Source organism: Schistocerca serialis, chromosome 1 (assembly GCF_023864345.2).
Source record: "Schistocerca serialis cubense isolate TAMUIC-IGC-003099 chromosome 1, iqSchSeri2.2, whole genome shotgun sequence".
NCBI classification, from domain to species: Eukaryota; Metazoa; Arthropoda; class Insecta; order Orthoptera; family Acrididae; genus Schistocerca; species Schistocerca serialis.
This window is the reverse complement of record NC_064638.1, coordinates 1,030,460,630-1,030,604,808: the sequence shown is the minus strand read 5'-3', so window position 1 is coordinate 1,030,604,808 and position 144,179 is coordinate 1,030,460,630. Positions and strand designations below refer to the sequence as shown.

Genomic DNA, 144,179 nt, shown 5'->3' with positions numbered 1-144,179 from the left:
AGGAATGAATCTCTGGAATTTTCAATCACGAACGAATGTAATAGGGACACGTGATTCGAACATGCAGACAAGGCAGCATATCGAACGAGGTGGCGCAGTGGTTACCACACTGGACTCGCATTCGGGAAGCTGACGGTTCAAATCCCCGTCCGGCCGTTCGATTTAGGTTTTCTGTGATTTCCCTAAATCGCTTCAGGCAAATGCCTGGATGGTTCCTTTGAAATGGCACGGCCGGCTTCCTTCCCCATACTTCCCTAATTCGATGGGACCGATGCCTTCACTGTTTGGTCCCTTCCCCCAATAGGGTAGACAATTTGCTAACCGCAGCGTATCATATTCAAAAGTGTTTAGTCATTCTTCCCCTTAGGTTTCAGAGACTGGTGCAGTGCGCAGCAGTCGTTTTTCATCTGCAAGTACAAATAAAGAGAGTGTGAATAGAGCAGAAGACGTTTTAATGTTGCTCGAGTGTAGACCTAGAACAATCGTATGCAGAATTTCTACACGTACTGGCGTTCCACATACAAGAGTATGGCAGACATTACGTAAGCACTGCTACCATCCATATCATTTACAACGGGTTCAACACCTTCGAGAAGAAGGCGAAGATAGACGTCCATTGAGTAGACAGTATGATTTGAGACTAAACGGAATACAAACAAAAGTAATTATAGGTAGCAAAAATGAGACTAGCCATTGTCTTCACAGCAAAACTGGAGACGATGAAGTGGAAAAATTCTACTACCTTTGATGCGAAATAACACATGACTGATGGAGCAAAGAGGGCATAATAAGTAGACTAGGAAAGGCAAAGGACGCACTCCCGGTGAAAAAAAGTCTAATAGTATCAAAATGGATTAAGAAATTTCAGAGAATGTACGTTTGGAGCACGGCACTGCTTGGAAGCGAAGCATAGACGGCGGAAACGCGAGAAGTAGAAGAGATGTGGTGTTACAGAGGTATGTCTAACAATGAGTTAAGATGATAAGAAATGTGGAGGTTCTCCACAGACCTGGCGAAGTGAGGAATATGTGGAAAACGTTGCCAAGAAGGAAGGACAGATTGATAGGATTTGTTTTAACACATCAAGGAATAACTTCCATGCTACTTGAAAGAGTAGTAGAGGGTAAAAACTGTGAGATTTTAATATATCTGACAAATAAGTGAGGATCGTGGGTGCAAGTTCTTCTCTGCGGTGAAGATGTTAGTACAGGTGGGGAATTCGTGACTGACCTGTCATTAGAAACTGACGCAAAGAAGTAGCAAGTGACTCGGGACGAATGAGAAACTTTATTGTAGTTTGATGAAGGCATTTGATTGGAGTTAGTGCCTTCATAGATAATACATACTCTGAAGGCTAATTCCTTGTCAATGAAACCACTCTCTCCTGTCAGTGGCTGTTCGTTTCAATTCTATGAAATGTCACATTCTATCCTCTTCTCGATGCTTTCTAAATGTTTAAACCTAGCATATTACCTTCTTTTCTTTCCCAGCACTTTCCCTTCAAGAATATTAAATGATGAAGGTCTTATGTCTGATGACGTGTACAATAAATTTTATTTTTCTCTTTACCATTTCCGTTAATAAGCTCCTTCCTTCGTCGACTCCCCACAAGACTTCCAGGTCGGTTTTTCTTTCCGTCCAACTCGTTCTTCTCATTCTCCGCCGTATCCACATTTCAGCAGCTCAAGTCGGTTCCTTTTCAGTTTACCCAGAATCCAACTTTCACTTCCAGACAGCAATGTACTTCATACGAATAATTTTTGAAAGGATATTTTGACATCTGTATTCATATGTTTGCTGGTTAAAATGTTTTTCTTAGTCATAAATGCCTGCGTTGCCAAATGCTACTCTTCTTCCACTTCCATCAAGCTTCTGTTGTCCTCTTTTATCATAAGACCGAGGTGGCAAAACTGTTTCACCTGCTCAATTCTGACGTCATCAGTTTTGGTATTGGTTTTAATTTCTCCCATAACTTTCTATACTACCATTTTTTCTGTTTTTTTTTCGCTTTTAATTTCCATATTTTGAGTATCTACAGGACATGCAACACTCAGTTCATTTCCTTTTAGGAGCCTGCAACAATCAGGAAGTCACCAGCAAGTCTAATATAATGTATCCTTCCACCATTGACTTTTATTCCCTTTGTCTCATGAACTGAATAGCTTGCTCAATTAACATGTAAAATAAATATGAGAGTAGGGAACATCTTGTCTTCCTCTATGTTACTGATGTTTATTTTTGTACTTTGATTTTCATGTGGTTGACCAGTCATTCTTCTATTCTTCTAGTCAAGTAGTATTTTTTTAAACTTTTTAAGAGTAGCTACCAGTTCACATTGTCAAAAACCTTTTCTAAGTCAATGAAGGAGGGTGACTTCTTCTATTCATATTCATCGATCTCTGAAGAGTACTTGCAGGAAAAAATTGCTTCTCTTGTTCCTCTGCCTTCTCTAAATCCAAATTCGTCTTCTCCAACATACCTGTCTACTGGGTATTTATAATGAAAGTGCAGCCGCTCACAGAAGTCCAGAGTGGGCTGTAATTATCGTATGGCATGGAAACTTGCAGGCTATTCTAATGCGTTAATGCTGCCCGATTTGCGCTGCAAAAAAATTGCTCCAATTTTCACCACCAGGTACAAATCTGGAGCTGTGAATGCAAGAAAGACGCATAGAAATGTTTCCATATGTAATGGATTAGGATTGCGACGAGGGCCGGAAAGGTCAAACAAGTGAGAAAAACATAATGTTTTATTATTAACCGCCGCATATATAGTCAGTGAAACAATGTGATCACAATTGCTCGCAGCATTTCCGGTGAAGCCTGACTAACATGTTCCTGTAGGCTAGCCTTCAGATCGGGTTAACACCAAGTGCGTCCGTGCTAAACGCTTTCTTTTAGATAGCCGCCGAACCAAAAGTCACATGGATTCAGATCAGAAACCGAAGAGCAAATTCAGAACATTGCTGAGAACGTAAAGTTTCAATTGCTGCGTCGTCGGGATCTTGTACCGGTACCAGTGTAAAATAGACCACAAAACTTTCTGTTCTATAGATCATGGGACGGACAACTCTCGTTACATTGAAAGAGCACTTAACTCCTACTGCAGAGTCAGTTACATAAACAGAAACCTTGTCAATAGCTTCCACCGGAATAGGACGCCTTCCTCTTCCAGGTGCCACAAAGTCACTCGTGTTTTCTAATTTCATTATCAACTTGTTTAAACCATTTAATGACATAGGGCCTCTCTTCATACCTTTCAGTCGGCAATACTCTGTCAATGCAGCACGAGAATTGCTGCCGTTCGTATAAAACAGTTTCAGTAACAGTGCACGACTCTCTTCCCAGTAAAGATACTGTTCACTCATTACATGGAATGTCAAGTGACAGCGTGGATGTCGTACCATCATACAGACAGTGCGTAGCGCCAGATTTGCACCTGACGACGACAACTGGAACTAAATTTTTTCCAGAATTAAATCCGTTCGCATTAACGCATTAGCATATCTACAAAGTTTCACTGCCATACGAGAATTACAGCTCACACTGGGCCTACTTGAGCAGCTGCACTTTAATTTTAACTATCTGGTATTGTATGTTAACCAGGGACCTAGAAACGACGGAGAGGCTCCGTCCCCGCCGCAGCCGCAGTGGTCCACAACCCCACGACGACTACCGCAGTCCACTTCACCCCTCCGCGCCGCACACTAAACACAGGGCCCCCGGTGGACCCCCCCAGGGAACGTCTCACACCAGACTAGTGTAACCCCTATGTTTGCGTGGTAGAGTAATGGCGGTGCACGCGTACGTGGAGAACTTGTTTGCGCAGCAATTGCCGACATAGTGTAGCTGAGGCGGAATAAGGGGAACCAGCCCGCATTCGCCGAGGCAGATAGAAAAACACCTAAAAACCATCCACAGAATGGCTGGTTCAGCGGACCTCGACACAAATCTGCCGGGCGGATTCGTGCCGGGGACCAGGCGCTCCTTCCCGCCCGGAAAGACGTGCGTTAGACCGCACTTTTCCTTTCATCTTGCCTACGTTTTGTTAAAAGTTCGTATTCTTGTGAAACTAACTTTAGCTGAAGTATAAATACATGTTATCAGCAGCGTGACAAATTAAAGGTTCTTCAGTAAAAAAAAATGTATCTGTGTGTGTGTCCGTGTGGGTGTGTTTGTATGTGTGGGTGGAAGTTGAAGAGAAGTGCTACAGAAATAAAGGTGTCCGTGACCGTGTGTGTGTGTGTGTGTGTGTGTGCGGGTGGGTGGAAGCTGCACAGAAGTGCTGAATAAATATACAGTAAGACAAGTGTGGAAGTCGGTGGCGGTATCTCGCCCGCTGGCGGTAGACTCACTCTTTCCGCAGCGGCGGACGCAGTCGAGGCGCTGCGGGTTGGGGTAGGTGACGCCGTCGGTGCCGCAGACGGGGTCGTACTGCAGCGTCGTGCTGCACGGGCAGTCCTGGCGCGGCACCTGCACGCCGGGGGAGTAGTCGCCCTGCTGCGGCACGTCCACTCCCTCCATGTACTGGCCCCACGCCGACGCGAACGCTGCAACGGGAGGCGGGACGGCTCTCAAAACACCCTCTCCTTTCTCTAAGTCTCTATGTTTCACTTTCATTTCTGCAATGGACTTCATGTAGTCCGTTAAGAGTTGATATGGGTGGCGAATGTAGAGTTGTCAAAATTTTTGGAAAAGCGATATATCGCCATTTTGATAAATCAGCTGAATGACGTCGATGCTTACGATGTATGTATCCGTACATATTATAAAAGTGGATTTATGCATATATGTATGTATGTATTTATGTTTGTTCCAAAACTACTACAGGGCTAAGAACCACCCACCTCTCAAAGGCGTGGAGGTGAGTGGGGGGGCGTTAAGAAACGTAGCCAGTCTATATTCGTCCAGTATTTGATATTTGGGAATGAATGTACTTAGTGACTTGCAATAAACTTTCCACATAATTCCAAACTTTTATGAGAATTTTTCTCGCTCATACCCCACACCGTATGATGTAAGGAAAATAGTTTATCGCTTACTACGTTCGGCACGACCTTTTAATTGATTACTTCCTTACTAAAAACAGTATTCGCAAAAAAATATATCATTGTACGACACACAATTCAGGAGGTGTGACTCCATAAACACTGAGCTCCATGAAAACGAAACTTCAGGCCGAAATTCGCTAGAGATACAGGTGATATACGTGTACCAGTTTGTGAAATACGTTAAATACACTCCTGGAAATGGAAAAAAGAACACATTGACACCGGTGTGTCAGACCCACCATACTTGCTCCGGACACTGCGAGAGGGCTGTACAAGCAATGATCACACGCACGGCACAGCGGACACACCAGGAACCGCGGTGTTGGCCGTCGAATGGCGCTAGCTGCGCAGCATTTGTGCACCGCCGCCGTCAGTGTCAGCCAGTTTGCCGTGGCATACGGAGCTCCATCGCAGTCTTTAACACTGGTAGCATGCCGCGACAGCGTGGACGTGAACCGTATGTGCAGTTGACGGACTTTGAGCGAGGGCGTATAGTGGGCATGCGGGAGGCCGGGTGGACGTACCGCCGAATTGCTCAACACGTGGGGCGTGAGGTCTCCACAGCACATCGATGTTGTCGCCAGTGGTCGGCGGAAGGTGCACGTGCCCGTCGACCTGGGACCGGACCGCAGCGACGCACGGATGCACGCCAAGACCGTAGGATCCTACGCAGTGCCGTAGGGGACCGCACCGCCACTTCCCAGCAAATTAGGGACACTGTTGCTCCTGGGGTATCGGCGAGGACCATTCGCAACCGTCTCCATGAAGCTGGGCTACGGTCCCGCACACCGTTAGGCCGTCTTCCGCTCACGCCCCAACATCGTGCAGCCCGCCTCCAGTGGTGTCGCGACAGGCGTGAATGGAGGGACGAATGGAGACGTGTCGTCTTCAGCGATGAGAGTCGCTTCTGCCTTGGTGCCAATGATGGTCGTATGCGTGTTTGGCGCCGTGCAGGTGAGCGCCACAATCAGGACTGCATACGACCGAGGCACACAGGGCCAACACCCGGCATCATGGTGTGGGGAGCGATCTCCTACACTGGCCGTACACCACTGGTGATCGTCGAGGGGACACTGAACAGTGCACGGTACATCCAAACCGTCATCGAACCCATCGTTCTACCATTCCTAGACCGGCAAGGACAATGCACGTCCGCATGTATCCCGTGCCACCCAACGTGCTCTAGAAGGTGTAAGTCAACTACCCTGGCCAGCAAGATCTCCGGATCTGTCCCCCATTGAGCATGTTTGGACTGGATGAAGCGTCGTCTCACGCGGTCTGCACGTCCAGCACGAACGCTGGTCCAACTGAGGCGCCAGGTGGAAATGGCATGGCAAGCCGTTCCACAGGACTACATCCAGCATCTCTACGATCGTCTCCATGGGAGAATAGCAGCCTGCATTGCTGCGAAAGGTGGATATACACTGTACTAGTGCCGACGTTGTGCATGCTCTGTTGCCTGTGTCTATGTGCCTGTGGTTCTGTCAATGTGATCATGTGATGTATCTGACCCCAGGAATGTGTCAATAAAGTTTCCCCTTCCTGGGACAATGAATTCACGGTGTTCTTATTTCAATTTCCAGGAGTGTATATGTGCAAAACCACGAGTAAAAAGCTCCTTCTAAGCCCCTGGATCGATTTCGACAAAACCTGATACCCATATTACTTAATGTCCGGAAATATACAGGGTGTTACAAAAAGGTACGGCCAAACTTTCAGGAAACATTCCTCACACACAAAGAAAGGAAACATGTTATGTGGACAGGTGTCTGGAAACGCTTACTTTCCATGTTAGAGTTCATTTTATTACTTCTCCTCAAATCACATTAATCATGGAATGGTAACACACAGCAACAGAACGTACCAGCGTGACTTCAAACACTGTTACAGGAAATGTTCAAAATGTCCTCCGTTAGCGAGGATACATGCATCCACCCTCCGTCGCATGGAATGCCTGATGCGCTGATGCAGCCCTGAAGAATGGCGTATTGTATCACAGCCGTTTACAATACGAGCACGAAGAGTCTCTACATTTGGTACCGGGGTTGCGTAGACAAGAGCTTTCAAATGCCCCCATAAATGAAAGTCAAGAGGGTTGAGGTCAGGAGAGCGTGGAGGGCATGGAATTGGTCCGCCTCTACCAATCCATCGGTCACCGAATCTGTTGTTGAGAAGCGTACGAACACTTCGACTGAAATGTGCAGTAGCTCCATCGTGCATGAACCATATGTTGTGTCGTACTTGTAAAGGCACATGTTCTAGAGCACAGGTAGAGTATCCCGTATGAAATCATGATAACGTGCTCCATTGAGCGTAGGTGGACGAAACTAAAATGAGCTCTAACATGGAAATTAAGCGTTTCCGGACACATTTCCACATAACATCTTTTCTTTATTTGTGTGTGAGGAATGTTTCCTGAAAGTTTGGCCGTACCTTTTTGTAACACCCTGTATGTACTCGTATGTATGTATTTATGTCTGTTCCAAAGCTACTGAAGGGGGGGGGGGGGGAGGGAGGGAGATAAGAAGCGTAGACAGACTATATTCGTCCAGTATTTGATGTTTGAGAATGAGTGTATTTAGTGACTTGGAATAAACTTTGCACATAATGCCAAACTTTTACAAGAATTTTTCTCGCTCATAGTGCACGTAGAATGGTGTAAGGAAAATAGTTTAGCGCCTATGACCTTTTAATTGATTACTTCTTTACTAAAAACTCTATTCGCATAAAAATATATCATTGTACGACACACAATTCAGGAGCTGTGACGTCATAAACACTGAGCTCCATGAAAACGAAACTTCAGGCCGAAATTCGCTAGAGATACAGGTGATATACGTCTACCAGTTTGTGAAATATGTTAAATAAATGTGCAAAACCACGAGTAAAATGCTCCTTCTAAGCCCTTGGATCGATTTCGACCAAACCTGGTACCCATATTACTTACTGTCGTGAAAGATATACCGTAGCATAGGCACCAGCAACCTCACTTTGGGGTAGGGGTGGAGAGAGATGAACACAGATATGGGTGAGGAAGAGACGAAAAGAGAAGGGGAGGGGGAGATTGGCAGAGGAGGAGATGGAGAGAGAGGGTGGTCTGAGGAGACTGGCAGAGAGAGGGGGAGAGAAGATGGAAAGAGAGAGGGGGAGACGTACAGAGGGACGGGAAGAAGAAATGGACAGAGGAGAAGGAACAGATGAGGAACAGATGAACAGAGAGGGGGAGGGGGAGTAATAGACAGACAGACAGACAGAGAGAGAAGGGCAAGAGGAACTGGATGACCGCAGCTGTGGTCTTGCGGTCGTGTTCTTGCTTCCCGAGCTCGGGGCCCCGGGTTCGATTCCCGCCGGGGTCAAGGATTTTCACTTGCCTCGAGATGACTGGGTGTTTTTGTTGTCCCCATCATTTCATCATCATTCATGAAAGTGGCAAATTTGGACTGAGCAAAGTTTGGGAATTTGTACGGGCGCAGTTGAGCGCCCCAAAAACCAAACATCAGGAAATGGACAGAGAGTGGGTGTGGAGGAGGTGGCCAGAGAGAGGGGGGCAAAAGGAGTTAAATGTGAGGGCAGAGGAAGAGATGGACAGAAGTGGGAAAAGAGGAGAAGATCTAATGGAAATGGAATAAATACATACTCGGGCAACGGCGTGTTCTGAGCTGTTTTCGACCGAGACATCAAAAACACTAAGAGAGATTCCTGTTTGAATTCGCTCTATAAGGGGAGGATCATTGTTGATTTTGCATAACATGACAATAACGCTAATGGCTTCAGAAAAGTGAACAAAGATGCAGGATCCTCACTAACTAATGCAATTACCTGTCTGGAGACTAGCAGCTCTAAAGGAGACTTGTAGCTGAGGTCTCGAGAGGTGAGACAGAGACAACATCAGGTCTGAGAGATGTGCTGCTATGGTGAGATGTGGCACATTCGATACTTTGCTCGTTTGGCTTTGTGTGTTCCTCTTAAACTATCAGTTTCGCGCTTAGTTGATTCTGAAGGAATGGATTGATAGAGAATGAAATTTGTAATTCTAGACAGCCAGTCAGTGGTTTAACTGTTTAAATGGTTAACCCCGTAATTAAATTAGGCATATTATACGATTAGAACAGATTTTTACAAGTGATTCCCTAAAGCAACTGTAAACAGGACATGCTTAAGGGAAGAACAGTGTAATTAACATGACTATCATGTATTCATTTCCAGGTTGTCATCCGGTAGCGACCTTGGTATTTTAGCAGTTCGTGCTAATGTTTTGCACAGTGTCGGAAAAAAAAGTGTGTCCGTTCTGCGACAGGGCACAGAGATGACAGGGTCGGGAACAACGCCAACCACTTTTTATTTTGTCTTAGATGTCAACCATTACGTGAATTTTTTCCATGTTTTTATAAAAAAATTGAACATTTTCATTACTTTTAAACCAAAGAAAATGTATTGATCAATTTCGTTACATGACGCCTACAATAATATAAATATCACAGAGAAAATACTTATCCCAAATTGAAGGTAGTACTTGGAAATCAGCAACATGAACGTTCCTTAAAATTCTACTTGGTGTCTTAGTTCCGTTTTGGCTCAAAGGAATACTGTTTAGAAGCGATATCAGTTTAAATGATAATGAAAGTTATCGGTTCAGGAATGTGCTCAGTATTTTTAAAAATTTCAGTGCCAAAAATAACGTAACACTCTTAAAATTGAGAAAAAAACTTTTTTCTTTTTTTTTTACTGTAGCAGCCGTTTACTTCTTTCTATGCTTTTATCTTTGGTTACACTACAAGTGAAATATGCTTATGCACAATATATTTTGTCTCTCTATGAGAAAAGCATCTTCGATAAGACCTTTCACTCAGTCTGTTACTTTATTCCGTGACTGCGTCTCCAAATTTTTGCATAAAATACAATTACCTCCTAGGTTTCACAACCGAAAACGCACCAATGAAGATTAATTTAGTTTATTTGTGAGGACGTGTTTATAAAAACCCAAAGAATTGGGGATATTTATTGATATTTTCGATGTAGCGAAAAATTAATATCTGCGAATATATATTAATATCGACACTAAACTCTCTGGTAGGCCAGAATGCGTTTATGAAAACCCAAAATATCGGGGATATTAATCGATATTTTTGACATCGTGGAAAATTAACATCCATATATTAACGTCAATATGAAACTTCCTGATCGGTCTGACAGATCGTGAGAGACGTAGATATAGTTAAAGATAAAGCACTGTATATAAAACAAAAATACAGGTTAGCAAAATAATGGTCAGCACGTTGCCATACTTACTGCTGAGAAGAGTACAATGATGGTAAAACTGACTCATTCCATATTATGGCGAGAATATATGTGAATAATTTATGAAAAAATAAATAAATAAAAAATTGAATTATGCTTAAATGTTTTAAGAAAAGTTTCCGAATTTTTTATTCTGTTCTCAACATCGGTTGAGGTATTACATGTCATACGTATTACTCGACCAACATTCCCGCTTCGCTGACGCAAGTTGCAACCCTCTGCCGTTAGAGGGCTCCGAATTGTAGCGTGCAACGTTTTAGTGTGTGGGAACAGCGTGTTATAATCGAGTTTCTGAGCGCAGAAAACATGCCTCCAATTGAAATCCATAGCCGAATGAAAGTCATGCTCACAGTGTCCTTGGGTGTTCAAGGTGTGGTGCGTTTGGAATTCATGCCTAAATGCACCACCATAAACTCTACAAGGTACTGCGAGACCCCCAGAAAACAGAAGCACGACTTCTACGAGTTCGTCCACACATGGAGCACCCCCTCCTTCAGCATGTCAGTGACAGACCACACACGTGTATGTGACATCTGCGACACTCCGACGTCTTGTGTTCGCTGTAATCGCTCGTCCTCCATACAGTGCCGACTTTGCCCCATCCGATTTCCATCTGTTACCAAAATTTACACAACTGATAAGTAGGCTGTTTAGGTTTTTTTATTGGTAACGCCACGTAGCGCTCTGTATGAAAATCACTGGCTGTGCTGTGTGCAGTCTGTGGCTGGGTGGCATAATTGGAATAGTCGCTATTGTAGTGTTGGGCAGTTGGATGTGAACAGCGCGTAGCGTCGCGCAGTTGGAGGTGAGCCGCCAGCAGTGGATGTGGGGACTGAGATGGCGGAGTTTTGAGAGCGGATGATCTGGACAGAGACAGTAAATTTGTAAGACTGGATATCATGAACTGATATATATATTATGACTTTTGAACACTATTAAGGTAAATACATTGTTTGTTCTCTATCAAAGTCTTTCATTTGCTAAGTATGCCTATCAGTAGTTAGTGCCTTCAGTAGTTAGAATCTTTTATTTAGCTGGCAGTATTGGCGCTCGCTGTATTGCAGTAGTTTGAGTAACGAAGATTTTTGTGAGGTAAGTGATTCATGAAAGGTATAGGTTATTATTAGTCAGGGCCATTTTTTGTAGGGATTATTGAAAGTCAGATTGCGTTGCGCTAAAAATATTGTGTGTCAGTTTAAGCACAGTCATTTATAATTTTTCTAAGGGGACGTTTCAAACATTTGACCGTTCTTTTCTTCCAGAAAGCATGAAATATGATGTATTTAAATATAGACCGGTTCAAATGGCTCTGAGCACTATGGGACTTAACTTCTGAGGTCATCAGTCCCCTGGAACTTAGAACTACTTAAACCTAACTAACCTAAGAACATCACACACATCCATGCCCGAGGCAGGATTCGAACCTGCGACCGTAGCGGTCGCGCGGTTCCAGACTGTAGCGCCTAGAGCCGCTCGGCCATCCCGGCCGGAAATGTAGACCGGTATTCTACCATTATGGCGAGTATATAAATCAAGAGAAGTCAGAGAAGTTTTCAATTTATACTGTAATCCGACGAATTTTTTTTATGACATGCAAGAAATAATTCCACAATTTCTATACCAACGAAACTGTTTATGAGCAAAATTGCTATTCGCTGAGGTGACGAACTTTTTGACACTTCGAAACAACGAGCAGCTACTCGTGAAATATTTCAATTTTGGCACAAATCACACACAAATTTATTCTTCATCACCCATGATTACTTTCAAGCAATTTAATACAGTTAAACAAAATAGGCTTCACGACGGTCAATTTGACACCCCATTTTTCCAGTCCCCACTCTTCCTTTTGATACGCAAATTCGGACAAAAATTTTACCTCATTTGGCTAGGAAAATTCGGAAAATACTCCAATGTGTAAATTGTCTTGTGTTTGCTCCTGTCAGACATTTAACGAACAAAACCTCTAAAATAAAGTCCTGGTAGATATGAACGAGAGTGATTATTTCGTTGGTAAATTAATGTGGCCCTTGTGTGATCCACAAAACTACACCGGGGAACTAAAATGTTACGGCATTAAAGACGCTCCTGTTGCAAGAAAAGAGTTTTACATTTTACATCTACACTTATACTCTGAAAGCTCCCATAAGGTGTGTGGCAGGGAATATTCTGCCCTTCCCTGTTGCATTAGAGAGTGGTGAGTGGGAAGAACAACTGTTTATACATCTCCGTATGATGTCTAATTTTTCTGATTCACGCGTTCGTAAGTTCGTGACACGTATATGGAAGAAAGCAATATGTTACCCGACTCTTCTGAGCACACATTCTCTAGCAATTTCAGCAGCAAACCTCTCCGTGATACACAGCGAGCCCGCTCGTGCGGCGCATACCATTGGAGTTTGTTCACCATCTCCGTAACGCTCTCACGCTTGCTAACCGATCCTGGATGGGTGACCGTTCGGGGAAAACCGAGTGCCGTTGCTTTTAAGGCCACGCAAGTCGAAGAAGTGGCGTCCTATTGAAAGACTTGCACCAGGCCGTGGTGCCACGTGGTATTTTTTTTCCAATCACGTGACGATACGTGTCGCTCATTGTTGGATCTCTGGCTGTCATATTAATCCACCCTGGTAAGGATACCATACTGATAAGCAGTACTAAAGAAGAAATCTTCAAGTGTTTTGTATACCACTTACACTGTCGAAAAAAAATTGTGCGCTCTTTTAGACGTTTCCAGTTCACAGAAAATTTGTTATAGCGACATTGCGTATGGAGTACATGAAATGATTACATTTACATATCAACAGCACAAGCTGTCCTAAGGTACCATATATCGATCCATGCTGAAATACCCATATTAGTATGTGGTATATCCTCCATGGGTGGCATCCAGTCTGTCGTACAGTTGGCGAATACTATCCTGGGATACATTATGCTATGCCTTCTCGACCTGTTCTCGTAGTTCTGTAAGAGTTGTTGGTTAATGATTCGCACGAGCCACTTCTCGGCCCATCGTATCCCACACGGTTCGAATAGAGACAAATCCTGAGGTCGCTCCAGCCAGGGAAGTTGCTGCACGTCTTACAGAGAACGTAAAGTTTCATGGGCCGTGTTTGGGCGAGGATTATCCTGTCGGAACACCACATCACCTTCCTGTTGCAAGAACGGGTCTAACAACATTCAGCACGTACCGAGCGCTGGTTGGCTTTCCCTCCAGAAACACCAAAGGTGAACGAGACTTGTAGCTTATCGTCCCCCCCCCCCCCCACCCCAGACCATAAGGCCTGGGTGGGGCCAGTGTTTCTTGGATGAATGCAATCCACGGGACGACACTCACGAGGTATACGTAGCACAGCAAACGACCATCACTCGAAAGCAGGCAGAATCTGATTTAATCGCTGAAGACCACGGCCTTCCATTCCTTCTTCCTAATGATCCTCTGAGGGCACCAGTCGAGACATGCACGTCGATGGTGTGGCGTGAGTGGAAGACGGGCTGGAGGTGTCTGTGTCCGTAATCCCCCTCCTAGTAACCGCCTCGGAACAGTTCGCGTTGACGTGTCTGGTTTCACAAGTACTCTTATCTGTGCTGTGGTAGCTGTAAGATCTGCCACTGCTACCCTTATAATACGACGATCCTGGCAGGCGTCTGTGCTGCGTGTATGTCCAGAACCCCGTCTACAGAGAGAGATGGTCACGTGAACACTGACACCAGCACCGTTGCACAACGGACGCGGCGCTCGAGCTTGTGTAGCATATCTCCTAAAGGATCATCCCGCCACTCAGAAGGCCGCAATTCGACCCCTTTCAAACTCGCACAGTTGGCTGTCTTTCTTCTTCTTATAGTGTTCAACCCTGAGGTTGGTTTGCAGCAGAATGCCATTCCTCTCTTCTGTCTGCCTTCCTCTACATTTCCACGTATGTGTTACATGCAACGTCACTCATGATCTGTTGCATGTATGATATCCTTGGTCGCTCCCGCCGATTCCTTCCCTCAATAGCTCCTTCTGCTACTGTTCCAATAGTGTTGTTGTGACGAGGACGTGCCCTACAAGTTTGTCTCTTCTTGTTTGGATGTGCCTCCACAGAGATCTGGTTTCCTGTACTCTTCTAAGCACCTCTTCATTTGTTACTTTGTCTCTCCAGCTGATCTTCATCATCCTTCTATAGCACCACATTTCAAAAATGGCTCGAGCACTATGGGACTTAAAATCGGAGGTCATCAGTCCCCTACAACTTAGAACTACTTAAACCTAACTAACCTAAGGACATCACGCACATCCATGCCCGAGGCAGTATTCGAACCTGCGACCGTAGCAGTCGCGCGATTCCGGACTGAGCGCCTAGAACCGCTCAGCCACCGCACACACGCCCACTAATCAAAGGCTCAGTCCAGACGACAACTGAAAGGGCCTACAGCACGTCCTTATCGAATAGTTTACCTCACTTCCACGAACGTATTATGTAATTTCAAAAAAGAAAAGATAACATGGTACTGCATACAGACATTATTAGTCATATGCTAAATGAAATATTGTGTGTGTAAGTCTTGTGGTCGAGCTCAATAAGAAACAGAGATACACTAATCAAGAGGCTCGATTTCACATGTTTCGCACTTGTAAGTGTCTCTCACTGTGCTGACTCACTTCGCATTTTTTCGCTTACAATCGTCTTATGAAATTATCCTCTGAAGCACCTAGAATCCATAAAAAACTCATAAGTGAACAGAAAGATTACCATGTAATGTAGATAACCACAAATCTTTCGTAAGTCTGTAAAATATTTTGGAATGCCTACACTCCTGTTCCAGTACGTTTACTCCTTAAAGGTAAACATCACTGACAATAAAAACCAGTCACAACTGAAATACGGTTTTCCGTAGTCTCAAAAAAATTTCATATTAAGTTTGCCTACCAGTCTAGCGCTTAGCGCTTAGTGTGGAATTATGTTCTCTGGTTTGGCATTCTTCAACAACATCCTATCTAACAGTAGAAATGCCGGCCGGAGTGGCCAAGCGGATCTAGGCGCTACAGTCTGGATCCGCGTGACCACTACGGTCGCAGGTTCGAATCCTGCCTCGGGCATGGATGTGTGTGATGTCCTTAGGTTAGTTAGGTTTAAGTAGTTCTAAGTTCTAGAGGACTGATGACCTCAGATGTTAAGTCCCATAGTGCTCAGAGCCATTTTGAACAGTAGAAATAAACAGTGAATTATTAATTAATTATTTGTAATTATTATTAATTAAAAATAAAATTAAAAACATTAAATCCGGCCATTGTGGCCGAGCTGTTCTAGGCACTTCAATCCGGAACCGCGCGACTGCTACGGTCGCAGGTTCGAATCCTGCCTCGGGCATGGGTGTGTGTGATGTCCTTAGGTTTGTTAGGTTTCAGTAGGTTTAATTCTAGGGGACTGATGACCTCAGATGTTAAGTCCCATAGTGTTCAGAACCATTTGAGCCAAAAACATTCACCACTGCCTTCTCATTCTACAAATTACCTTCTTATCTAGGTCCAAGAACAGAGAATTCCTTTTAGCTATATGACAAGTAGCAATATTCATTGTACTACTGCATGACATATAGTCGTATACTGTAAATAGGCCTACATTGTTACAGATCAGTTAACTATCACCTGCCAAAATACCGATGTGTACCTATAAATGTTAACCTACCAACAGAATATTAATAGTAGCTATATATTATAACTGGTAGCATTTCTATGCTTGGTATATCTGTTTAATCTCTTAGGCCCTAAACCATATCAGTGTCATAGGGAATGTCTGCCTCTGGAGAATGACTGCCATAATCTTGAACAACAACATCAAAGGCGTGGCTGTCTTTCAAGCAACTCTGCTATAGGCAGTCTACGTGGCAGAAAAACACGTAAATCCCGTTCGTAATATGCATGTCATTATCAAGAGAAACAAAACTGGCGTTCTGGGGATCGGAGCGTGGAATGTCTGATTCCTTAATCGGGCAAGTAGATTAGAAAATTTAAAAAAGTGAAATGCATGAGTTGGCGTTGGATATAGTGGGAGTTAGTGAAGTTAGCAGCAGGAACATGACTTCTGGTCAGGCGAATCCAGGGCTATAAATACAAAATAAAATAGGGGAATGCAGGAATGGGTTTAATAACGAATAAAAAATAGGAACAGGGGATAAGCCACTATGAACATCATAGTGGACGCATTATTGACGCCAAGATAGACACGAAGCCCATGCCCACCACAACAGTACAAGTTTATATGCCAAGTTGATGAAGTCTTTGAAGAAATTATTCAGATAGTTAAGGGAGACGAAAATTTAATAGTCACGAGGGACTGGAATTAAAAGAAAGACAAGGAAAAATAGTAGGTGAATGTGGACTGGGGGGGAGGGAGGGGGAGGAATGAAAGAGGAAGCCGCCTGGAAGAATTTTGCACAGAGCATAATTTCATCATCGCTGACACTTGCTTTAAGAATCATGGAAGGAGGTTATAGACGTGGAAGGTTTCAGATTGATTATATAACGGTAAGACAAAGATTTCGGGACTAGATTTTAATCCGTAACACATTTCCAGGGGCAGGTATGGACTCTGACCATAATTTGTTGATTATGAACTGTAGATTATAAAACTGAAGAAATTGGGAAAAGGTAGGAATTTAAGGAGATGGGACCTGGACAGACTGAAAGAACCAGTGCTTGTTGAGAGTTTCAAAGGGAACATCAGAGAACGATTGACAAGGACAGAGGAAAGAGATACACTAGAAGAAGAATGGGTAGAGAGGAAATAGTGAAGACAGCACAGGATCAAGTAGACAGAAAGACGAGAGTTACGTCGGTAACACAAGAGATATTGAAGTTAATTGTTGAAAGGAGAAAATATAGAAATGCAGCAACTCAAACAGTAGAAAGAGAGCACAAAGATCTAAAACATGAGATTGACAGAAAGTGCAAAATGGCGAAGCAGGAATGGCTAGAAGACAAATGTAAGGATTTAGAAGCATATATCACTACGGGAAAGACAGATAGCGACTACAGGAAAATTAAAGGGACCTTTGGCGAAAAGAGAAGCACTTGGTTGAATATCAAGAGCTCAGATGGAAACCCAGTCCTAAGCAAAGAAGGGGAACCTGAAAGGTGGAAGGGGTATACAGAGGGTCTGTACAAGGGAGATATACTTGAGATCAATATTATAGAAGTCGAAGAGGACATAGATGAGGATGAGATACGAAATAAGATACTGCGCGAAGAATTAGACAGAGCACTAAAAGATCTAGGTTGAAGCGCTGACAGGAGTGGAAATCCTTTACAGAAGAGTCAAGAAACTGGTAGAAGCCGATCTCGATGAAGCTCTTTGGAATCCGGAGAAATGCAGGAACACGCGAGTCAATACTGACTCTACCTCTCCTCTAGAAGATAGGTGAAGGAAAGGTAAATCAACATTTATAGCATTCGTAGAAGGGATAAAATACAGGGAGCGAAAGGCTATTTACAATTTGTACAGAAACCAGATGGCGGTTATAAGAATCGAGGGGCATGAAAGGGAAGCAGTGGTTGAGAAGGGAGTGAGACAGGCTTGTGGCCTATCCCCGATGCTATTCAGTACATACAATGAATAAGCAGCAAAGGAAATAAAGGAAAAATTTGGAGTAGGAATTAAAGTCCAGGAAGAAGAAATAAAAAATTAGACTTGGAAGAGCAGCTGAACGGGATGGACAGTGTCTCCAAAGGAGGGCATAAGATGAACATCAACAAAAGCAAAACGAGGATAGTGGATTGTAGTCGAATTTAATCAGGTGATTCTAAGGAAATTATGTTAGGAAACGAGACACTGCACGTAGTGAATGAGTTTTGCTGTGTGGGCAGCAAAATAACTGATGATGGCCAAAGAAGAGAAAATATAAAATGTAGACTGGCAATGGCAAGAGATGCATTTCTGAAGAAGAGAAATTTGTTAACATCAAGTATAGATTTAAGGGACAGGAAGTCTTTTCTGAAAGTATTTGTATGGAGTTTAGCCATGTATGGAACTGAAACACGGAAGATGATCGGTTTGGACAGAACAGAATAGAAGATTTTGAAATGTGGCGCTACATAAGAATGCTGAAGATTAGATCTTTAGATCGCGTAACTGATAAGGAGGTACTGAATGTAACTGAAAAGAAATTTGTAGTACAACCTGACTAGAAGGAGGGATCAGTTGGCAGAACACATTGTCAGACACCAAAGGATTGCAAATTTAGTACAGGGGGTAAAAATCGTAGAGGGAGACAAAGAGATGAATACAGTAAGCAGATTAAGAAGAACATGGGTCGCAGTAGTTACTTGGAGAACTTCGAGGCTTGCACAGGATGGAGTAGCAAGGAGAGCTGCATCAAACCAGTCTTCGGATTGAAGACCACAACAAGAATAACACTATGTAGTTGTACGAATTTTCACCTCGTATATACAAACTGGCACCAAGTCTCCCACAGTTCGTGGCGGCACACACTACTGGCTGGAGAACGTACAACAAACAAGCAAAACACAGAAAGTGCAAGACAACACTTTCCGGAATGCTGTACCCAACATATATATGAAATTATTCGAGTTCTTTTGTTGTAACTGCTACACATAATTGTTGTACTTAATAATATTTCGCGTTACCGATGATACAACCGAACAGCATAACGCTCTAAAAGGCATAAACGTGTCGATTTGTTATCGCTATTTCTCGTTTTTTTTTTTTTCTTTGCGAGGAACTGTAAACATGGCAAGTCTCTTTTTTCATCTCCTACACTCTAAGAAGGTGTGGCAAACAATGGAGTTAAATACACCATCTGTTCCACTTACGAAATTCTTGCGTGATATCGTCTGTTATCGCCATCTACCTCTCCAGCAATGCGACTAACAACGTCGTGTGTCAAGATAATATTTGCTTTCACTGCACCGGTAACTTTCCTCAAACCCTGTTTTGGCTTCGGATGTTAAAATTAAGCAAATATAATATTTCTTCAGCAGCGGAACTGTTTGTCAATTGTTTCTAGAACCGGAGAGGATGTTACCAAATATCTGTGGATAGAATGTTACTACACGGTGACTTTTTATCACAAGCTTTTCCTGTGCCTAACGGAAATCGAGACGTCTCACAAGCGAAACCACACTGATAACTTCTTTCCGTTGTTTACAGGTCGGTCCAAGCAGCTATGCAGACTGCTATCTTTAAGCACGCTTGTAAAATTCCGTACAGCTATAAGTGTGTTTTATAATTATCCTTCAAGTTAAGCGTAAGAATCAAACAGTTTAACTACAATGAAATGTTCTCCTTTTTCTGAGTTCATAAGATCTATGGTATCTGTGGGGCTTTGCGAAGAGACAGATGTGGGAGATACAGATGACCAAGTGTTTAGAAAAAAATAACATTTTTGGGGCGGGTTGGGCGCGGCATGAGCCATTTATATGTGGGTAGTTTCCATACAGCGATTATCGCAGCGGAAGGGGTCCAGAATGACGGTCCGTGGGTCACGTCTCTACGTGGAAACTTTGTTCTTTTCAATTTTTACATTACTTATACTGGAAATAAACTGAAAAATGAACAAAGTAACCCACTCGTACATAGCGCTATACGCTATAACTCTTTCTGGAAAAGTATTGATAACAATCTATGTGCAGCCGGCCGGAGTGACCGAGCGGTTCTAGGTGCTACAATCTGGAACCGCGCGACCGCTACGGTCGCAGGTTCGAATCCTGCCTCGGGCATGGATGTGTGTGATGTCCTTAGGTTAGTTAGGTTTAAGTAGTTCTAAGTTCTACGGGACTGATGACCTCAGAAGTAAAGTCCCATAGTGCTCAGAGCCATTTGAACAATCTATGTTTGCCTACAAGAGCACTGGCTCGTTTGAACAGAGGTTTCAAAAAGCGGTGAATGAGTACCCAGCAGACTAAAGAAATGTCATCACTACGCCGAAATCTGGGAAACTTAACAGCAGTCTTGTACAAAAACATTGTGGCTCATGTCACGAAGCACAACGCGCAAGAGAACAAATGTCTTCTGTTAATTTACTTGTTGGGAAACAAAAAAGTCCACAATTATAAGACGAGATTTCTCAGGATGAAGTAGGATTACCATTGTGCAGTGTTAAAATGGTTCCCCCGCCCTCCCTCCCTGAACGCATTCCGCTAGCGCGACCCTGCTATGTTTATCTTTATCGTCAGGAAAATAATTTGATCAAAGGAGCTTCGGAACTACTCCGATCTCAGCGAGAGAGAGCAAGAACTCACATTCCGAGAAGACTGTTAAAATAAATTCATCAGCCAACCTTGCCAATATTTGACGTAATTATGTTTGCGCGTGGTTTGCTGCCAAAGTGTAAGATGAAAGCGGATCTATTATGACAGTAAACCTTTTCTCTAAACAAACTATAAAACAAACCTGCTAGTGTAAAAATGCGGCGTTTATAACCCGTGCAAGCTGAGAAAATGACTGCTACCTCTTTTACGATGAATACATCCCATCACGTGTAAGTCACCAACTATAAAATAATACACTCCTGGAAATTGAAATAAGAACACCGTGAATTCATTGTCCCAGGAAGGGGAAACTTTATTGACACATTCCTGGGGTCAGATACATCACATGATCACACTGACAGAACCACAGGCACATAGACACAGGCAACAGAGCATGCAGAATGTCGGCACTAGTACAGTGTATATCCACCTTTCGCAGCAATGCAGGCTGCTATTCTCCCATGGAGGCGATCGTAGAGATGCTGGATGTAGTCCTGTGGAACGGCTTGCCATGCCATTTCCACCTGGCGCCTCAGCTGGACCAGCGTTCGTGCTGGACGTGCAGACCGCGTGAGACGACGCTTATCCAGTCCCAAACATGCTCAATGGGGGACAGATCCGGAGATCTTGCTGGCCAGGGTAGTTGACTTACACCTTCTAGAGCACGTTGGGTGGCACGGGATACATGCGGACGTGCATTGTCCTGTTGGAACAGCAAGTTCCCTTGCCGGTCTAGGAATGGTAGAACGATGGGTTCGATGACGGTTTGGATGTACCGTGCACTATTCAGTGTCCCCTCGACGATCACCAGTGGTGTACGGCCAGTGTAGGAGATCGCTCCCCACACCATGATGCCGGGTGTTGGCCCTGTGTGCCTCGGTCGTATGCAGTCCTGATTGTGGCGCTCACCTGCACGGCGCCAAACACGCATACGACCATCATTGGCACCAAGGCAGAAGCGACTCTCATCGCTGAAGACGACACGTCTCCATTCGTCCCTCCATTCACGCCTGTCGCGACACCACTGGAGGCGGGCTGCATGATGTTGGGGCGTGAGCGGAAGACGGCCTAACGGTGTGCGGGACCGTAGCCCAGCTTCATGGAGACGGTTGCGAATGGTCCTCGCCGATACCCCAGGAGCAACAGTGTCCCTAATTTGCTGGGAAGTGGCGGTGCGGTCCCCTACGGCACTGCGTAGGATCCTACGGTCTTGGCGTGCATCCGTGCGTCGCTGCGGTCCGGTCCCAGGTCGACGGGCACGTGCACCTTCCGCCGACCACTGGCGACAACATCGATGTACTGTGGAGACCTCACGCCCCACGTGTTGAGCAATTCGGCGGTACGTCCACCCGGCCTCCCGCATGCCCACTATACGCCCTCGCTCAAAGTCCGTCAACTGCACATACGGTTCACGTCCACGCTGTCGCGGCATGCTACCAGTGTTAAAGACTGCGATGGAGCTCCGTATGCCACGTTAAACTGGCTGACACTGACGGCGGCGGTGCGCAAATGCTGCGCAGCTAGCGCCATTCGACGGCCAACACCGCGGTTCCTGGTGTGTCCGCTGTGCCGTGCGTGTGATCATTGCTTGTACAGCCCTCTCGCAGTGTCCGGAGCAAGTATGGTGGGTCTGACACACCGGTGTCAATGTGTTCTTTTTTCCATTTCCAGGAGTGTATAAGTATCGAATTTTACTTACGAAGTTCTCGTGTACGCCCTTCCTGGAAATTTACTTCCACTCCCAAATTCTCCATTGCCTTTTCTTTTCATGTTTTTCACGAAAATATTAATAACTACAGTATACTAAACATTTTTCCGGTTTATTTGTAGTGTAACTAACGCAAAAATCGAGAATGAAAAACGAAATTTCCGCATAGTTACCGACACCACATTTTCAGCTGTACCACCCGCCGTCTGGTAACTACGTTATATGGCCGACGCCTCAACAGACCAGCGCCGAAAATGTCATTTTCTAAAAACGCTTGGCCATCTGGAGCTCCCATTTCTATCACTTTAATTTCTAGACAAGTCCTATATGAACCATAAATTTGGACGAAATCGGTGATACCGAGTAAGTGAGGTCTCCTGCCTGCAACACTTCTTTGCTTCAGTCATTAACTTGTATTATTACTTCTAGAAAACTACGATATCCTAGAACGAAGAGTTATTTCGGTACTGATGGATAGGTTTTTGTTACACCATAGACACTGCTCGAAAGATTCCCTATAGAATGATACAGTTTCATAACTGAAGATAGATCCCTTATGAACTATGCACGTAAACAAACTTCTTATGACACAGAAGTATTTATAGACAGTAAACAAATTTAGATATTTATCTGTACCTACTAGTAGCTTGTCCCCGAAACTCATTTGAAACTAAATAATAGTGCATTCAGAACGTTTGTTTATGAATTTACAGTAATACTGGTTTTGTCAATGTGATTTCGAACTTACGTAAATTTCAATCCTTTATTTTACTTTCTCTGATCGCAAATAAATATTTCAGTTTCCAGCCACATCGGCTTTGCTGTAATTATTTATCCGCCGGCCGCGGTGGTCATGCGGTTCTAGGCGCTCAGTCCGGAACCGTGCTGCTGCTACGGTCGCAGGTTCGAATCCTGCCTCGGGCATGGATGTGTGTGATGTCCTTAGGTTAGTTAGGTTTAAGTAGTTCTAAGTTCTAGGGGACTGATGACCACAGATGTTAAGTCCCATAGTGCTCAGAGCCATTTTTTTGATTCTAATTACTAAAGGCATAGTTAGCTAATAAAATATTTTGATGGAGAGCAAACAATGTATTTACCTTAATAAACTTCAAAAGTTTTATATATATATATATATATATATATATATATATATATATATATATATATAAATTCATGACATCCATCTCTACAGATTTCGTTTTTCTGGCGGACACACGTCCAGATCGTCTGCTTATAGTGACCTCTCCAAACACTGGCGTTTCTCTCCCCACATGCACCACTGCTGGCGGCTCACCTCCAACTGCGCAGTACTACGCGCTGCTCACATCCAACTGTTCAACACTACAGTAGCAAATATTCCAACAATGCCAACCAGCCACAGACTGCACACAGTACAGTCAGTGATTTTCATACAGAGCGCTCCGTGGCGTTACCAACATAAAAGCGTAAACAGCTTACTTCCATTTCAATGACCGAAAATCAGGTTTATTTTACCCTTTCTGTGCTGCTGTTCATTGATTTCCTTGGACAGGAAAGACAATGTGCATTGATGAGCCGAAATATTACGACCACATGCTCAATAGCGTGTTAGTCCACGTTTAGAACGATGCACAATAGTGATTCTGCTTGGCACGTATTCGAAAAGTTCTTGTTAGGTTTCCGGAGGCATGTTACCCTAGACTTCTATTTCCGGGTCATGCAGTTTCCACAAAATGGGCCGGTGGTTTGCGGGGGAGGAGCTGTCGTCGATAGCGTCCCAGACGTATTCCATCCATTTCGGATTAGGCGTCTGTAGTGGCCTAGACATCACAGTGTGGCGCCATCGGAGAAACATCAAACGTGAAGGAATGCAGGATCTTCGCAATAATACTCATGTAGTCCTCAGTTGCTCTGGTGCTTTTCACCCCAGGTGCCATGGAAGCCTAGGATAATGCCCCCTTAACACAGGGCGCTCCAGATAAGCCTCAACCACTTCAGTGGGCCATAATTTCCCTGAAAGCTCGTAGGAAAGGGAAAGTTGTTTTAATGATCTCACAAGCTCTGAGAGAATCTGAAGAATTGTCCGTTGTTAACAAGCTGGTTGTTGTTTCTGGGCGTTAGGTCCTTTGTCCGGTATATTGTCGCGCTTGCTCGAATTGCGCTAGTTCGTTAAAAGTCTCGTCGGGCGAGGTTTATGAAAATCGTGAGTGCCTAGTTCGGGCTGCGTGACAATAATGAGCAAATTACTGATTCGTTCGCAGTCTTTAGCTGCAGAAACATTCAGTACAGAATCGACAGCGAGTTTTTTTTTTTTGTGGAACACCTATTGGAAGACATTGGTTACATGGGCATTCCAGAGAGAATAAAGTGTTCGCGATGTTGCAACAAAGGCAACAATTTTATAGATTGTTAAGAATATGGAAACAAATGGTGTACTATGCAGTGACAGTGGTAAACATAGACCATCATTGAGTATAGAGGCTATCCATAATGTTTGAAAACCCTTGGAGAATTCTCCAAGGAAATCGTTGCATTGATTGACCAGGAGACAGGCATTTCATACGGCACATGTCAGAGAGCTGCGAAGAAACCGGCATTGCCATCACACAGAGAGCACATGATGCAAGCATTGCGGGCATGGATGTGTGTGATGTCCTTAGGTTAGTTAGGTTTAAGTAGTTCTATGTTCTAGGGGACTGATGACCGCAGTAGTTAAGTCCCATAGTGCTCAGAGCCATTTGAACCATTTTTGCAAGCATTGCAAGAAACAGATCATGAGAAAAGAATGCGTTACTTTCGATGGTTTCGGATGTGTCTTATTCAATGTCTAGACATTCTCCTCATAACTTGGTTTACGGACGAGGGATGGTTCCATCGCCGGCCGCTGTGACCGAGCGGTTTTAGGCGCTTCAATCCGGAACCGCGCTGCTGCTACGATCGCAGGTTCGAATCCTGCCTCGGGCATGGATGTGTGTAATGTCCTTAGGTTAGTTAGGTTTAAGTAGTTCTAAGTCTAGGGGACTGATGACCTCAGATGTTAAGTCCCATAGTGCTTAGAGCTATTTGAACCATGGTTCCGTCTGTCAGGCTATATCAACACACAAAACATCTGATACTTGGCTAGTGTAAGCCCCATAGCATCTACGAAACACCACTGCATGGTGAAAAGGTAGGTGTATGGTGTGCAGTGTCAGCTTCAAGACTTCTGGCCTCATTTTCTTTGATACGACCGTAAACACTACGGTTTATACGGGCATCTTATACACATTTGTGGGGCAGCTGGATGACGTCGAACTTAACGAAAGATTATTTCCAACAAGATAGAGCAACTTGTCACACGTCTCACGCTTCCATGTCACCTACAACCAGTTTCTTTGGTGACACAATAATCTCAAAAAAATTTGTGGCCCCCCTACCCCGATAACTTCACCCAACCCCTCGGGATTTTTTCTTCTTGAGGTATCTTAAAAGCCGAGTGTACGAGAACAGACCATGGAAAATTGCAGAAACACGAAATCACCAACTTTGGCGAGGATACACGACCCTGAACGTTGTGGAATATGCTGAAACGAGTACAGTTGTTCATCGATCGATGCTGGTGGAGTGAGAACATTTGAATGTATATGTATTCTCCCAATTGTGTAATATTATCAACCAAAATTGCAGATGTGTCTCATTATTCTGTTCGAATTTTATGACTCATTAATGTAGTTCAGGTTCATATGGATTGCAGTCCGCCCCGATAGCTGAGTGGTCACCGTGACGGATTGCCGTCCTACTGACTCGGGTTCGATTCCCGGCTGGGTCGGGGACTTTCTCCACTCAGGGATTGGGTGTTGTGTTGTCTTCATCATCATTTCGTCCCCATCCGGAGCGCAGGTCGCCTAATGTGGCGTCGAATGTAATAAGACCTGCACCAAGGCGGCCGGACCTGCCGCGTAAGGGGCCTCCCGACCAATGACGCCAAACGCTCATTTCCATAGGATCGCAGTGTATGATATTGTCCTGGACCTGCGTAGCTTTTAGAGCAGCTGTTCGACTGGATGATAAGGTACCTGGACGCGGCAGTGGATCTGATATAACAAGAAAAGTGATTCGTCCGACTTAGCGACTCATTTCCAGTGATCTGCGGTCCAATTTTGATGAACAAGTGCCGACCACAATCGTAATTGAAGGCATCGTTTGGTAAAAATGGGAAAACAAAGGGAACCGTTACTGTGGTGTCCTTTGTTCAATAGTGTACGCTGAAGCGTGTACATCGAAACCCTTAGTGCCTGCACCAGTACTGTACTCTGTGAAATCTACCATCGATCGCCGAATATCGTACTTTACGAAACGGGCAAGCCTCTGACGTAAACATTCTGTGATGAGGTCTGTCGTATACTCGGGGCTTCACCGTCCTCTAACCAATTTCTATACATGCTCACGACAGTAGCACGCTAACAGCCAGCAAGCTTCAACGTTTCCGATATGTTTATTCTCAGGCGCCGGGACACAGCTACCTTCCCTTTGTCAAAATCGCTTATGTCAGTGGATTTCCTCACTTACAGCTCTTATCGTAGCTAGAATCGAACCACACGCGCTGTAGCGCGCATTCCACTGACCCCAGACCACCACCATTTGCGACTTCAGTGGTGTCAGGCAAGAGCTCATTGGAGGGTAGGGTAGACACCTGTTGTGTTTGCTGATGAAAGCTGGTTCTGCCTCCATGCCAATGATGACCGTGTGTTGGTTAGGAGGAGGTCAGCTGAGGGCCTGCAGCCAACTTCAAATGACAGAAGGAACATTCTCGTGCTTATCCGACGCACCCTGACTGCAGATTTGTACGTCAGTCCGGTGATTCGGCCTTGTGTGCTGCCGTTCATGAACAGCATTGCAAAGGGTGTTTTCCGATAGGATAACGCTCGCCCACATACCCCTCTTATAACCCAACAAGCTCTACAGAGTGTCGACATGTTGCCTTGGCCTGCTTGATCACCAGATCTGTCACCAATCGAGGTTATATGGGGCACGTCGGAAGACAACTCTAGCGTCAATCACAAATAGCATAACAGGCCCTGCATTGACCGACCAAGTGCAACAGGCAAGGAAGTCCATGCCACATACTGACATACGGCACCTGTACACCACTATGCATGCACGTTTGCATGCTTGCATTCAACATTCTGGCTGTTACACAGGTTATTAACGTACCAACATTTCACATTTGCAATGGCTTATCTCACGATGTTATCTTCCAATGTTAACCACTTAAACATGTTACCTAGACAAATGCATTCCTGAAATTTAATTACTCTACATCAATCATTTTTAAGTGCCACGATTTTTTTCCGTCATAGTATATTGTTGCAGTGTGTGCCGAAGTGTAGTTGCCTGCAGCGATCCAGACTTCTTGGTGTAAACAGGTCTGGGTTGTTTCGGGTCCGTTTTATTTCATCACTTTGGAGGTATACTTATAAGGGCCTTGGACGGTCCGTAATGTATCCTTCACGTATTGCACTATTAATCACCAATGAAAACAATCGAGCGGGGAACTTTGCAGCGCTGCAAGCGTTGCGGTGCGATACTATCTACATCACAAATTTACCCGTATTGTGGCTCGTTGGACATCTAATTTCCGATCTATTTTAGTTGTCCATTTGATGTTAGCCTCCTGAATGGTACCCATTCGAAGTTCTGCATGCGTATCATCTATTCTAGTGTGTTTATGGCTCAAGTGGCTCTGAGCACTATGGGACTTAACTTCTGAGGTCATCAGCCCCCTAGAACTTTGAACTACTTAAACCTAACCAACCTAGGGACATCACACAACACCCAGTCATCACGAGGCAGAGAAAATCCCTTCTATAGCACCACATTTCAAAAATGGCTCTGAGCACTATGGGACTTAACATCGGAGGTCATCAGTCCCCTACAACTTAGAACTACTTAAACCTAACTAACCTAAGGACATCATGCACATCCATGCCCGAGGCAGGATTCGAACCTGCGACCGTAGCAGTCGCGCGGCTCCAGACTGTAGCGCCTAGAACCGCTCGGCCACTCCGGCCGGCTTAGTGTGTTTACTTGCACGAAGTATCCACCTGAATACTTTGCTCTGGCCGAGTTGCACGTTTTGGAGTTTCATCGGCTAACCAGGAGACAGAGCTGCCAAGCAATATTTTTGAAAAAGTCGTTGCCTTGTGCAGACGGAATTTGATCAAAACGATCATTTCAATGCTTCTAAGGAACGGGATGAGATTTTTGGTCATGACGAACGTCTTTCGTCTTAAGACGTTAATGCAAAAATAATTGTTTGTCAAAGATAACATTTAAGTATTTCACTGTGGGGCTGCAGATGATTTGTTGGCAAGTGCAGTCGCTTCTTGATGAAATATTGAGTTTCATCTTGTTGATCTTGCATCATTCACTTGTCACGTCAAGTTGGTGTTGTAATCATTGGATGTTGGCATTTACATGTCAGTCGCTGGTGATAAACACCGTATCGTCGGCAAACAGGGTGGGCTGGACGTTGTGCGTGATAGGCAGGTCACTGAAAAATGGTTCAAATGGCTCTGAGCACTATGGGACTCAACTGCTGAGGTCATTAGTCCCCTAGAACTTAGAACTAGTTAAACCTAACTAACCTAAGGACATCACAAACATCCATGCCCGAGGCAGGATTCGAACCTGCGACCGTAGCGGTCCTGCGGTTCCAGACTGCAGCGCCTTTAACGGCACGGCCACTTCGGCCGGCAGGTCACTGATCTAGGCGTTGAACAATGAGACCGACACGACCGACCCTTGGGGCAGTCCCGCACCAGCTGTCTCACAGCAGAGCTTCCGTCAATTTGAACTACTATTTTTCGATCTTTCAGATAGATGTCCGGTAATTTAACGTACCAACCAGGTACTGCGGTGGTGTCACCCAGGTCACTGATTAAGTGATTCCTCCATAAAATTGGTCGTCAATTTTTTTTTTTTTGCTCACTTGGCAATATTGACAATGTAGGGCAACACCTCACGCCACATGAGTATGGCGTGACAGCGGGCGAGGCCGGAGAGGGGAGGGGAGGAGATAATGTAGACCTTGGTTATTGATAGAATATTCTGAATTTACATATTATTAGGTCACAAAAGAATTATTTTTAAGGGAAAAAGAAAATAATATAGGAAATAGATGCATTTTTAAGCTTCTATGGTGACCAACACCGACAATAATAATTCAGGTACATGTACTGACTTCGCAAGCTCAAGATGAAGAAATAGAGAAAGCATATGAGGATACTGAAATAGAGTAGTAGTGGGGGGGAGGGGGGTAGTCATGGGGGATTGGAAAGCAGTTGTAGGGGCAGGAATAGAAGAAAAGGTCACAGGAGAGTATTACCTTGGGACAAGTTACGAGAGACGAGAAAGACTAATTGAGTTCTGTAATAAATTTCAGCTAGTAACTGTGAATACTCTGTTCGAGAATCACACGAGAAGGAGGTATACTTGGAAAATACCAGATGATATGGGAATATTTCAGTTATATTACATCATGGTCAGAAAGGGATTCAAAAATCAGATACTGCATTTTAAGCCGTACCCAGGAGTACATATAGACGCAGACCACAATGTATTAGTGATGAAGAGTAGTCTGAAGTTCAAGAGATTAGTCAGGAAGAATCAGTACGCAAAGAAGTGGGATACAGAAGTACTAAGGGATGACGAGACACGCTTGAAGTTCTCTGAGGCTATAGATACAGAAATAAGGAATAGCTCAATAGGCATACAGTTGAAGAGGAATGAGCATCTCTAAAAAGAAGCTATCACTGAACTTGGGAAGAAAAACATAGGTACAAAGAAGGTAAACACCAAAAAAATTGTAAATTTGTGGTAAGATCTTATGGGACCAAACTGCTTAGGTCATCGGTCCCTAAGTTTACACACCACTTAATCTAACTTAAAGTAACTTACGCTATGGACAACACACACACCCATGCCCGAGGGACGACTCGAACCTCAGACGGGGGTAACTACCAAGAAATCATGGATAACAGGAGAAATATTTTAGTTGATCGATGAATGAAGAAAGTACCAAACTGTTCAGGGAAATTCGGGAATACAGAAATACAAGTTCCTGAGGAATGAAATATATAGGAAGTGCAGGGAAGTTAAAACGAAATGGCTGCATGAAAAATGTGAAGAAATTGAAAAAGAAATAATTGTCGGAAGGACTGACTCAGCGTACTGGAAAGTCAAAAGAATCTTCAGTGACATTAAAAGCAAGAGTGATAACTTTAAGAGCGTAACTGGAATTTCACTGCTAAATGCAGAGGAGAGAGCGGATAGGTGGAAAGAATACATTCAAAGCCTCTATGAGGGGAAAGATTTGACTGATGTGATAGAAGAAGAAACAGGAATCGATTTAGAAGAGATAGGGGATCCAGTATTAGGATCAAAATTAAAGAGAGCTTTGGAGCACTTAAGCTCAAATAAGGTATAATGGGTAGATAACATTCCATCAGAACTTCTAAAATCATTGGGGAAGTGGCAACAAAACGACTATTCACGTTGGTATGCAGCATCGTACTTTCGGAAAAATATAATCTACACAATTCGGAAGACTGCAAGAGCTGACAAGTGCGATTAATTATCGCGCAATTAGCTTAACAGCTCATTCATTGAAATTGCTGACAAGAATGATACAGGGTGTTACAAAAAGGTACGGCCAAACTATCAGGAAACATTCCTCACACACAAATAAAGAAAAGATGTTATGCGGACATGTGTCCGGAAAACCTTAATTTCCATGTTACAGCTTATTTTAGTTTCGTCAGTATGTACTGTACTTCCTCGATTCACCGCCATGATTTCATACGGGATACTCCACCTGTGCTGCTAGAACATTTGCCTTTATTAAGTACGACACACCATGTGGTTCATGCACGATGGAGCTCCTGCACATTTCAGTCGAAGTGTTCGTACGCTTCTCAACAACAGATTCGGTGACCGATGGATTGGAAGAGGCGGACCAATTCCATGACCTCCATGCTCTCCTCACCTCAACCCTCTTGACTTTAATTTATGGGGGCATTTGATAGCTCTTGTCTACGCAACCCCGGTAACAAATGTAGAGACTCTTCGTGCTCGTATTGTGGACGGCTGTGATACAATACGCCATTCTCCAGGGCTGCATCACCGCATCAGGGATTCCATGCGACGGAGGGTGGATGCATGTATCCTCGCAAACGGAGGACATTTTGAACATTTCCTGTAACAAAGTGTTTGAAGTCACGCTGGTACGTTCTGTTGCTGTGTGTTTCCATTCAATGATCAATGTGATTTGAAGAGAAGTAATAAAATGAGCTCTAACATGGAAAGTAAGCGTTTCCGGGCACATGTCCGCATAACATATTTTCCTTCTTTGTGTGTGAGGAATGTTTCCTGAAAGTTTGGCCGTACCTTTTTGTAACACCCTGTATACTGAGGAATAGAAAAGAAAAATGAGGATGTGTTAGATGACGATCAGTTTGGTTTTAGAAAAGGTAAAGGCACCAGATAGGCAATTCTGACCATGCGGTTAATAATGGAAGCAAGATTGAAGAAAAATCACGTTACGTTCGTAGGATTTGTCGGCCCGGAAAAAGCGTTCGACAACGTAAAATCGTGCAAGATGTTCGAAATTCTGAGAAAAATAGGGGTAAGCTGTAGGGAGACACGGGTAATATACAATATGTACAAGAACAAAGAGGGAATAATAAGAGTGGACGACCAAGAACGAAGCGCTCGAATTAAAAAGGGTGTAAGACAGGGATGCTGCCCTTCCCCCCTACTGTTCAATCCGTACATCGGAGAAGCAGTTATGGAAATAAAAGAAATGTGCAGGAGTGGAATTAAAATTCAAGGTGGATGGATATCAATGATACGATTCGCTGATGACATTGCTGTCCTGAGTGAAAGTGAAGAAGAATTACGTGATACGCTGAACGGAATGAACTATCTAATGGATACAGAATACAGATTGAGAGTAAATCGAAGAAAGACGAAAGTTAGAGAAGGAACAGAAATGAGAACAGCGAGAGACTTAACATCAGGATTGATGGTCACGAAGTAGAAGTAGTTCAGTAATTCTACTACCTTAGCAGCAAACTGACCATTGACGGGTAAAGCAAGGACATCAGAAGCAGACTAGCACTCGCAAAAAGATCATTCCTGGCTAACGGAAGTCTTTTAGTGTCAAATATAGGCCTTATATTTGATGAAGAAATTTCTGAGAAAGTACGCCTGGAGTACAGCATTGCGTGGTAGTGAAACATGGACTGTGGGAAAACCGGAACAGAAGAGAATCGAAGCATTTGAGATGTGGTGCTACTGGCGAATGTCGAAAATTAGATGGACTGATAAGGTACGAAATGAGGAGGGTCTGTGCAGAATTGGAGAGGCAAGGAATATGTTGGAAACACTGACAAGGAGAAGAGACAGGATGATAGGACATCAGGAAATAGCTTCCATGGTACTAGGGAGGGCTGTAGTGGGAAAAAACTGTAGAGGAAGACAGAGATTGAAATACATCCAGCAAATAATTGAGGATGTAGGCTGGAAGTGCTATTCTGAGAAAAAGAGGTTGGCATAGGAGAGGAAACTGTGGCGGGCCGCGTCAAACCAGTCAGAAGATTAATGATCAAAAAAAAAAGATGACAACTTTTCCGTACCTAACGGGTAATGTGGACAGAGCCATTGCACCAAGATCCCTTTTTTTATTTTTTTATTGGAAAGAATAACAAGTGGCCGCAGCAGACCTATTTCAATCGAACTTTTCTATTAAGCGAAATATAAGAGAACAGGGATGGTTTTAAGTAATATAATTTAATTAATTCAAAATTGTCACAGACGAATAGAATGGCGAATGAAAGCTTTGTGTATAGAAGGGTTTAGAAGTCAGCTTAATCTCTTGTATTATGCATGTATTTTGGAAGTAACTAACTCTTATTGGGGTAAACACCTTGGCCACTTTTCCCGATCGGACGTCATGTCGGCATTAGCGATCCACAGAAGGTATTATGAAGCTGGAAGAAATAACAAGGCCAAAAGACGTTGTTTAAATATTGATGTACAAGTAAGGTATAGACATATAATATAATAAGAATAATATAAATGATTTACCTTAACATCAGACGACTCACAGTTGAAAAAATGTTTACCAAAAAGTAACAAAACAAGCTTCCTATGTCAGTTTCACTGACAACAGCGGTGATGTATATTAGAACTAGTTTGACGACTTCCGGGGAGGTATCAGCGTTGTTCAAGGCAAAAAATATGCAGTGACCACTTTTCCTGTACTGGCCACCTTACCACATCTTCCCCTTCCGATGTGCTAAATGGTAACCTACACACATTAATACGTTATAATAGTTATTAAAAGTAACTGAAATATGAGACAGTATCAGAACGGTCTAATAGATGTTTTGAATGTCATTTTTCTTCTGAATATATAATTTGATATTACATTAGTCGCTACAAATATGTACCACATTTGAAGATGACCGTCTCTATAATACGCATTCAGAAATCCATGTTATTTCCTCTTGACATTTATTCTGTCGCGCGTCATAGCAGTGAGATGCGCACGTTCGTGAGTATTCAGCACTGAAAGACAAACACATATTATTAAAATATGGCTGAGAAACGTGGACCGCAGGAACACTTGTTTCGGACCGCTTGCGACCCACAGGCGGCAGTTTGCCGACCACTGCTCTACACGATGTTATAAGCTTTTTCGACGTCCAAAAAAAACTGCAGCAGTTGAACTGGAGACGTTAAAGTTTGCCGTGACAACCTCGGTGAGCCTCAGGAGTTGGAGTTCGACGGAACTCTTCTGAAATCCGAAGTATTCGGGGCGGAGGGTCTCATATTCAGCCAAGGGTTCCATTATTCTGGCCCGAATGATTCTATCGGAGGTCTTCCTCAATTAACTCAGTAAGCTTATGGCCGGTAGTTATTCGCCAGAATCAACTCTTTTCCCTTGAAAGTGTTAATCACTGGAATGGACTTAGATTGCAATTCGTGGTATTCCTGGTGCTCAGAAGACCCTAGAAGTCGTTGTGGTTTAAGATGGTGGATGTTGTATTCACGCACGCTCCAAGGTAATTGAGCGGTTGCGGTATTTGTGTGATTTTGGACGTCCGCTCTAAGGTAGTTGAGTGTTGAGCGATTTATGTTGGTGTATATTTTGAATACGCACTATGGGTTAGTGGCGTAATAGTGGTGATTTTGTGTGCCATTGAGTTTAAGTCTCAACTGGTGTTTTATAAAGCCAAGAACCAAGATCTGTATGACTTATATAAGAGAGGACACAGTTATTGCTGCCCGTAAATTCTGTGACCCTAATCTTTGAAGACAGATTTCGTACCCTAGCGGAACCAATTAATATTATTCGACGATATTCAGTTCAATTGCTTCGTAGGGTGACAAGTGTAAAATTTAATTTAGGGACTGAAAGAGGGAACACGACTGCCACCACCTGACGTGGATGAGCCTTGGCTGCTGTTGGTTTGGGTTGATCTGGTGGAAGAGACCAAACGGCGAGGTCATCGGTCTCATCGGATTGGGGAAGGATAGGGAAGGAAGTCGGCCGTGCCCCTTCAAAGGAACCATCACGGCATTTGCTTGAAGCGATTTAGGGATATCACGGAAAACCTAAATCAGGATGGCCGGACGCGGGATTGAACCGTCGTCCTCTCGAATGCGAGACCAGTGTGCTAACCACTGCGCCACCTCGCTCGCTCTTGTCTGCTGCATTAAAGTTAGTACAAATGAGAGGGTGGCACATAGGATTTTTGTTTGTGTTTTCTTTTGTCCGTCCTATCCCGATATGTGTGGGGCTTAGATTTTTTGAACGTCACTCGTTCACATGAAAGTTGCAAATGAGATAAAGATTGAATCCCCGCTGAAAAATACGCAAGTGGCGTAAATAATATAGAGTTACATTGGTGGAAATTAAATAAAAGTCAGTCTTGCAAAGATAACTGAGTTATACCAGGTTTCGAAGATTTAGACTCGACGAATTAATGTCTTATTGAGATTTGATTACGAATTAAAATCAGTAATTAGAGAAAAAAAGATTTAATTGCATTTCATTTAAGAAAAGGTAAAGGTATTATCTTCTTTATTCACTTAATGGTTATTTCTACGATTTAAAGAGAAAGAAATAAGGAAAAGGATAATAAGAAATAACGTTTACAGATCGTAAGTGATCAATAGAATCGCAGACATTGCTATCGCCATATTGCTGGTTTGCAATGAAATTATAACTTCAATTAGTACATTCGGAATTATCGTAACAAGAAACGTTTTATGAAATTTAACTGAACAAGGGTGTACGAAACTGAGATTTACCGTAAGTAAACGAAATTACGCGTTTTTATTTAATTTTGTTTTATAGTAATGAGTGAAATATTTTCACGTAGTAAACTATACTGGTAGTTAGCGTGAATAACATAAATAATCAGCGATAGTTATATAGTTATGGTTATTTCGGGTTATAAAGTTGTTTGCTGTCGTTAAGAGGTTTTAATCATTTAAGTTGTGAATAATAATGCCATATTCGGCGCAAGTTAAGGGTTATAGCATAGACAATTCTACAGAGCGTTGTTGAACTGTTGTTGTCGGTAGCAACCCATGTTGAACGAGCGTATTTATGTTTCAGATAACGTGCAGTCTGCGCAAGATTTAATCAAATCCTAATCACTATAGGTAGAGTTACCAATACTAAAGTGTGTTGACCATTCACCAGTTCAACGAATTGCAATATTATTTGTGAGTGTGATACTGACAGAACGTGTGCAGTGTAATAGGGTCATGTAACCTGTGTGCTTCTGTCTTAGTCTGGTGTGTAGTATGTGCACAGTTCCTATTACATTCATACAGTTAAACATTCTGGAGTAAGCTTTGTCGATTTATATTAGTACTGGGACGAGGCGTGTCTAATCTTGAAGAGAGAGCTATTGTCAGTATACAGATTAGAGTTACGCCTCGCTACGCCATTCTACATACATCAAACTGGCATAACACAGTATAATTTCTTATTAGCCATTCACAGGAGACGCAGAGTCAACAGAGTACTCCTACAGGGATTCCACCACAGAACATCATTGTACAGCATCTCGCGAATACCCGAGTAAGTAAGTTCAAATTAATGAGTAGATCTCTAAATTTAATGACATAATAATGTTGCCTTTTTTATCATGAAAGACACAGTATTTGCTTCAAAGAACATACTTAAAATTACTTGAAAGATGGATAAAATAATATCAGAAACCCACGTATTACTCATTTGCTAAGCTGAGTCACATAATTAAAAAATCTCAGGGAAATCCAGAATAACAGTGTCACCAAAATTACTTTGGAGAAAAGCAAATTTCTGTCGTTAAGGAAGTATGGAGAGTTGCCATCCACAGCTGTTTTCTGTTCGGTTGGGTGCGGATTTATTTATTTATTTATGCATTTATTTTACCTGGCAAGATTAGGGCCTTCAGGCCCTCTCTTACACCTAACCAGGCATACTCATATTGAACGAGTTACAGTTTCTACAGAACATTAAGGACATATAACGTGCTATACAGTATTAATGAAAAAAGAAATAGAGATTATAACAGCAGTACAATGATAATTATAACAATCAAAGAAATAATTATAACAATCAATCAATAATAATAATAATAATAATAGTAATGACTATGTATATGAAAGTAAACATATTTTTCTTTTATGAATGTCAGTCCTATTGCTAGTTGGGAATTTTCTCGTTATGTTCTTGCAGCTTGTGAGTTATTCTCATCGAGCAGAGACATAAGACGATAGAATGGGGTGAAAGAGATATAGAAGAGGTAGATAGGTTAGAGGAAGACAAATAGAATGGTAAAATTCGAAGCTATGATGGAGAGGAGAAAGAAAGAGATGAGAGGGGCACAACAATGGTGGCTATACCGTCCCTAATATGTAAGTTTTGAGTTCCCTCTTGAATGTTGAGTGGTTCTGTATAAGACGCAGATCACAGGGGAGCGCGTTCCATAGTCGTATGGCTGAGATGGAGAATGACACGGAGAAAGATTTTGTGTTATGTAAAGGTACAGCCAAGATGCTAGACGTATCCGATCTGGTGTTGCGGTTGTGGAATAATGATAGGTGTTTAATGTGAGAAGATAAGGCACCAGTGGCTAAGAAATCGATGAAGTAAGCACATCGTGTGGAGATCGCGTGCCTTATGTGGGCGTATCCAACCTAGCTGGGAGTATGAAGGACTGATACGATCATACAACCGTATATTGCACACGTATCTAACGCAAGCATTCATCACTAGCTCGAGGCATCTTGAATTTTCACTATTTGTGCCGTGTTGAACTACATCACAGTAGTAAAGATTAGGCAAGACTAGTGTTTGGACTAATTTTTGTTTAACATGGGTTGGAAATATTTTTCTAAATTTTTGAATTGCATGGAGGGAGGAGAGCGATTTCCGGCAAGCTGTGACTGTTTGTTCTTTCCAGTTTAGGTGTTCATCCAAGATTATTCCAAGGTCTTTTACTGTTTTTTGGTATGGTAGTTGGGTACCACTGAGGAGTATTTGAGGGACTGTTTCGCGAAAGTACCGGCTGATTAACTTTGGATGAGATATAAGTATGACCTGGGATTTCTTGGGGTTTAGTTTCAGACCTAGGTTCTGTGCCCATCGAGAAACAGAGCAAAGATCTGCGTTCATACTCGCTACTGCGTCAGCAATGTTCTTGGGGCTTGCACTTATGTACAGTTGGATGTCGGCGGCATATAGATGGTAGTTGCAGGAGTGAATCACTGAAGAAATATCATTAATGTACAGTGAGAAGACTATTGGACCAACGACGGAACCTTGGGGAAATCCAGAGCGCACGTTTTTCCATGATTTAGTTGGGGTTCGTCGCTACTTCGTTGTAGTTCAGGGATTACTCGCAGCTAGAGACAACTATTTCATCAGAACAGGATTCGTCCTTACGTAAATGTGCTAAAAACACGATGTCACTGATTTTGTAAGCTGTATTTCTGCGTTGCTTGGTCGGAAGCTTTATGATAGGTGAATACAACATGCGGCAACGCAATAATCCCATATAATTTGGTTTGACTGCTGTGTATGGTGCTGCTCGTACTGTGTGTGATAGAGACGCTCAAGTGTTTATACTGACCAGTATTACCATGATATATTTTTACCAACACTACACTTTGCATGAGATGTTGTGATGACGCTAACCCGGAGTTAATGTTGGTTGTTTCGAGCTTCTCGATATATTTCTGTCCAACTGACTCATAACAACATTTTAGGATTTTTCTATTTTTTTTCCTCGGTTCAGTAAAACCCCTTTTTAAGGGCAAATATAGTAGTCTGACTATGAAGTGTATAATTTGTGTTGAAGAAAAGACTCATATATACGAAACATGAAGTCATAATGCGGAAATTTTGACGAGTAAGTTTAGTAACTAAGGTATCTTTGTACTGCAATATCCATCTTCTGTCTCACATACTTCATTTGTCTTTGCCTTTTTTACCATTTCCTCCACTTAGCCACGATCTGCTAAGACGCATGTTTAGAGCAAATTTCTTTTAAGTGAGAACGATCATTCACTTTTGTTCAAACATTATATCATATTCTTTTATTTTATATCGTTAACAGCCTTGGTATGTTGTTCATAAGTCTTACAGTGGAAGTGCGGGAGAGTTTCATAGTATGAATTTAAATAACCAGCTTGGGCGTATGTCACCGAGTGATTACTTAAAACATGCATGTCATTAAATTCTCGAAATCCGATTCCTCTATACGCATAAAATTGGTGTACTTAAGAGATTCCAAACTTCAACGGTCATTAAGTAAGAACCCAAGCCAGTTTAAAGAGTAATATCTCGTGTATTATAGGAATTCCATCTAACTAATTAACTAACCATTCCTGGAATTTTTCGTCAGTTCACCAGGTAGGAGACGAGGTACTGGCTGAATTAAGGCTGTGAGGACGGGACGTGAGTCGTGCTTGGGTAGCTCAGTTGGTAGAGCACTTGCCCGCGAAAGGCAATGGTTCCCGAGTTCGAGTCTGGGTCCGGCACACAGTTTTAATCTGCCAGGAAGTTTCATATCAGCGCACACTCCGCTGCAGAATGAAAATCTCATTCTGGAATCTCCGCTCCATGACATACAAAATATTGACCAACCTTACCACCAAACTCGTAGAAAAATCATATTACTACAAGGGTAAATAGCACAAGGGCCCATTTGAAAGTCGTGAATTAAATTTTAAAAGAATCAGTGAGCTACATATTTCGTTAGAGGTCCGCAGGTTAGTGGGAAATTCAAGGACATTCGATATAACTAAAATTATACTCTGCAGTGGTAGAGGGAGTTTACGCATCCCTAAGTTCTGAGTAAGGAGGAGGAATACAAAACATATTAATGGATCGTACTTTGATCGCCTTCGTTTGGTGATGACGTTGTGCTGTTTACCTCTGCAGCATATAAATTTTGAAAAGATTGTACGAAGTTAATGATCTAGTTTGAAAGTCTATCCGAATAACAATTATAACACTAAAAGAATAAAGAATAAACAATTCACCGAAAAGATAACTATGCAGATTAAAAAAGAAGTAGAATAGTCGATGAGTTTACACGTTTAAGGCTGACAAATATAATAAGTAGATGGACAAAAAAAGAAGAAAAAAAAGGAACAGATAGAAGAAATAGGTAGGAGTGTTTTCAGTGGCGAAACAACAAAAAATTCTCTGAGAATAAACTGTTATGCAGGTATTGTCGTATGAAATCCGTCTTTCGACAATGAGACTACCAATGTTGTCAAAAAACCTGTACATATGTCTTTTAGTGGATTATTGAAAAAACAAATTAAGAGCATGTTCACTGTTAAGTAGTTGAGAGCCTAATGAACGAGTGAATAGGAGAGAATATATGATGTGATTTCGTTCGTGCCGCTTACTTGTTACACATTACTAATCCCCAGTTGAGGCAGAGGTTTACTTTACTGTCACACGTACCGAAGAGGAGCAGGAAGGCGACACACAGCTTCATGGCGGCGGCGAGGACTGACGGCGATGTTTGCAGTCGCGGGCAAGCTAAGCTATTCTTATGGACAGGCCTTCCTAAGTTGTTTTCCTCAACAGCGCCCTTCAGCGTGATAGGTGACACACTTTCTCGAAATGTAGAAATAATTCGACTATTGACGTTCAGAACCGTTTTCGGTGCAGTCGAGATGGGGTCATTAAATGTACGTTACCAGCTCGGGAGGTTATCTGTTTACGGCAGCTTTAGCCCATCTCATACCAATCTAGGAAGGCAAAGGGACATTAATGGCGGCAAATTACTACAAATTCACCTCTCGTTATAGGTACAACATCAAACATATCTGGTCACATGGCAATATTTATTTTAGTTTGTAGTTATCTCATATCTGCGTTCAGATTCAGTGTCTGATTCAATAATACCACTACGTTGAAAAAGATTCATGGGATCTTGTATGTCCATGTCTTGTACTTGAATGAAGTTAAAAACTTATTTTGACTTACACGTAGGACTACAAACTTATTATCGAAGTAATCATTCAGCCAGCCACTTTTACAAGGGTGTAAGTTTTACAAGCATGTACTTACAACGTAGCTGAATCTACATGTACATCTATATCATACTCCGCAAGCTATGGAGGGAATTTCTGGTAGCACTAACTGATCCTACCATATGTGTTCCACTGACGAATGGCGCATGGGAAAAATGACTGTCGAGAAGCGTGCGTGTAGGCTCCAATTTCTGGAATTTTGTTGTCGTGGTCATTTCACGAAATGTATGTGGGAGGAAGTAATACGTTCTCAGAGAGTACTCTTTCGAAATTTTAATAATAAACCTCTCCGTAATCTCTCTTGTAACGTCTGCCGGTGGACTTCGTTGAGCATCTGGGTAACGCTTTCGCGCCGACTAAACGATCCCTTGACGGAACGCACCGCTCTTCGTTGGATCTTCTCTATTTCTTTTGTCAGTCCCATCTGGTAAAGATCCCAGACTGATGAAAGCTACTCAAAAATCGGTCGAACAAACGCACTGTAAACCATTTCCTTCGTGGGTGAGTTATGTTTTCTTAAGATTCTTACGAATCTCTATCGCATCTGCTTTTCTTTCTGTTTGTTTTATGCGGTCGTTCCAGGTCGCACTGAATAGTTACTTCTAGATATTTTACGATAGACATTGTCTGTATCATTTTGTTATCAAAAAGTAGTGCCGGCCGCGGTGGTCTAGCGGTTCTAGGCGCGCAGTCCGGAACCGCGCAACTGCTACGGTCGCAGGTTTGAATCCTGCCTCGGGCATGGATGTGTGTGATGTCCTTAGGTTAGTTAGGTTTAAGTAGTTCTAAGTTCTAGGGGACTGATGACCACAGACGTTAAGTCCCATAGTGCTCAGAACCATTTGAACCATTTTCAAAAAGTAGTTGTGCAGTAGTGGAGTTTGGTTTCTATGTATGCACAATATTTTACATTTATTTACGTCCAGGGTCAACTGCCATTCATCAATCTTCTGCAGGTAATTCTGCAAATCGAAGCTGTCTTCTGGCTGTGTTACTTTCTTATAGACAACCGAATCTTCTGCGAACAGTCTTAAAGAGTTTCCGACGTTTTCTACTAGATCATATACTGTAAACAGTAACGGTCCTTTCACACGTCCTTGCGGTAACCCCGAAATTACCTTTACAGCTGCCGATTTTGTTCTTTTAAGAGCGCCGTGTTGTCTAAAATCCATGTTGATTTTTGTAGAGGAGATTTTCGTCCTCCAAAATCGTCATAGTTCTTGTGTATAAAATTTGTTCCATAATTCTACAACAGACTGACGTGAACGATAGAGGTCTTTAATTACGTGCATCTGCTCTACGACCCTTCTCGAAAACGGGAACGACCTGCACATTTTTAGTCACTAGATACCCTTTGTTGCTCCATCGATCTACGATTAATTGCTTCTATAAGGAGAGCAAGATCTTTTGTATAATCTTTGTAGAATCTTATGGGTATCTCGCATCTGGTTCTGATGTCTTTCCACAACTAAGCGATTGTAGTTGCTTTTCTGTTACGCGATCGGTTATCTCAGGCTCTGCCATTTCGACGTTCGTATGATGATTGAAAGGAGGAACCGTGTTACGATCTACTGTGGTGAAATATTATTGTACTGTCTACGGTTGCTTTTATTAACAAAGTTTTCGTTTACCTTTCACAAATATTTAATTTTCCCTCCACCAGACAATCATCTAGACGACAATAAAACTCTCCCCATACCATTTGAAAAAACTTTTGAAGTTACTACATTCGCAGCTGCTGCTGTACAGCTTCTCTATTTACCCGAAGTTACTGTGAGAGAAGCTGTGTAGACGGATACATTCAAAAGCCCTCCATCCGAAAAAAAAGGGGAAGTGGTTTTGGAATTTGTGTCAAACTACTTGGACAATGGTGGAGCGAAGGAGACCTTCATGGCAGCCAATGGTGCAATCTGTGCTACCTACGCGTGTAGCCGATCCATCGTTGAGGGAGCGCGTTGTCAAGAAAGACTCCTACAAGCAGGTTTCAGCGCAGCGGGTGGTTAGTTACATGTTCCATGGATCATTTTGCACGGTAAGTACTAATGATGTGGAACGAGTCATTTTACATTCACATCACAAATTAATTTGTTTATATCTTTTTTTAAAAAACGAAAAAGATGTATAGATGTGAATTAGTAATTCCTACCCACCACATTTTACACATTACAGCAACAGAAATTCTTCTGTGGGATAGAAGGAGTTGTCAAGGAGGAACTTTCTCATTTTATTATCAATTCTACTTTGCTGTCTCTCAGACATTTTATATCACTGGAAAAGTGATCAAAATTTTTTGTTGCAGCATTATGCGCCCCATTTTGTGCTAAAGACAATCTTGATGGGAAGAAATGAATGTCATTTTTCCGTCTGGTATTGTAATTATGAACATCACTGTTCCTTCTGAATTGCAGTGGTTTATTTACAGCAAACTTAATGACGGAATAAATACACTTTGAAGCAGAAGTCAGGATGCTCAAGTCCTTAAACAGACGTCTAGAAGATGATAGTGGGTGAGCATCACATATTATTCTTACAGCAATGAAGACTTTCTTTCTTAAAGATGAGTTACCTCAGAACATTATTCGATATGACATATTGAATAAAAATATGCAAAACATTTCAACTTATTGATCTGTCTCTCCCCAAGATTTGCTATGATTCTAAGCGCAAATGTGGCTGAACTAATTTATTTTAGGAGTTTTCTTCCCCGTTTAAATTCTTATCAATATGGACCACTAAGAATTTTGAATTTTGCACCCTGTTCACTATTTCCTCACCATGTGTTACACTTATCGTTGGTGTAGTACCTCTAGATATGCAGAACTGAATATGTTGTATCTTTTTAAAATTAAGGGTGAGACCATTCACAGAAAACCAGTCAATGATACTTTTAAGAACTTTGTTTACAATTTCTTCTGTTTCTGTACGTGTGCTTAGATTGATTACAATACTAGTGTAATTAGCAAAAATAATTAATTCTGCTTGTTGTATACTGTATGGAGGATCATTTACTTATACGCGGAACAGTAGTCCACCTAAGATTGAACCTTGGGGAACCCCATACGTGATTTCTTCTCAGTCAGATTTATCTCCGTAGACTATATTGCTTGAATTACTTAAATACAACTTAATGCATTCTTTTGGATAGATATGAAATCATCAACTGGTTGCGTATACCATAAATCCCATAAAAATTAATTTATCTACGAGAATACTGTAATTCATATAGTCAAATGCCTAAGTGAGGTCGCAGAAAATACCAATCGGAGCTACTTTATTGTTTAGTACTTGTAAAATCTGGTGAGTGAACGTTTAAATGGCATTCTCAGTAGAGCATTCCTTCTGTAATTTGTTAAGGATACTATTGTTGCTAAGGTGAGACACTATTCTAGAATACATCAGTTTCTCAAAAATTTTGGAGAATGATGATAGCAGTGAAATAGGTCAGTAGTTATTGACATCTCTCTTATCACCTTTCTTAAAGAGAGGTTTAACAACAACATATTTCAGTGTCTCTGGGAAAAATTCCTTACGTTAGTGATACATTACATATTTAAGATAGGGTTGGCCTTATTACATGGAAACAAAATTTTAGTACTCTATTGGAAACACCACCAAAAGTAGATTAGCTTTTATTTTTAAGAGAATGAATAATTTTCTTAATTTCAGAAGGAGAAATTGGTGACACATTCGTATGACTGAATTTTATGTAAGCTATATATTCAACGTACTGCTGTGATTTTGCCCTTGAACTGTTTGCCCTTATGCTTTCTATTATATTTATGAAATGATTATTAAATACATTTGCTACCTGTGACTCATCACTCCGTCCTACGACACATAAAATATTCTCGTAGTTGCGGGAAAGGCCAGATCTCCAGCATAGCTGGGAACGTGATTATTGTAATGGAGCGAGCGAGCCAACTGCTCCCGGCAACCACCATATTACAACAGGAGCTAAGGTAAACTTTTAGTTGTTAGTTTCTATATATTCGGAGGGTATTGATTCCGCAGTTGTATTTTCCATTAATGAATAGCCGCTTAGTTGCTAATTAGAAAAGCACTGATCACAAGTCACTCTCTCTTGGGGCAATAATTAAAATTTTCTTGGTTATTGGAAATTATACTAAAGGATAATTACTTTACTTTTCAAAACAGGATCTTCATTCAAAAATGTAGATAAGCATTGAATCTCCGTTGGTTGGAAAACTGGTAGATATTTTCATCAGTCATTTGGAGAATAAATACGACATTTATTCTTTATTATTAAGACACTCATACAGTCGAGTTAACGAGATCCCGGACAACTGGTAGTGCTTTTGACAGCTTTGAACCGCGTAGCGCAAACGGCTGCAAGCGAAAAATATTAGGTCTGTAGAGAAATAAAGAGGCGTTGCCATAGAGATGTTTACAAAATCGTGTGGTAGACACGCGAAGCACCTGTACCTATACATTAGTACATTAGATATATTTCTTTGTGCTACTGTTTCATAATTTCAAAGGTGTTTTCGAGAATACTTAGAAATGAAAATTTTTCTGTATTACAATACAAACATAGGTCATTTTTTGCTTTCGTTTCTAATAGAAAATTTGCAAAATGGATATTCGGGCAATCTCGGTAATTTTAGCAAATATACAATAAAACAAATTACAGGACGGTCGTTGTGTTTAGCTAAGGCAGTATGCCTAATCCGTGTGAATCGCAGAGATATTCAATGAGTTTATGCTTTACTTTTCAACAGGTCAGTCCAATAAACTCTAAACACTTCAGTGTCGCTTGCTTTGCAGGCACGAGAATTATCTTGCTGACACAGAAATAATCCAATTCCAAATGTTGCAGCTGCCTAAACTGTTATCCTCAACACCTGTTATAATTTTCCTGTAGACCATAACTAATGTTCTGAAACAAAACAAAGAAACCATACTCATCACCCCACCATCCAGCGGATGTCTGTGATTCTGCACATATTTCGTCATGCGTTCACCAGGACTACATACTCACTTCTTAGTGTGTAATGTATCGTGGATCATCACTTCATCAACGCTGCTTTCACTGATCCACAGTCAATGGAGACGTTGTCTTCGCTACTCTAAGAGAAGTTGAGCATTTGGTAATATGATCAGTTGTTTCTGGACAGCAGTGCACGATGAAAATATTTTCTAAGTACCGTTCCGCCACTGACCTCTCTAGCAGAGCTGCAACGGGAGATTTCGTGCAGTGCCCTATAGTTGCGACAATCCATCTCAGCTAATTTCGTTGGTATTTCTGAACTATGATTGATTGTGACGTTTCCTCTTCACAATAACATCTTCTCTCAGCAAAAAAAAGTGGTTCAAATGGCTGTGAGAACTATGGGACTTAACATCTGAGGTCATCAGTCCCCTAGATCTCAGAACTACTTAAACCTAACTAACCTAAGGACAGCACACACATCCATGACCGAGGCAGGATTCGAACCTGCGACCGTAGCGGTCACGCCGTCCCAAACTGAAGCGCCTAGAACCGCTCGGCCACACCGGCTGGCTCTCTCAGAAAATATGATTGCATGTATCACCTGTGAAACTCCTCTCACGAAACATATTGAATAGTGCGCCTACAGTCAAATCCCGTTCCAACGCAGTTTGAAGACTCGCACTGAGATAGGGTCCCTCTCCAGCCCTCATCGTAGCGTGAAACTGTGTAGTTGTGCCGCGTGCGTGGCTGTTAAGGAGAGCGTGAACAGTACAGTGTTCTACAATTGATTATCCAAATGAAATGAGCCGAGGTAAGGAAGGGTGGACGTGTGTGGGGGTAAGATGGGAGCCAGTGCCGACACATTGCTTATTAATATCGGATATCTCCAGCTGCGCCACTGAGATGATCGGCTTACGCAGACAATGGATCACCAATTCAGTAGTGTCACACGTACTCAGATATTGGGAAAGAAGTTTCGAGGACCACCTCTTAAACAGCAACCTTTATCTTTCCCCGGCCAAATACTAGAGATGAAACCACCGGGATTCAAACCAGGTTCCCCGAAGTTCGGCATCTCCGCCACAGCCTCGAGTATGATTCTGCATAAATATATTAAAGTAAAACAATAGAGAAGCAATTTAATCGTTAGCGCCATAACGTTACGTTGCTGGGTCGCTACGGCAGTCGAGTGCTCCGTCGCTGGCTGATGACTTCTCGAAAAGCTCCCGGTGATCTCCCGCAGACCCATTACGTGGCAGAAAACAGATGTTCACGGGAGACGCAGGATTGGATGTGAATCACCCAGCAAACGTCCGGCTCTCTTATCTGCTCCTCTTCTGTAGGGGAAACTTCTGTGTGACCAGGAGTAGTGAAACAGGTTACTTCATGGAGACACTGTTGAGAATCTGAGTTTCTATGAGTTTTTGTGGAAACATTTCTACAGTTTAGTGTCAGAAAGACGAAATCAGAACTCATTTTTAGGTCTCTGCTGGCGGGCTGAAGAAAACTTAAGCTCCGACCCTTTAGAGAACCTCCTGGCTACGTACCTAAAGCTGACACACTTAATCAAAAACACGTTACAGTAAACACAACAAGAAAAGCAATTATGAGAATCTCTTATCAATCGATACGCAACGGCGGTGTCAGCAGTACGATGACAAAAGAATTGTGTCGACAGCCATATTTGTTATTTCTCTCGCAAAAGGGCCGTATCCCACTAAGTGGGAAGAAGCGTTTCCGGCTTGTTCGTAAGAATGGAAACCCACAATCATGTTGTGATTACCGGCTAACTAGCACCTTACCCACTGATCCAAAGCTCTGGAATATGTTGTTACGACCAGCCAACTGAATAATTACGCATATTCATCTTATATCACAAGTATCATTTCAGTTTTCGTAAATGAAAACCTTGCACTAATTAAGGTAACAGATGAACAAAAATATTCTACAGATAATTGTGTTTATACAATATTAACACTACTAGGCTCGACGAAACAATGTATACTGTTAGGTTTGAGGTATGGCGTAGACAAACGCCACAGAGAAAATGTTCAGATAGTTGTTGAAGTTTTCTGAAACCTACTTGAGAAACAGACAGCAGCGTGTTGTCTGTGGGAACTACAATTGTCCTGGACGTATATTATCTCACAAGAGCCACAGGAGTCACTCTTGAGCACAATATTGTTCTTCTGGCTTGTCATTGACATTAACTGGTTCTATCTTCTTGTGAATATCATTTCCAGGTTTGCTTTAGTGCCAGACATGGAGATACCAGTAGTACAATCGTCCAGATGAATTACGATATGCCTTCAGTGCTCACATGGACAAATTCCCTGAGAGTTAAATAAATTCGAAGAATTCGTGGATAATTTTAGCACTCCATGAGAAATTAATTACTTCAAAAGTTCCACGAATTTTTGAATCCTACTCTTCTCAATGGTATCCTAATACACATTACGAAACGGCGAAACATTTGCATGTAACTTTGGATGAGCAGATCAGCTGGGCAGAAAAGATTGTTTTCACGTACGGGGAGCTACCTGATTACCCTACGATTGCAGAAGTTTCCAAACGTATTTCCATAGAATGTGCAACATGAGGTACTGCAATCACTCGATCTGCCGAAGCTCAACAAGCGCGATGTAGTTCATTGCAGCACGAACAGTGAACACTCTAGACGCTTAGAACTAACCAAGACTTCTAGGATGTGCTACCCACAACATCTATTTGACTTAGTCAGTGCTTCATACGCCCAATTAGGATGGCTACCGCCAGACAAGTTACGTGACTAACATACGTCATGTCTACATCAGGGACTTCACTTCACACAGCGCACGCACCCCAGTTCTCTCACAGCGCACGCACCCCAGTTCCTCGCATTACGGATTAAGTACTTGTCATCTAATCGCAATCGAAACAAAAAGTCACACTAGTCCCGCTAGTATTCTGTCTGCCCTCTTTCATAAAAACAAAAGAATTCACAAACTCCATTTCTATTGTGATTGTCGCCTCTGGAACAAAGTACCCTCCACTCTACGTATACTTCAAGTCTCTGATGCATTTAATTCCTTCTGTCAACGCCTTAGCTTTTGACTGAACTGTTAACATATATGACAAGTGTTTTTCGTCCAAACAGCAAAACTAATGGTCCGATTTTCTTCCAGCATTTCTCCCTCGTTTTCTTTTTTCTTCCCCCTATTTTCATTACTTGCGTTTTATCACGTTCCTCTTTCTCTACCTCTACCACCCCCACTTTAACGTCGATTGCTGATACTATAATCAGTTTAAATCAGCTTGCATGTAGTTTCTTTGTTGTCTCTATTTTCATGAAAAAACATTAACGTTTTTACTTTTTCTGTTGTAGTGACTAATGTTTCCAGTATTCATGTTATTTCCATGTGCTAGATTCCATATTAAGTGTGAGACTTCTTGCACCACTGGTGTCGTAATGAAATTAATGGAGCCGGCCGGAGTGGCCGAGCGGTCCTAGGCGCTACAGTCGAACCGCGTGACCGCTATGGTCGCAGGTTCGAATCCTGCCTCGGGCATGGATGTGTGTGATGTCCTTAGGTTAGTTAGGTTTAAGTAGTTCTAAGTACTAGGGGACTGATGACCTCAAAAGTTAAGACCCATAGTGCTCAGGGTCATTTTGAAATTAATGGAAAATTTACAGATGATACGAACCGTTTTATACCTCCACAGTAGGCTGTTGCAAATTTTTAATACAGGCGGACATTATAGAGAAACAGACTTGGCTGCAAAACAGGCTGTATTATTTTATATTTTGCAATAACGCCTGTCGTCTTGCTGCTTTAATCCAATCTGTGTCAAGCTGCGTACATTGGCCGAACTGGCAGGACTTATAAAGACAGCTTTCAGGAAAATGTATTGAAAATACCCCGTTACGCGCAAAAAGGGAAAAAACTGAGTAATTTAGAAGAAATGGAGATAGTCAAACACGTAGATGGTCAAACACGTAGCCGACCTGAAAGAATCAAATATACTTTGATACTATGAGACCGTTAACGTTCGGGTATCACTCTTTCGAGAGAATGCCAACTCGCGCTTTTTTACTCAAGTCCACTGGTTTGTTACTTATAAACGTTCTTATGATTTCTGCTTTTCATTGTGTAATATATAGCTGAGACTAGTCTATTTGCAATCCCACATTTTGCATTCCTTCATCTTTTTATTTTTTCAAAGTTTATATTCTTAGTATCATGTGCTTTTCTATACTGCATTTTGTACCTTAGCCTAAGATTCAGATGCTTTATTGTTGCTTCTCGTTATTTTTGGGCACGTAGTTATCGCGAGAAATGTTTCCAGTATACTTGTGTTTTAACTTTGCATTTGTGGAGATGCAGGTGTGCGATATACATGTATTCCATTTAACCCACTAAAAATTATTTTCCATTGTTGTTTCATACAGTTTTACCACCCCAGTACTAATACGGTGTACACTTAATGCAATTTTCTTTTTAAATCGTTACTCACTCATGCTCAATAAAACTCTTTCATGTAACCGTATTACTTAGATTTCTAAAAAGGAATTTTATCAGTTTTCCACGGTTCAGTTCTGTAACTTCACCACATTTGGCTGCTTAGGTAACTCTGTCCTAATTCTCTTTCTATGGCGCCATCTGATGTGAGTGTCGCTAACTTCATATATCTTGTAGTCCAATGCCCAGTACTATTTGTACAGCCAAAACTTATACATGTTTACATTTTTTTCTGCATTTCTGTAGGCCTGAGCCCGTTTTTAGTGTCATTTGGACTGCGATATACACTGTACAAGGTAATATACTGCCTCTTTATTTTTCAGTACGTAGCTCAGAGGCATAAGCAGGTTACTTGCATTGAATGCCGTTTTGGTTATATTTTGGTTCATTTTATTTTAATAGGGTACTGCGATAACCAATCAAATCCCGTTTCAACGCAGTTTGAAGAGTCGCACTGAAATAGGGTCCCTCTCCAGCCCTCATCGTAGCGTGAAACTGTGTAGTTGTGCCGCGTGCGTGGCTGTAAGGAGAGCGTGAACAGTACAGTACAGTACCTCAATCAGTTCACCACTTGGTGTAACCAGTGGCTCCTTCGTCTCAAACCCAGGCAATCATCATAGCCCGTACCACGCACTCCTTCCGTCTCCGCGAGTTCTGCCTCACCATTTATGGTCGTCCCATCCAGCTCACCTCCACGTCACGACGTTGAGATACCTTGGCCTCACCCTTGACCGTCACCTCACCTGGATCCCTCGCCTCTTGACCCTCATTCGTCCTATCCTCTGGTATGCCTGCCAGCGTTGCCCCCCCCCCCCAGCCACCTTTTACAAGGCCCTCCCTCCATATCCTCCTGTAGTTTTCTATCGATACTTTCATACTACCATCCACAGAAAACTATATTTCAAAAAACGAATAGTAAAAATGTAATAATACGCCACTGTGTTTTACAACCATGCTATTTTCTGCATGTTTTAGATGTTTTAGGTTTAAAATCCCACTGATGATGGAGATATTTGTCGCCGAAACTAGTTAAGGGAGAATAAAGAAATAAACGAATAACAAGTTTTTTGCATCAAGGCGGACTCAATTGTTTTTCTATGCAAACACGGACCAAATGGAAGATTTCTAAGATAAAATTAACGCCAGGATAGCTTAGATTGTGCTGGCAGTTAATAACCCATAACACATAAATAAACTAACACCACCATCACTATCAGGTGGTCATCAGCATGACATTGAGACAGTGAGCAAAGGAATAGTCAAAGTATCTAACATACCGACATGAGTTGCAGTGATGGCGTCTCCACGCATAAGCTAGCTCTTTATCTACCATCGTCTAAGTCTATGTATGTTGTCACAAATCAAAACATATTTTGTCAACACCAAACAAATTCACTTCTTATGCGATTTTACTTGATTGTTGTTGACTATATATGAGTAAGAACAAACCTTATTATGCTATAACTGGAATTGACGTTCGCGGAGCAACCGAGCTCCTCCGATTCCAGACGCGTTCTCTCTAATGGTGCATCGCCACCACTGCTGTCCGTACAGAACATCAGTGACATCACACTATCCACTTTAAGAGTTATTAATACTTGTCTTATTATACTAGCAAAGGACCTGCAAGAGCAGTTGAACGGAATGGTCAGTGTCTTGAAAGGAGGATATAGGATGAACATCAACAAAAGCAAAACGAAGATAATGGAATGTAGTCGGATTAAGTCGGGTGATGCTGAGGGAATTAGATTAGGAAATGAGACACTTAAAGTAGTAAAGGAGTTTTGCTATTTGGGGAGCAAAATAACATGATGGTCGAAGTAGAGAGGATATAAAATGTAGAGTGGCAATAGCAAGGAAAGCGTTTCTGAAGAAGAGAAATTTGTTAACATCGAGTATAGATTTAAGTGTCAGAAAGTCGTTTCTGAAAGAATTTGTATGGAGTGTAGCCATGTATGGAAGTGAAACGTGGATGATAAATAGTTTAGACAAGAAGAGAATAGAAGCTTTCGAAATGTGGTGCTACAGAAGAATGCTGAAGATTAGATGGGTAGATCACATAACTAATGAGGAGGTATTGAATAGAATTGGAGAGAAGAGAAATTTGTGGCACAACATGCCTAGAAGAAGGGATCGGTTGGTAGGGCATATTCTGAGGCATCAAGGGATCACCAGTTTAGTATTGGAAGGCAGCGGGGAGGTTAAAAACCATAGAGAGAGACCAAGAGATGAATGCAGTTAGCAGATTCAGAACGATGTGGGTTGCAGTAGGTACTGGGAGATGAAGAAGCTTACGCAGGATAGAGTAGCATGGAGAGCTGCATCAAACCAGTCTCAGGACTGAAGACCACAACAACAACAAAAACATTATACTAGCTTAAATCGAATGATCCATTGCCGACAATTTCAGAATTATACATCCCAGAACTTCTCCTACCTCCTAAATATGACTGACAGCCCGTAACTTTATCGTGCACTACATTGCCCAGTCACATTAATGTGGTCAACTGTCAAAAGCCTGAGTAATGAACGTTTGCATCGCAGACAGATGCAGGAAGAGAGTCAGTGAGGTTGTGGTATCGTCAGCGATGTGGAGCCATGCTATGCCGTGGCCAGCTGCGCCAGGTTTTCCTGTTGAGAATGAATAGCGCGAACAGCCCGATCGAGGTGGTACCGCAAATTCTCGATCGGTTTTAAATTCGAGGAGTCTGGTTGCCAGGGGAGTACGGTCAACTCATCCTGGTGCTCTTCGAACCACCCATGTACATTGCGAGCTGAGTGACGCGTTGCATTGTCCTACTGGTAGATGCCTCCGTACCGAGGAAAAACAAACTGCATGTCGGTACAAATGGCTCTGAGCACTATGGGACTTAACATCTGTGGTCATCAGTCCCCTACAACTTAGAACTACTTCAACCTAACTAACCTAAGGACATCACACACATCCATGCCCGAGGCAGGATTCGAACCTGTGACCGTAGCGGTCACGCGGTTCCAAACTGAAGCGCCTAGAACCGCACGGCCACACCGGCCGGCAAACTGCATGTCGGGGTGGACATGGTCCCCAAAGATAGATGCATAGTTTTGTTGATCTATTCTGCCTTCCTCAGTGACGAAATCACCCAGGAAATGCCACGAAGGCATTTCCCAGACCACAACGATCCCTCTGCCGGTCTGGACCCTTGGCTTTCAGACTTTCACGTCGTACATGCCAACGGCCATCTGTCCGATGGAGCTTTAAACTTGATTCATGTGAAAAAGTCACCTGTCGCCCCTCAGTGAACGTGCATTTGCGGTACTGGTGTGCAAATTCCAGGTTTCGTCGCCAATGAACAGCAGTAAGCACAGGTGCATGGACCAGGGCGCCTGCTGCGGAGGCCCTTACGCAGCAACGTTCGCTGGACGGTCGGTGAGGAGACACTGTTGGCAGACCTTTGGCTCATCTGGGCGGTCAGCTGCTCGGCCGTTGCCCTTCTATTCGCCAGTACACGTCTGCCGCTGCGACTGAGCGGTTCTAGGCGTTTCAGTCCGGAACCGCGCTGCTGCTACGGTCGCAGGTTCGAATCCTGACTCGGGCATGGATGTGTGTGATGTCCTTAGGTTAGCTAGGTTTAAGTACTTCTATGTTCTAGGGGACTGATGACCTCAAACGTTAAGTCCCATAGTATTTAGAGCGTTTCTGAAATGCTTCCGCCCTTGCCCCGAAAGCCAATCAGCATGCCATTTTGGGTGTCAGATAAACTGCTCCGTTTCCGTATTACGATGGCTGCAGTGTTTCCAATCCCCAAGACACGCTTTATGTACCACACGCAGCTAGTGCTGCCACCTGTTGTCTGTGAGTGATTATTGCACTTTGACGTCAAACATAGACGTTGGTCACATTAAAGTGATTCGGACTTGTATCTTCTTTTCTCTTCTTCAATCTCTTGGACCTCCAAACTAAGCAGTATATTTATTTCAGTCACTGTTAGTATTCATATACACCAGCCCCGGAAAATTTCGTAGCCATAGATTGAATTCACTTCCTGTCGACTTGCGTTTTTGTGGACACCAGCACCCCTTCTCGGAGCCAGTAGCTGTCCGAGCTCTCCGCTGGTTCACGATAACCAGGACCATAAAGCTAAATGAAAAACTCAACTGTCTCCTAGTTCTTCACTCAGATCGCAACGCGGCTTTCATCATCCTATAAATAAGTAAAATTTTGCGTAGGTCTACGTATGATTCCATCTGACTACTTCTCTCCTTCATTATTTTACTGTATCAACTTATTAACGCTGGAATGAGCGTGCACAGTGTGAAGACATACCACGGTCACCTCTCAACGTGGTCGGTAAAAACATTTTTTTTTCTCACACCAGCTTGATGGTCGTGTCAGGTACGCCGTCATCCAGTTGTACGACAGCTCGTAACGTGCACCAGGCCACGGACACAGGCCGACGGGTTCATTCTTATGAAATGGTGGACATTCACCTTCACTTTCCAGAGTATTTGTGACAGTAATCGAAGTCATCATGACAGCAGTGGAGTTCGTGAACATTATAGCAGACCACTTGCAATCTTTCATGTCTCCGAACGCTATGGCAACTACCAGCAGGACATGTGTCCTTGTCACAATGCCATAACTGTGCAATAACGGCTTCAAGAGCATGATAGAGAACTCATGTTAACATTTCGATCACTGAAATCGACTGATCTGAACCTGATGGAACACATCAGGGACGCTGTCCGGTGCTATTTCCGCGCCGGCGAACCACCGGCTGTAATTTACGGGAACTATGTGACCCATGCCTAGATTTACGGTGTTACATTCCTCCGGAAAATTACCAAGAAGTTGTTTAATCCGTCCCACACAGAATAACTGCTACGTTGCATTCTAAAGGAACCAACACGCTATTAACCATTTGGTTCAAAACGGCTCTGAGCACTATGGGACTTAACTGCTGTGGTCATCAGTCCCCTAGAACTTAGAATTACTTAAACCTAACTAACCTAAGGACATCACACACATCCATGCCCAAGGCAGGATTCGAACCTGCGACCGTAGTGGTCACGTGGTTCCAGACGGTAGCGCCTAGAACCGCTCGACCACTGCGGCCGGCTAAGCATTTGGTCATAATGTTTTGCCTCATCATTGTAGATAATTGCGTTATTAGCATAAATTCACAGGTTGGTATGAAGATTCTCGGCCGGGCTATTAATAATCGACGTGAGCAGCCGGCCGGTGTGGCCGTGCGGTTCTAGGCGCTTCAGTCTGGAACCGCGTGACCGCTACAGTTGCAGGTTCGAATCCTGCCTCGGGCATGAATGTGCGCGCTGTCCTTAGGTTAGTTAGGTTTAAGTAGTTCTAACTTCTAGGGGACTCATGACCACAGATGTTAAGTCCCATAGTGCTCAGAGCCATTTTTTCGACGTGAGCAGCAAGGATCCCAACACACAACGTTGGACATGTCTAAAGTCAGTTGAACATCTGTAGACGACATTCCATCCAAGATAACATGATGCTTTATCTTTACCAATCAAACTCATCAAGTTACAGATATCGTTCGATAACTATTTGTTGCGCCGTCAATCCAAAGACTAACCTGTTACAGCTCTCCACGCTAGTCTGTCTGCCCTGTGCCAGTATCTTCATCTCTTAATAACTACTGCAACCAACATCCATTTGACCCTCCTTATTAGACCTCCCTCTACAATTTCGATTCTCCACACCTCCCTCCGTAACCTAAATGGCTATTCCTTGAAGCCCCATGATTCAAATTGTACCACAAATTTCTTTTTTTCCAAATATGAACTGTTTACTCACTCTTCTTCAGCCATCATCAGTTAATTTGTCGCTCACGTGGCAAAACTCATCTATTACGAGGGGCATCCAATAAGTAATGGATCACATTCTATGTCTCGGCAAATTTCAGTTGAAAAAATACGGAATTTGTTATGGAACATCGTGGAATATTCCCGCTTCAGCTCCTGCAATTTGATGAAGTTCCTACAGGTAGCGGTGCAGTACGTAGCCCTCAGATTGGCATCTGTAATTTGGGTGCGTTCCAAGCAGGAAGCTGTCATTGAGTTTCTTATAGAGGAAAAGAAGAGCATCGCAGATATTCTTCGGAGCTTGCAGAGACCTGACAGTGAACAAAAGCACTGCAAGTCGTTGGGCGAGGCGTCTGTGATCATAGCAACAAGGTCGCGCATACCTGTCTAATACCTCTGTCCCGGCTGGCCGCACACAACTTGACTCCTACAATGCTGGAATGTGCGCTCTGTCTCATTCGAGATGTGTGCCCGCCGGGTTCCCTGCCGTCTGACAGAAGACCATCTGTGCGGAACTGCACTTGCGCAATAAAGAATGCACTCCGCGGGAACCAGTACGTGAACAATAGGGATGTTGTTGATGCCGTACGACGACGGCTCCGACATCGACCAGTAGAGTGGTACCACGCGGGCATACGGGCTCTGCCAGTAAGGTGGCGTAAGGCTGTCCCACTGAATGGTGATTACGTTGAAAAATAGCATTTTGTAGCCGCAAGAATGGGGAACAATATGGTCTAGTGGAATCCTGAATAAAACCAGCTGGTTTTCAGGAAAAATTGTTGCGAGCCTCTCATACTCTCAATGTCTCGTTTTCTAATCTAATTCACTCAGCGCATCAGATTTAATTTGTCTACGTTACATTTCCCTTGTTTTGTTTTAGTTCGTAATCATCTTATAACCTCTTTTCTAGCGACTTTCGGTTCCATTCAACTGCTCTTCCAAGTATTTTGCTCTGACGGAATTACAATGTTACTGGCACCCCTCGAAGTTTTTTGTTTTTTTATTCTCCTTCTCCGTGAACTGTCGTTCGCATTCCAAATGTCTCCTTCATTTTGTTTACTGCTTCCTCAAAGTACGGATTTAAAAACGTTAGAGATAAGCTGCAACCCTGTCTCACTCCCTTCTCAACCACTGCTTCCCTTTCATGTTCTTCGACTCCTACAACTGGTCTCGTGTCTGCCCAAGTCTTAGATATCTTTTTCCTCCCTGTCTTTCTACACTCCTGGAAATGGAAAAAAGAACACATTGACACCGGTGAACACATTGACACCGGTGTGTCAGACCCACCATACTTGCTCCGGACACTGCGAGAGGGCTGTACAAGCAATGATCACACGCACGGCACAGCGGACACACCAGGAACCGCGGTGTTGGCCGTCGAATGGCGCTAGCTGCGCAGCATTTGTGCACCGCCGCCGTCAGTGTCAGCCAGTTTGCCGTGGCATACGGAGCTCCATCGCAGTCTTTAACACTGGTAGCATGCCGCGACAGCGTGGACGTGAACCGTATGTGCAGTTGACGGACTTTGAGCGAGGGCGTATAGTGGGCATGCGGGAGGCCGGGTGGACGTACCGCCGAATTGCTCAACACGTGGGGCGTGAGGTCTCCACAGTACATCGATGTTGTCGCCAGTGGTCGGCGGAAGGTGCACGTGCCCGTCGACCTGGGACCGGACCGCAGCGACGCACGGATGCACGCCAAGACCGTAGGATCCTACGCAGTGCCGTAGGGGACCGCACCGCCACTTCCCAGCAAATTAGGGACACTGTTGCTCCTGGGGTATCGGCGAGGACCATTCGCAACCGTCTCCATGAAGCTGGGCTACGGTCCCGCACACCGTTAGGCCGTCTACCGCTCACGCCCCAACATCGTGCAGCCCGCCTCCAGCGGTGTCGCGACAGGCGTGAATGGAGGGACGAATGGAGACGTGTCGTCTTCAGCGATGAGAGTCGCTTCTGCCTTGGTGCCAATGATGGTCGTATGCGTGTTTGGCGCCATGCAGGTGAGCGCCACAATCAGGACTGCATACGACCGAGGCACACAGGGCCAACACCCGGCATCATGGTGAGGGGAGCGATCTCCTACACTGGCCGTACACCACTGGTGATCGTCGAGGGGACACTGAATAGTGCACGGTACATCCAAACCGTCATCGAACCCATCGTTCTACCATTCCTAGACCGGCAAGGGAACTTGCTGTTCCAACAGGACAATGCACGTCCGCATGTATCCCGCGCCACCCAACGTGTTCTAGAAGGTGTAAGTCAACTACCCTGGCCAGCAAGATCTCCGGATCTGTCCCCCATTGAGCATGTTTGGGACTGGATGAAGCGTCGTCTCACGCGGTCTGCACGTCCAGCACGAACGCTGGTCCAACTGAGGCGCCAGGTGGAAATGGCATGGCAAACCGTTCCACAGGACTACATCCAGCATCTCTACGATCGTCTCCATGGGAGAATAGCAGCCTGCATTGCTGCGAAAGGTGGATATACACTGTACTAGTGCCGACATTCTGCATGCTCTGTTGCCTGTGTCTATGTGCCTGTGGTTCTGTCAGTGTGATCATGTGATGTATCTGACCCCAGGAATGTGTCAATAAAGTTTCCCCTTCCTGGGACAATGAATTCACGGTGTTCTTATTTCAATTTCCAGGAGTGTATATTTTATACTTGTTGCGTTCAAAATTTAAAGATCGCGAGTTATTGACCGGATGGCTCGCTGGTATTCAGACCTTTTAGTATCTGCCTTCTTTGTAGATGTAATTGTTATGTTGTTCTTGATGTCCGATACTGTTTCGCCTGACTCATACATTTTGCACACCAGGTGGAATAATTTTGTAACGTCTGGCTCTGCCATGGACAATAATTCTGAGGCAGTGTAGTCTATTCCAGGTGCCTTGTTTCCACTTAGGTCTTTCACTGCTCTGTCACATCCGTTTCGCAGTATCTTGTCTCCCACCTCGTTTTCCTTTACTTCCTCTTCCCCTTCTATAATACTGTTTTCCAGTCCATTTCCCTTGTATAGCTCCAGTACATATTCCTACCAACTTTCAGTTCTCTCTTCTTTCCTTGGTACCGGCTTGCTACCTGAGGTCTTGTTATTCATACGGCTTCCTCTGTTTTGCCTTGCGTTTATCAAAAAATGGTTCAAATGGCTCTGAGCACTATGGGACTTAACATCGATGGTCATCAGTCCCCTAGAACTTAGAACTACTTAAACCTAACTAACCTAAGGACATCACACAACACCCAGTCATCACGAGGCAGAGAAAATCCCTGACCCCGCCGGGAATCGAGCCCGGGAACCCGAGCGTGAGAAGCGAGAACGCAACCGCACGACCGCGAGCTGCGGACTTTGCGTTTATCCTCTAGCCATTTCTGCATTTGTGCTTAGCCTTTTCCTCTGCCCGTCTCATTTTCGGAAGTCTTTATTCTCTTCTATCTGCTATATTTTCTCAGTTGTCGATTAAATTCAATATCACATGTGTTACACAGGGATTTCTTCTAGGCATTATGTTTTTACCCATTTGATCCTCCCCTACCTAACTGAAAGCTACCCATTCGCCTTCTATTGTATTCCTTTTCCCAGTTTGAATCTAATGTTGCATAACGTTCGTCTACAACTGACAACAGATTCTGGCTCCTTCGATTTGTTCCAGTTTAATCTCTTTAATTTCCCACATTCTGCAATTTCTTGTTTTAATCTACAGTCCATAAAAAATACATTATGGTCGGACTCCACATGTGCCCCTGGAAATGTCTTGAAGTTGAAAATCTGGTATCGAAACCATGTGTTAAGATTATGTAATCAATCTGAAACCCTTCGGTCTCCACGTCTTTCATACGTATACAACCTTCTTACATAAATTACTTGATTGTCACTTTCTTTTACACTCATTGGTGTGATATTGTTAAAAATATTCTTCGGGAAGTCAGAAAATACTGCAGTGAAATTATTGCCTTGATCCATTTCTTTCATGAGGTAATATGAAAAAAAACACGAGTTGGTTTTCGGACGACCATGTTTACGAAATTACTCGGCGACATAGAGATCATTTTTATCGATATATTTCATTACGTCTGAGCTCAGAACCTGTTCGAAAATTCTACTACAGAAGTTTCCAGTGATACTTGACATAACTGAGGTACCCCGCAACTGGCAAGGACAGTAAGCAGGGGACATGTCGATACCAGGGCATTGATTAGGGAATACATCGGCGCCACATAAAATCCCCACAAAGGACTAAGTGGAAGGACTGGACCTTGGGGAAGGGCAAACGTCATTTACCTTTTATTGCACACAAAGTTTTGTTCATACAAACAATTAATTCAGATAACAATTATAATGCAAAATTTTGCCAAATTAGTTTGCCCTTGAGATAATAATTCTCATACAGATACAATCAGTAAAAGCTACTAACTAGGATTAAATAACAATTCTCTCAACAGCTTGTCCTTATAGTGCGTACTAGTTACACACTAGACAGCAGCAGACGATTTACGCTAATGCCACTTTCATGAGATTGTTGTACCATCATTAAGATTAGAAAGACAGGGATCAATCGTTACGGAACAAACGATAGACGCCAATTTACGTTACTGCAAATTTCATGGGATTATAGTAATGCGATTACAATAAAATGCTTTCGATGTTAAGTATCTCAAGGATTAGACTGAAGTCGAACTGAACAGTGAGAAAGTTAACTTACAGACAATAAACGATACGCTTACAAATGAATTCGTAACTGAATAAATAGAATAAGCAACTTCAAACATGCAAGTCTCTCATCTCAAACATAACTGAGCTACCGACTGAAAAGGACAGGCAGTAATTACGTCTATAGAAATTCTTTTTAAGTTAGCGAACCTTGGACCAGTCAACTACACTTATCTTACAAATATATCTGAGCTCCAGGCACGAACCAGTTACAGACTCGAACGCTGTACACTGCAATCAGCGTGAACGACAGCCGGTTGTCACGCTAGACCACCAGTTGTCGGCCCGACCAATACTGCGAGGTATACAAGTGTCAGCCCGACTTTGCCTCACATATACTCCCTCAAACAGTATTGACTTCAGGACAGGCATTTGTTATTAGGTATACCTAGGGCATAAACGAAACCTTATACTAGATAAGAAAGACACGCAAGGGGTCGAAACTAAAGGTCAAATCCCCAACCTCAGATATACAACAAATCGCAAGAAATTACGATCCAATAAATCGTGTGTCACAGTGCGATAATGACCATGCTACAACGTAAACTACTTAAAGAAATAATCATATCCTAATAAATCCAAGGCAGTGCACTTAGAACAGTATTAGATAAAACAACATCATATTAGTACAAAACACGTTAAACAAATTATCACCGCCTCCAAGCAGTAACCATATCAAACTGTAACCCCAGGTATTTTAAACAAGCAATTCAAATCACAGTAGCATATATAACCTCAAGGAAAGGCGTAAAATGATAAATTAGCCTTACAATAATAACACGTCCTTGGTGGACCCAAACATTCAAGACTCCGCAGAATCATCTGGCGGAATGACCACACATTGGTGCATCGGTCAGTTCAGTGATACACAGTGCTTTCTGAAACAGACTAAACGCTAAGAAATAATACACCGTAAACCCCAATTATTAATAGGAAACCAGAATAGATACGCAATCAGATGACAACACAAATTACTACAGACAGAATGGCACAATAAGGTTCGAGGGGCGAGCTAAAAGATGTGCACAGATTATAGTGACTGAGAATCAGTCAGTAATCCGTCTCAGGTTCATCACACTTGCAACACGGAGGCCAGAGAATGTGTCTCCAACGAATGACGTGAATACGACGATATCACCTTATTACGTCGGTTGATGATCCGTGTCCAACAGCAGCGGAAAGGAAGGTCACAAGTCAGGACCCCCAACAACACATAATCGGCTAACGACCACCAAATTTCTTCGCTACGCTGTCCATCCCAAAATGCTCCCAGTACAGCTGGCGCCGACCCAATGGACGTTTTCACAGCAACAGTCTTCGCCTCCTCTCGTGTCCACTACAACCACACGCTGTTACTAAGTGCCCCTCACTCCGCACCTTCACTCAGCCGATCGTGTCTCGTGCGCGCCACCTCGCGACCGCATCACTCGCCCCGAAAGGGTGCGATCTCTGAACTAGAATCGAAGGGACGAAAGACAAGCCTTCGCGAAGCTCATTCCGCGTAGTCAACTGGACAGTAACAATGCTTCGCAGACAGGCAGACGGGCGAGTGAAAAATATAAGGAGATGTCAACGTTTAAGAGTGTACGTGTAGTTGGGCTCAATGAAGCCCGTTGGAGTAATCGATGAATCGCTCTACATCTGTATAGGACCGATGCCACTATGCGACAGTGTTGGTAGGAATGGTTGAACCAAGGCCGAACACAGCGTCAGAAACGAAACGGTCGACGACAGAACGAGACAACCGAAAAGTCGTCAGGCAGGCACTCAGACCCAGAATTCATTATTATTACCGATCTGACGTGCGACTGGTGCTTCAGTGATCATGTTGTTGTGCGTTTTTGTGTCGTGGTCTTCAGTCCTGACGCTGGTTTGATACAGCTCTCCATGCTACTCTATCCTGTGCAAGCTTCTTCATCTTCCAGTACCTACTGCAACCTACATCCTTCTGAATCTGCTTGGTGTATTCATCTCGTCTCCCTCTACGATTTTTACCCTCCACGCTGCCCTCCAATACTAAATTGGTGATCCCTTGATGCCTCAGAACATGTCCTACCAACCGATCCCTACTTCTTGTCAAGTTGTGCCACAAACTTCTCTTCTCCCCAATCCTATTCAATACCTCCTCATTAGTTATGTGATCTACCCATCTAATCTTCAGCATTCTTCTGTAGCACCACATTTTGAAAGCTTCTATTCTCTTCTTGCCTAAACTATTTTTCGTCCATGTTTCACTTCCATACATGGCTACACTCCACACAAATACTTTCAGAAACGACTTCCTGACACTTAAATCCATACTCGATGTTAACAAATTTCTCTTCTTCAGAAACGCTTTCCTTGCAATTGCCAGTCTACATTTTATATCCTCTCTACTTCGACCATCATCAGTTATTTTGCTCCCCAAATAGCAAAACTCCTTTACTACTTTAGGTGTCTCATTTCCTAATCTAATTCCCTCAGCATCACCCGACTTAATTCGACTACATTCCATTATCCTCGTTTTGCTTTTGTTGGTGTTCATCTTATATCCTCCTTTCAAGACACTATCCATTCCGTTCACCTGCTCTTCTAAGTCCTTTGCTGTCTCTGACAGAATTACAATGTCATCGTCTAACCTCAAAGTTTTTATTTCTTCTCCATGGATTTTAATACCTACTCCGAATTTTTCTTTTGTTTCAAAAATGGTTCAAATGGTTCTGAGCACTATGCGACTTAACTTCTGAGGTCATCAGTCGCCTAGAACTTAGAACCAATTAAACCTAACTAACCTAAGGACATCACACACATCCATGCCCGAGGCAGGATTCGAACCTGCGACCGTAGCGGTCGCCCGGTTCCGGTCTGAAGCGCCCAGAACCACACGGCCTTTCTTTTGTTTTCTTCACTGCTTCCTCAATATACAGATTGAATAACATCGGGGAGAGGCTGCAACCCTGTCTCACTGCCTTCCCAACCACTGCTTCCCTTTCATGCCCCTCGACTCATAACTGCCATCTTGTTCCTGTACAAACTGTAAATAGCCTTTCGCTCCCTGTCTTTTACCCCTGACACTTTCAGAATTTGAAAGAGAGTATACCAGTCAACATTGTCGAAAGCTTTCTCTAAGTCTGCAAATGCTAGAAACGTAGGTTTGCCTTTCCTTAATCTAGCTTCTAAAATAAGTCGTAGGGTTAGTATTGCCTCACGTGTTTCAACATTTCTACGGAATCCAAATTGATCTTCCTCGAGGTCGGCCTCTACCAGTTTTTCCATTCGTCTGTAAAGAATTCGCATTACTATTTTGCAGCAGTGACTTATTAAACTGATAGTTCGATAATTTTCACATCTGTCAACACCTGCTTTCTTTGGGATTGGAATTATTATATTCTTCTTGAAGTCTGAGGGTACTTCGCCTGCCTCATACATCTTGCTCACCAGATGGTAGAGTTTTGCCAGGACTGGCTCTCCCAAGGCTGTCAGTAGTTCTAATGGAATGTTGTCTACTCCCGGGGCCTTGTTTCGACTTAGGTCTTTCAGTGCTCTGTCAAACTCTTCACGCAGTATCATATCTCCCATTTCATCTTCTTCTACCTCCTATTCCATTTCCATAATACTATCCTCAAGAACATCGCCCCTGTATAGACCCTCTATATACTCCTTCCACCTTTCTGCTTTCCCTTCTTTGCTTAGACCTGGGTTTCCATCTGAGCTCTTGATATTCATGCAAGTGGTTCTCTTTTCTCCAAAGGTCTCTTTAATTTTCCTGTAGGCAGTATCTATCTCACCCCTCGTGAGATAAGCCTCTACGTCCTTACATTTGTCCTCTAGCCATCCCTGCTTAGCCATTTTGCACTTCCTGTCGATCTCATTTTTGAGACGTTTGTATTCCTTTTTGCCTGCTTTTTAAAAATTTGAAGCAGAAATCCACAAACATGTAATGCAATCAAATCCTCCAGTATTGTAATAACAAATTTGTTTAGAATAGCTAAACATTAGGGGTGGTTAGCTTTTTCTTCATGAAATGAAAGGAAATTTTGGTTGTTAAACATATCTACATTCCAACGAAGAAAGTTCCTTTCAAATTTACAAAATATTTTCTGCTAGTGAATGAGAACAAGGCTCTGAATGAGTAGTGTTGTATCAATTAACAGTTCCCCTCCGACTATGGAAAATCATCTAAAACCTACGTTGAAAGCGAGTATGTTTGTACGCTTTGGCACTCATTCTGATAGCCAGAAACCAGCTACGAAACATAATTCTCAGATGCGAAATGACAGCATTCGTTTCATTGAACTACAGTTATGTCACTGCAAACCCGCTGGTTGAAAGAGGCAGATGAGGTAGTGTTTGAGTTTCACCAGGATATTCGTTTCTTATAGCTATGCGCACAAGTACCAGCGGACTTCGTGGATGAAGCAACGCTGTGCACTTCAGGCCGCACGGTCGCCGTACTGCGTCGACAAACAACTTTCACTGAAACAGCCGCTCGAATGTGAACGCATGTATAGGTATGCGTTGAAAAGCGCTCGGGCCTGTAGTAACGTCACGAACACGTTACACTTTTTCGCTTCGCTACGTTTAGATGGTTACCACAAATGATACCGGAAAAATTTACACATAGCCTACCATGCAAGTCGGTTCCAGGACTACTGCAAAAACAATTCAGCACACGCAAACAAGAGAGAGTAAAAATTGGCGCTAGTATTTTCAGTTGGAGATAACGTTAGTGCCGTTTTAAACTGCGAAACCACTCCAGAGGCAGGTGTGAAGTCCAGTCATCATTTATTGGTTGTGAACTACTGATTAAAACTGCAGAAATTGCAGAAAGGTAGTAGCTTAATGAGATGGGAACTAGATAAATAAAAAGAACCAGAAGCTGTTGACAGTTTCAGAAGGAGCATTAGGAAAACGACTCACTGAAACCGAGGAAAGGAATACAGTAAACGCTTAATGGATAGTTCTGAGCCATGAAATAGTGAAGTTAGCAGATAATCTAGTGGGCCCACTAGAAATCATTGGATAACCCAAGAGATACTGAATTTAACTGACGAAAGGAGAAATTTAAAATGTAGCAAATGAATTACGCGAAATGAAACAAAAAAAAGTCTGAAACTGACATTGAAATAAAATGCAAAATGGCTAAGCAGAAGTGGCTAGAGGATATATGTAGAAGCATGCATTGCTATGGCAAAATAGATGCTACCTTTGGAAGAATTAGAAATACCTTTGGAGAAAAGAGAGGAGTAAACGGTCAGACGGCAATCTAGTACTAAGCAAAGAAGGGAAAGACGAATGGTGGATGGATTATGTAGAAAGGATGTACTTAAGAAGTGAACTGAAAGGCAATATTATAAAAGAGGAAGAGAAATAATGAAGGTGAGGTAGGTGATACGATACTGTGAGAAGAATTTGACGGAGCACGGAAAGACTTGATGTGGAACAAGGCCAATGGAGTAGACGACATTCCCTTTTAGTTATTGTGTCCCTGGGACAGCCAGCCATGACGAAACTAATCCACCTGGTGTGTAAGATGTGAGACAGTATAAATACCCTCAGATTTCAAGAAGAATGTAACAATTCCTGTTCCAAAATAGGCAGTCTCTCACAGGTGTGAATATTACTGAATTATCTGTTTAATAAGCCATGGCTGCAAAATAGACATGAATTATTTACAGACAAACGCAAAAATTAGTAGAGGCTGACATCCGCGACAATCTGTTTAGATACTAGAAAAATGTTAAAGCACGCGAAGCAGTACTGATGACCCTACGACTTACCTTAGGAGATATATTAAAGGAAACTAAAACTGCCTTTATAGCATTTGTAGATATAGAGAAAGATTTTTGACAATGTTGACTGTGCTACACGACAGAAAGTTACAAGAAATTGTGAACGACAGTCAGATGTGCATCTAGATTTCTGTAGAAGGACACTAAACTCTCTAATCTGTCATCTGCCACGATGAAAATTCACTAAACTTTTCGCTAGCAGAGGCTGTCAAATTACAGAGCATTAGAGGATGATTAATCTCCTAGCGTTCACTGTTTTCATCACGGACGGACGCCTGGCGTAATGATACGAATCGCACTGACCATCATGAACGACGGAGTCTTGTCAAACCCACCAGTACTGTTGTCAGGTAGCTCTGCGTAAGGGATTTATAGACACACCGTTTTCAGCTTCTGCTATGCATACATTAGTTTCTTAATTTAAGCTGTTTCTCGCATCAGAAACATACACATTACACGCAGATATGGTATATTAATTTAACACAAGCTTGGCCACTTCCAACGCATTTTCTATTCCTTGATGACGTTCATCTTTAATGCAGTAGGCTGGACGCAGTCGCATTGAAGCATATGATGAGTAGTCTAGTCTCCTCCACAGTCTGTTATCTTGATCATTGTAGCCCCATCTTGCCAAATCAAATATTGATCTGCCAAGTCGAGATCTCGTCTATTCAGAGACTTCCAAGTCGCACATTCCTCATCATAGCCAGAAAATAAAGTTGTAGAAACACTTCTCCAGCCAGGGGGGGAGGTTGGTCGTAACCTTCGATAGTTCCAGCCTAGCTTTTTCAGCAGTGGTTCTAAGTACCGCCGATGTTCTAATCTAAGGAAACTCCCCTTTGACTGTAGCCGTTGGCGGCACGATTTGTGCCCTTACGCAGTACGTGTTCACCCCTGCTCCATTGTCTTTCTTTCTTTCCTCAATTGCAGCTATTTCTGCTAGGCGGTGCTGTTCCTCTGAGGCGGTAAGACCATTCGACTGGACTGGATTTCAAGCAACCTGCTTCTACAGGTGTCGTTGAAAGCTGTGGGTACCTTTTCAGAATGTATTGAATTATATCAAACAGGAGAAGCATACTCTGACGCGGAATAGCGTAGTGCCATTGCAGAAGTTCGTATAGTTTCAGGTAGACTACCCCACAGCCATGTGGCCAGTGTCCATGGAAGATTTCTCCTGGTGGAAACTTGTGACTTGGAGTTCATGCTGTGCTTCTTGAAAGTAAAATATCTGTCTAGTGTCATTCCTTCGACACGCAGGTCGCCGAAGTGGCGTCAAATCGAAAGACCTGCACCAGGCGAACGGTTTACCCGACGGGAGGCCCTAGCCACACGACATTTCCATTTCCAGTGTCATTCCTCAATATTTTGGGGTCTCATAACCTTCGAGCTCGACATCTGACCATTGTATTTACACTCCTGGAAATTGAAATAAGAACACCGTGAATTCATTGTCCCAGGACGGGGAAACTTTATTGACACATTCCTGGGATCAGATACATCACATGATCACATTGACAGAACCACAGGCACATAGACACAGGCAACAGAGCATGCACAATGTCGGCACTAGTACAGTGTATATCCACCTTTCGCAGCAATGCAGGCTGCTATTCTCCAATGGAGACGATCGTAGAGATGCTGGATGTAGTCCTGTGGAACGGCTTGCCATGCCATTTCCACCTGGCGCCTCAGTTGGACCAGCGTTCGTGCTGGACGTACAGACCGCGTGAGACGACGCTTCATCCAGTCCCAAACATGCTCAATGGGGGACAGATCCGGAGATCTTGCTGGCCAGGGTAGTTGACTTACAACTTCTAGAGCACGTTGGGTGGCACGGGATACATGCGGACGTGCATTGTCCTGTTGGAACAGCAAGTTCCCTTGCCGGTCTAGGAATGGTAGAACGATGGGTTCGATGACGGTTTGGATGTACCGTGCACTATTCAGTGTCCCCTCGACGATCACCAGTGGTGTACGGCCAGTGTAGGAGATCGCTCCCCACACCATGATGCCGGGTGTTGGCCCTGTGTGCCTCAGTCGTATGCAGTCCTGATTGTGGCGCTCACCTGCACGGCGCCAAACACGCATACGACCATCATTGGCACCAAGGCAGAAGCGACTCTCATCGCTGAAGACGACACGTCTCCATTCGTCCCTCCATTCACGCCTGTCGCGACACCACTGGAGGCGGGCTGCACGATGTTGGGGCGTGAGCGGAAGACGGCCTAACGGTGTGCGGGACCGTAGCCCAGCTTCATGGAGACGGTTGCGAATGGTCCTCGCCGATACCCCAGGAGCAACAGTGTCCCTAATTTGCTGGGAAGTGGCGGTGCGGTCCCCTACGGCACTGCGTAGGATCCTACGGTCTTGGCGTGCATCCGTGCGTCGCTGCGGTCCGGTCCCAGGTCGACGGGCACGTGCACCTTCCACCGACCACTGGCGACAACATCGATGTACTGGGAGACCTCACGCCCCACGTGTTGAGCAATTCGGCGGTACGTCCACCCGGCCTCCCGCATGCCCACTATACGCCCTCGCTCAAAGTCCGTCAACTGCACATACGGTTCACGTCCACGCTGTCGCGGCATGCTACCAGTGTTAAAGACTGCGATGGAGCTCCGTATGCCACGGCAAACTGGCTGACACTGACGGCGGCGGTGCACAAATGCTGCGCAGCTAGCGCCATTCGACGGCCAACACCGCGGTTCCTGGTGTGTCCGCTGTGCCGTGCGTGTGATCATTGCTTGTACAGCCCTCTCGCAGTGTCCGGAGCAAGTATGGTGGGTCTGGCACACCGGTGTCAATGTGTTCTTTTTTCCATTTCCAGGAGTGTATGACGAGATTCCCTGTTTCTCAAATGAAAAGCACACACTTGTGTCTTTGATGGATTTGGTTTAAGTTGGTTTGTGTTTCAGCACCTGCAAAGTCGTTTAAGGGACTCCCTTACGGTCTGCTATTGGATGCTGTGGGTTGGTCATTGGTGTGTATATGGAACAGAATTGGAGCCAGCGAACTTCACTACAGGCGGACGTTTTTCTGTAGTCAGCTTCGCCTACGCGGTTCTTGGAAGTCGACGAAGAACTTGTGATTCAGCAACCTAGTTAGGTTGTAGACCTTGACCAATAGTAGCTTGTGGCTGACAGTGCCCTAACCTGCTGATATGTCAACAAATACCACACCTCTCATCTTACAAGTTTCAAATCCACCTTCTATAAACTGTGTTGGATTTAACAACTGTCCAATACAGCCGGCCGTTTTGGCCGTGCGGTTCTAGGCTCTTCAGTCTGGAACCGCATGACCGCTACAGTCGCAGGTTCGAATCTTGCCTCGGGCATGGATGTGTGTGATGTCCTTAGGTTAGTTAGGTTTAAGTAGTTCTAAGTTCTAGGGGACTGATGACCACAGATATTAAGTCCCATTGTGTTCAGAGCCATTTGTCCGATACAGCTTTTGCCAGATCGAAATCCAAATTGCTGAAGTATAAGTGATGGGTCATTTACAGGCGATAGGTGATTTAAAATCAGTTATTCTAACAATTTTTAATTAAATGGCAAATTGGAAATCAGTCATACAGAGAATATACGTCTTCTACAATGGTTAGTTTGTGGGGGTTGAAGGGACCAGACTATTCTACAATGATAAGCCAGAACATTTACCTACTTAATAGCCAGTCCACCTTTGGCACGGATAACGGCGGCGACGCCTCGTGGCATGGTCTTGGTAGCTCGCTGAATGAAGTTGGCGCCACATCTGCACACACAAGTCACCTAATTCCCGTAAATTCCGTAGAGGGGGCGATGAGCTCGAACGCCAAGTTCAATCACCTCCCAAATGTGTTCGATCGTCTCCAGATATAGCGAGTTGGGGGATAGCACATCAGCTGTAACTCGCCTCTGTGTTCCTCTAACCACTCCATCACATTCCCTCGCTTCTGACATGGCGCAATATCTTGTTCAAAAATGCCACTGCTGTCGGGAAATATAACTGCCATGAAGGTGTGCACTTGGTCTGCAACCAGTGTACGATACTTCTTCGCCATCATGGTGCCTTGCACGAGCTCCATTGGACCCATGGATGCACACGTGAATGTTCCCTAGAACAGAATGTGTGGTGTCACCGCCAGACACCACACTTGCTAGGTGGTAGCCTTTAAATCGGCCGCAGTCCGTTAGTATACGTCGGACCCGCATGTGCCACTATCAGTGATTGCAGACCGAGCGCCGCCACACGGCAGGTCTAGAGAGACTTCCTAGCACTCGCCCCAGTTGTACAGCCGACTTTGCTAGCGATGGTTCACTGTCTACTTACGTTCTCATTTGCCGAGACGATAGTTCAGCATAGCCTTCAGCTACGTCATTTGCCACGACCTAGCAAGGCGCCATATTCAGTTACTATTGAGATTGTGAATCATGTACCGTCAAGAGCGACGTTCATCATTAATGGATTAAAGTTAAGTATTCCACCAGCTACGTCCGTTTTTCTAAATTCTAATTTCCTTGTCCTGTTCCAGACCTCACGCCAGCCTGCGTCAGCTAAAACGCGTGCCTTTTGGTCTCCTCTAGTAACACGGTGTTGGCTCTCCCGCCAGCCACAACATTGGCGATGAGGCGAAACCGCTTTCTTATCGATATTGCCCTGATTTACTTGTGTAACGGCTTCGCCACAATCTCCGGATGTACTGTCCGAATTTTATCGCTTACAGAATCAGCAGACACAGGCATTACTGGATGCCCTTGGACAGCTCGTCCAGGGTCAACATGCAATGCAAAACCATGCGGCAGCCGCCGCTCCACCGCTAACGCAGCGACAACACGCAGTTGCACCAACATTTCGACCTTTTGATGCTTCACTGGAAAGCTGGACAGAGTGGTCACGCCAATTTGGATTCCATCTCGCCGCCTACAGAATTCAAGGTAACGAGCGGCAGCCTATCTCTTATCATCGGTTAGCGTACAAACGTACCGTGTGATAGTCAAATTATTTCCCCGACGCGACGTAGCAACTCTGTCCTACGAAGAAATTTTGTCTGTATTAGATGCATTTTTCAAAGAATCAGTCAATGTAGTTGCAAAAAGGTATGCCTTCTTTCGTACAAAACGTACGGCAGGTCAGACTAAACAGGAGTGGGTTGCAACCTTGCTCGGCCTTACTATGGATTGTGCTTTTGAGTGTGAATGTGGACTCCCTTATTCAGATACTATGGTACGTGATGCAATTGCAGAGAACGTTTCTGATGTTCGTATACGGGAACAGATTTTGAAACTAGTCAATCCCTCCCTTCAACAAGTGATGGACATATTGGATCGGCAGGACGCACTTGACTTTGCTCAAGAATCATTTGAAACTTCGCCACCCGTGTGTCAGGTTAACCGGTCCGCTGGGCGAGCTGCACGGAACAGTAAACAGTCCTCGCGCCCAGCTGCGCCGCTGCCGCCAGGCTCTCAGCCACGTGTGCCACGCCGACAAGCAAATGCAGTGCTAAAATCATGCCCGCGGTGCGCTACTAGACATTTGCGTGAGAATTGCCCGTCACGCCAAGCTATTTGCTTTTATTGTGATAAAAAAGGACATGTTCAGAGTGTTTGCTAGAAAAAGCTCAGATTGGAAACTCACAACCATTCCAGGCCCTTTTCTTCACGCCGGATTCGAACCAAGGATACTAAGGCTCATGAAACTTCACCCATGGAAATTCATGTAGTTCCTTCCACTCCGCTCAGTACCACTCTCTCTAACAGTGACTGTGTTCGTCCCACAAATAGTGTGCGTCGACATCGCCGGAAATCCCGTCAAGTTGCAAGTGATTATATACCAGTGTCAGTTCACGTTGCACGAGACAGACGCTCTTGTCGTCAGCAGGACAATAAACTGTTTGTAGACTTGGACATTAATGGCAAAGTGATACCATTCCAGCTCGATACCGGAGCTGCAGTTTCACTGATCAATCAAGACACGTACAAACAGCTGGGCACACCTCCATTGGGTGCCGCAAATGTTAAGTTAACTAGCTATTCAGGTCAATAGATCCCTGTGTTAGGACAGTGCAGCCTTCTTGCAACATACAAAGGACAAACAAAACTTTTGTCATTTTACGTCCTTCGTTCTTCTTCTGCAGTGAACTTGTTTGGTTTCGATTTATTTCAGTTGTTTAACTTCTCTATAGTAAATCAGGTCCTATCAGTGAACCAGACTGTGCCTTCAGACAGTGTTTCTCGTATATGTGAAGAATTTGCAGACATTTTTGCACCGGGCCTCGGTTGCGCTAAGAACTATAAAGCACATTTAGAACTGAAAGTAAATGCGCAACCGACATTTTTCAGAGTGCGCAATGTTCCCCATGCATTGTATGATGAGGTCGCAGAAACATTACACGATTTGGAATCACAAGGTGTAATTGAACGTGTGCAGGCTTCTCTCTGGGCATCACCCTTAGTAATTTTGCCAAAACCTTCCGGAAAATTGAGACTTTGTGTGGACTTCTAGGCAACAGTGAATCCACAACTAGTGATTGCAACTTTTCCTTTACCCCGCCCAGAAGATCTTTTTGACAAACTGTGCCCGGGTAAATACTTTTCGAAGTTGGACCTAGCACATGCGTACTTGCAAATACCGGTGGACAAAGAATCCCAGCGCGTTTTGGTGGTTAACACGCATCTTGGTTTGTATCGATTCAAACGACTGCCATTCGGGTGTGCATCCGCCCCTACATTGTTTCAGCAATATCTACAAACTGTTTGTGCGTCGGTCCCTACTGCAGCAAACTATCTGGACGATATTGTGATCTCCGGAAATACAGAAGAAGAACATTTAGCCAATCTCAGAACATTATTTCAGGTCTTGCGACAAAATGGTCTTCGCTTGCTGAAGGACAAATGTGTGTTTTTTGCTCGTGATTTGCCATACCTGGGACATGTACTCAATGCCCAAGGCATACATCCCAGTCCCACGCACCTTCATGCCATACAAGACTTGCCTTCGCCACAGAATTTGAAGCAGCTACAGAGTGTGCTGGGAAAAATAAATTACTATAACAGATATGTGCCACATGCCTCTTCCATTTCAACTCCGCTTCATCGCTTACGCCGTAAAGGTGTTCCGTTCGTCTGGACGACGGAATGCGAACGCGCCTTTCGCCAGTTGAAATCGGCGTTGCTTTCCAACACTTGCCTTACGCCATTCGATCCCCAGAAGCCCCTTTTGTTGATGGTGGATGCATCGGATTTCGGGATCGGTGCTGTGCTTGCGCACAAAGATGGATCGCACGATCGCCCTATTGCCTTTGCGTCCAAATTTCTCTCGTCTGCGCAAAGAAATTATTCACAGATCGAGAAAGAAGCATTGGCTCTCGTAATCGGTGTTACAAAGTTTCATGATTTCTTGTATGGTCGTCACTTTACCATAATCACAGACCACAAACCTTTGACATCGCTTTTTCATCCGACCAAGCCTGTACCTCCACGTACAGCGCAGAAATTCATTCGCTGGTCTATTTTCCTCTCGCAGTACCGCTACGATATCTTGTATCGGTCCACTGCTAAGCACGGAAACGCCGGTGCGTTGTCCCGCTTGCCTGTTGCTGAGGATAGGGCATTCGATTCCTCCGAACTTGCTTGCATGTTCATTGATGCGGAAACCGATGACGTGGTCGAATCGTTTCCGATTGATTTTCGTCGTGTAGCTACAGCCACAGCTGCCGACCCTGTCCTTGCTACCGTTCTGCATTTTGTTGCTACGCAATGGCCCTTGTCAAAGTCACGGATCGGAGATCCGTTGGTTCGCCGATTTTTTGCTCACCAGGAGAGACTTTTTGTACGACGTGGTGTTTTAGTGTTGTGTTCTGATAATGATCAGTCCAGGGTCGTGGTACCACGTTCGTTACAGTCCTCTGTCTTACAGCTTCTCCACCAAGGACATTGGGGTATAGTGAGAACGAAACAACTTGCTCGTCAGCACTGTACTTGATTCGGAATCGATGCCGCGATTACGAATATGTGCTCTTCTTGCATGGTGTGTGCCGAACAACAATCAGCACCACCGCGGAAATTCTTTGCATGGCCAAAAGCCACTTCCCCTTGGCAACGCTTACACATCGATTTTGCTGGTCCATTCTGGAATGTTCGATGGTTGGTTGTGGTAGATTCATTCAGTAATTTCCCTTTTGTTGTCCAGATGTCTTCCACGTCGTCTCATCTCCCACCATCCAAGCGTTATCTGCTATCTTTTGCATTGAAGGTCTTCCACAGACTGTTGTTTCCGACAACGGCCCACAATTCATGTCCGCAGAATTTCAGTCATTCTGCAAGGCCAGTGGTATTCATCATCTGACGCCCGCCCCGTTTTCGCCACAGTCAAACGGTGCCGCTGAACGATTGGTCAGGACTTTCAAGTCACAGATGTTGAAGAGTCGCATTCTCGGGAGGACGCGTTATTGCTCTTTTTGTCCTCGTATCGCTCTCAGCCCCGAGATGGTCGCTCGCCGGCTGAGTTGCTCCACAGAAGCCTCATCGAACCTTGGCTTTGCTACATCCGCCGCATCAGGTTCCTGTACAGTGGCAGGCACCTGCTTTTGCCCCAGGCGACGTTGTCTACTACCGCCACTACAGAGGTTCACGGCGTTGGCTCGAAGGGCGCATTCTTCGCTGCCTCGGACACGCTATGTATCTGGTTTTGGGGGCCTCTGGTGAGGTGCGCCGGCATCTCAACCAGCTGCGCCTCTGTCGTCGCACGGCCAGCCACTGTGGACGAGCGGTTCTAGGCGCTTCAGTCTGGATCCGCGCGACCGCTACGGTTGCAGGTTCGAATGTGTGTGATGTCCTTAGGTTAGTTAGGTTTAATTAGTTCTAAGTTCTAGGGGACTGATGACCATAGCAGTTAAGTCCCATGGTGCTCAGAGCCATTTTTTCTTTTCTTTTTTTTTTTGTCGTCGCGCGGGATCTGCCGCTCGCCGTCTGCTTTCAGCGACGGTGGCGTCCGGTCAGCGCCCTTGGGACCCATCTACTGGCTCGCCTCAGCCCCAGGTGTTACCGACGCTGCTTTCCATTTTGCCCCATGGCGATGCGCCGCCGCCACCGCCGCCGCCGCCTGTTCTCCCGCCGGCGACGCCCGCTGTGGACGCGTCGTTGCAACCGCCGGGCGCCTCCCTGGGTCACGCGCCGCCGATCGCTTCCCGTGACCAGTTGTCCTCCGAAATGGAACTCTTGCTCGCTCCGGACCATATGTCGTCTTCGCCCGTCGGGTGCCCCGGCCCGATGGAGGTCGACCCTTCGGCCCCTCCTGTCTCTCTGCGGGCGCATACACCGCATGTTGGCGTGCACCCTGGAGCAGGTTTTCAGGCGTTTCCTAGCTCCCCGCGGTCCGAATGGCAGGGTGCGGGTGGCACAGCCTCGCCTGTTGTTAGGCTCCCCACCTCGTCGCATACGTCAACATGGGGTCCTCCCCACGGCGGGCGGAAGCCTTATGCCACAACCGTACGCCGATTTAGGGGGGAGGAATGTGGTGTCACCGCCAGACACCACACTTGCTAGCCTTTAAATCGGCCGCGGTCCGTTAGTATACGTCGGACCCGCGTGTCGCCACTATCAGTGATTGCAGACCGAGCGCCGCCACACGGCAGGTCTAGAGAGACTTCCTAGCACTCGCCCCAGTTGTACAGCCGACTTTGCTAGCGATGGTTCACTGTCTACTTACGTTCTCATTTGCCGAGACGATAGTTTAGCATAACCTTCAGCTACGTCATTTGCTACGACCTAGCAAGGCGCCATATTCAGTTACTATTGAGATTGTGAATCATGTACCGTCAAGAGCGATGTTCATCATTAATGGATTAAAGTTAAGTATTCCAGCAGCTACGTCCGTTCTTCTAAATTCTAATTTCCTTGTCCTGTTCCAGACCTCACGCCAGCCTGCGTGAGCTAAAACGCGTGCCTTTCGGCCTCCTCTAGTAACACGGTGTTGGCTCTCCTGCCAACCACAACAGAATGGAGACACCGGGAGCTTGTTTCCGTACCCGTACAGGTGTCAAGGAGCTGTTCCGTAGATTCGCGCCCTCCTATCGGCATGATGAATAAGGTATCTGGATTCATCAGACTATGCAACACTCTGCCACTACTCCAACTTCCAATGCCGATGGCCGCGTGCCCATTTCAGTCGTAGTTGCCGACGTCGTGATGGTACATGCGTGTGTCGTCGGCTGCGGAGGCCCTTCGTTAGGAGTGCTCCGTGCTTTGTGTGCTCAGACACACTTGTACTCTGCCCACCATTAAAGCCTGATGTTAGTTCCACCACAGTTCGCCGCCTGTCCTGTTTTACCAGTCTGCCGAGCCTACGACGTACGAAATTTGTTAGGAGGGGTGGCAGCCCAACCTCATAACGTCTGAACGTCGTTTCACCTTGGTTTTCGCCACGTGTTGAAGACACCACAACACTCGTCGAACACCCGACAAGTCGTACAGTTTCCGAAATGCTCTTGCCCAGCCGTCGGGCCATTACAATCTACCCTCGGCTAGACTCAGATAAATCGCGCGCCTTCCCCGTTCTACACACGGACAGCACTTTCACTGATACTACATGCACCGTGCGTGTGTTTGACTGGCAGTCATTCTTAGTCAGGTGAGGCTGCTATCGCCTGGACGAGTTTGGTGGCCATAATGTTCTGGGTGATCGTTGTATTTACATTGTTGACAAATACTCTTACTTATTACAAATATGTTGTTAATACGAAATCTTCATGTATAGGTCCCTACACTCACACACTTACCCAGATTTTGAGGACTACAACAACATTCGTCCTTTTTCATTATTTTGGAAGTTTATTTTTGTTTCCCGAGAAGTTGCTGTAGAAACTGGTAACATTTCACTGTCTCTCATTTTCTTTGTAAGCTATAAAGACCACTGTTTGAAATTATTTCATCGGTAACTGAGTAGGGTAGTTGTAAGGATAGGATTTAAAATCTCCACCACATTATCCTGAGTTAGGATGTTCTTGTTTTTTTCCTAAACTACTGCTCTGTATGACATATCGCTCTATCTCTATTGACAAGACATTATACTCTGAACTGAGGGAATTTCGAATGTTCTTTTTCCGTTTCTAACTTGTGTTTACCTAATTCACCAATGGTTCTTCAAAAAGTAAAGTACGAAACCCAGCCTATGGCTCTATGGATTAATACGTAAAGTAACACATGTCATATGTTTCAACAACTGGATGGTTCATTCAGCTGATATGTCGCCCGTAGAATATCTGAATTTCGTAAGTCTGAATATTGGACTCGAATTTAAGTCCTCTCACTATTCCTCGAGACACTGAAAGCTTGTCCGGTGTAACGAAGAGTAGTAGCTTTTCTCTTGCCTTGTGGCTGGTTCACCCAGCTCATTTACATCTACATCTACATCTATACTCCGCGAGCCACCTTACGGTGTGTGGCGGAGGGTACTTATTGTACCACTATCTGATCCCCTCTTCCCTGTTCCATTCACGAATTGTGCGTGGGAAGAACGACTGCTTGTAAGTCTCCGTATTTGCTCTAATTTCTCGGATCTTTTCGTTGTGATCATTACGCGAGATATATGTGGGCGGTAGTAATATGTTGCCCATCTCTTCCCGGAATGTGCTCTCTCGTAATTTCGATAATAAACCTCTCCGTATTGCGTAACGCCTTTCTTGAAGTGTCTGCCACTGGAGCTTGTTCAGCATCTCCGTAACGCTCTCGCGCTGACTAAATGTCCCCATGACGAATCGCGCTGCTTTTCGCTGGATCATGTCTACCTCTTCTATTAATCCAACCTGGTAAGGGTCCCATACTGATGAGCAATACTCAAGAATCGGACGAACAAGCGTTTTGTAAGCTACTTCTTTCGTCGATGAGTCACATTTTCTTAGAATTCTTCCTATGAATCTCAACCTGGCGCCTGCTTTTCCCACTATTTGTTTTATGTGATCATTCCACTTCAGATCGCCCCGGATAGTAACTCCTAAGTATTTTACGGTCGTTACCGCTTCCAATGATTTACCACCTATGGCATAATCGTACTGGAATGGATTTCTGCCCCTATGTATGCGCATTATATTACATTTATCTACGTTTAGGGAAAGCTGCCAGCTGTCGCACCATGCATTAATCCTCTGCAGGTCCTCCTGGAGTACGTACGAGTCTTCTGATGTTGCTACTTTCTTGTAGACAACCGTGTCATCTGCAAATAGCCTCACGGAGCTACCGATGTTGTCAACTAAGTCATTTATGTATATTGTAAACAATAAAGGTCCTATCACGCTTCCCTGCGGTACTCCCGAAATTACCTCTACATCTGCAGATTTTGAACCGTTAAGAATGACATGTTGTGTTCTTTCTTCTAGGAAATCCTGAATCCAATCACAAACCTGGTCCGATATTCCGTAAGCTCGTATTTTTTTCACTAAACGTAAGTGCGGAACCGTATCAAATGCCTTCCTGAAGTCCAGGAATACGGCATCAATCTGCTCGCCAGTGTCTACGGCACTGTGAATTTCTTGGGCAAATAGGGCGAGCTGTTAACCTTATCGATACGTTATATGCGTTTTCGATTTAATGTAGGGTCAGTACCTCGTACCTAATGTTTCTTTGATACAATTACGAAAAAGAGAAAAAAAATTATAAAGCAACAGTAAACTGCTTGATTTAAAACTGTTGTCGCAGCAGTATTTAACCCACTTCTTTCGTTCCTTTGTTCTGATAGATTCGTCCTCACTACTTACCTACACATCATCGACAGTGAAACTACCCGTAGTATCCTGTAAATGCAAATAAATACATAAACAGATATCTGTAGAAGTACAATATTTCCATACGTATTACGTAACATTTGGAGTCTAGTACACAGTAGTTCGCGCCTCGTCGACTCAGCGGGTTGGATGGAAGAGTGCATGCGTTAGGGAACAATTGACGTTCCTCGTCGCGTAATGAACTTGAACATTAAGACAGGATGCTGCTGACTCAGAAGGTAGCTGTATGTTTATTTTTATAGCGCGCTGACATACAAAACTCACGAATTGGCGCACAGTGAATATCGTTCAGTACCCACATTGCAACTCTCTAAAGTGTCATAAAATATTTTATCCTACCGAAACATAAGACAGAAGTCTGTCTGCAAGCCAGGAGCAAAACAATTCGCCTGTCCAGCCACCACGGCTCACTCCGTTGCGCATTAATACTGTTTTTCTCAGGACGTAAAAACCTGAAGTCACAAACCGACATTTTCGTGTAAGGTTTAATTTTTCACAGGGTGCGTAATACAATCCTGAATGTTATTTTCCAACGGCTGAGGATATATGGTACCGGGTGTAAACATGCTCCTGTCAGCATCTGCGGGCCTTCTACAGTTCGAGATTGAACTGTTTTTGCCTCATTGTGAGACTGATACCTTAAACATTGTGAAGACGTAATCTAAATTAGGAATTTTTAACAATAATTTCCGTATGCACTCATTAATATCGAAGTTGATTACCTTTCATGTTTTGTTAGTACTTATAAAAAAGGCTTCTGATTTTTATTATTTTACGTGACATTGCCCACCCCCTACAGCACGCCTCAGTTGATTCAGTTGCACACTGTGTGTCTTCTTTGAAGTTATTGTCACTCTCCTTTATTTCACCGTTGCTAGTCGTATTGCAGTCTTGACTAAACCCATGTACGCAGACTGGATAATCTTTCAACATTGTGTTTTAGACTGTTTTACGTTCTAGTGTTCGATCATTCGTTTAATACGTAGTCTTATACACCTTACTGTGTTCTCGTACAATATGTTATTTTATAATATTGTCATTTCTCTTCTGTAAATGTTTTCTTATTGTTCCTCCCAGTCATTTCGCTCCTCCTGCGTATCTTCACTTCCATCCACTCTCTGTGGCATGCCGTGTGTGTGTGTGTGTGTTTTAGTCTATGAGTAAATTTCAAAACAGGGCACACTCCACCGCACATTGACTTCCTTATATGCTGGAATGGTTTCTACCCTTCCTCAGCCGTACCTTGTGCTCCACTTCTGTGACCCCGTCATCAGTCTTCATATTCTCCCCCTACGTTCGCTTGCTTTATCTCGACACATTACGTTTGACAAACACTGTTTTAGAAATGACAACATTTTTCGCCTGGACAGTCATCAAATGTATTTAACCGCAATTGCAATTTCGGCCTATTATGACACTTCGACTGACAGTTTACTATGACGTGCGTCAATGAGTAATCGTTTCTTTTAAGAAAACACTGCCCTAGTATCAAACATGTTTATAATGTATATCCCGTATTCATAGTAAGGTAGCAATCGTTGTTATTTATATAAAAGAACGTAGTGCTTCGTGTAGTAATTATTATCGAATTCATGTCATGGGCGCAATTAATTTTCACTGCGCGTCCACCAGCACGGTGGTTATCTTTGCGTAATGGCACCAATCGTTTATGGAGTGTGTTGTCTTTCTGCATAAGCAGTCTTTTGTTTCTGGCTGATACAGCCCACCCTCAGATGGTTTAACGCGTCTTGCACAGCAATATCTCGTTCCATTTGTGTCTTGAAAATGACGTGGTGTTCAGCTGTCGAAAGAACAGCGTTCATCGAGGACTTTACGCAACAGCATTCCCGTACGCAAGTGAAGCGCCCATAAGACACGGATGAAACGAAATGAAATTTCACAGGGTGGGATGGTATTGTGATGCTCTTTCAGTGATTACGAAAGCGAGTCGAATTTATAAACAACTTCGCAGTGTGAGCCTAATTATCAACATGACGTTGCACTCCCTCTGCTCTGGATGCACGCACTGGTTCCTTGGGAAGAGTATGGCAAAGCCGTTGTATCATCTCGTAAGCCAAGCTGGCGGGCAACTGTTACAATTAATGTCATTGATATTGGCACTACGACGGAGATAGCGTCAATATCGGGAAGAGATCTAGGGATCTCGATGACCACACAAACAGCTCATGGAGACATATGCGACGTGTGGACGAGCATTGTCCTTTTGAAAAATGGCTCCACGCATGAGAGGTAAAAGATGAGGGCACAGGATGCCCGTGACATACCACTGTGCTGTCGGAGATCCCCTAATTGACAGCCATGACTGAAGCCATTCCAATGACTCCTCAAACCATGACGCCAGGAGAACGCCGTTGGGCCTTTAGAAAGCATTGGAAGTGTGGGGTCTCTCCTCAGATCGCCGCCGCACTCACCGACAATGGTCATACGGAGTAGTGCAATACTGCGATTCATCGCTGAACACAGTGTGACACCACTCATCAGCAATCAATGCTTGCCGGTCACGGCAACACTCCAAACGCAGGCGTTGGTGTTGTGATGCTAACACTGTCTATGAGTGGGACGAAAATTCCCTAGTCTGGCTGTTGACAGTCTCCGACCAGTCATGCAGGTGACTCAGAATATTGCAGGGAGCTCGTTACTTAATTTCGGATGGCAGTCGCAGATGTGAAGGAGTTACAATATGAGTGGTGCACAATAAGGCGATTCTGCCTTGTGGTCAGACGTCGCCGTCACATTCCCATACAGTCCAGCATTGAGCCACTGTCACATCCGAATGCACCACTAATCTGGATATTGTACGATTCGACCAACCTGCCAAATTGAGACCTGTGGTGAGGGACTGTCTCGAACTCTGTCAGGTGCTGGTAACGCTGTCTCAAACGAGTAAGCAGCATCTCCCTGTCCTTCACAGTGATCACTCAACATCTGTGCTGCTCACGTTACTAACCTTGGTAACAACACTAAACATGAGCAACTCTAATGTGCTATGGTGGCTGTTTTAATTGCCATAGAGAATTGCTGTTCTGATCATTTGCATGAGCGTCGATGGTGTGTATGTGTATGAAGTCAAACTGACATCCGACCACGTTTTTTGGGTGCTTCACTTTTTTTTTTGTAGCTACCGTTAAAAAAAAAAACTGAGGAAAACACAGTCATTTCAAACAGGACAATGCAAGAGCACACACTACCAACGAAAATGTTATGGGTTGGTTTTGATAATGGGAACAATATGAGATGCTAAACTGTGCTACTATTTTCTCGGACCTTTCTAAAGCTTGTCTTAATTCGCCCGAACTGATGCACGAGCTGAGACATTGTCCAAGCAACGTGCCGTAGCATATGTTGCTATCGGATCATCGTTATTTTGGTATTGGCTCCCGCACAATGTCGAACTATATGAAACATCCAGTATGTGTGCTTGGATGCTACAGGGATTGATGGAGGATAAACTTTAATGGCAACGTGCTTCTCAAGTAAGCTTTATTTAATAATGAGCCTACAGAATACTTTTTACTGCTTCAGTCCTTTTTTATTTATATTTATTAGCACGACGCGCTTCAGAAGCATGCTGCTGTCATCAGTTGCAGTAAAGTTGACAATGAAATCATGAGCCGGCCGAAGTGGCCGTGTGGTTAAAGGCGCTGCAGTCTGGAACCGCAAGACCGCTACGGTCGCAGGTTCGAATCCTGCCTCGGGCATGGATGTTAGTGATGTCCTTAGGTTAGTTAGGTTTAACTAGTTCTAAGTTCTAGGGGACTAATGACCTCAGCAGTTGAGTCCCATAGTGCTCAGAACCATTTGAACCATGAAATCATGCAGCCGAAACGTGTCATACCAATAAATTTCGTCACAGCTGTCAAAAGTTTATTAATGTAAGAATTGTAGTTAAAGTATTTGATTGTGTACTGTCTGAACGAATTGCAAGCGGAGCGCTCACGTCGGGTAGCAAAAGTAATAGGAGTTGCTGGAAAGGACTAACGTTTAGAGCAGTAGGGAGTATTCATTGATTTGCAAAGATTTAAAGTCATTGTAAGACACCTCTGCGAATAAGGCTGATCTATTGGAAAATAAATTGTCCTTAAATTGAATCCTTATGTGTTTGCACCCCTATTCACTTCCTGCAAACACAAAGAAGAAGGAAGAAGCGAAGAGCTACCAGAATTTCTGTTATCTGCGTGATAAGAAAGGTCACACAAACAAGGAATGTAAAGTGCGTTTACTGGAAGTGACTGATGTTGATCCCAGCACAGTTAATGTGAACTGTAGGAAGACCGATGGACTGCGTGTGTGTAAACGCCTTCAGTGTACTCTGCCGGATAACTGTGGACCGTGTGCAAAAGCAAAACACGTAACGTGTTTTAAATGTAAGCGAACAGGGCACTATGCCCAGGACTGCACCGCACAGGGAAAATGTTGAATGTCAATGCCAAACAGAAATGGCAAAAATCATGGAAACTAAGGGTATATAACACAAAGTAGTGAGGGAAAGACCAACCATTAGAGTCATGGGCACTGAAACTAGAACGAAATTATGACGGAATATTTCTACGAACTAGGAAAGCAGTTACGGTTGTTAATAAGTACCGGGGCATTTATAAGCCTTGTAGAAGAAGAGAGGCTCATAAAAGTAGCAGTAATTGCCAGGGAAGTGTGTGGCGCAACGTACGGTGGATACTCTGGGAATTACGGTGGTGGTGGTGGTGGTTAGTGTTTAACGTCCCGTCGACAACGAGGTAATTAGAGACGGAGCGCAAGCTCGGGTTAGGGAAGGATTGGGAAGGAAATCGGCCGTGCCCTTTCAAAGGAACCATTCCGGCATTTGCCTGAAACGATTTAGGGAAATCACGGAAAACCTAAATCAGGATGGCCGGAGACGGGATTGAACCGTCATCCTCCCGAATCCGAGTCCAGTGTGCTAACCACTGCGCCACCTCGCTCGGTCGGGAATTACGGATCTGTAGTTACTGCTAACAGAGCAAGTGTCAGCGAAGCGCGAGTTCCGTATCAGCGAAAGAGGGCCGCATATACAAAGTAGTTCAGGTCGTATAATTTCTGTCACAGAGCTGTTTTCAAGCTTAATAAATTGGAAGTTGGAACTTCAGGAGTGATCTTACGACATTGACTATAAACCCACAAAACTCAATGCATAGGCAGATGCATTAAGTCAAATGTACTCTGATGCTGTGGAGGATATAAGTGAACGTAAGAGAAAACGAAGAGCAGGAGGAAGAAAATAAGGAAATTACGTGGAAAAGGGCCGAAATTATGAAGGAAATGCTTGATAACACTTAGACATCAAAGGATTCACAGAACTCCAGAGCGAATAAAGAATTATAAGCGTTAGAGAGGCATGAAAAGAGATGTAGGAGAGTAGAGTAGGATATGCGAGAAATGTCAAAGGAATGCCCGCATCTCGTGGTCGTGCGGTAGCGTTCTCGCTTCCCACGCCCGGGTTCCCGGGTTCGATTCCCGGCGGGGTCAGGGATTTTCTCTGCCTCGTGATGGCTGGGTGTTGTGTGCTGTCCTTAGGTTAGTTAGGTTTAAGTAGTTCTAAGTTCTAGGGGACTGATGACCATAGCTGTTAAGTCCCATAGTGCTCAGAGCCATTTTTTTTTTTTTTTGTCAAAGGAATAAGTTCTCACAGAGGAAGACAAAGATGCCTCTAGTAACTACAGATACAGTGACAATACTATTTGCGAAATGTTGCTTGGACATCCGTGAGTTTGTCGTTCAGTACTAACATTTCTCGGAGATATTAACAAGATCTGAACTCTGCGGCATGTGTTGTACGGTGAACAGACTGCTCCGCATAAGATGATGTGAAATGTTATGACAAAGTCACACAATAGAAACTAATGACCATCTAAATTTAAACAGATGTGGCCCAACTGAACTTGAAATATGGATACCATAGCTCAGACAGATATTACCAGAAAGTGAAAAATATGGAATGAAACTTAAGGTCACGATAAAATCACGTTTATTCCTAAGATGCATTAACTTGATTTCAATCACTGAATAGGCAGTACAAATAATTACGAAATGCACAGAAGTGTAAATGAATCGCTAAACGTAAATGATAATGTCTTGGCACACGTAAATGCAAAACGGAATGAAATAATACAATTGGATATATCCACGAAAACTCACAACTATTGCTGGAGTAGTCAACAGAAAAAGGAAAAGACCCAGAAACGTCCGTACAAGCATCAGTTCCATTGCCTATCCACATTTTGAGTTCAGCTATCTGACTGCGTGACTTAATTCAGAAAAGCAAAACACTAACATGAAACACATGACTTGGCTGTCCTCTCGTCACAACGTTCATAAATGGCCTCATGCTTACGATCGTCCTAAAACTCAGTTGCAGAGGATGGCTGCAGTCACGGTTGTGGGGGTTAAGTTCAGCCCCAGCACCTGTGTTCAGCTCTAGGACGAAGGCCTCCCCCTCTGCAGTTCTAAGGCAAAGACATCTCTCCCTGTGACGATCCAAGGTGAAGTATCTATCTGCTCTCCTTCCCAAAATCTTGCTGGTTCTGCCAGCACCGGATACTCATTACCCAATCATTGCAGGACTTCCGAGTTCCAGCCAATGAAAAATTTATAACAGCAACAAGCTCCCGTCTCTTAAAGAATCTGCTGCGTTTAACCAGTAGTACACATTTCTCTCTTAGAGTGAACGGAAAGCAAATATTCTCTCCCACTGTGCGGTTCGTTTCAAGTTTTGGCATATATGCACTCTTGTGTCGCCTTTGGTGCACCAATCCAAGGCTCCCTTATAAAATTCAAACATCTGTTACTGCTAGCCTTCCTTTGGTCCAACACATTCTTCTTGTTCTGAGTGACTTGTGTTTTTCCATCCCCCTGCAGAACTCAATCTTATTTAGAAAGAATTCCTTACGTTGCCTCTTACAATGGAAGTTCATAATTTGTCGAACGGCTCCTTCTCCCTCTCTGAAACTGTTGTCACGACATGTGACACCGTCTGTCCTTTCAGTGTGTACTTGGCTGGGGCTCTGCCTTTCTGCGAGGAACAGTTCTAAAACTCGGTTGCGTCACTCTCCTAGGGCCAGCCAGCGGATCCAGCTTATAGGAAATATTATACATATTCTTCACCGTATAGAAATGAAATTAATACTTATTCGCAGTCGCTGGTGTTTGTTTCAGATACATCCGTACTTTCATGCATCACTAGTAATTTGAATTGATTTGGTAGTTGCCGCGGTACTCGGAATTGGCAGTTCTGTTAAATTCTATATATACAGTTATTAATCAAAAAAATAAATACTGAATACTGCAATATTATTTACTCTGTTAAATATTGTGAGCTAGCATGAGACTCTGAAATAACCCAATACCGCGATAACATACGTACGGACATCGGCTATTCCGAAGTACGCACGAAATAATACAGGATGTTCAAAAAGTCTCTCCGCAGTGCCGCGCGTGTCGTATGATTGTTCGCCTGCCTGGGCTACTTCCCTTCAACATGACTCTCCCAACATTCCACTGTTTTGTTTATCTCAGTAAAAATGAATATTCAATAAATTAATAACTTGCATTTCACCGAATTTCATTTCGGTATATTCACTGCGCCATACGGCACGCGCGGCTAACAATCATACGGTACTGCGGAGAGACTTTTTCAACACCCCGTATTTTATACACAGCGCGCGACTCACCGCCTTCTAACAGATTGTTCGCATGAACGCTGCTATTATGGAGAGAAAATACGCGTTTTTTTACGCAAACTGTAATGATTAATTGGTTCTCAGGGGCTACTAGTCATTTATGTACTAACTTTCACAAAGAAACATATTTTTAATGCTTATTAAACGGAATATTTTTCTGTATTTACTATTCGTTATCTGCAAGGCAAAAACTGAGGAGAATCTCTTCTGCCGTTAAGCGGCCAACCTTAAACATACTCAACTCATTCAGTACGAAAACATTAATGAATGGAATTTGTCTTTACTTTACTAGCTTTGAAACTATTAAAATATCAAAATAGAGAAGACTCCCGCATTTACAGTTAATATTTCAGACTGAATTTCTAACTACAAAATATCGTCAGCGTAATGGCCGACCAAATGCTGCTAGGGAAAGAGAGCTGCCCGCAACACGAAGTTCTGAAATAGAGTTATTAATTACAATTAATGTTGGCTATTATAGGAGGTGCTCACTGCTCATTAACCAACACTTCTGAATAACAATTGGACATATATTCTGATAGTTTATAGACGGACTTACATTAATATAAGACTGTGACACAATGGCGGCTTTCCGCTAGACGAAACAAGCTAGGAAAAAAAAATCTAACCCAAAAAATTATCGCTGTTCTTCACCATCTATATTACACAAATATTATAAACAAAAGGCTATTTGTTAAACGCATCGTTGTTTGCGAGCTTTACAGATAATAAACTACACTTTTTAATATTTGATATTCATCACGCACCCGGACGCAGTCTTTCAATAATTTATAGTTCAATCGTCACTATTTTTTAACACACAAAAAACCTTTAACTTTTCTCGAAATGTCAATTTATGTGACGTTCCTTCACATAGTCTAATTTGAATAGTCGATTATTGATTAAGTTATGGAGCAGTTTAGGGAAAAACTGTCACATTGTTAAGTCCTTTAGATACAACAGCTGGCTATCGATACATGTTGACACTCCAAGACGAGCTGAGCAAGTTAACAAAATGGTTCAAATGGCTCTGAGCACTATGGGACTCAACTTCTGAGGTCATTAGTCCCCTAGAACGTAGAACTACTTAAACCTAACTAACCTAAGGACATCACACACATCCATGCCCGAGGCAGGATTCGAACCTGCTACCGTAACGGTCTCGCGGTTCCAGACTGCAGCGCCTAGAACCGCACGGCCACTTCGGCCGGCAGCAAGTTAACAGTATCAGTGCCAAACGAGAGGCAGGATGCCGAGAGAGCGGCACAGAAATTTGCAGAACAAACGTTGTTGAGGTACGGAATTCCGTCAGTGCTATTGACCGACCAGTGTTGAAGACGGTATGTAACTTATTAAGGTTCTGGAAGATCAATACCGCAGCATTTCACCAACTGACAAATGGGATGCTTAGAGCACACGGAATGCTAGTGGAACATTTGCGACACTTCATAAAAAGTATTTTTATATTTAATATAACGCCCCATAGTAGGACTGGGTACACACCGTTTAGGAAAAAGGAATCCTATAGGAAGTGGAAAGAGCTGTCGGGTATGAATATGTTTATGATATACAGGACATAAAATCCCGTCTGAGGCCTGTTTCATTTCTATGTTAATAATTGGCAACCAATGCTGTACAATCGCAATAAAGTCAATTGACTCTTTTATTAGAACATGTTACGCGTTTCGGGATTACACCCATCTTCAGACATCTGTTACAAAAAAGTACAAAGCATAAGTGAACAGCACACTCAACACGTCTCAACGTTACAGAAAATAAGTCGGATCATATGCGTTACATACCACAAACTTCAACTCTATACTAACCAACTAGGCGTACAACCTTGACAACTCAAACAAAGTGTCCAATAACATATGACTATAACTGCAACACAAGCAGTTTTGAAGCAGAGCGTATACTGACGCTAAACAAGTCAACTAGCAGCGAAGCGTCCTCGGTAGGGGGCGCTGCATGGTCATGTGCTCAATACGTTCACATGTAATTTAATAATAACACACTCAGCATATAACATCTAGCAGGGTGTAATTACGACTAGAAACTGGAATGGTACTTCCGTACACGTTAATACTAAAGGGCTTTTTTAAAATTTTTTTTAGAAGATTCAAAATTTTTACATTGGCATACATACCTAAGCACAAGTCAAACCATATGTCAATATAAAATAAATAATAGGGGGGAGGGGCGGGGGAGTTCCTTCATGAATAAACTTTTCAACCTACCATATCTCTGAAAGAATACCACCAAGTTAAATGTAACCAACATTATCCATCATAAACTAAGACCCTGTGATCAGCTCGCGTACACAAACGTCTTAGGCGCCATCTGTTAAAGCCAACGGCAACCACGTCGCCGGCAGCCGTCCGCCTATCGAATTACAGCCAAGTGATATTCATGTGCCATGATTGCCCAAATAGAATCCTTCAGACAACAACTTACACCCACGTGTGTGTTTTGGGATTTTATGAAAATGTTCTTCCTCTCAGCATTAAACTCTTTCCAGTTGGTAGACGTTCAAACTGGCGTCCGGCCATCGAGAGTTAAGTTTTCCGTGATTTTCCTAGGTCGCTACAGGCCAATGCCGGGAAGGTTCCTTTGAAAGGACACGGCCAATTTCCGTCGCCATCTTGACACAATCCGATCTTGTGCTCCGTCTATAACGACCTCGATGTCGACGGGACGTTAAACCCAATCTTCCTTCCTTCCTTTAGAACGACAAGTTCTTTTATATGACAAGACGGTAAAAAGAGGTTGTTCAGCGATATCTAGATGCACAATTCCATATGAAGTGGTTGCAGTGGGCCCACCCAATGTGACACTTAAGATGGTTGGAAATAAGCAGACGAAAATAAACGCAAACCGGTTGAAGCCTTTTTATTAACGACAAGAAGAGTCGATAGGAGACAGTAGCAGGAGGGACTGTTTTTATTTTACTGAACCTATGAGCCGCGGTCCAAACAAAACTGACCTCATGGGTGCTGATTCCGCTAGCGGATGTTGAACACCAAATCACATTAAAACTCATCTGTGATTTATTACCATCATCAGTTCAAGGTAGAGATCACGATTACAGCGGATAATTGTGATGTATGTGAATCTGGTCCCCTAGAACCGCTCGGCCACCGCGGGCGGCTCGTCCAACAGTGCAGCGAAAGATTAAGCAACGTATATATCAGTAGAACAGAATGCAATTCTTTGAAGTAATGAATTGGATAGTAATGTAACCAGATTAGAACAAAATAAATACTTAATTCAGCAATTAACGAAACGTAGCGACCAATGAGTAAATATTAAAAAACTGTATGAATGAGCTGGATCAATTCATTGCACATTCACTAAATGCGACGGATGCAGGGCTAAAGAGATAGGCTGTGTTCGTTACCATCAACAAAAAAATGAAACATTTAGCCTCTTCATTTAAAGAGTTAAGTACTGAGTATAAGCAGTTGGTAACCGTCATCGTGCACACACAAAATGGGATTCTACTGCAACACATCACGAACCCTATACAAAACTTAAAATATTTAAGATTAACTGAAGACGATCTTAGAAAAGTACGATTCGCCATATCCTTGTCAGACGAATATGGATACATGCTTCTAAAATTAATCGTTGTGGATTCGTTAGCAGTTCATAGTGGCGATGATCAATTTATATAGAATGTTGTACTCACAACAGCAGCAAAAGATGATACTGGGAAATAGATTTATATATAGCTAGAGTAAGAATATTTACTATTACATGATTTTAAGAACTTGTTTGCTAAACTCACAGCAGATCTATTACAATCCATTGATGTAAACATACCTTTGTAATGTGGTCCGTGTCCGAACAAGGTGAGTCGAATTTCAGTTGTTGCAAAGTAAGAAAATTCCAAGAATCTGTATCAGAAAATCAACTATTTCACGAAATGTGTTAGTGATAATGAATGGCAAAACATTAGCCCACAGGAGCATGGTCGTGACCATTTTGTTTGAGGAACAAGCTTCCAGGGCCATTCACTTACACGGTTTGGGATTATTAAAACCTCATACAAACTGGAAAGATTATAGATCCCTGGCATACATCCACTCATACAGAATAATACACCAGTGTCACTAGAAAGCGACATTGTCCCTAGGATCTCAATGGAAATCGATTGTTGTGAAGAACTAGAGAAGAAGTAAGTATATCAATGGTACCATTAGAATTGCCATGAAGACATGTAACAACTAGGTTAGACGACCTAAGGGTGGCAGGTAAAAGATTGGAGGATATGGACCAGTTGATTGATGATCATCATCATCTTCTTCCAAGGATTAAATATCGTAATTACCTCTTCCGGTCTCTATCATCCATCCATCACTTACGAGGTCTACCTAGTTCTGTCTTTCCAGTCGGCCGATAAGCCATTATCTTTTTTGGCGATCAATTTTCGGTCATTCTCTCAAGATGATCCTTCCATTTCATTCTATTCTCTTCTGTCTTGCCATTAACTGAAAAGATTTTTAAATCTGATCTTATTGCTTCATTCCTTATTTTATCCATTTTATTACAGCCTCTTACATTTTATTACAGCCTCTTACATCTCTGTTGCTTATACACACGACTTTTTTTGTTACTGCCCATGATTCGGAAACGCATAAAAGTAGGTACAGCCATAAATTTATAGAATTTCATTTTTGTTTTTTTCTTGTTTCTCTTTCCAAAGTTTTTCCAGCTGTTTGACAGACAGCTTGATATTTATTAACCTTCCTCTCAATGTCTTAGTCACAGTTAAAACTAATGTCACACCTTCTTAACTGAAGTGGGATATTTGTTCAAAATTTTTCTCATTTGTTATTACTTTAGATCTGAGTGGATTCTTTGCTTTGAAAACCAGCTAACTAATAAAGAGTAAAAGGAAATGGAGCAGAAGAGAAGTTTCCAGAATGAGATTTACACTCTGCAGCAGAGTGTGAACTGATATGAAACTTCCTGGCATATTAAAACTGTGTGCCGGATCAAAACTCTAGCTCAGGACCTTTGCCTTCCAAGGGCAAGTGCTACACCATTTGAACTACCCAAGCACGACTCATGACCCGCCCTCACAGCTTTAAATCCGCCAGTACCTCGTCTCTGGCTGTGAGAACGGGGCGTGAGTCGTGCTTGGGTAGCTCAGATGGCAAAGGTCCCGGGTTCGAGTCTCGATCCGGCACACAGTTTTAATCTTCCAAGAAGTTTCAGAAGAGCGGTGTCCAGTTCTGTAACTACATATAGATGCTTAATCTTAACCATAGTATTAGTTATAGGTTGCTGTTCCTTGCATTTCTCGTGTTGTAAGTAAATATATAGGTTTGTTCCAGACCTTTTTGGCAGTAAAAGTTGTTGTCCGTCAATGTGTGTAATAGTACTGTAGTTAATACATCTGCGTCTACTCAGCTGAGAAGTGCAAATGATGTCATCTGTGAGAGCCACCCTCATGAAGAAAAAGATAAAATATACTTAAATAGTAGAAGGTATAAAAAATATATGGATATCATGTAACTAGATTATAAGAAACATCAAGTAAAAACTAATTTATTTGTAGATTTAAATGAATTAATGACACGCTGCATAAATGATCATGAACTCTTTGAAGAGGAAGGTGTCATGGCTGTCAAGGCCACAAATTTCCCCTCTGTGTTCCAAAATCATCTGTGCTAAGCATCCTAAGAGACCTCCTCTCTCTCACTGCGTTAAAGAGTGACTTAGTAGACATCGGCCAACATTTCGTCGACTTCCTGATTGCGACACACAGGCCATACCTTATGACCGAGCAGGTGATAGGACGTGTGCCCGAACTCGACGAGTATTAGTAAAAAGTGAATGAAGGAGGAACAATTATGTCGTAATTTTATAACACAGTTGTTGACCTCAGACAGCGTCATACAACACAGATAAATTTAAGTAACAATAAGTCACTTTCAGAATTTATTATTTTCATTTATTTGCGGTCAATCGAATGAAGCATCAAAATTACAGGCAGTTGATGTAAGACCGCACGCCTTCTTTATCCATCTCTTTCAATTCAATGAGTCCTGTCCATCGGTCTCATTGGCGCCTGCTTCTACAGTGCTGACGAGCAGACTGAACGTCACATGACGTCCTCACGGAGTCCCGCTGTCACACGGTCGGCAGAGAGTCGCAGGGCCCCCTGCGAAGCAGCTTCACGTCTGAAACACACACAGGCAGGTTTCAATTTCTAGAGCACTCCAGGTAGCTACTACTGTGGTTGATGTTGTTGTTGTTGTGGTCTTCAGTCCTGAGACTGGTTTGATGCAGCTCTCCATGCTACCCTATCCTGTGCAAGCTCCTTCATCTCCCAGTACCTACTGCAACCTACATCCTTCTGAATCTGCTTAGTGTATTCATCTCTTGGTCTCCCTCTACGATTTTTACCCTCTACGCTGCCCTCCAATGCTAAATTTGTGATCCCTTGATGCCTCAGGATATGTCCTACCAACCGATCCCTTCTTCTAGTCAAGTTGTGTCACAAACTTCTTGTGGTGTCACCGCCAGACACCACACTTGCTAGGTGGTAGCTTAAATCGGCCGCGGTCCATTTAGTACATGTCGGACCCGCGTGTCGCCACTGTGTGATCGCAGACCTAGCGCCACCACAAGGCAGGTCTCGAGATACGATAGAGCACTCGCCCCAGTTGTACGGACGACATTGCTAGCGACCATACGGACGAAGCCTTCCTCTCAATTGCCGAGAGACAGTTAGAATAGCCTTCTGCTAAGTCCATGGCTACGACCTAGCCAGGCGCCAATTGTAACAGTGCATGTATCATACGAGTCTCATTTGTATAGTCAAGAGAGATGTATCACAAGGAGTCATTAAATAAAGCAGCTACGTACTTTTCTTGCTACCATTCTATAGTTATCCTGTTACAGAATTCACGCCCATCTGCGTTAGATAGCGTGCCTATCGGCCCCCTCAAAATAACACTGTGTCGGCACTTCTGTCGACACATCACTTCTCTTCTCCCCAGTCCTATTCAATACCTCCTCATTAGTTACGTGATCTACCCACTTAATCTTCAACATTCTTCTGTAGCACCACATTTCGAAAGCTTCTATTCTCTTCTTGTCCAAAATATTTATTGTCCATGTTTCACTTCCATACATGGCTACACTCCATACAAATATTTTCAGAAACGACTTCCTGACACTTAAATCTATACTGTGGTTGATGCAGTAGTATATTTCACTTTCACAGTTGTGACTGTACGGGAAATTAATCGCTATTTTCTCTTTTGACAGTATATACAGATAATGAAATAGTTTCATGCAAAATTGGGGATAAATTCCATCTTATGAAACACACCGGTTGATTACATCTGTTTTATCCACACATGTTTCTGAATTTTCTGTTATCTTCAGAGGCTTTTACTTTTTATTCATTCTCATATGACACTATCATTTATCGCCTTTGATATTTTTATATCTGCCATGCATTCTAAAGCTTGTCATGATTTCCGATGCTGTAGACTTGCTTCCCTTGTTTCAGACATGTTAGAACACTTGCTTCTTCCGTTGTTGCTATTTATAACTTTTGCACACGCATTTCCTACATTTTATCATAAAAATAGAAACCATGATAAGCTGTAGAATCTATGATAAACATAAAAATACTAACGTAAATAACTGATAATGTCATGTGAGGAAGAATAATAAGTAAAACGCACTAAAGATAACACATTCAGTGCCGCAACATGTTTAGGTAAAGTGAAAGTAATCAAACGTTGTCTTGTATAAGACGTAATTTCTCTGCAATTTTTCTTAGCAAGCATGGGAAGTAAGAACACCTGCCACAGCTGAAAGAGTATTAAATTTTTATGTTATTTAATATTTCATTTAGCACTATTAAAAATTTGTATTTTTGTAATATTACGATTACATTTTGTAAATGAATGTTTAAAAGTTGGGTACTATTTGGTGTTAAGCTAGGATAATTATTCTCTGTAGGCGCAGTATGAAGTGCACATTATTCTGTGGCTGCAGGAAAGCTTTCGGAACTTCTGGTATGTTACTACAAACAACTTTTAATGTTTTTATATGTACCGTTGAAACCATAAGTCCTTTACAGCCTGTTATAAAAATAGGACTGGAGGCGAAACAAAGGGAGAAAATGACACGGACATGATACACGAGTAGCATTTATTAAAAGAATGGCGTTTTTCGTTACCACGGGATCACTTCCTCCTCCGAATTCCAAAATCGTGTAAAAAAAGTAAAATCAGAGCACTTAACAAAAAATCTGGGAGTTAATTTTCCCTTCGTGCTGTTCGAGAGTGGAGTGGTAGAGAAATAGTCTGAAAGCGTTGACTGGATCCTCTGCCAAATACTTACGCGTGAACTGCAGAGTAATCATGTAGAGGTAGATGTAGTAGTGTAAGCGTAGACATGACAAAATTAGCTTAAACAGTATGAATGACACAATAAAATTTTTAAATGCATAATCACCTATTGTGTGGCTCCTTTTTTTTTTTGTTGTTGTAGTTCTCATTGTCTATGTTGTGACGTAACAAGACAGCTACGCCACACTGAAGTAGCCGAAAGGCACGCGTAAACTTAAGCAGGCTAGATAGAGGTCTGAAACAGGATACTTATTAATGTTATAAAGAAAAGTATGTAGCTACTAGAACACTTAACTTTTTATATAGTCCTTTGGTTTACAACGTTCTTGGTGATACAAGTGAGACTCTATCTTGAGGTACATGCAATGTTACAAATGGCGCCTTGCTAGGTCGTAGCCATGGACTTAGCTGAAGGCTATTCTAACTGTCTGCTCGGCTAATGAGCAATGCATGCTAACTATCTGCTCGGCTAATGAGCGATGCTTCGTCCGTGTAGTCGCTAGCAATGTCGTCCGTACAACTGGGGCGAGTGCTCGTCCGTATCTCGAGACCTGCCTTGTGGTGGCGCTCGGTCTGCGATCACACAGTGGCGACACGCGGGTCCGACATGTACTAAATGGACCGCGGCCGATTTAAGCTACCACCTAGCAAGTGTGGTGTCTGGCGGTGACACCACAGTCTAATGTACTCGTAAGTGACATATGTAGCTACGAATGAATGATGAACTGATTACGTACCTGATGCTCATCACGAAAGTAGGTGGAAGCGTATAGACAACATCACCACAGTAAACAGCCACAGTTACATCCTTCGTTTACATTTTAACTTTTGGAAATGAGTAGGTTTTTAGGACAAACTTTGTATCTTCTCACGATCAGACAAATGTTCATAACAATTAGTGTGGGCTACGTCAAAATTATATACAGGCAGTGTGTATGAGAAGACCATCATTGGGTAAAAGCATTGATTGCAGTATTTTCACAATATTCTCTTGTTTCTGATTTATCAAAACATGGAAATGTTCATTAACTCAAAACTTCGATGTACTAGATTTTTAACAACTTATATTAACGTAGAAAAAGTACTTCCTGTCACCCGTAATATGTTTATTTTCCCCGCAAAATTTCATGTAATTTAATACTTTCTTGCATAATTTGCCTTGCCGCCTCATTTGCCGTATCAGCTTTTAGTGAACTGAAGCTTGAGAATATATGTCCATTGCAATGAGCTTTGCCATCGGCTTGGAATACTACCAACAAAGCATATGAATTAAAATTTCTCGGTGATTGACGTCGCAGAATAACTGGCGTTATCTTCATGGTGGATATCATTCCTTCCATGGATGCTGGTATGCCATTATTTTTTAATCCCTTCCAAATATTTCTGGATAATTGTAACATTTAATTTTCCCCCGCCATGCGCTGCGGCTAGCGGAGTTTATGTGTGAGTGTAGATGTATATGGACAGTGTCTCACAAAAAAAAGGCTAACGAGAAATTTGTGATCAAAAATTACATTATTGTTGCAAACATGACGGGAAAACTAATTGACAGCACTTCCACAGAACCACTTTACTTCGTTTACACCTCTGGAAAATAATTAGTAGTGTTACAATTCCATCGGAATGTGTTGTTACGTTCGCTGTCCAAAAAATCCTCCCAATGTGGTGATGTCCCAATTTACGATGGCCTTCAGAATCTCGAAAAATTGTCCGTCTTAATGCTTAATTTTAATATCAGCAATGAAGTAAGAAACGTGCGGGCTTTTCAAATACATTAAAATGAAATGGTATCAGTGGTGGTGGCCCTCAACTACGCACCCACAGACTTAGAGTTCAAATATTGTAAGTTCTGGCTGGTTTCGTTGTCTAGGGGCTGGGATACGTAGTTGTTGCATTACAAGCCAAATACTGCTGAATCTACAGTATACAATATGAATATACACATGAATCGAATGGTCGAAGGTTCCTATCACTCGGCAATTGCGAATGTAACGTAGAAATTTATAAATGAAAGATTGCAATTAAATAAAATCTGCAGGTACTATCTTAACGACTTTAAATGATGAGTATGATAGAAGTACTTTTGATAATGTGGTATATTTCTGCAAAACACTTATTGGTGTCGATGGTCAACCAATTAAATAAAATCTAAGTTGAATAACACAGAAACAATAGATCCCTACTCCACGTAATTAGTTATGAACAACAACATAGCCTGCGAGATATTCACTTCTAAACGCACACTACGTCTTCACTGTAGAAGCCATGGAAACCTCACAAGTGCACAAGTCGGCACTACGTAGTATTTCTATCTGCCGCAACCACGCGCAAACCGTGCCACACTCTCCAAAGTCTCTGCCGCGACTGTGCGTCTGTCGCGCCGTCGCGTCCAGCACTCCCCGTGTCCTGTACCATACCGCCCCCCGCACTGCTCTCTTCAGAACTCTCCTCCATTCACCTCGGTAGTCGCCTCCCTTAGTAACGAGCGCATTGATTGGCGATAGCCCTTCCGTTATGTCTCCAAGCCAATGCACACTCACAAACATTTTGAAACACATTCGAAATACTGGATTTACATTTAAATAACTTGAAATTAAATAAATATTCATATGGCTCAACCATAAACACGCTCTAACATGCATTATTAAATACATAAACAAATTAAATAAACATATATCAAAGGAGTGAACAAAAGGTAGGTCAGTAGCCTAATGTCTCTGTGCTTTCTGAAACACAGTAAATATTTGACCAAATTTCTTCATGAAGAGTATATATCGGATATAAACAAAGACATAAACGAATAAATATATTTATAAGCATGCTGCTACCGTTCTTTCGTGTAACATGGAGTAGTAATAGGCCACTTTGACCTCCAATAACGCATGTACTATTGAAGTTACATGCCTGTAATTCATACCAATTTAGGTTTACACTAATAGCTTTCAAAAGACATGTCGATCGGCGAAATCGGACGAATCGTTTAGACTTTGGAAATTCGTTGCTGTGTGCTGCTTGTATAATTTACTGTCAGATATTAAACTTTAAACTAATAAAGATATTGAAAATCTGATTTCACCATCAAAATCGTAGGGCAAATAATAGTAGTATACATGTTTCTTTTTGAGGTATCACGATTCATCTGGCTACTATTAATTTCTATAGGAACTGTGAAAAAAGACACAGAGTCAACATGGAATTCCCAGCCACGCGCTCGGACTGGACCCTTTTTGCTTCGGCCAACGTCAGGCACCACGTGATGGGCCTGCGGAGCGGCCCGTACAGCCACGCCAACTCCGAACTCGGGATATTTTCAGGGTGCCACAATTCGCCCGTTACCTCACAAACGTTAAGCTAGGTGTGTTCTTACTGCTAAACACCGCTTTCCATATTCGTGACATGTATGAATTGTTGTGCCTTCCAAGAATCTGATCATAAAAGCAAAGACTGCGACAAAATTATATTAAAAAGGGAAACTGTGGAATGATTCTTCAGAACAGCTTTGCGAGCTCGAGCCGTGGCATGTAAGTCCAACATACTAGGTCTAATTATCAGACTTGGTAGAATGAAGGAAAATTATTATTTATAAACACTTAAATCAAGTTCATTAGTCACTCCTTAACAACTATAAACAATAGTATAAGTTGATCGGCTTCAAACAGTATTCTCAAATGTCCCTGAAATGTCGCACATAAAGAGGCTCGGATAAAACATTACTAAGAACTATTGATTGAAAAAGATGAAAAACAGGAAAAAATTGCAACTTCAGAGAGAGAAAGGGACCATCTTGTGTTTCAAGGAGATGACACCACACCAGAGGCACTGAAACAGATGAACAACAAGAAAGTTGCAGGGCTGGTGATCTTAACATAGAACTCCTTCAAAAGGGATGATTAATGTCGCCACTAAGGCTCTTAACACCGCGCTCCGAAGAAGGAGGACGAAATATCTGTGAGAACCATACAGGAACAACCTTACTAAGTGCTTTTTACAAACTTTACCCAAGAATTATCCATAGCAGAGTGAGAAAGATAGTTGGCGCCCTCCTAATGGAAGAACAGAATCGTTTTACAAAGGGAGAATCTTGTAGTGACAATGTTGCTATTGCACGTCAGCCAGTCGAAAAACGAGGCGAATACAACCTACAGACTTACATTGTATTCATATGGAAAGGCATTCGAAGTGTAAACAGGAGCTGGAACATTATGAGAAAATGATGGTATCCTACACATTTAATACAAGTAGCAAAGAGTTTTATCAGTACACAGAAACTGCAATAAATGCTGGGAAACAGAAGACAGGACCAATAGAGATCAGAGGAGTGCGACAAGGGTGTAGCCTTTCACCTTCCATATTCAATATAGACACACGTGACACTGTTTCGTAGTAAACAAGATGTCAGATTAATACCACGACACATAAATACTGTGCTCTTTGTCGATGACTAAATAATTATTCAAAAAAGAGGACATGACCTCCAGTTTACAACGCATCACCTAAATCAAATTGGTAAGTACTGTAACGTAAAAATTTCAAGTAAAAATAACTGAAGAAATGGCCTCCAAGGGAAATTTCCAGTATGCTCCAAAACAGCACTAAGAAACCCATCAATAGAACAGGTGTTATTTTTTCAGCTGTTAGGCTACGTTATTAGCTATGAATATGAAAACGCCACTCATTAATTAGTTTCAAACGATATGTGGCACAAAACACAGAACACTGTGTGATAAGACAAGGGAGGATACAAAGCTAGAATTTTACGAATACAAAGCAATGGCTAATACAGTTCTAATACATGGGTGCAAATCATTTACATTAACTAAGATAGACAATAAAAGAATGCAATAGAATAAAAAGAAGATTTTAAGGGCAGTTGAAGAATGTAATCTCAGAGATCAATTAATACTGATCAAGATTATAGGAGACGAACAGAATAAGGATGCATAGAATGCAAAAACAGAATAAGGATGCATAGAATGGAAACAGTATATCAACAGACGTATTAGTTAAACAAGGTGACAAATTATAAACCAATACAAAATTTGGATGTGAAATTACTGAGGAAGAAATGGCTGCGGTGAAGGCAGAATAGGCTGTAAGCCCACTCCATGAAGAGAGAGGAAGAAGAAGAAGAAGAAGAAGAAAAATGGAATGAAATAATGGAAAAATAGAGGAAAACCAACATCAGAACAACACTCTCGATATAAATCACTAATATGGACTACGAACGTATGTTAATGAATGCCAGTTCATGATCACGCAATATTTCCTTATATTTAAAACACCTTAGCACAAATTTCTGAAGGAAAGGTATATGTCTCCAAGGCACTCTACAGTCACCAAAAAAATCTTCCTTTCCTCCCCAGTAATGACATTCACGTGTCTCATGACTGTCATATTTTTGCGGTCTTTCAAATATTTCCTAATTTTTCAGTTTAGTCATTAATTTTCTTTCATTTACAGGAGCATAGAGACTTTTGATGTGGTTGTTACTTGCGCATTACTGAGTTCCACTTAGCAGCTCACCCTTTTATCCACTGTCATATTCATAACACACTATTTTCTATAGATAGCAGATTATCTTTCCTCTCTCTCTTCCACATCTTACCTCGCTCTAGATGTTTTTCAATTTCCTCACAGCAGCCCATAGGTTGACTCTTATGACGTTCAGATTCGAGTCCACAGTCGTGGATTACGCTTTGGGGCACTCAACATATTTTATCTTTTGGTGCGATCGGCGAAAGTTCTATCTTATGGACAGTTTACATGGACAGTTTTTAGATGTATCACAGCACAAGTGTGTAATTCCTAATCAGATATTTTTTTGAGATTCTAAACACAAGGTTAGGAAGTAAAATTAAATATGCACATCGTAACTCCTTTGCTATATGAACATGACATTGTAATTTCAAGGCTGTTTCCAGTATAAGATGTGTTAGGAATTTTTTACGTGTTTCAAGACTTATTTGAACATGTGTAACAGTTTTAAAATAAAAGAGTTTCGCTTGGAGTTTCAAAATAGAAGTCCTACTGAACTACCAAAGAAGGAGCGGGTAGATATATGTGAAACGTATTGATCGGTCAGTTAGATATTATCATCCTCAGCAACAGCGGAAAAAGCTTTCAACAAAAGTGCTTTGCTGGTAATGAGTGTTGAAATAGAAAATATAAAGAAGTTTTAGAAATTCAATCAATGGAGCAATATAATTGTATGGAAGTGAAATCTAGACGAATTATAGGGGCAGAACAAGATCTGAATACATTAAACTGATTTTGTAAAGTAATGACTGTCATTAGTATCCAGTAAAGATGGAGGACATCATATCTGTCGACCAATAGAATCGCATTGAAAAACGCTGAAGACACATGAAACATTTTACTTTGTTAACTACTTCAAAGGAAAATGACATCAGTGGTATCTCCATCGACTAACCTTAGAATCAATATTTTACTTTCAGTACTTCAGGATAGTTAAGTAATCTTACGTCTAATTAGTTGAGCTGCGTTATTCAAAGTTTGGACCGACGTAAGAAACGTGGACACATCCGTGCCCCGTCTCTACGAGAATCAAATAAAAACTGCACATTATTGGGGGACAATTGATATGTTGAAGAACATCAGTAACACTATCTTTGGCAGTCAAAACTGTATACTGAAACGACTTTTCATAATGGCTTCCTAGGTACTTAACAGATTTCCGTTCCGTCTCTGACTAGTCGTTTGGTAGTCAGACTAAGCAATATGTGAACTTGTAATATTGGTAATTTTCGCCTCACAAACATTAGTACACGCTCAGTAGTAAACGTTCGATGGCCTGTAGCTATCAAACAATTGTAATGTAAAAGAAATGAACCGTCGCATAGCAGCGACAGAATCTATTATTCTTTATCTTTGCTGCTCCTGTGCGGCGGTTGTAAATCTCTGCGTACACGTATCGATTAATGATATAAAGAGAATTCTGCTGTTTCAAGACAAATGAGGCCTTGAGCGCTTCACCTTTTACTGTTTCTGTTCCATGAAAGGCGGACGCGGACTTGCTGCCTTCAGCAATTTGTGTTTTATAATTTGTGGAAAGTATTCTGTAAATGTGCTAATTGTCTTCTTAATCAGAGAACATATCTGTTTATGTAATTAATTACGAGTAGGGACCATCAAGAGGACATTAATCTCAAGTATTTCCTGTCGTGTGCAAAGCTTTTGTTAATACGCACCAGCTACTTTAACTGTAATATAAGAAGGTATGTTGCATTAAAAAACGTGTGTTATATATGAAGTGAGCTTATTTAGACAAATTATCCTTAATTGTCTCCATCTCCTCATTTCTTGAAAGTTTATCTCCAGAACTTACGATCATGCTGATGGACCGAACGCAGCATTGAGGCAGGAGGAACATAATCGTTTTCCTATCATTTCTGAATCAATCCGTTTTAATTGTGTAGTATTGTGTAGTAATGTTTTGTCCGCCCCGGTAGCTGAAGGGCACCGGCACGGTAGCTCAGCGTGTTCGGCCAGAGGGCCGGTTGGCCTCAGTAATAAAAAACTGAGTGGAAGGATCAACAAACGAACTTGAATGGATGTCATGTGACGTCCGCAACGGCCAAACACAACGATCAACAACAACAAAATGGTCAGCGTGACGGATTGTCAATCCTCTGTGCCCGGGTTCGATTCCCGGCAGAATCGGGGAATTTTCTCCGCCCAGGGACTGAGTGTTGTGCTGTCCTCATCATCGTCCTATCATCCTCATCGACTGCAGGTCGCCGAAGTGGCGTCAAATTGAAAGACCGGCACCCGGCGGACGGTCTGCCCGACGGGGGGCTCTAGCCATACGATTAAAAAATAAAAGTATTGTTTTTCTTTTAAAGTCAGTAAATCTTTTGGTCCCTTATTGTCGATGTGGGTATGACTGCATCGCGGTCATGAAAACGCGCGGAAATGATAATGTTGCTTCCTACCAATCTCAAATAAATTAATCTGCTGCTCTATGTCCAAGGAATGTCAGGTATTTAAAAAATATTTATCAGTTGAAATAATCATTACAGTGACTTGTTACGATAATACAATACAATCAATCTCATTATATCTTCAACACTATATTTTTTGTAACACTGCAAGCTACACTTCAGATTACGCTGCGGGATGACATTGTCACGGAATTGATTGGAAGGTCAATGACTTTCAGTTCTTTTTCTTACTGTAAACCATTTCATTCCTCAGCTGTCTCATCTTAGTTCATTACATGTCAGCTGCCCTTTGCAACTTACTTAACTTAGTTTCCTCTTAGCTATGCTGCGAAATATGTTCGCTGGATGACCATTGCTTACTCTTAGTTTGTAAACGGTATTACCACTTTTAATTAACCAAGACACAGGGCCTCAAAACCGTAACTGAATTATTGTTGAATGTGTTCGAATGTTATTGGAAAATGGTCCCATGACGTTTCCTTCGGTTAATTACGAGTAATAACAACGGGCATTGAAATAAATGGTTGTAGCTCAGTCATAATTTGCATTAAGGAGTACCTTTTTTAATTTCCTGATGGTGACTAGTTTCGGACACCTAAGCCCATTTTCAAACCATCCGTGTAGTGTGACAAAACAGGCGAAAGCCTATGTATAAAAATTGCCCCGGTACTATGGTCGATTCAACAACTGCAAATGGGTCGCGTAGGACAGACATTGCATTGGATGTATTTCTTATGTGATCTGCTTACTGTTGTTGAACCGACCACAGTGCCGATTTGATTGTCTCTTCCGGGGCAGTTTTTGTACGTAGGCCTGTATTGTCACACGATACGGATGGTTTTAAAATGGACATAGATGTGCGAAACTAATCACCATCAAGAAATAAAAAAGGTTCTTCTAAATGCAGCTTATGACGGAACCACCACCATTTACTTCAATCATAAAACAATTTGCGGCCCTATTTTTTACCTGGAGCATGCTGGAAGTTCGTAAACATGAATTGTGCTGAAAGGATCACGATGATTTCTCCTTAAATTGTTGAAAAACCGTTTCCTGGGATGCTCTACACTTGTCCATATATTCAAATTCTTGAACAACCGCTATCAGTGCTGTCTTACCAGCCTTCACTTGGCTCACTTATCGGTCTTCATTCGGCTGACTCAAATTTTCAAATGTGTGTAAATTCCTAAGAAAATGAAATGGCTCTGAGCACTATGGGACTCAACTGCTGAGGTCATAAGTCCCCTAGAACTTAGAACTACTCAAACCTAACTAACCTAAGGACATCACACACAGCCATGCCCGAGGCAGGATTCGAACCTGCGACCGTAGCGGTAGCGCGGTGCCAGACTGTAGCGCCAGAACCGCTCGGCCACCAGCGGCCGGCTAAATTCCTAAGAGACCAAACTGTTAAGGTCATCGATACCTAGGCTTACACCCTACTTAAACTAACTTAATGCTAAGAACACACACACCCATGCCCGAGGGAGGACTCGAACCTCCGGCGGGAGGGGCCTTCGGCCGACTCATCGGTCGCTGTTGTGGATTTTCTTGTCATTTTCTTAAGATGCGATCAGTACATTGTCTCCTCCTACGCATATCTCGCTAAAAGATCATGAATGTAAAATTAGGATTCAGGGTCAATTGGAGGCTTACTGACAGTCGTTCTCTTCTCGGATCAATCGCAACTGGACCTGGAGAGGGGGAAAGTGACAGTAGTACACAAGTAATCTCTGCTGCTCACCATAATGTGGCTTCTGGAACATAAGTGCACATCTGTACGACACTTAAAAAGGAACCACACTGTTTGTGATTCATTGGAGATGCATCTTACTATTAGATGCAGATCGGTAGGTGGACAAGAAGGTGGGCCATGTGGGGGTGAGAGTTTTATGTGCATGATGTTAATCTTGTGCCAGGATCGATATAGGAGTTTTGGTGTGGATATTCTGAGGATTGAGTTTTAGGAGTTTGGAGATGAGAGTACGAGAAAACGATGAGGGTACGAGTAATCCACAAAGAGGATGGGACTCGTAGGGACAGTAGATGGTAATAAGAATACAATTTTGCACATATTGCAGGATTAGGTTTCTTGACTAGATGAGGAATATGTGTGTATTTGGGTTTAGGGTGTGTAAGATGTTGAGTGTGGCAGCCACATATGTTCAGTAACGAGTGAAGATATCATAGGACATTGCTGCTCAAGTTTGAAGAATGACTCTGACTTCCACAGGTGTTCTAGGGAATTTTGAGAAATAAGGGACATATTTCCCTGTAAAGGGAGCATGTGACTGGAGGTAATCATAAGCTGACGGCGGGACTGGGAGCTCCCTGCCGCCGTTGGATAAGCAGCTGCAGCAGCAAGTCGTATACTCCTAGCTCACTCAGTTGTTACATAGTTTAATTCTTAACTTCTTTGCGTGTTTTTGGTACTTGCATTGTTTAATTCATAAATTTCGGGCGTATTATAGTATTTGAGAGTTGTAACATCGCATTTTAGTACCTGAATAGTGTAAATTCGCGTAGTCGTTTGTCTTCTGTTTTTGTTTTGAACGGCCAGTGTCGGTTGGTCACAGTCAGTGTGCTCCCTGCCGCCGTTGGATAAGCAGCTGCAGCAGCAAGTCGTATACTCCTAGCTCACTCATTTGTTACATAGTTTAATTCTTAATTTCTTTGCGTGTTTTTGGTACTTGCATTGTTTAATTCATAAATTTCGGGCGTATTATAGTATTTGAGTGTTGTAGCATCGCGTTTTAGTACCTGAATAGTGTAAAATCGCGTAGTCTCCATCCGCCGCCGAGCAGTGTCAGCAGTGCGCAAGTAGCAGCATTAATGCATTTACTAGGCAATCTTGTATTTTAATAACAGTTTAAATTTTGTCGATTTGTTTGCGCTCTCTGTAGATTAGTTCAGACGTTCTTTGCAAAACAGTTTTTAGCATGGATAGGGATTGCAACTGCTGTGTTCGGATGCAGGCTGAGTTGGCATCCCTTCGCTCCCAGCTTCAGGCAGTGTTGGCTTCGGTCACACAGCTTGAGGCTGTTGCCAATGGGCATCACTGTGGGGGTCCGGATGGGGGTTTGTCGGCGACGGCCAGCTCGTCCCACGCATCCCCCGATCGGACTACGACTGTGGTTGCCCGGGATACTGCCCGCATTGAGGCTGATCCCTCACCTGTGGTAGAGTGGGAGGTCGTCTCAAGGTGTGGCAGGGGGCGAAAGACATTCCGGAGGGCTGAACGGAAGGCCTCTCCAGTTTGTCTGACGAACCGGTTTCAGGCTCTGTCTCAGGCTGATACTGATCTTCGGCCTGACATGGCTGCTTGCCCTGTTCCAGAGGTTGCCCCTCAGTCTGTAAGATCCGGGCGGTCGCAGAGGTTGGGCTTACTGGTAGTTGGGAGCTCCAACGTCATGCGCGTAATGGGGCCCCTTAGGGAAATGGCAGCAAGAGAGGGGAAGAAAACCAATGTGCACTCCGTGTGCATACCGGGGGGAGTCATTCCAGATGTGGAAAGTGTCCTTCCGGATGCCATGAAGGGTACAGGGTGCACCCATCTGCAGGTGGTCGCTCATGTCGGCACCAATGATGTGTGTCGCTATGGATCAGAGGAAATCCTCTCTGGCTTCCGGCGGCTATCTGATTTGGTGAAGACTGCCAGTCTCGCTAGCGGGATGAAAGCAGAGCTCACCATCTGCAGCATCGTCGACAGGACTGACTGCGGACCTTTGGTACAGAGCCGAGTGGAGGGTCTGAATCAGAGGCTGAGACGGTTCTGCGACCGTGTGGGCTGCAGATTCCTCGACTTGCGCCATAGGGTGGTGGGGTTTTGGGTTCCACTGGATAGGTCAGGAGTCCACTACACGCAACAAGCGGCTACACGGGTAGCAGGGGTTGTGTGGCGTGGTCTGGGCGGTTTTTTAGGTTAGATGGCCTTGGGCAAGTACAGAAAGGGCAACAGCCTCAACGGGTGCGAGGCAAAGTCAGGACATGCGGGGACCAAGCAGCAATCGGTATTGTAATTGTCAACTGTGGAAGCTGCGTTGGTAAAGTACCAGAACTTCAAGCGCTGATAGAAAGCACCGAAGCTGAAATCGTTATAGGTACAGAAAGCTGGCTTAAGCCAGAGATAAATTCTGCCGAAATTTTTACAAAGGTACAGACGGTGTTTAGAAAGGATAGATTGCATGCAACCGGTGGTGGAGTGTTCGTAGCTGTTAGTAGTAGTTTATCCTGTAGTGAAGTAGAAGTGGATAGTTCCTGTGAATTATTATGGGTGGAGGTTACACTCAACAACCGAGCTAGGTTAATACACTCCTGGAAATGGAAAAAAGAACACATTGACACCGGTGTGTCAGACCCACCACACTTGCTCCTGACACTGCGAGAGGGCTGTACAAGCAATGATCACACGCACGGCACAGCGGACACACCAGGAACCGCGGCGTTGGCCGTCGAATGGCGCTAGCTGCGCAGCATTTGTGCACCGCCGCCGTCAGTGTCAGCCAGTTTGCCGTGGCATACGGAGCTCCATCGCAGTCTTTAACACTGGTAGCATGCCGCGACAGCGTGGACGTGAACCGTATGTGCAGTTGACGGACTTTGAGCGAGGGCGTATAGTGGGCATGCGGGAGGCCGGGTGGACGTACCGCCGAATTGCTCAACACGTGGGGCGTGAGGTCTCCACAGTACATCGATGTTGTCGCCAGTGGTCGGCGGAAGGAGCACGTGCCCGTCGACCTGGGACCGGACCGCAGCGACGCACGGATGCACGCCAAGACCGTAGGATCCTACGCAGTGCCGTAGGGGACCGCACCGCCACTTCCCAGCAAATTAGGGACACTGTTGCTCCTGGGGTATCGGCGAGGACCATTCGCAACCGTCTCCATGAAGCTGGGCTACGGTCCGGCACACCGTTAGGCCGTCTTCCGCTCACGCCCCAACATCGTGCAGCCCGCCTCCAGTGGTGTCGCGACAGGCGTGATCGGAGGGACGAATGGAGACGTGTCGTCTTCAGCGATGAGAGTCGCTTCTGCCTTGGTGCCAATGATGTTCGTATGCGTGTTTGGCGCCGTGCAGGTGAGCGCCACAATCAGGACTGCATACGACCGAGGCACACAGGGCCAACACCCGGCATCATGGTGTGGGGAGCGATCTCCTACACTGGCCGTACACCACTGGTGATCGTCGAGGGGACACTGAATAGTGCACGGTACATCCAAACCGTCATCGAACCCATCGTTCTACCATTCCTAGACCGGCAAGGGAACTTGCTGTTCCAACAGGACAATGCACGTCCGCATGTATCCCGTGCCACCCAACGTGCTCTAGAAGGTGTAAGTCAACTACCCTGGCCAGCAAGATCTCCGGATCTGTCCCCCATTGAGCATGTTTGCGACTGGATGAAGCGTCGTCTCACGCGGTCTGCACGTCCAGCACGAACGCTGGTCCAACTGAGGCGCCAGGTGGAAATGGCATGGCAAGCCGTTCCACAGGACTACTTCCAGCATCTCTACGATCGTCTCCATGGGAGAATAGCAGCCTGCATTGCTGCGAAAGGTGGATATACACTGTACTAGTGCCGACATCGTGCATGCTCTGTTGCCTGTGTCTATGTGCCTGTGGTTCTGTCAGTGTGATCATGTGATGTATCTGACCCCAGGAATGTGTCAATAAAGTTTCCCCTTCCTGGGACAATGAATTCACGGTGTTCTTATTTCAATTTCCAGGAGTGTAATTGGCTCCTTTTACCGACCTCCCGACTCAGCAGCATTAGTGGCAGAACAACTGAGAGAAAATTTGGAATACATTTCACATAAATTTTCTCAGCATGTTATAGTCTTAGGTGGAGATTTCAATTTACCAGATATAGACTGGGACACTCAGATGTTTAGGACGGGTGGTAGGGACAGAGCATCGAGTGACATTATACTGAGTGCACTATCCGAAAATTACCTCGAGCAATTAAACAGAGTACCGACTCGTGGAGATAACATCTTCGACCTACTGATAACAAACAGACCCGAACTTTTCGACTCTTTAAGTGCAGAACAGGGAATCAGTGATCATAAGGCCGTTGCAGCATCCCTGAATATGGAAGTTAATAGGAATATAAAAAAAGGGAGGAAGGTTTATGTGTTTAGCAAGAGTAATAGAAGGCAGATTTCAGACTACCTAACAGATCAAAACGAAAATTTCTGTTCCGACACTGACAATGTTGAGTGTTTATGGAAAAAGTTCAAGGCAATCGTAAAATGCGTTTTAGACAGGTATGTGCCGAGTAAAACTGTGAGGGACGGGAAAAACCCACCGTGGTACAACAACAAAGTTAGGAAACTACTGCGAAAGCAAAGAGAGCTTCACTCCAAGTTTAAACGCAGCCAAAACCTCTCAGACAAACAGAAGCTAAACGATGTCAAAGTTAGCGTAAGGAGGGCTATGCGTGAAGCGTTCAGTGAATTCGAAAGTAAAATTCTATGTACCGACTTGACAGAAAATCCTAGGAAGTTCTGGTCTTACGTTATATCAGTAAGTGGCTCGAAACAGCGTATCCAGACACTCCGAGATGATGATGGCATTGAAACAGAGGATGACACGCCTGAAGCTGAAATACTAAAAACCTTTTTCCAAAGCTGTTTCACAGAGGAAGACCGCACTGCAGTTCCTTCTCTAAATCCTCGCACAAACGAAAAAATGGCTGACTTCGAAATAAGTGTCCAAGGAATAGAAAAGCAACTGGAATCACTCAATAGAGGAAAGTCCACTGGACCTGACGGGATACCAATTCGATTCTACACAGAGTACGCGAAAGAACTTGCCCCCCTTCTAACAGCCGTGTACCGCAAGTCTCTAGAGGAACGGAGGGTTCCAAATGATTGGAAAAGAGCACAGGTAGTCCCAGCCTTCAAGAAGGGTCGTCGAGCAGATGCGCAAAACTGTAGACCTATATCTCTGACGTCGATCTGTTGTAGAATTTTAGAACATGTTTTTTGCTCGAGTATCATGTCGTTTTTGGAAACCCAGAATCTACTATGTAGGAATCAACATGGATTCCGGAAACAGCGATCGTGTGAGACCCAACTCGCTTTATTTGTTCATGAGACCCAGAAAATATTAGATACAGGCTCCCAGGTAGATGCTATTTTTCTTGACTTCCGGAAGGCGTTCGATACAGTTCCGCACTGTCGCCTGATAAACAAAGTAAGAGCCTACGGAATATCAGACCAGCTGTGTGGCTGGATTGAAGAGTTTTTAGCAAACAGAACACAGCATGTTGTTATCAATGGAGAGACGTCTACAGACGTTAAAGTAGCCTCTGGCGTGCCACAGGGGAGTGTTATGGGACCATTGCTTTTCACAATATACACTCCTGGAAATTGAAATAAGAACACCGTGAATTCATTGTCCCAGGAAGGGGAAACTTTATTGACACATTCCTGGGGTCAGATACATCACATGATCACACTGACAGAACCACAGGCACATAGACACAGGCAACAGAGCATGCACAATGTCGGCACTAGTACAGTGTATATCCACCTTTCGCAGCAATGCAGGCTGCTATTCTCCCATGGAGACGATCGTAGAGATGCTGGATGTAGTCCTGTGGAACGGCTTGCCATGCCATTTCCACCTGGCGCCTCAGTTGGACCAGCGTTCGTGCTGGACGTGCAGACCGCGTGAGACGACGCTTCATCCAGTGCCAAACATGCTCAATGGGGGACAGATCCGGAGATCTTGCTGGCCAGGGTAGTTGGCTTACACCTTCTAGAGCACGTTGGGTGGCACGGGATACATGCGGACGTGCATTGTCCTGTTGGAACAGCAAGTTCCCTTGCCGGTCTAGGAATGGTAGAACGATGGGTTCGATGACGGTTTGGATGTACCGTGCACTATTCAGTGTCCCCTCGACGATCACCAGTGGTGTACGGCCAGTGTAGGAGATCGCTCCCCACACCATGATGCCGGGTGTTGGCCCTGTGTGCCTCGGTCGTATGCAGTCCTGATTGTAGCGCTCACCTGCACGGCGCCAAACACGCATACGACCATCATTGGCACCAAGGCAGAAGCGACTCTCATCGCTGAAGACGACACGTCTCCATTCGTCCCTCCATTCACGCCTGTCGCGACACCACTGGAGGCGGGCTGCACGATGTTGGGGCGTGAGCGGAAGACGGCCTAACGGTGTGCGGGACTGTAGCCCAGCTTCATGGAGACGGTTGCGAATGGTCCTCGCCGATACCCCAGGAGCAACAGTGTCCCTAATTTGCTGGGAAGTGGCGGTGCGGTCCCCTACGGCACTGCGTAGGATCCTACGGTCTTGGCGTGCATCCGTGCGTCGCTGCGGTCCGGTCCCAGGTCGACGGGCACGTGCACCTTCCGCCGACCACTGGCGACAACATCGATGTACTGTGGAGACCTCACGCCCCACGTGTTGAGCAATTCGGCGGTACGTCCACCCGGCCTCCCGCATGCCCACTATACGCCCTCGCTCAAAGTCCGTCAACTGCACATACGGTTGCTACCAGTGTTAAAGACTGTGATGGAGCTCCGTATGCCACGGCAAACTGGCTGACACTGACGGCGGCGGTGCACAAATGCTGCGCAGCTAGCGCCATTCGACGGCCAACGCCGCGGTTCCTGGTGTGTCCGCTGTGCCGTGCGTGTGATCATTGCTTGTACAGCCCTCTCGCAGTGTCCGGAGCAAGTATGGTGGGTCTGACACACCGGTGTCAATGTGTTCTTTTTTCCATTTCCAGGAGTGTATATAAATGACCTAGTAGATAGTGTCGGAAGTTCCATGCGGCTTTTCGCGGATGATGCTGTAGTATACAGAGAAGTTGCAGCATTAGAAAATTGTAGCGAAATGCAGGAAGATCTGCAGCGGATAGGCACTTGGTGCAGGGAGTGGCAACTGTCCCTTAACATAAACAAATGTAATGTATTGCGAATACATAGAAAGAAGGATCCTTTATTGCATGATTATATGATAGCAGAACAAACACTGGTAGCAGTTACTTCTGTAAAATATCTGGGAGTATGCGTGCGGAACAATTTGAAGTGGAATGATCATATAAAATTAATTGTTGGTAAGGCGGGTACCAGGTTGAGATTCATTGGGAGAGTGCTTAGAAAATGTAGTCCATCAACAAAGGAGGTGGCTTACAAATCACTCGTTCGACCTATACTTGAGTATTGCTCATCAGTGTGGGATCCGTACCAGATCGGTTTGACGGAGGAGATAGAGAAGATCCAAAGAAGAGCGGCGCGTTTCGTCACAGGGTTATTTGTTAACCGTGATAGCGTTACGGAGATGTTTAATAAACTCAAGTGGCAGACTCTGCAAGAGAGGCGCTCTGCATCGCGGTGTAGCTTGCTCGCCAGGTTTCGAGAGGGTGCGTTTCTGGATGAGGTATCGAATATATTGCTTCCCCCTACTTATACCTCCCGAGGAGATCACGAATGTAAAATTAGAGAGATTAGAGCGCGCACGGAGGCTTTCAGACAGTCGTTCTTCCCGCGAACCATACGCGATTGGAACAGGAAAGAGAGGTAATGACAGCGGCACGTAAAGTGCCCTCCGCCACACACCGTTGGGTGGCTTGCGGAGTATAAATGTAGATGTAGATGTAGATAACGTTCAAGGATTAGCGAGGAGCGATAGATTTTGGAATGAGCGGAATTGCATGCCATAACAGTAAAGCTACAAATAGGTTATGTAACAGTTTCGTTGCTATGAGGTATACTGATGGATGGCTGTCACATTTTTGTCATGTCACCAGTTAAGCCGCGTTTACTCAAGAGTCTACTACCTGTCTACCATCGCCCTTGGAAGAGACTAAGTCATGGTTCCCATTGAGGGGCGATACGATATGCGACGCTATAAGCAGTATGACTCATGATACAACGCAGAAGAAACCTGCTTTGCTGGAGCACGTAGAAACATAACTGAAGCGACTTAATTGATTCAGACTGTGACGACAGCGATACAACACCGATACGGTTCTCTGTCGCATCCCCCACCGCAACACAGGGTGCTGGTTGCTCCACCCAACTGTATCATACGATACATGGGGAGGGAAACTTAAAGCCCTCTGACGTGCCTCAAAAATAATGGTTTTATGTAGATGAAGTAAAGCCGCATCTGTCTTGGTAGTTAGTTTCTCAGTAAAACTTTCAGTTTTAGTGTGCAAATTAAAAATCACTGTTATGGAATTCGTACATGTTTCCCACGGTGCACTCTTTCTCATACGATTTTGAGGAAACTGTTGTGTAAAATTAAAAAAATTAAAAAATAGATTTTCTTAGCTTATTATCACAGCTTGATAATAAACTGGTTTTCGTTTTAGTACTGCCCATTATTAGAGTGATAAACCGTGCCTAAATTTTTGGGAACACTTTTGAAGGTGCTGAGGGAGGTAGAATGAGGCAGGTAGTGCTCTACTTTTCAGTCAATCTTTTAAGTATAGAGATACTGGCGTTTGTATTCTCCGATAGGAGCATTTTTCCGCTGGTTTCCTTATTTTCCCTGCTGCAGCAGTGCATTTAACTCATATAAGAGACATGTATTAGTCAGTAAAACTTTGGTAGTTTAATTATGTGGAATCGAAATAACGCAAAACCAATTTTACACCTCACACCGGATTTTACTATCAAAAGAATTTGCATGTGCTTCAGTACTACAATATGGGGTTCCAAGATGATAACGGAGATACTTTGGAGCAAATTTCTCCGTGGTAGTTCACTTTATAAGTTACGTTTTCGCCGCACATCGGATTTTACGTGCGTATTTTACGTATAGAAGTAGAGTATCTTTGAACCTCTGTGTCTGGGAAACGGATGAACATATCAAGAAAATTTACAAGGTTGTTCTGTTCGAGACCGGGATCTTAGGAGTACATGGTAAAAATGTCAGCCATTTTTTGTGCATAGCCATCTTGGAATCCTCGGCAGTGTTTTGGTCAGTTGGTGACGGCGAAAATATAGCAAAAACCCTTTTGGGGGGTTTTCCGGGGAAAAGCCCATGAACTAATGATGCCTCCGTAAGTCCCATCAGGCTCGCCGAACACCACATCAAAAATAACCAACCGATTTGCTCTAGCGTAATAACTGTGCTTTGACCCTGTACTGGAGGGTAGTGACACTAAGACGATCCTTCTGTTGGGTACACCAATAGATTCCTAGCCCAAGGGCTATCCAGAATACTTGATGCTACCTTTTCATCAACATTAGAACACGAGGTGTCAGCATGCTGTTTCATGCATACCGATATTCAATTTGATAATGGAGGATTGCGTGAGGGTAAAAACTGTAGAGCAAGTTCCAGTGGAATACGTTGCAGTGGTTATTGAGGGATTAAGAGGTTCAAAATGGTTCAAATGGCTCTGAGCACGATGGGACTTAACATCGAAGGTCATCAGTCCCCTAAAACTTAGAACTACTTAAACCTAACTAACATAAGGACATCACACACATCTATGCCCGAGGCAGGATTCGAACCTGCGACCGTAGCTGCCTAGAACCGCTCGGCCACGACGGCCGGCAATGAAGAGGCTCACAGTGTATAGACTAGCGTGGAATGCTGCATCAAACCAGTCTTCGGCCCGAGTATCGCAACAAAAAATGAGTTCTCGATGTTAATGACTGAGTTCATGCCAAGGCAGTAAAGAAAACGTGACTCTCTCATTACAGTTGTATATAAGATTTGATGTTTCAGCTCTCTTAGTGAATGGTGTATGCGCGTGAGTGGTAACACACCTGACGCCACGAGGAGGCATTGGATGGCGCAGCTCAGGACTTCAGCGTTGCTGTGTGTGTTGCCCTCGCTGTCACACACTGGGTCGGACACTGGCGGCGCGCTGCAGGTGCACGTAGCCACGCCAGCACCATCTGTTGGAGAGCCAAAGAGTCAGCAGAGTCAGGAGATGGCCGGCAGATAGCAGGGCACACTTAGAATGTATTCTATAGCTAAAGCTGCAAGAGTTTGTGTATCCCATGCAGCGCCGGCTTTAGGGTGGGGCGACCCGGGCGGTCGCCCAGGGCGCCGGGGCCCAAGGGGCGCCACGTACTAAACGCATGTAAAAAAAAAAATTACAATTTACAATCACCCATTTCGCGAAACTAAAATATTATTCAGTCTCATTCAATATACGTCACTAATCTCACGAATGCGCGATGAATTCGGGGTAGCAGAAGAGAAATCATGCTGAATGCAATCTTCGTATTGTCTGCAACCATCCATGTTTGACGCGGGCTAGCACGGGCTCTACCAAAGCGCCTCTCTTATTTGTTTCAAGAACTGCAACAAGGAAGAGCCCATTCAGCCGCACCATCTCTCGTTCACAACAGAAACTACCGGTCGCTCCAAATAAAAGAAAATACAGACTGTGAAATATACATTACATTATGATTTAATTAATACGAATGTATTTATATCGAATATTTGTGACTTAATGACTCATGTACATTAATTAATAGATCATGCAATGCGTGCACTTCATTCATAGAGAATTCTCCCCTAACGTACTGAAATAATACAGCGCCACACAATGTTTGTTAGACTGCATATGTTGGCAGCGCTACGATTTGCACCCGCATGTCAGTAATTGTCAGTAAGAGTCGGAGGCAGCGGTCATGTATTCGTGGCTGAATAATTGTGAGTGAAACGAGTGTCGTGACTGTGTCAACATTTTAATTTTCTGGTAAGTGCGAAAAACATTTTTATCTTTCAGTTCAGGTTTTTTTTCTAGTTACGTCTACTGATAGGTGAATTTCTTTATTTGTTATAGATCGAATATTGTGGTCGCGAAATAGAACAGTGTCCAAGCAATAATTTGTCAAATTATTAAATCATGCCAGAAGAGAAGGAAATGATTAAAAAAAAGCTTTCTGGTTCAGAAAATCGGAAAAGAAAAGCTGAAAAAGAAAAAATTCTTGAAGAAACTAAAAAGCACATGAATATTTATAAGTACCTTAAAGGAAATTCTAAGGCAAATACTTCAGATATTGAATCAAAAATCCATGTATCAGCAAATATTTCTTCAGACTGTGAACAATTATACACAAAAAATATACAATCGCCTATTGAAGGTGATCAAATTGACCAGCGCAGTACATCTTTGCATGAATCCTCTGATATTTCTCCAAGTCGAAATCAACACGTGACATCTGTGGTCGATGAAAGTATCAACGTTCTTGCAATAAAAGAATACAATGTTTCTGATGTAGGTACGTGGCCAAAAGTACTTAATGCTAGAAATATAGATCGCATTATAATATGTGGACCCTCACAAGTATGTCTAAATAACTTTCCAAAAGATGAAACATTGACAAATGTTGCTCTTATTTGGAAACATATAGACAAACAGGTTTCGAACAAGCTATTGTAACAGCAACTGAACTGGCTTCGGATCTTGATACGCAGCCATCATTTAAACCACAAATGCGATTAAGACGTATTAAACGCAGGCCGGGTGAAGAGGCTGTTGATGATCAAATAACTGACCCAAAAAAGAAGTTTAAAGTAGAGTTTTTCAATGCACTGTTGGACACCGTGCACATTTCCATGGAAGAAAGATTTGAACAGATGCAAGAATTTTCTGCGACGTGGAGTTTCTTGTTTGACATTAAAAAAAATCAAAATAAAGAAGAACTAATACAATGCTGTTCTAAACTACAAGAAAAGTTAACTGTCAACATGAAGTCAGATATTGATGGAAATTTGCTGTGCGACGAAATTTTAGGCCTGCAACACTATCTCGAAGACAGCCAGGCAACGCCTATTGAAGCCTTAAACTTCATAAAAAAGCATAATCTTCAAGAGTTATATCCCAACATCTGGATAACGTTACGTATTTTGCTAACAATACCAGTGACTGTCGCAAGCGGCGAACGCAGTTTTTCCAAACTGAAGTTGATAAAAACGTACTTGCGGTCTACAATGTCTCAAACAGTTTGGCCTCACTGTCCATTGAAAATGAAGTTGCAGAAAACCTGGACTTTGCTAATCTGATCAGAGACTTTGCCGACAGAAAAGTGAGAAAAGTAAAATTTTAGTTGTTTAGGCGTAATATGTTTTGTGTTCAGATGACTGACAGAAAATATAGGTTTATGGCTTACAGTTATATTAAATTCAATAAAAATATGGTACCCAATTCAAAATTAGTGTTTTTTTGTTATACATATTACCTCCTATATATAAAAATCAATTGTTGTGTGTTAGTCTCACCAAAACAAAGAAATAGCTTGACCAATTTGAATAATTTTTGTTTTGTTTTGTTCGCTTTAGTACAGGGGTGCTTCAGAAAAGAAAAGAAATATTTGGGATATACGAGCCTGTTTCAACCACATTTTACGCATCTTTTCTTTGTTTGGAACACGCAAAAACAATTTTCTGGAGTTTTTATAGATGTACAGTGCAGTACTACGCAATATTTTTAGACAATTTCCCAAAACGTGAATGCCCAAACAATATATCACTGCTATACTGACTGTTACGGCAGCGACAGCAGCATGCTGGACTGACGTCACAGGCTACACAAGACTCACATGGAGCGTCTTAGCAGGCTTTCAGATTATTTGCATTTCATTTCCATTTAAAAAAATAAAATACTCAAATTTACGATGGAAAAAACCATGTTATGATCATAAGATGACGCCATTAACCACTTAAGACGATTTCTAGAAAACAGTCAAATACCGTGTTGCAAAGCACTGCCAGGTTCGCTATTTATACAATAAAGGGCGCCAACTGGACGACTCGCCCGGGGCACCTGGATGGCTAAGGCCGGCCCTGGTCCCATGGATACCCAACTTCAGTGCTTAAAAGCTTTCAGCGTACGGTATCATTTAGCCTGTAACCGTCATTCATTTCCCTAGTACCTTTACGCCATTTTATTTGTTGCAAAAAGTACATACATTTTGTGTTTTGTAACATTATCATTTATTTAGCTATTATATTGGTCTTTTCGATATGGTAGTGTTTGCCTTCCTGGGATTCCTTGTAATCTCAACAGTGAAACCCAGATTAACACACTGTCCAAGATATTTAATTAAGGAAAACTAATCGAGTGATACTGCCTGAAAATCTCCACCATTTGGCTTAATGTTGAGTTATATTTGCCAACTGAAAATCATTTCCAGTCGTCACTGAGCATCTTATTCTCCTATGTCACTACGAATCCACCGACATCTGAAATCGCTATTTTACCTCCATAAAATTTCCCCCTCACTTCAAACAAAACTTTCGACACCTACATTATTACCAATGGCTAGATTACTGCTACTCTTCACGATTTCAACATACACAACAGTTCGTTGAAAATCCTCGTTCCACTCCTGCACGTAACAGGTCCAAACCAAAATCTATGGGTGACAGTGCCGTTGTATCACTATTGTCTTTGGTTGCCACTCTGATACAATTAGAAGCCGACCTCTTCTACATCACTCCCTCATAAGGTATCATTCAATCAGTATCCATACAGGTAGCCACTCAGCCTTATTTCAAAATATTCTGATCATTGGTCTCTCTCTGCTGCCTTTCTACACAATCCCTGATGCAACAACAACTTATATTCTTGTCTTAATGATCTTGTTGATTTTCCCCCGTGCCTGAGCACACATTAAACCCTACTTAAGGGAATATGCCACAAGCAAAAGTATGAAATCTACTAAATCTGAACTAATGCGCACATATTAGGCAACTCAAGTTCACAAAGACTACCTGGTGTAACGCTGGTTTCAGCTTTGCAAAGTAGTGTCGAATCCTGCATAACAGCCACAACAACCACATTTTTCCTGACAAATTAAATCCGACTTATTTGATTCCTATCCATAAGAAAGGCGTTCAATCAAATCCATTTCATATTTTTTTATCAGTATACTAACATCGTTACTCCACCTATTGCTGTCAACTCCTAATACTTAAAAATCACATAAACTTAGCCTGGAAACCTCATGTATCTAAGAGGAAATTCACTACAGACTAGCGACAAAAGACCCTGATTCGACACAATCTCACTTTAGTCCACAGAGCCCCATAACGTACCCATTAGGACAGTGGGGCGAAATTTGGCGTTAATGGGCTATGGCAGCAGACGATCGACGCGAGTGCCTTTGATAAAAGCACAACATAGCCTGCAATGCCTCTCCTGGCCACGTAACCACATCGGTTGGACCCTAGACATGGCCTGGTCAGATGAGTCGCGATTTCAGTTGGTAACACCTAATGGTAGGGTTCGAGTGTGGCACAGACCCCATGAAGCCATGGACCTAAGTTGTCAAAAAGGCACTGTACAAGCTGGGAAGGAGGAGGGAGGCTCTATAATTGTGTGGGCTGTTTTTCCATGGGATGGACTGGATCGTTGACTCGAAATGGTTACGTTCAGCTACTTGAAGACCATTTTCAGCCGGATTTTGCCACCTGGATCGCCCGGGTTGCCAAATCGAACGTTTATGGGGTGTAATCGAGAGGTCAGTTCGTGCACAAAATCTTGCACCGACAACACTTTGCTTTATGGACGTCTATAGATGCAGCGTTGATCAGTATTTCTACAGGCGACTTCCAACGGTTTGTTGAGTACATGCCGTGTCGAGCTGCTGCACTACACTGGGCAAAAGGAGGTCCGACCCGATACTAGGAAGTATCCCTTGACTTTTGTCACTTCAGTGTACGTATCGTGCCGTTTCTCACACAGCCAGCAACTCGCGATTCCAGTTGCGCGTATCCCGAGAGGTCCCTCCTTCTTCACAGACTGCACACCTCGTAACAACTAAGTTCCCTCACTCTCGTAGACTAAAACGCTTTGAATCTAAATTTACTTATCTTGCCAAACATAGGACTTGGTTTCAGATAGAGGCAATTGACATACACGTAGGTTATTAATATTTGTCTGGGAGAATGGAAAATTTTTTCCCTGAAATAATTTGAAAATATTTTCAATCCTCCGCTGGCAAGGTTTTTAGGAGGTTACTCTTGATTACGAGAAAAATGCCGGAACTAGAAATCTCCTTCTGTAAATTCCTAGCTAAATACTCCTTTGCCCCATTTCCATCTTGGCGGGATTTCGCGGAAAAGAATAAGTTTCAAACCAGCTCGCCCTGCCTTCATGAAGAGGGAACGAACGATGTGAAGGACACAGAAGTACTCGAACCATTTCAGGGCCACAATCCCCATCCAGCACTCACTCAATCTTCTCCACCTTATCCTCTACCCTTTACAGCAGCGGAGCTATCCGTACCACTGCTGTGTAGATAGAGAACAACAGAGTAAAATTTGTACGATGGAAGGTAAACCCACACACAAAAGTCGAAAATATACTGTGCTCTTAGGAATAGTTTCATTTATATAAGAATAATGAAGTAAAGTTGAAAAGGGTACAGAATGTGGCCAAGTACAATTGAAGGCGGTGAGGACTTTCCGGCTGGTTTTATACTTGTACATATATTGTAAACGAGACATCTAATATATAAAAAAACTGGACAAGTCCGAGTAGGAATGGAGCTCTGAAGATTTCGCAAAAACTTCGTTATGTATATTGATAGTTCATCTGCACGTTTTGGTGAGTGAGCTTGCGAGTATCAAAATACGTGACATAAATGGCTGATATGTTTTGATTGCATTGACTTATAATGGACCGTAGACCTAACTATTTGACATAAATTTCAACTTGATACCTCCACCCGACTTCACACACAGCCGGACTGAGGCATATAGGCAGTCATTTTTCCCTCGTTCTGTTTGGGAGTGGAACAGGGAGAGAAGATGCTAGTTGTGGTACGAGGTACCCTCCGCCACGCACCGTATGGTGGATTGCGGAGTATGTATGTAGATGTAGGACTGACGGGCCGACAACAAAGTGATAATGGTTCCGTTTTTACCGAGTGAGGTGCAGTACTCTAAAAATTAATATTTGTTTGTTTGTTCATCTTCTAAGCGTCCTGTACAATTCAGTCGATTATGATGAAATTTCTGTGAGTTGTGGGCGCGCCCATGAACGTTTCTGAATATCAATAGATAAGGATCGATCAAAGAGTTTCCGTTTGAGGGCGTTTCTGCTTACCGAGTCAGGTGGCGTAGTGGTTAGCACGCTGGACTGACATTCGGGAAGACGACGGTTCAAAACCTGCAACCAGCCATCCTGATTCACGTTTTCCGTGATTTCACCAAATCGCTTCAGGCAAATGCCCGGATGGTTCCTTTGAAAGGGCACAGCCGACTTCCTTCCGTAATTCGATCGGACCGGTGGCTTCGCTGTTTCATCTCCTCCCACCAAATATACCAACCAACCATCTGCAGAATATAAGCAACGTAGCGTGGCTCCGTTGCGGGTATACAGGGGCCAGAAACAGTCTGAAAAGCTTGTAAGGATGTTGCGAGGTAGGTTGTGCCGAGAAATAACTGTTAAGAAAAAAATTAGATACGTTGCGCCGTTTACGAGTTAAGTAACATTGAATTTAGCCAATCGGACCCAACGTGCTTGTTATTCTTTTCTTGCCTGCCATAGGACAGACACTGGTAGATATATATGCGCGTTTGAAACCATGTCTGTCGAAAAACACCGTTGTTGAATGTTGCACCAAGGCTAAAATGGTTCAAATGGCTCTGAGCACTATGGGACATAACATCTGAGGTCATCAGTCCCCTAGAACTTAGAATTACTTAAACCTAACTAACATAAGGAAATCACACACATTCATACCCGAGGCAGGATTCGAACCTGCGACCGTAGCAGCAGCGCGGTTCCGGACTGAAGTGCCTACAACTGCTCGTGCACAGCGGCCAGCTTGCGGCAAGGGATGATGTTCTTACATGATAACGCACGTCCCTGTATCGAAAATGCCGTAACGGAGATGTTACGCAAAATCAAGTACGAGACGCTCGAGCACCCGCCCTATAGTCCTGATCTCTCCCCATGCGATTATCACGCCTTCGGTCCCTTAGAAAAGGCCTTGAAGGGTCGACGATTCCTGTGGGACGAGGATGAGCAGCAGGCGGTTACGGACTTCTTCACGGCAGCAGAACACGGCGTTTCACCAAACGGATATCTTCGACATGGTGCATCGGTGGTGTGATTCTCTCAATGCTCACGGCGATTTTGCCTGATTGGCATGCCGATTCTGGGTTGTACGGCCGCAGAACGGAAACTATTCTATCGCCCCTTATATGATGGTAATCCCAAAAGTAAGGTCCCTATTTGTTTATACGAGGGCTATCCATAAAGTACATTACGTTTTGGAATTAAAAATAAATAAAGTATTGGAATTTTTTTTTATTATATACAGATGAAAGCCACACTTAAATACTACTTTTCTACATAGTTGCCATTTAAATTAAGGCACTTATCGTAGCGATGGACGAGCTTGGAAATTCCTTCGTCGTAAAATTCGGCCGCCTGCGCCTTCAACCACGTGGTTACCTCTTCTTGAAGCTGTGCGTCGTCATCAAAACGCTGCATAGCCAACCACTTCTTCATTGCTGGGAATAAGTGGAAGTCGCTCGGTGCCAGGTCGGGACTGTACAGTGGATGAGGAAACAACTCCCACTTAAAAGATTCGAGAACTTCACGAGTGGCATTTGCCGTTTGGGACCGGGCGTTGTCGTGACTCAGCAAGATCTTTGAGCCCAACTTTCCCCTGCGCTTTTTTGTATTGCTCTTCTCAGGTTGTGCAGAGTTTGGCAATACCTTTGAGAGTTTATTGCAGTGCCTCTTTCCAGGAAATCCACAAAAATCACACCTTTTCTGTCCCAAAAGACAGTCGTCATCACCTTCCTTGCCGACATTGTCTGCATGCCTTTCTTGGGTTTTTGGGGGGAATTTGTGTGCCCCCACTGCATTGACTGCAATTTTGTCTCGCAGCTCACAAGCTTAACCCATGTTTCGTCACCAGTAACGATGCGATCGAGTAATGAGTCGCCATCTTTCTCGTAAGCGTCCAAAAACGTTAACGCTGCAGCCATTCGCTGATTTTTGTGAATCTCTGTCAAGATTTTTGGTATCCATCTTGCACAAAACTTGTGGTAACCAAGCTTTTCGGTAATGATTTCGTGCAAAAAACTTCGCGAAATTTGTGGAAAACTCATAGAGAGTTCCGTTATTGTGAAATTACGGTTTTCACGGACCGCGGCATCGACTTTTTCGACAAGTTCGGCAGTCACTATGCGGGGTCTCCCACTTCGTTCTTCGTCGTGAACTTTAGTTCGACCATTTTTAAATTTTTTGACCCATTGACGCACTCCACCTTCAGTGATTATGTTGTCCCCATACACTTCACAAAGCTGCCGATAGATTTCTATCGGTGTACAGTTTTTTGCAGTCAGAAGCCTTATTACAGCACGCACTTCATACTTCGCGGCATTTTCAATTAACGCTGACATTTCAAACTGTCACAGCATCTCAATGGAGTACAGCACGAATCTCTCACTAGCACGGCAGGATGGCGACTGAGCGGCGGAATGCCATGACACCAAGATGGCCGCGCTAGCCCCGCCCCTAACGGACACAAAAGAAAACGTAATGTACTTTGTGGATAACCCTCGTAAGTACATAGACCTGTTTATTTCTACAATTGTTTACATCAGTTTACATCTTGAACATTTAGCTATTTTTCGACATAATCACCATTTCTGTCGATGCATTTTTGTAGACGCCGTGGCAGTTTTTGTATTCCCGTGTCATACCAACTCGCCGCCATGCTGCTCAGAAAGTTAAGGATTTCTTCTTTCACCTCGTCGTCGGAGCTGAATCGCTTCCCGGCCAAATGTTCTTTTAACCTAGGGAACAGGTGACAGCCACTGGGCGCCAAATCAGGACTACAGGGTGGGTGGGTGATTATGTTCCTCTGGTACTGTTGCAGGAGAGCAACGGTTTACCGAGCGATGTGTGGGCGAGCGTTGTCATGGAGAATGTGTACGCTCTTGCTCAACATTCCTCTTCTCCTGTCCTGAATTGCCCGTTTGATTTTTTTCAGAGTCTCACAGTACCTGTCAGCGTTAATTGTGGTCCCAGTGGGCATAAAGTCGACCAAAATTACCCCTTTCCGATCCCAAAAATGGTTGTCATAACTTTATCGGCAGACTGCGTTTGTTTGAATTTCCGCGGCTTTGGCGAAGAAGGATGCAGCCACTGGCGTGATCGTTGCTTGGTCTCAGGTGTAAAGTGGTATGCCCAGGTTTCGTCACCCGTGGCAACTGAATTCAGAAAGTTGTCCTGTTCGGTTGCAAGGCGGTGAAGAAATGCGTGGTAAGCATCAACTCGTTGCCGAATGTGGCCCTCAGTCAGCATGCGTGGAACCCATCTTGGGCACACCTTCCGGTAGTTCAATGTTTCCGTTAAAATTCTGTGAGCAGTACTACGGGAAACCTCAGGAACCAACGTGCAGAGATGATCCAGGGTGATCCGCCAATCTTCACGCATGCTTTGCTCAACCTTCAACACTGTCTCCTCAGAAATTGACGGTCTCCCGCTCCTTTGTTCGTCGTGAATTTCGGTCCGACCAGCTCACTCACCGTAAATTTCCGTCAATTAGCGATGGATTTCAATCAGCGCAGAGCCCTTTGCGTTCAAAAACCGAATAACTGCAAGCAATTCGCACTTGGCGGTAACATCCAACGGGAGCTCCATTCTCAACGGCTGCCAAGCCAGGACTGAGCGCCTCAGCGCGGCGTGCGCATGTTTACACACAGCGCGTGAAGCACTCTTCATAACAGTGTAACCAACTGCCACACAAGCAGAGCTCTGTACTTACAAAAAAACAGGAGACCTTACTTTTGGGATTACCCTCGTAACTATAAAAAAATATTGTATGTATGTGTGTATCACACCTCCTCCTAAACCAGTAGACTGGTTTCAATCAAACTTGGTAAACATTTTGAAAGAAGCACCGTGGGGATAAGAACCAAATGCCTGCTTAATGCTGGAGGTGGGGGTGGGGGTGGGGCGATCTGGGGTAACATAGAAGCGTAATGTAGGAATCTCATTTCAACAAAATTTTGTATATTCGTGACTCTTTATTTGTATAACATTACTGTGTGAAAGATATTCCCGTACTATTCCTAGAGGTGGCGGTGAGAAGACGTGACATATACAGCTGTTCGATAGCGACTGATGTTAGTATCGAATCCATAGTTTTCGTGGTCTCTAGTCTCATTGATGACAGCCCCGATGGCGTTTCTGGCCTAGGGCTCCGTAGAGGGTGGGGGTGAAAGGTAGTCCACATTCCTTAATTTCCGGAAAACATTTATCATGGTGCCCCACTGCAGACCGCTGACAGAAGTCCGAGCATATAGATGACGTTCCCTGATATGTGAGTGGCTCGAAGACTTCGTGCGAAATAGAACCCGGTACGTTGTTCAAAAATGGCTCTGATCACTGTGGGACTTAACATCTGAGGTCATTAGTCTGCCAGAACTCAGAACTACTTGAACCTAACTAACCTAAGGACATCACACACATCCATGCCCGAGGCAGAATTCTAACCTGCGACCGTAGCGGTAGCGCGGTTCCAGACTGAAGCGCCTATAACCGCTCGGCCATAAAGGCCGGCCGGTACGTTGTCCTCGACAGCTAGTGTTCATCAGAGACAAAGGTATCGTCAGTAATGCCCCAGCGAAGTGTGACAGGAACGCTCTTAATCTCTGTACACACAAATTATTTGACGGATAGTGTGATCAGCAGTCTCCGAGTTTGCCGAAGATACTACGGTGTACTGGAATGTTTCATCGTTGACTGTAGGAGAATACAAGACGGATGTTTTCTAGTTGGTGTGATTAACAGCAGCTTTTCCTAATTTACAAAAGTGTAAGTTAATGCAGATGAAGAGGAAAAACAATTCTGTAACGTTGGGATACAGCATTAGTACCGTGTTGCTTGACACAGTCATGTCGATTAAATATCTGGGTTTAACGTTGCAAAGCGATACGAAATGGAACCAGCATGTACGGAAGGTAGTACAGAAGGTGAATGGTTGACTTCGGTTTACTGGGAGAATTTTAGGGAAGTGTAGCTCAACTATCAAGAAGACCGGTTATAGAACAGCAGGGCAACTCGTTCTTGAGTATTGCTCCAGTGGTTGGGATCCCCAAAAGGTTCGATTAAAGGAAGACACAGCAAAATATTCAGAGGCGGGCTACTGGATTTGTTACGGGTAAATTCGATCAGCACGCTAGTGTTGTGGACACGCTTCCTGGACTCAAGTGGGAATCCGTGGAGGGAAGACGACATTCTATTTGCAAGGCGCTGTTGACAATATTTAGCCAACAGGTACTTGAAGCTGGCTACAGAAAGATTCAACTGTCACTGACATTTTGCGTAATGACCTCGATGATAAGGTAAGAGAAATTAGGGTTCATACGGAGGCATATAGGCAGTCGTTTTTCTCTCGCTCCATTTGCGAGTGGAACAGGAAAGAAAAATTATTAGTTGTGGTACAAAGTACACTCCGCCACGCACCATTCGATGGCTTGCGGAGTATGTATTTAGATGTAAATGGATGAAATGACTTATCGGCATTTCTCTGTAACGCCTAACGCACATTCTACTAAACTTGGGACACGTATCATTTGGTACTGGGAAAAACATTACTGTTACTGTAAGATACCCGTAGTATCCCTGTGGCTGAAGGTGTAACGAAACGGGTGCGATGGAAACAGTAACTGAGGGACGCCTGGAGCTATACCTACCACATTTGGTATAAATGGAAATGTCGTGTGGCTAGGGCCTCCCGTCGGGTAGACCGTTCGCCTGGTGCAGGTCTTTCGATTTGACGCCACTTCGGCGATCTGCGCGTCGATGGGGATGAAATGATGATTAGGACAACACAACACCCAGTCCCTGAGCGGAGAAAATCTCCGACCCAGCCGGGAATCGAACCCGGGCCCTTAGGATTGACATTCTGTCACACTGACCACTCAGCTACCGGGGCGGACACCACATTTGGTAAACCGCTGATTCATTATTTGTGTTACAGGCTGTGAAAGTAACATATACCCTGTACTGCCCCCATGGAGGGGAATCGGGATGAGAAGGGCTGATATGTAAAAAATGTTCCAAAACGACCTGTTGGTATTTCGTTTCCTGTGTTTAGCTGACTTGAAATAGTTTAAAAGTACGAAGTACAAGTTGTCTCTTACTTGTTCTGTTCTTTGTGTCAACCATGGCACGAGAATGAGCACTGCATCGAGACGAAAGTTTTGTCAGCGTGTTTTGGGGACTCAAGATAATGCCGCACGGATGCATACATCTCTGAAGTGGCTTTGTGTAAATCAGCGAAGATTGTCTTGACTGATGTTCACTCAACTAGAACAATGGGTTCGGTGCTACCATGAAGAAATGGAGGAATTTCTGAATGGAATCTTGACTGGGGACGAGGCAGTAAGTGGTCTCTGAAACTAATGCAGTCATTCCGCTAACAAGTCCAAAAAACGATGATTACAGTTGTTTGGTAGCGTAAAGGAATTTTGACAAAAGATTTCATGAGATTAAAGCCTGAGAATATCACAGGTTTACTATCTTCCTGTCAGGAAACTCCGAAAGTCAATCCAAAGCAAATTGCGCGGGAGATTACCGAAGAAATAATTTTCTTTGACGACAGTGAGCGACCTCTTAGTCTGAATCAAGGAAGGGAAAATTCAGACTTCTCAGACTTTCTGGCAGTAACATTTTTCAATGTCGTCCCTATAATACACTAAATAAAGGCCTATGAAACTTCTAACAACCTTTTTCTCAACACGTACTAATCGTATAAAGATGAATGAGGCAGCGATAGAAATTTTTTTAACCGACTTCTGACATTGCATGCCGATTGCACGCTAAAACTTATTATTTGTGGAATATTATATCATAAAAAGAGTCTTTTATCTATCATAGACAAACGCAGTTCGTAGCTTCCCTCTGTCGGTGGCAGTCAGTATTGTGAGAGGCCGACAACTCTTGCCATCTCGCGTCAGTTCCGTACACTACGTGGAGCCGAACGAGTGTCTATCTCCGCCTCTCCTTTTCATATTATCGTATTAAAGGTACCATTTTCTTTGTTTTAAGGTACTTGCTGACTGGATAATTTGTATCCGGCGGGGTCATAAGTAATAACTGTGTCCGCTGCAGTAGTCTATTACCTCACCCCGTCGTACAAGTTAACTTTTCTAAACGAATGTACTTTCCGAAATGACAAACACACATTGAGGTGACAAAAGTTATGGGACGCCTTCTAAAACCGAGTCGGACGTTCTGTTGCGCGGCATAGTGCAGCAACTCGACGTGGCATGGACTCCACAAGCCTCTACAGCCTCCCATAATTGCGAAAGTGTTGAAGGTGCAGGATTATGTGCACGAACTGACCTCTTGATTATGTCCCATAAATGTTCGATGGGCGACTAAAAGTTCTTCTAACCAGTCGTGAACAATTGTGGACTGGTGATATGCCGCATTTTCGTCCATAAAAATTCATTTCTGGTTTGGAAACATGAAGTCCATGAAAGGCTGCAGCTGGTCTCCCAGTAGCTGAACATAACCATTTCCAATCATTGATCGATTCAATTGAACCAGAGGAACCAGTCCATTCAATGTAAACACAGCCCTCACCATTATGGAACCTCCACCAGCTTGCGCAGAGTCTTGCTGACAACTTGGGTCCATTGCTTCGTGGCGTCTACAGCACACTGAAACCCTACTATCAGCTCTTACCAACTGAAATCGGGACTCATCTGACCAGTTCACGCTTTTCCAGCCATGTAGAGTCCAACTGACATGGTCACGAGCGCAGGCGCTGCAGGCGATGTCGTGCTATTAGCAAAGGCATTTGGTGAGTCGTCTGTTGCCATAGCCCATTAACGCCAAACTTCGCCGCACAGTCCTAAGTTACACATTCGCCATACGTCACACATTGTTTTTCACGTTTATTTTAACGCCGCGTTGCTTGCTTGTTAGCACTGACAACTCTAAGCAAACGTCGCTACTCTCGGTCGTTAAGTGAAGGCCCTCGGCCACTGCGTTGACTGTAGTGAGAGGTAATGCCAGAAATTTGGTACGCTCCGTATACTCTTGACACTCTCGATCTCGGAATATTGAATTACCTAATGATTTTCGAAATGGAATTACCCATGCGTCTAGCTCTAACTACGATTCTGCATTCAAAGTTTGTTAATTCCTGTCGTGCGGTCATAAGCACGTCGGAATCCTTTTCACGTGAATCATCTGAGTACAAATGACAGCTCCGCCAATCCACTTCCTTCTTGTACTTTGAGTGCTTAGCTGTGTGGTAAGGTGCTTGCCTCCCCTGCACTGGGCTTGGCTACGATTTCCGGCTGGGTTGGAGATTTGTCTCCGCTCGAGGACTTGGTGTTGTGTTGTCCTCATCATCATTTCATCCTCATCATCGGTCTCAAGTCGCCCAATGTGGTGCCGACTAAAAGAAGACTTGCACCTAGGCCGCCGAACCCGAGTGGGACCTCCTGGTCAACAATGCCATACGATCATTTCGTTTCACTTGGTTTATTTGTCATTGTCGCTTTGAATAGTGATTTACCTATTGCTACTACTTACTTCACGTCGTCCAATTCATTTTTAACACGTTTGCTTTTCATTCCCACAACTACCCTCATATCAATCGCTACACTTATTGCAAATACTGTTATTACGATTTACAACTACAGGAGTGCGATATTTGCGCATGGGTCCCCTATTTACAATTAATGCTCAGCTGACTGACACCGGGAAAACTTGTAATAGCACAGATAAACCTACCGCCATCTACTTACAAGAAGACAGTTTCTATTAAAACTACATTTGCGATCACTATAAACAAGCCGCAGGATTCTATTTACCGTATCCCGTCCTTACTCACAGACAATTGTGTATAGCTTTCTCAATGGTAACTAAATGAAGTAATATTTTTGTATCCGTTTTACAAAATGAAAAACAAAAAGTAGACGAAGATTACATTCTTACGTCAAATATCGTTTACACCCAGTTACTGTAATGCTCCGTAAACAATTTTGTTCAAAATTATGTACATAGAAATGTATATACTATGATGTATCATAAATTTATGATCATTATTTCACGTAGTTCGGCTCATTTTTAAAGGTGTTTTCACTCCCACTACTAGCATCATCCCATCGACAACATTTACTCCAAATACTGTCGTAGTAATATTTTTGTATCCGTTTAACAAAATGAGAAACAAAAAGTAGACGAAGATTACATTCTTACGTCAAATATCGTTTACACCCAGTTACTGTAATGCTCTGTAAACAATTTTGTTCAAAATTATGTACATAGAAATGTATATACTATGATGTATCATAAATTTATGATCATTATTTCACGTAGTTCGGCTCATTTTTAAAGGTGTTTTCATTCCCACAACTAGCATCATCCCAACGACAACATTTACTCCAAATATTGTAGTTATTTACCACTACAAAAGTGCGAAAATTTCGCACGGGTTTCCCGGTACTGCTGTAATGAGAAACTTAAATTATCAATGAAGAAATAGAGCGAAAAGGTACACAACAAGAGACGTGACGTGTAACTTACCATTAGTCGCACCTGCCACTGGTGTAGACGAACTCGCTGTGATGAAGGCTGGGATGGGCTGTTCTGTTGCCGTTGTGTTAGAGACGCCGGCAGTGGCAGTTGTCAGTGTATCGTTTGCTGCTGATATGATTGTCACAGCGACAGTCGTCGGCGTGATGGCTGTGGGCGTAATGGGTGTCACCATGGTGGCCGTCGGTGTAATGAGTGATGGTGTTGTGACTCTCATCATGGTGTCCGTCACCATGGCAGCTGCAGCCGCAGTGTTCGTCACCATGGTGTCTGCCACTGCGGTAACCGCCAGTGTAGGAACCGATGCTGTCGTACCTATTTCTGTGGACCCTGTTTCGAAGAAGATCGTCTGCGTGACGGCCACAGGTGTGGTATCAGTCACCGTGGTGCCTGTGGCTGTGGTATCCACTGTTACGACATCAGCCACCCTTGTACTTGTCGTCATAGTACCTGTCATCGAGGTACCCATTCTCCTGGTACCCGTCGTCGTGGTACCTGCAATTGTGGTACCCATCGTCATGGTATCTGCAGTTGTGGTATCCTTTGTCATGGTACCAGTGCCGGTGGTAGCTGGAATTGTGGTATTCGTACTCGTGATATCCGTCTTCGTGGTATCTGTCGCCGGGATACCCATTGCCATGATACTCCTTGTCACGGTACCAGCAGTCGTAGTACCTAATCTCGTGCTGTCCGTCACCGTGGCATGCATTGTTGTAGTGCCCGTCATCTTGGTAACCGTCGTCGTAGTACCCGTCGTTGTGGTACCCACTGCTGTGGCAGGCGTTACTGCGGAGACTCCCTCTGTGGAGACCACCAGTGTGGACTGCGTTGGCGCAGTGGCTGTCATCGTCGCGCTACTCGGTATCGCATCTGTCGGCATGGTAGGGGTGGCCGTGGTGCCAGACAAAGTAGCGTGCGTCGGCGTGCTGGTTGTCAGTATGTTGTCAGGTTGCATTGCTTCTCTTAGTGTATTGAGTATCGTTAAGGTATCATTCGACTGGGTTACCGTTAGTGTCGATGTTGTTGCTGTTGCATCTTTCTCCTTTTTATGCTTCAGTGATTGAAATGCTTTCCTGATGGCTGCGAGGATGCCTCCATCCACAGTTGTGATCACCAACACTGTAAGATGAGCAGGTCAGTTTAGTCATTTACAGCAGCCAGAAAATCAAACATCGTCACTAAATATGAAACTTCCTGGCAGATTAAAACTGTGTGCCCGACCGAGACTCGAACTCGGGACCTTTACCTTTCGCGGGCAAGTGCTCTAGCATCTGAGCTACCGAAGCACGACACACGCCGGTACTCACAGCTTTACTTCTGCCAGTATCTCGTCTCCTACCTTCCAAACTTTACAGAAGCTCTCCTGCGAACCTTGCAGAACTAGCACTCCTGAAAGAAAGGATATAGCGGAGACATGGCTTAGCCACAGCCTGGGGGATGTTTCCAGAATGAGATTTTCACTCTGCAGCGGAGTGTGCGCTGATATGAAACTTCCTGGTAGATTAAAACCGAGCGTGAGGCGAGCTTCGGTAGCTCAGATGGCACAGTTCGGCGCTAGCGGCCGTGCGAAGCGGAGGTCCGATATTTCCGCCTGTGCGGCGCGTGCGAGTGTTTGTTTACTTGTGGACTTAGTCTGCGCGCGAGCTAGTAACAACGATCATGGCGAACAAGTACAGGAAAACTACATTACGGTTCAATTTCTGCAACGACTACGAACGACCAAAGGCTTTAGCAGTGGAACGATTCATTCGAGAGGACGTCAAGATACCGCCAAACGATATTGTTGGAATTCACCTGTCCATCGTTAGTCCCACGGTGTATGTTAAGATGGTAAATGACGCGGCGTGTGAGAGAATTCTACAGGCGACAAAAGCAGGTCTCCGGTTTTGCCATAGTGACGGGAATGTCGGCACGGTAACTGTAGAACATGCTGGTCTGGGTGTACGGACAATACGTGTGTTTGAGCTGCCATTTGAGCTCCCGGCTGACGAAGTTATCGAGGCTTTTAAGCCATACGGCACGGTACATGGTCACACAGCAGAACGCTGGACACAATTCGCCACGTACCCTGTTCTTAACGGAGTGCGACAGATCACTATTGATCTTCAGAAACATGTACCGTCCTATCTGACAATTGGTGGTTGTCGGGCGGTGGTGATTTACGATGGTCAACCACGTACATGTTCTGGCTGTGGCCAGGAGGGACACCTCAGGTCGAACTGTATGCAACGGCGGATTACGCAACTGCCTTCAGGTGTGCGGGAGCCGTCGCCAGCGATGACAGTACTACCGATCACCTATGCCAAGGCCCTCACTGCGTCCGCTGATGACCGAAAGGACACAGCCCCGGTGGAAGATCAAGATGGCACTCTCCGAAACCTTGTAGCAGACGTCGGGATGACAGAGGATGCTGCTCCATCGAGCTTACACTCTACGGCGACATCATCAGATGAGACCGAACTCCCACCAAGCACACTGATAGTAAACGAAGCAGTTCCAGCCACTACGGATGCTGTTCCGTCTGGAACGCACTCTGAGACGACAGCATCAGTTTCGACCGAACTCCCGCCGAGTACAACGATGGGACTCGAAACACTTCCTGTTCCTACGGATGCTTTTCTGTCGGGCAGCCGTGATTCCTTACAATCTGAGGACACGGAAGGAAGATCACGCAAACAACGTTCCCCGAAAAGGAGGAAACGGCGTCGTCGCACGACATCTCCTAGGGATGACTCCCCTTGCCCCGACGACGATGTGCCTTTGGACCAAGACGACACAACAGCCTCTACGAAACAGGATGAGGCACTGGAAACTGTTCGATCAGACCCGCAGCGGTCTCTCACATTGCCGGTACCGGGACGTGGTGATGCTGAAGAGGAAGCACAACCAGTTGGCGCTCCAGACGCAGATGATGTGGCAATGGACACGAATATATCACTGCCTGCAAAGATGTGGTATGACGATATTGAGGAGGCGCCGGACGTCATACAGAGGCAGCCGGCACTCACAAAGACAGCCTAATAATTGCTGAAGGTGAAGGGAGAGGGGCGAGAGAACGTCTTCTAACTCAGCCCCCAGCGCCGATGCAGGGAGATGTTTTTGCGCGTCGACAGAGTGGGATTCAACGCCATGCGAACCGTATTGCGACATTAAATATAAATGACGTGCATTCACCGGCCAAAATACACCTACTGAAGGAAACGATTTGGGCATCTGATGTGGATATTGCTTTGCTGCAGGAAGTCCACATAGCTGCACTCCCATACATCGCAGGCTACCAATCCTATTCGTCACATGGAGATCACAATGGGAGTGGGGTGGCAATTTACGTGCGAGATGGATTCCCAGTGGAAAACGTGTGTTACCTTCCGTCGGCCAGGGGAATGGCTTTCACGACGTTTGGGACACGCATCATCAATCTTTATGCACCGTCGGGAAACAATCGGCGGCGGGAAAGGGCACGATTTTATGCAGAAGACATTGCCCCACTTTTCCATGGACGTTATGAATGTGTAATAATTGGTGGAGATTTCAACTGTGTTCTCAGTCAGAAAGACCAATGGCCGCAAGCAAACATCAGCCAGGAGTTGCGAATCGTTGTCAACGACCTTGTACTTAGTGACACGTGGGAATTACGACATGGAGATGCACCGGGATACACCTATGTGACCAGTCATTCGGCGCGCAGGTTAGATCGCATTTATATCTCGCGGGCTCATGCAAATGATGTCCAGGACGCGGAACGCTGGCCATTGGCATTTTCAGATCACAGCGCTTACATCTGTACGGTGCTTCTTCCCCGTAGAGAGGTGTGGAACAGTAAGGCCCCGTGGAAATTAAACATTCAACATCTACATGATCCTGAATGCCGTCACCGGATCCTTGAGACATGGACGATATGTGAGCGAAGGGTTGGAAGGTATGCGACGAAGCTTGATTGGTGGCTGACTTGTGCTAAACCGGCGCTTCGCCGTATGTTCATCTCATATAGCAGGGAGATGGCAGAATGGCGCCGCCGTACGACCGACTTTTATTTTGCAGCACTGCGCGACCTGGACGATGGTCCACCGGGACAGGACGTCTGGATCGAACGCAAAAGGATAAAAGCTAAACTAGTGGCTTTAGCTCGGAAACATCTTCAGGGAACCATGGTGCGCGCCAGATGTCACGATACGATAATGCACGAGTTTCCTTCCATGCACCACGTCGTGAATGAACGAAAACACCGACGACGCGTTTTGGTACAGGAATTAATTACCCGCGAAGACCGAAGAGTGACGCGTCAAGCGGACATTGTCTCTGCATTCGTCGACCATTACCAACACATCTATCGGGAAGAAGCAGCCCCTGTCGATGACCTCGACCGTATAGCCACGTACGTCTCCCGTACAATGACGGTGGAAGCTGCGGGAACCTTACTGGAAGCCATTAGCTGTGAGGAAGTACATGATGCGATCGCAAAGGGTGCGTTGAATCGGTCCCCAGGCATTGATGGACTTCCTGCTGAATTTTATCGAGAATTTCGCAACGAAATGGCACCGCGATGGACGGAAATGTACAACGAGATGTTAAATTCCGATGCGCCTATTCCACCGGCTTTTATGGAAGGCCTCTTGGTGCCAGTACATAAACCGAAGCCAGGAATTACGGTCACACATTATCGCCCCATCACCCTGCTTAATGCCGACTATAAGATCTTTGCACGGTTGCTAGCGTCCCGATGTCGTATGTTAATTCGTAGCGTTCTCTCTCCAGAACAGACGACACCGGGTGGATCGGTGAATGTGCAAACAGCTACTGCCGAATGCCGTGATGTGATAGCGCTAGCGGAGGAGTGCCGGCTTAAAGCGGCGATGGTGGCGGTTGATTTTGACAGTGCTTTTGATAAGGTGCGCCACAACTATCTGTACGCTGTACTGGAACAAATGGGATTTCCAGACCGTTTTACTGGTCTCATTAGAAGGATTTATGGGGGCGCACAATCCCTGGTACAGGTTAATGGGCGTATAGCAGGGCCCATTCAAATTCGACGATCCATTCGCCAGGGCTGCCCTCTTTCGATGCTGCTGTTCGCGATAGCGTTGGAACCATTAATTGGGAGGCTAACAAATTCTCTTTCTGGGATGGAACTGCGGGGCTACACCTTCAAATGTCGTGCCTATGCGGACGACCTCCTGCTGCTCGTTCGTTCTGAGGAAGAGGTGAAGACGGTCCTTGAACTGTTGTTGGACCACAGTGTGACGGCGGGTAGTGCAGTGAACATGAACAAATCGGCAGCAATGCCGGTTGGAAGGGGCCTTACGCCGGAAGAAATCAGTCCGTTTCCTTATATGCAACGATTCCGCTATCTCGGCATAGACTTTACCTCATCTGTAAAAAATACTGCGGCAGTTAACTACCGACGTATTTTACAGACAACACGTACCATGGTCCGACAACATCTCCTACGGCGCCTTGATCCTTTGCAGCGAGTCGAATATCTGAACACATATGTGGTTTCTCGAATGGTGCATATTTCGCAGATCCTGCCCCTACCACTCACGCTCGGACGTCGCCTTCAATCAGCACTAGGCTATTTTGTGATGATTGGATCGCCCCTCAAGGTGCGATACGCAACGCTCACGCTCCCTACGGACAAGGGGGGACTCGGACTTACAAATGTTCACTGCCGAGCGACGGCGCTCCTTCTAGCTACGATGTACAAGCAATGGCGTAGCGGGCGTGATTCCCTTACATCCCGCCTACTGGATCTCCTAGTTCCAGCGTCCCTCACACCTCCGGTGGCGGTGGGCAACATTACGTCACATTTTGCGCATGTATCAACATTTATCGTGGAACTTAGTTATATCAGAGACGAGCTTCCGCGCACGAGACCACTATGCGCGAAGGATTTTTATGTTTGGCTGCTACGACGGATAAGTCGTAATGTCATTGAACTCAAACACCCCAAGTTGCATTGGCCGAAGATTTGGAGACATGTGCACCAAAACTTCCTTCCTACCTTCGTTCGGGCACTGTGGTTCTCTGTCACCTGTGGAAAGTTCAACACCAACCAACGACTCCATGCAATTGGACTAGTGGACACTCCACTATGCCCGAAATGTCGCCAAGTGGATGACGACCATCACCGCTTAACTTGTATCGCGGTGGAGGAGGTATGGCTCCTAGGAAGACAGATGGTGGCTTGCTACCTCCGTGTGACCCCGCAACATATTACACCTGCTTCCTTCTTACATCCGGAGAGTGACTACTTTCCGGCGACTAAATCACACTCGATCATCTGGGTCAAAGGTTGGACGATCGCGTACCTCTATGGGGATGCTGCCAAGTCGCGACTCGACTTTTGGTATTTCTTGCAGCAAGCCCACAATGAGGTTCATAGATGGTCTCACTATCGGAAAACCTTTGCCAATTATCTTCAGGCAGTCTTCCTCGACCCCCCACGCAGTTGGGAAGTGCCGGGTGCAGTCGGTGTGCACATTTGACAGCTGATAATGAACCTCACGTTTCTCTCACCGCTCCATATATAATGCACAAACTATACCATGACATGATCTACATGTTCCTTTTAACAGAGTGATCTTTATGAAAAATAAATAAATAAATACATAAAAATAACATCCCTGTATCCCTGTTCCTTTACATTTGTGATTTGTTTTACAATGATTTTTTATTTTTTTTTGTTTTTGCAGAGGATGCATTTCATTTAGTGTTTGTAAAAAAAATTAATTTCTTATGTATAAAAAAAAGTGGTCAGCGTGACATTACATAAAAAAAAAAAAAAAAAAACGAGAGATCCTTGGTTCAAGTCTTCCCTCAACTGAAAATTTTACTTTCTTTATTTCTGCATAGTTATTATCTGTAAAAAAAAAAAAAAAAAAAAAAAAAAAAAAAAAAGATGGCAGAGCACTTGCCTGCGAAAAGCAAAGGTCCTGAGTTCGAGTCTCGTTCGGGCACACAGTTTTAATCTGCCAGGAAGTTTCATATCAGCGCACACTCCGCTGCAGAGTGAAAATCTCATTCTAGAATGGTCACTAAATATTTTGGATACCTTATGCATTACTGCATTTTCCGACATAGAAGGAGTATTATAATCAATTCAACAAATGCGTCATTTAACTTAGGATTTAGGGAAGCAACAATAGTACACAGTACATATTTTCTTTTAAATATGTACATGTATTACTTATTCTAGTTTTACAATATGTTCTCTATCTTTATGAATCTCCTCATTACAGATCTACGAAACAGGAAATAAATCTAATCTACTCTAATCAAGCATCCAAAAGTTATTGAAAATTACTATACCTTGCCGTTACATTCCTATAATTGTTGGTAATTCACGATTTATTTGCAGTTTCGGAAGATATTTCCAGTTCTGCCTGATATGTAGGCAAAGTCGACCCAAACAAAGACTTCCTTTTCTCTAGCTTTTTTTAAGATATTTTCAGTTCTGTTATTTCATTGTCGCTGTTGGTATAGTGCCAGTAGGTATGTTATCGCTCGCCTAGTTAGTGATGCCAGGCCACGTACCATCCGTGAGCATGAAGGCATCACTATATTGTCCATGGTCGTTGTGCATTTTGTTGCGGATGGTGTCGCCATTGTATTAGCCGTTTGGGCGGTAGAAGCTGAGGTGCCTGTAGAGCAGCCTAATGGCGGCTGATCGTTCGGTGTACATTGCGACTTTCAGTGACAACGGAAATATTTGCTTTGGCTCTCGTTGAGAACAAAATTGTTAAGTGTAATTTTATATATTAGGTAATAAAGTGGTCTCAAATTTGTCTAGTATTCCATTCACTTTGTAAGTAGGCTCTTTAGGTTTTTATGTTGGTAACGTCACGTAGCGCTCTGTATGAAAATCACTGACTGTGCGTGCTGTGCTGTGTGTAGTCGGTGGCTGGATGGACTCATTGTTGGAATATTCGATATTGTAGTGTTGGGCAGTTGGACGTGAACAGCACGTAGCAGTTGGAGGTGAGCCGCCAGCAGTGGTGGATGTGGAGAGAGAAATGCTCGAGTTTTGGGAGGTTTCTATTAGCGGACGATCTGGAAGTGTGTCCGCCAGAAAAAGGAAATTTGTAAAGATGGAGGTCATGCATTAATATATATATAACATCTTTTCTTTATTTGTGTGTGAGGAATGTTTCCTGAAAGTTTGGCCATACCTTTTTGTAACACCCTACATATATATATATATATATATATATATATATATATATATATATAAAATTATGTGGACATGTGTCCGGAAACGCTTAATTTCCATGTTAGGTCCCATTTTAGTTTCGTCAGTGTGTACTGTACTTCCTCGATTCACAGCCAGTTGGCCCAATTGAAGGAAGGTAATGTTGACTTCGGTGCTTGAGTTGACATGCGACTCATTGCTCTACAGTAACATCAGTACATCAGTACGTAGCATCAACAGGGTAGTGTTCATCACGAACGTGGTTTTGCACTCAGTGCAATGTTTACAAATGCGGAGATGGCAGGTGCCCATTTGATGTATGGATTAGCACGGGGCAATAGCCGTGGCGCGGTACGTTTGTATCGAGACAGATTTCCAGAACGAAGGTGTCCCGACAGGAAGACGTTCGAAGCAATCGATCGGCGTCTTAGGGAGCACGGAACATTCCAGCCTATGACTCGCGACTGGGGAACACCTAGAACGACGAGGACACCTGCAATGGACGAGGCAATTCTTCGTGCAGTTGACGATGACCATAATGTCAGCGTCAGAGAAGTTGCTGCTGTACAAGGTAACGTTGACCACGTCACTGTATGGAGAGTGCTACGGGAGAACCAGTTGTTTCCGTACCATGTACAGCGTGTGCAGGCACTATCAGCAGCTGATTGGCCTCCATGGGTACACTTCTGCGAATGGTTCATCCAACAATGACTCAATCCTCATTTCAATGCAAATGTTCTCTTTACGGATGAGGCTTCATTCCAACGTGATCAAATTGTAAATTTTGACAATCAACATGTGTGGGCTGACGAGAATCCGCACGCAATTGTGCAATCACGTCATCAACACAGATTTTCTGTGAACGTTTGGGCAGCTATTCTTGGTGATGTCTTGATTGGGCCCCATGTTCTTCCACCTATGCTCAAAGGAGCACGTTATCATGACTTCATACAGGATACTCTACCTGTGCTGCTAGAACATGTGCCTTTACAAGTACGACACAACATGTGGTTCATGCACGATGGAGCTCCTGCACATTCCAGTCGAAGTGTTCGTACGCTTCTCAACAACAGATTCGGTGACCGACGGATTGGTAGAGGCGGACCAATTCCATGGCCTCCACGCTCTCCTGATCTCAACCCTCTTGACTTTAATTTATGGGGGCATTTGAAAGCTCTTGTCTACCCAACCCCGGTACCAAATGTAGAGACTCTTCGTGCTCGTATTGTGGACGGCTGTGATACAATTCGCCATTCTCCAGGGCTGCATCAGCGCATCAGGGATTCCATACGACGGAGGGTGGATGCATGTATCCTCGCTAACGGAGGACATTTTGAACATTTCCTCTAACAAAGTGTTTGAAGTCACGCTGGTACTTTCTGTTGCTATGTGTTTCCATTCCATGATTTATGTGATTTGAAGAAAAGTAATAAAATGAGCTCTAACATGGAAAGTAAGCGTTGACGGACACATGTCCACATAACATATTTTCTTTCTTTGTGTGTGATGAATGTTTCCTGAAACCTGAAGGTTTGGCCGTACCTTTTTGTAACACCCTGTAAAATATATATATATATATATATATATATATATATACATATATATATATACAGGGTGAGTCACCTAACGTTACCGCTGGATATATTTCGTAAACCACATCAAATACTGACGAACCGATTCCACAGACCGAACGTGAGGAGAGGGGCTAGTGTAATTGTTTAATACAAACCATACAAAAATGCACGGAAGTATGTTTTTTAACACAAACCTACGTTTTTTTAAATGGAACCACGTTAGTTTTGTTAGCACATCTGAACATACAAACAAATACGTAATCAGTGCCGTTTGTTGCATTGTAAAATGTTAATTACATCCGGAGATATTGTAACCTAAAGTTGACTCTTGAAACCTCCGACGTTCAGTTGCGTGGAGGACGCATAAATTGGACAGTCCGTTCTCCTGATCTTACACCTCTGGACTTCTTTCTGTGGGGTACGTTAAAGGAGAAAGTGTACCGTGATGTGCCTACAACCCCAGAGGATATGGAACAACATATTGTGGCAGCCTGCGGCGACATTACACCAGATGTACTGCGGCGTGTACGACATTCATTACGCCAGAGATTGCAATTGTGTGCAGCAAATGATGGACACCACATTGAACATCTATTGGCCAGACATGTCGGGACACACTCTATTAACAAGAGTGATAGGGCACAAATCGCAGAATATCTGAGTGACCACCATCAAACGTTCATTTCTGAGGAAGAGGATGTGGAACAAAAATGGAAAAAATTCAGAAACATCGTCCAGTACGCCTTAGATAAGTTCGTACCGACTAAGGTCCAAAGCGAGGGGAAAGATCCACCGTGGTATAACAATCATGTACGAAAGGTACTACGGAAACAAAGAAAGCTTCATCATAGGTTTAAGAGTAGTCGAATCATAGCTGATAAGGAAAAGCTGAACGAAGCGAAAAAGAGCGTAAAGAGAGCAATGAGAGAAGCATTCAACGAATTCGAACATAAAACATTGGCAAACAATCTAAACAAGAACCCTAAAAAGTTTTGGTCATATGTAAAATCGGTAAGCGGATCTAAATCCCCTATTCAGTCACTCGTTGACCACGATGGAACCGAAACAGAGGACGACCGAAGAAAGGCAGAAATACTGAATTCAGTGTTCCGAAACTGTTTCACTGCGGAAAATCGTAACACGGTCCCTGACTTCAGCCGTCGCACGGACGCCAAAATGGAAAATATTGAAATAAACGATATCGGAATTGAAAAACAACTGCTATCACTTAGTAGCGGAAAAGCATCCGGACCAGACGAGATACCCTTAAGATTCTACAGTGATTATGCTAAAGAACTTGCCCCCTTTCTATCAGCAATTTATCGTAGATCGCTGGAAGAACGTAAAGTACCTAGCGACTGGAAGAAAGCGCAGGTCGTTCCCATTTTCAAGAAGGGTCATAAATCAGATGCGAATAATTATAGGCCTATTTCGCTTACGTCAATCTGTTGTAGAATAATGGAACATGTTTTGTGTTCTCGTATTATGACGTTCTTAGATAATACAAATCTCCTTCATCATAACCAACATGGATTCCGCAAACAGAGATCATGTGAAACTCAGCTCGCCCTATTTGCCCAAGAAATTCACAGTGCCGTAGACACTGGCGAGCAGATTGATGCCGTATTCCTGGACTTCAGGAAGGCATTTGATACGGTTCCGCACTTACGTTTAGTGAAAAAAATACGAGCTTACGGAATATCGGACCAGGTTTGTGATTGGATTCAGGATTTCCTAGAAGAAAGAACACAACATGTCATTCTTAACGGTTCAAAATCTGCAGATGTAGAGGTAATTTCGGGAGTACCGCAGGGAAGCGTGATAGGACCTTTATTGTTTACAATATACATAAATGACTTAGTTGACAACATCGGTAGCTCCATGAGGCTATTTGCAGATGACACGGTTGTCTACAAGAAAGTAGCAACATCAGAAGACTCGTACGTACTCCAGGAGGACCTGCAGAGGATTAATGCATGGTGCGACAGCTGGCAGCTTTCCCTAAACGTAGATAAATGTAATATAATGCGCATACATAGGGGCAGAAATCCATTCCAGTACGATTATGCCATAGGTGGTAAATCATTGGAAGCGGTAACGACCGTAAAATACTTAGGAGTTACTATCCGGAGCGATCTGAAGTGGAATGATCACATAAAACAAATAGTGGGAAAAGCAGGCGCCAGGTTGAGATTCATAGGAAGAATTCTAAGAAAATGTGACTCATCGACGAAAGAAGTAGCTTACAAAACGCTTGTTCGTCCGATTCTTGAGTATTGCTCATCAGTATGGGACCCTTACCAGGTTGGATTAATAGAAGAGATAGACATGATCCAGCGAAAAGCAGCGCGATTCGTCATGGGGACATTTAGTCAGCGCGAGAGCGTTACGGAGATGCTGAACAAGCTCCAGTGGCGGACACTTCAAGAAAGGCGTTACGCAATACGGAGAGGTTTATTATCGAAATTACGAGAGAGCACATTCCGGGAAGAGATGGGCAACATATTACTACCGCCCACATATATCTCGCGTAATGATCACAACGAAAAGATCCGAGAAATTAGAGCAAATACGGAGACTTACAAGCAGTCGTTCTTTCCACGCACAATTCGTGAATGGAACAGGGAAGGGGGGATCAGATAGTGGTACAATAAGTACCCTCCGCCACACACCGTAAGGTGGCTCGCGGAGTATAGATGTAGATGTAGATTCCACTCCGTAATTGAAAACGGATACCACGTGTGTACGTGTACCTCACCGCCCATGGTAATGTACATGTGCGTCAGTGAAAAAGACCAGTAAAAATGTGTTAGCATGTGGACGTAATGTGCTGTACCTAAGGTCCATCACCGTTCCCTTTGGATCCCTACGTAATTCGGTGCTCTCCGATACACACGATCGAACAGCGGAGGAGTGGTACTCAAGCGTCAACTTTAGGTTACAATATCTCCGGATGTAATTAACATTTTACAATACAACAAACGGCACTGATTACGTATTTGTTTATATGTTCAGATGTGCTAACAAAACTAAGGAGGTTCCATTTAAAAAAACGTAGGTTTGTGTTAAAAAACATACTTCCGTGCATTTTTTTATGGTTTGTATTAACCAATTACACTAGCCCCTCTCCTCACGTTCGGTCTGTGGAATCGATTCGTCAGTATTTGACGTGGTTCACGAAATATATCCAGCGGTAATGTTAGGTGACTCAACCTGTATATATATGATGACTTTTGAACATTATTAAGGTAAATGCATTGTTTGTTCTCTATCAAAATCTTCATTTGCTAACTATGCCTATCAGTAGTTAGTGCCTTCAGTAGTCAGAATCTTTTATTTAGCTGGCAGTATTGGCGCTCGTTGTATTGCAGTAGTTCGAGTAACGAAGATTTTTGTGAGGTAAGTGATTCATGAAAGGTATAGGTTATTGTCAGTCAGGGC

The 144,179-nt window shown here is 43.7% G+C and overlaps 1 protein-coding gene across 1 annotated transcript; it reads right to left on the bottom strand.

The window, feature by feature from the left end:
- Positions 1 to 93,074: 93,074 nt before the first annotated feature.
- Positions 93,075 to 131,258, bottom strand: LOC126413987 (uncharacterized). Its single transcript, XM_050083310.1, has 3 exons — positions 130,968 to 131,258; positions 115,195 to 115,326; positions 93,075 to 93,289 (listed from the first exon to the last, which is right to left on the bottom strand). The coding sequence occupies exons 1-3, from the start codon at positions 131,239 to 131,241 to the stop codon at positions 93,240 to 93,242; spliced, it is 456 nt and encodes a 151-aa protein (XP_049939267.1). The 5' UTR covers positions 131,242 to 131,258; the 3' UTR covers positions 93,075 to 93,239.
- Between the last annotated feature and the right edge of the window lie 12,921 nt (positions 131,259 to 144,179).

Coding starts and splice junctions, on each gene's coding strand:
- LOC126413987 (XM_050083310.1), bottom strand. CDS start 131,241: ATGGTGACGAACACTGCGGCTGCAGCTGCCATGGTGACGGACACCATG. Junction 115,327..130,967: donor AGTGGCAGGTGCGACTAATG/GTAAGTTACACG, acceptor GCTCTCCAACAG/ATGGTGCTGGCGTGGCTACG. Junction 93,290..115,194: donor ATGCCTCCTCGTGGCGTCAG/GTGTGTTACCAC, acceptor TGTGTGTTTCAG/ACGTGAAGCTGCTTCGCAGG.